The sequence below is a fragment of the Barbus barbus genome (assembly GCF_936440315.1).
Source record: "Barbus barbus genome assembly, chromosome: 13".
Lineage (NCBI taxonomy): Eukaryota > Metazoa > Chordata > Actinopteri > Cypriniformes > Cyprinidae > Barbus > Barbus barbus.
The window spans coordinates 22,025,239-22,141,972 of NC_136741.1; the positions used below are offsets into that span (position 1 = coordinate 22,025,239).

At 36.4% G+C, this 116,734-nt stretch overlaps 4 protein-coding genes across 5 annotated transcripts; 3 read left to right on the forward strand and 1 right to left on the reverse strand.

The window, feature by feature from the left end:
• Positions 1 to 4,822: 4,822 nt before the first annotated feature.
• LOC306879675 (phospholipid-transporting ATPase VA-like) lies at positions 4,823 to 55,491 on the forward strand (the record flags this gene model as incomplete). Its single annotated transcript, XM_079432823.1, has 21 exons — positions 4,823 to 5,241; positions 16,401 to 16,605; positions 17,119 to 17,204; positions 21,289 to 21,395; positions 21,953 to 22,084; positions 23,455 to 23,585; positions 23,825 to 24,077; positions 25,446 to 25,663; positions 25,758 to 25,952; positions 27,483 to 28,044; positions 39,013 to 39,116; positions 40,076 to 40,202; positions 40,654 to 40,838; positions 43,364 to 43,715; positions 47,190 to 47,266; positions 48,735 to 48,860; positions 50,481 to 50,681; positions 51,258 to 51,338; positions 51,723 to 51,827; positions 53,699 to 53,886; positions 54,768 to 55,491. 21 exons carry the CDS (start codon positions 4,823 to 4,825, stop codon positions 55,489 to 55,491), a joined length of 4,578 nt encoding a protein of 1,525 aa, XP_079288949.1.
• Positions 55,492 to 75,473: 19,982 nt separating this feature from the next.
• Positions 75,474 to 87,852, forward strand: LOC306879240 (ubiquitin-protein ligase E3A). Its single transcript, XM_079432023.1, has 11 exons — positions 75,474 to 75,633; positions 76,599 to 76,681; positions 78,916 to 79,229; positions 79,804 to 81,050; positions 81,158 to 81,302; positions 81,552 to 81,757; positions 82,954 to 83,118; positions 83,233 to 83,388; positions 83,487 to 83,560; positions 85,301 to 85,444; positions 85,935 to 87,852. Coding segments are annotated over exons 2-11 (2,574 nt in total). The 5' UTR covers positions 75,474 to 75,633; positions 76,599 to 76,679; the 3' UTR covers positions 86,056 to 87,852.
• Positions 87,853 to 88,126: 274 nt separating this feature from the next.
• On the reverse strand, positions 88,127 to 94,755 carry LOC306879241 (cyclic nucleotide-gated channel cone photoreceptor subunit alpha-like). Of its 2 annotated transcripts, XM_079432024.1 has the most exons (8): positions 94,439 to 94,752; positions 93,030 to 93,167; positions 92,338 to 92,451; positions 91,476 to 91,535; positions 91,001 to 91,135; positions 90,752 to 90,853; positions 90,557 to 90,663; positions 88,127 to 90,010 (listed from the first exon to the last, which is right to left on the reverse strand). In XM_079432024.1, the coding sequence occupies exons 2-8, from the start codon at positions 93,128 to 93,130 to the stop codon at positions 88,605 to 88,607; spliced, it is 2,025 nt and encodes a 674-aa protein (XP_079288150.1). In that variant the 5' UTR covers positions 93,131 to 93,167; positions 94,439 to 94,752; the 3' UTR covers positions 88,127 to 88,604. The 2 variants fall into 2 exon arrangements, with proteins under 2 accessions (XP_079288150.1, XP_079288151.1); XM_079432025.1 differs by lacking the exons at positions 91,001 to 91,135; positions 91,476 to 91,535 and adding an exon at positions 91,914 to 92,090 and having other exon boundaries at positions 94,439 to 94,755.
• Positions 94,756 to 104,602: 9,847 nt separating this feature from the next.
• LOC306879246 (serine/threonine-protein kinase 35-like) lies at positions 104,603 to 114,769 on the forward strand. Its single transcript, XM_079432032.1, has 3 exons — positions 104,603 to 105,269; positions 107,534 to 108,282; positions 112,372 to 114,769. The coding sequence occupies exons 1-2, from the start codon at positions 104,807 to 104,809 to the stop codon at positions 108,256 to 108,258; spliced, it is 1,188 nt and encodes a 395-aa protein (XP_079288158.1). The 5' UTR covers positions 104,603 to 104,806; the 3' UTR covers positions 108,259 to 108,282; positions 112,372 to 114,769.
• The last annotated feature ends 1,965 nt before the right edge of the window (positions 114,770 to 116,734 follow it).

Below are 116,734 nucleotides of genomic sequence, written 5' to 3' on the forward strand. Positions count from 1 at the left end.
CCTTGTATCTGTGAAATGTATTTTTGTAAAGCGACCTTGAGCTGCAGAAAGGCTCTATAAATAAAACTACTTCTACATTGTGAGGGCAGACAATAGTCCTCACAAAGCATAATTCAGCATCGTAAGCATAATACATAATGTCTTTATAAAAGGTGAGGTAAAGGTTTAAGGTTAGGGGATATAAAATGTGATTAGTTCTCTATGAAAACAAAGCTGACAGAAAGTCCCCACCAAGATACGAAAAGTTTATTGGACTTCAAAAAATGACAAAAAAAACACTCTTAAAGTAGTCATCTAGGGTGAGTAAACAGAATTTTCATTTTTGGACAGCCTACCCCTTTAATTTAACAAAGAGTTGGTAGTTAGAGGTTTGAGGGGTCTGCACATTGTTTTATTTGCTGAAAGGACAAAATCTCACATGCAGGACAAAAAAGAAAAATGAAAACCAGTCTATACTGCAGATTCATTACTTGTGCTTAGATTGTGAGCTGCACAAAAGACCAAAATAGAGCTGAATAATATGTGCAAAGCAGTTTTTTGAAGTTGTGCTATATGCGCAATTAGGTGCCAGAGGACGGGACCTTTGTCTTGCCAGCACTTTAGGACTTTAGTTTAGGACTCATCACAATGTCATCTGCTCCTCTTCACAAAGCAGAAAGAGAATATCCCCAGAAGAATAGTAAAACCTGAAACTACCTACACTGTGACTTGAGAAATAACTTAATAAACATATTACATCCCTTAATGTCCATCATTTCTGCTCTGTTCTTGGCATATTAAAGTTAAACTAATTCATTGATATCTCTCCTGAAAAATATTGGGAAGCTTCAAATGCATTCTGGTGTGAAATGTGGAGATATTCGCACCACTTACATAAATTTCATGGCTCACTGGTTCATTGTAATGGCTGATTATAATATTAAAAAGCAAATTATGATGAAAAAAATAATCAGATGTGAATGACAGTATGTGTTGACAGGTTGCCTGGAGAATTGCCAAAATATAATGGTGGTTAATTTGGAGGAAAATTGTATTCTTAGTAAATCGGGTGTGAATGAACAAATCTGCAGTACAGCTATAGACATTTTTTCCACTTAGATGATCTTAAAAGAAAGCAAGTGAGTCCCAAACTGTTCAATTGTTCCATAATGAATAAGATTAAGCCTTAATTATGTGAATCATTTTAAAAGTTTGTGTTTTGTCTTCAACATTAAATCACGTAACCTTTAACGTCAGTCTTCATAGTTATGGAGATACATTTAGTTATGATTCGCTGTGATTAGATGACTCTGATGAATCACACGGCTTTCATTTTAATTAGCCTGTGCTCATAGGATTGATGAATGATGTTGTAATTTGTTAACACTGGTGATGTGTAAAACGATTAAATTATTGATGAGTGATACAAATGTTTTCAACTGACGACACCACAATCTCCAAAACTTACCAACACCTATAAAACAGGCTGTAAAAAACGACAACAACTGTACCACAAGAGGGCAGCTTCTTTAGACAGAACCCATAAACACCATCAACGGCTAAATGTTCTAATACAAGATTCATTCGATCTGCTAAATGAATGACAATCCTTAATCCACTTGCTAAGCACAATGATGAAGAGAAGCAAAACAGTGGCAAATGCTGAATCAGGTATCAAAGGCAGCCGGCAGGCATGGACACTCTCCAGGTTTATTGGAAGTGGAGGCTGCATCTATCCAAAGTTCCAGATCTCAGCAAATTTGCAAGGGCTGGGTCGTTTAGCCCTGAGCACACAGGGCAGGGGGAGATCAATCAGGGCCCTATCCGGCCCACTGTCGTACTTGATTTGCAGTACCAGCGTCCAGCTGTTGGGTTTGGGAAAAAATAATGGCTGATTGGACTCTGTGGCATCTTGGCAATGGGGAACAATTCAATTTCCCCGTGATGGATGGTCAAAGAGTGCCGGTCCTGAGCCACTGCAGCATGCTGCTACAGACCCAACGCAGACCTGAAAAACAGTAGTGAGACAAGGGAGCGTTTCCAGGCATTCGAGCTGACTGCCAGAAAGCCACTGCAATGATGCGCTTTTCCCAGATGAGAGAAAGCCATGTGCTGTTTTGACCCCAAAAGGCTGATCATGATTCATCTAATTTCATTTTCTGGACCTCTAAAAGAGCTTTCCCAAAAATTCTGAGATAATTGACTGTGTAGCGAGTGCGACAAAAAACTCAGTCATACGAAATTGGCTTTGGATGGCGATTCTTTAGTTTATATGACAGTTTTGAATAAAGCATCATGTTGATGGAGCTGACCTTGCGATTCTTGCAATATGAATGAAGTATTAAATGTTACTGCTTGCATGTTTGTTCAAACAAGAATAATGTATGTATTCAGACAAATTCATGCAATTCACATTACAATGTTAATTAAATTAATCAAAGCCAGCCATGCAAGCTTTAACTGAATTGGTGTTGAACTGGATTCCAAACAGCCTGTCCAAAGTAAAAACCAGATCCAGTCCATTACTTGCCAACTATACATTTACAAAAAGTTTTAGTTATTCTAAATGCAATGCTGCTTTTTATTTACACCCAAGAGAGTATATAAAACACCCCGAGCTGAGTTTAAAAAGGCAAAGCATGGAACACTGAAATGCCATTAAGATAAATAGAAGTTTAAAATCTCTGACTTTGCAGGCAGACACATAAATCACCATGTAGCACAATCCCTGCAGAAATATCCTTCATTTACACCAGCAAGTATTAAATAGAAGATATTATGGGGGAAAACAATGACCTATGCTCAGCATTTTCATAAAAGAACAAAGAGACACACAGTTACTAATGTATTTGCCTTTGTTGGTGTCAAAATGTATTTTTTCCACCTGATCAATAGCGATAGCAACTGGTTTATCTATTTAAAACTAGATCTCACCTCATGATTTATCGCTTAGATTTGATAGATAACTAGAAATTTAACAGTGTAGCCGCAGATAAATGTCAGAGCACAGGGACAACTTGTTTTGTTCCCTTCTCTGCTCAAGGGTACATCAGTAGAAAAAAAAGTCTAAATATCCTAGCGTAGATTTGGTGTGATCACTATGTCATGAAACATTCATGTGCTATTTTTAATTGTTCTGAAATATCCACATTTTTGGTGTGGTCTGTTTAATAGTCTTTTGGGGAGGCAGCCATCATAAAACCTACTCTACTACCAAGAATTTGCAATAGTAAACAATATATAAATCTCTCTATTTTTAGCTTTTTATTTCTATAAGTACATTTTTCAACCACATAAATGTTGCCAATTTGTTCTTATAATTACTTTGGAAAAATATTAATTTGAACAATTATGGCTCTTTAGAAAATGAATGATAAAAGCACGAGTAACTGTAAATAGTGCACAAGACATCATGCAGTAACACAAACAGAACACACTACAACTAATTGTGTCTGGTCCATTTGTGCTTTGTACTATACATTTGTCCTTATCTCAGAAATTATTTGATGTCAGTGTGTATGCTCTTTCATTTATGGAAGTCTTTTTCAAAAAATGATGGCATTCAGTTTGTACCAAAAAGTCTTGACTGCTTTGTACAATACATTTGTCTTTGCCTGCTGTTATTGCTGTTGTTTTATCTGTGTCGTCTTCCCCATCGTGCATTCAGCTCGATTTTATGCTTTATAAGTTAATGTTCTCAGTTAACCTTTTGCAATGCATTTTACAGACATCAGGACAGGTAAACAAATAGAACGTTTAGATTTTTTCTGAGTTTTCTCAAACTTTTAGACTTTTTGTTCTATAAACTTTAATAAAACTATAGTCCTTAGGTTTTATATTTAAGCTTTGTCATATTCAGAGTTTTAAGAAGATGACAATTCATTTAAAACACTAAACAGAGATGACAACGCAAGCAGATGACAGGGAACAGGGACACAAGCAAACACAACTAAAGGGACACAAGCGACACAAATAAAACATAAGCAATAATAGCAGACAGATACTGTTAGTGCCATATTTGTTAGGTTCCACAGCTCTCTACTGTGTTCCTGTCATAGTAGTTTTTATGCAAATCTGTGTTTCAAGTTGTTGCTGTTTTTTTATGTTCAATTTCATAATAGCTACATTTCAACATCACTTGCCTAAGCAACAATGAATGCAGAAATCTGACTGCTACAGGTCAGATCATTAAATTCTAGTTCATTTCTGACCCTTCTGCTGTTTATCCAGATGTTTACTAAATATAGATGTTAGGCAAACTGATAATAAGAATTTACTGAGTGAATGAGAACATCTTTTTATCTGTACAATGAAAGTACTGACTGACGTTGTTTTTGCAAACTTGCAAGGGGAAACACTTTTTCTCAATGGTAACGCGTGGCACTTCCAGTGATGATGTTTCATTGGTAGGTGGGCGGAGCTTTATTTGCGTCGGTGGTGACGTTTTTTTTTTTGTACCTCCCGTGATTGGCTTGTTTTTTTTCACCACAGCTGAGGAAAACACCGCGTGTACAAGCATATGGATGGACTTTAAACAAGGACTACTCCTCTGCAGGTTTTTCCTAATGATTTATATAGCTGAAATTTGTAACAGCGCGTATGTATAATCGCTCGGCCCTGCCTTAAAGCATCTTCAGCCACTGAGGGGGAAAAGAAAGATGCCGCTTTAAAACTTTTCAGTGCTAACGAGAGAAAGGGAGAGAATTGACGCGATGGGGGAGGACGATAAAACAGAGTGAAGAACTTTTCTTACGGCTCTTCGTAATCAAGGAGGATCAGCATGATTACATAGATACCATCTTTTATTGGTTCAAGGAAAAGAGACAAAAGTTTTGGACGAAGTATGGCGCGAGAGACCGGAGAAACGAAAAGTACCAAAGTGAAAAAGCATAAAAGAAGGAAAAGCAAAAAGGAGAGCAAAACCAGGACTGTACACGCCAACATTTTGTATGACCATACCAAAGGAGGGGATAACCCCAACAGACACTATGCAAACAATAAGATAAAAACCACAAAATACACTCTGCTTTCTTTCCTACCGAAGAACCTCTTCGAGCAATTCCACCGATTTGCCAACGTGTATTTTGTTTTCATAGCCTTACTGAATTTCGTGCCTGTGGTCAATGCTTTTCAACCAGAGTTGGCTCTTGCCCCTGTGGTTTTTATTTTGTCAGTTACCGCTATTAAGGATTTATGGGAAGATTACAGACGACACCGCTCGGATAAAGAAATAAATCATTTGGACTGTCTCGTTTACTGCAGGTAAGCACGTGCTTGAAAACCGACTAAGTACAAAGTGCCATAAAACCATGTGTATGTTTGTTTAGTTTTCTTCGTCGAGAATGGACACAAATGCACTTCTATGCCCTGATTTTGCCTTGCTGCTAAGGACCTGTGGGCCTGCCTACCTGTTGAAGGAGGAGTCTCAGGAAGCGTCTCATATCTCTCATGCTTTGCCTTCCTAAGCGACAACATTTTGAACAGGCACCTGTTGAGGGGGGTTTTCACACTTTAAAGTTGTAATTCCTGGGTTATTTCGTCCCTTTTTCACACTGCCCGTCAGTGTGGTAATCTGTGGTTCTGAGATTCTTGTTTGCATATTTAGGATGTTAGCAATATGGACAAATACAGCACTGGACCACCTGCTTAATTCCTGCTTGTCCATTTGTGGAAGTGTTGCCACGTACATCTGCTTCTTTACACGTTTGACGTGTAACGTTTCCCTTCATACTTTGATTTAAGCAACACATGAAACTTTTCACGATTATGCGTAAATATTTACTGAATGAAGCATTGAGTAAGTTTTTGATTGGTTGTGTGTTGCTAAACCTCTTCCAATTACTCTCCAGCATACTGTTTGTCTGCCTTTGGCCGCTCAATTTTGCAGTAGCCCCTCACTGCAGAACAAATATCCAGGGGGTGGGGTTGGATCCACATCTAGGGGGTGGAGATTGGTAGGTTTAGGGATCAGGGGGTGGAGACGGGTAGGTTCAGGTATATGTAAGGTGGGAGGAGTTAGATCTACATCCAATCACGCCCCCTGGGTTAAAATGATGATCACACCCTTGAAAATTGCAAGTGTGAAACCGTTCACCTAGGGCAGGGAGTTTAGCCCAGGGTTAAATGCAGTATGAAAAACCCTTGGCTCCAAAAATGCGGTCTAGGTTGGCAACTCACTTGATATATGAGACTCGGGTTGGGGAGTTTGGGTTGTGGTATTAGTGTGCTGCTTTTATATTTTGGTACATTTTGTTGTGTGAAACCTCTCACACCAACACGACACCCATAAGCACATAGTACTGATAAGCAAAAGAGAAGGAACAGTGATTGAAGTTTCACCCTCTGGGTAAATGAGTGCTGTCAGAGTAGCTGATATGGTTGTGCATTTCAGGCCTCAGTGTCACTCATGTATGTCATCTCTAAATTCCAACGAGTTTCATGAATATTCAGCCATGATTGTCTTTGGACATAAGTATAGGCTTATTGGTATTAATTGGTATTATCGTATTGAGTGCAGGGTTCTTGTAGTAAGCTAAAACTTAAAAATGAAACATGTAAATAAATTGGTAGAAAGGACTTGCTTTATTTTCATTCAAAATGGAAAAAGAAAAATCTAATTCAAAATATAAGTAAAATCTTTAATAGTATCTCGATTATAATACTAAAACAACACTGAGTGAGGGTTTGTTAATTTGCTCATTCACCTTTCAAACTTTAAAAACTTGAGTGAATTGAGTTCAGTCCTTTCACCTTGTTGGCATTATGTGGCAAAAACATTACCCCTAATTGTGAAAGTGTGTTAGATTATCTAGCCCTGAAGATAAGCTTAGTTTTTGATCAAGTTAGATACTTTTTGCATGCTGTTCGAGTTTGTCCTTGGTGATAAACATAGTGTGCTCATAGTGTGAACTTGCTGGAACAAACTATTCACCTCCATCCATTTGAGCTACAGCTCCTTTAGCAGATACAAATTTAATTTTGTACAGAAATGAAGGACATTGTCATGCATTCTCCTGTATTATCAGTAAAAAAAAAAAGGCCTTGTTTGGAGATCAGCCTGTCTGTCATCTGCATTTTTGAGAGATTCCACTTGTTTGTTTTTTGGCGTCTGAGTCAGTCTAGAGACTGTATTTCTTGATGAAAAGCGTCTCTGTCAGTCATGTTAAGGCCATGTGTCAGCTCTGTCAAAAGCCACAGTGTTTTTCAGACTCCACAATCTGAGCTTGTGCTGTATCAATGTTGCTCTCAAGGCTGGGCTTGGTTGAATTTTCTCAAGCAAATGACTATATTTTGAAAACTGTTCCTGTTGCTAACAAAGCTACACTGAATTACTGCAGATTGAATTCGCAGTAGGATGTCATCCCAGCTGAACCTGAATTGACCTTTAATATGATTTCAAAGTTTGTCACGGGAACTCACACTTGAATTACTAGTCACTGGTTGGACTATAAACTAAAGAACACATTTCCATTCAGTGCTAATGAGTCTTAATCATTAAAGTATGATTTGTACAGTGTGACCACTGACCAGATACTTTTCTTTCTCTAGCAACTCCTCTGGGTTGACAGGATGTTTTTGTATCTGAACAATGTTTTCCACATGTGCGTGGCATCCAGGCACTACACTCTAACTACAGACATCTGGTGCAAGTGTTATGTTGCCTGATGTTATGGAAATTACCAAGTAATTTAATAGCTTGATATAGGAGAGATTTTATATATATACTTTTTTTTATATATATATTGATATATCGAGTTTGTACGATATATCAATATATGTAAAAAAAAAAAAACCCTTAATCTTTCCCTCTATCTTTCTCTCCTTCCCTTGCTAGCTTTTACTTATTTGAACAATGACTGAGACTTGGTGTTACGAGCACTTCCTCTGTCTGATTGCCTCTTCAAGATGAATCGCTTCTTGTATTCCCCAATTGTAAGTCGCTTTGGATAAAAAAAGCATCTGCCAAATGAGTAAATGTAAATGTAAATCAATATTTTTTATAAGTGATACGGTATGAGGCAATACCGTTTATATCGATTTACAGTAGAAAAATATCTAGGGGAGGACTGAACTGCTGCGGAGAAAGTGCTTAATACAATTTGTTCTAAACATGTGACGAGCTTTATATTAAGAGCTTTAAAAAAACTTGTAAGCTTTAGTAGCCTATAGTTTATAGTTTCAGTTTAAAGCGGCTCTCGCTCGCACCGTCAGATGCTCGGACAGAAAGGCTGTGTGTGCTGCTGACAGAGATGCTTCTCGTGCTGTTTAATGTGTTTGAGATGTGCTGTTTTCCTTAATGCATAACTTACATTTCAAAGGTATATTCTCCATCTGTAAATGTAAAAAATTTCTGTCAGAAGTGCATGAGCCTTTTGCTTTGCGATTTTCCGCTAAACTTCACAGACAGAGCTCAATGAAATAAGAGCGCAATGAAATAAGAGTGCAATAATTCTGACTAAAATATACATTTTGCTTAAATAGTTGTAGTTGGACAATAAATGTGACATGTAGAATTTGAAACCTAAGTGTATTTGTATGATAGCACTAACTGTAATGGGGTAATCAAAATAGTATTTTTACTCAATTAGTCTATGCTTTTTTATTATATTAATTTTTAGTTTAGTAAATTTAACTTCTGCTTTAAAAGCATTATTTTTGTTTTTAGATTGCAATGTTACAATGTTAAAATGTAATGTGATTGTAACCCCTTTTTGCACGTAATATATGCCTACATGGTTACATTCACTTTATTCCAAATACGAAAGCGTAGAAAATACAGAGACATATACTGTATAGAGCAAATCAGCCAAAAAAAATACAGAGATCTGAATTTTTGCTCATATTGCCCAGGCCTACTTTCTGAGTATAAAACGGTTTGTTGTTCGACACTGCAGCGTTGTGTGTGGCAGTGATGCTTATGAAAGTATTTGGTCAACATTTTTCCATTTTGTATTATGTTATTGCACAATGATGTGAAAGTGAATAAAATAAGGAATGTGGATATTGCAGAGTTTCTTCTGTCTTTCATCATGCCTTGCATCTTGCCTCATCCATGGATTAAATGTTTGATTGCACAAAAACTTCAAAACAGCTGAGAAATTATAGAAGTCATTTATTTTAAGTCATGTGGATAATATTATGGATTTCTCAAGCTTTCTAGGTTGTTGATTTGTCATTGTTGTGTGTGGATGTACGTATATACACTAAAGTTTGAGGACCGTAATATTTGTTAACGTTTTGTTAAAAATCGTCTCTTATGTTCACCAAGTCTGCATTTATTTGATCAAAAATTCAGTAAAAACAATAATACGGTGTAATATTATTACAATTCAAAATAGCTGTTTCCTATTTGAATATATTTTAAAATGTAATTTATTTTTGTGATGACAAAGCTGAGTTTTCAGCAGCCGTTACTCCAGTCTTCAGTGTAACATGTTCCTTCGGAAATCATAATGTGCTGATTTGAAGGATAGCATTTATTTGAAACAAATCATTTCTAAAAATGTAAAAGTCTTTACTGTGACTTGTGATCAATTTAATGCATCCTTGTTGAAAAAAAGTATTAATTTCTTTTTTTAAAAAAAGAAAAAAAAATGAAAAGCTCAGATTTTGAATGGAAGCGTATTACCTAATACTGTGTGCAGTGTGTTTTATGCTTCTTATAATGTCCGTTTGATCCTATTTCAGTTCTCCCTTGCAGTGTGATGTCCAAAAGCCTTACAAGGAAATCATAAGTGGTTAATAGAAAAAAAAAATTTTCTGCTTATGGTCGCCTCCATGTTTACATGACCAGGCATCTGCTGCTCTCTTTATCTTTTTCCAATAATCAGACACTAGTTGCTGGACAACTGCAAACAGGCCATATCTACAATATCTTACGGTGTAATATTGTATCAGCAGCATCATAAAAGACCTTGGTTTCATTTTCGGAAGGTGTCTCTTAGGAAGGCCAAATGTCACCAAATCTGATCCCTGATTCTGTTATCAGGGTCTCTGAGGGTATTGACATTGTAATGAGACTCACAGAAGGCTGTTTAAAAAGTTGTGCTGAATGAATCCTGCAAGGTCAGCAAAAACCCTTCTGTATATGGTAGGTTATGTATTGTATGCTAGTACAATCAATATGTTGAACATTGCGTGTGTGTGTGTGTGAGTCTGTGTGTGTTGGGAAACTTCCACCTTTGGCCTTAGACATATTTATGAAGCGCAGAGGATGCAGGCACTGTCTGTGACTTCTTGTTATGAGTTGCTCTTCTGTTTTGACGTGTTTATGTTCATATTTTCACCATCTTAAATATAAATTAGAGCCTTATTTGCCAAGCCGTAACATTTCTGCTTTTGCTTATCGGCTGTGCACATGAAGTAACGTGCATTTCAATCTGACGGTCATCCTGTTCGGACAGAAAGAGCTATTTTGGGGGAGACCTGCACAAATGGAGTTCCTGTTTAGCTTGAGGGTAAATACTACTTGGAGACATATCGATGATTTGTTAACATTACAAGGTCTCTGAGATGTCAGCATTCATGGTAGATGCTCATGTTGGACAATAGGAGAAAGGGTTATGTAAGGTTAGGATAGGCCTATACACTGTGTGGAAGACGGTCTGAAATGGCTGAAAATGTTTTTCATGTTGCAGCAAAGACCGATTGTGAGCATTGTGACGGGGACATCTCGAGTCAGTGCTGTTTTCTTTTCTTTTTATTCATGAAAATTACCAAAACCTTCATAACCTGCCTCTCCGACAGTTTGACATGGCCTATTGTGTGTCTGAGAGCACTATCAAGTGTAACTCGTAAAATAATGCGAGTAATTTTTCAAGAGAGACAGAGGGATCAGGAAAACAATAGAAGTTTCTTGAAAGCGAGTGCGTCCCCTCCTTTCCTGTGTTCAGCAGGCAGCAGCGAGATAAAAAGACTTTCTATTGTGTTTCTTGCTGCTCTTTTCAAATGCTTACAACAAAAATATCGCAATGTTTTTACGAAAATCTGTTCACATTGTGACATTGTTTCCTGGAGGATTTTGATGCTTGTTTTTGATTTTGATGCTTGATCAATGCTTGTTTTTTCGGTGAGAGTTGTGAGAGGACAGGAGGCAGGAATTCAAGGAATTTTGAGCTTTTGCAGGGTGAGATGGTTCACGCTCTTTAAAGTGGCTCAGGTTTGCCTCGAATACTTGTAAATCTCTGGTTCAGGTTTAACATGGTATCTGTATCATAGAAGCCGTCAACAGAGACCTTGACTGTAGTATGAAGGTTGCTGTTTTTGTTCATTTCCTGAGGTTAAGGGCTATTAGTCATAAAGGGATGCAATGGTATTAAAATGTCTTATCATGATTATAGTGACCAAAATGATCACGGTTATCAGTATTATCACGGTATTGTTAAAATGTGCTGGAGATATTCAAAAAGTACCGACACCTAAATCACTTCACCAAGTTTTATATTTAAAAATCAACAAACAACAAATAAAGTGACTTTTTGTTTGCATAATCACTAAAACTATAACATGACCAATGATGTTCGGATTTTAAATGACAACTGGACTGACAACAGTTTAATAGCATGTTCAAATATCTAATGTAAATGTTCAAATAAAGCTTTGAAAAAGTTTCATAAAAATGTAAACCTCACATTTCAGCCTTTAAATAAAGAAAAGGATTAAGTCAAAATGATAATTGATTAATAAATGATTATATGTATTTTATCTGCTCCAAAAATAATTCTAGATAACTTATCTGAATTGTTTAAATGTGTAAAATCCTCATAAGCTTGTTTTTCATCAACCTGTCAAAATTTATGTCTAGGGTATAAGAGTTAAATCGTGTTCTATATTGTAGCTTTGTTACAGGTTTATAAATAACTTGAAGTCATGTTTTAACCTCCACTTATCATGCTCATCTTTATTCCAAAAACAGCCATCATTTAGTTTAGCTTTTTTTGTCCTCTTTCAAGTTAATTCACTTGTGTCCAAAATGTGAACTAGGACCCATGTCTTCAATGATTCAAACTCAAAATCACTATCTAGATGTGAAACGCACACATTTTCTTCTTAAAAGAGCATATAGCAGAGTTCATCCTCAGGGTTGTATGCGCTGTAACTGCCTGGACATGAAGCAAAGCCTTTCAAGGCATCAGAGACATATTCTCCAGAATACTCAAATTAAACCGTGCAGCCAAGTGTATTGAATTTATGTGGCTTGAAGGGTTAACGAAATAATTTATTTCATTATGCATATAAATACACGTTACAGATCTTATTGCAATCAATCGATTTAATGTATGTTTCTTTTTAACTTTATTGTGTGCATTATATTTAAACGATGTCACTATCTGATCACCAACTTTTTTTTCTCTCTCAATAACCTGAAAGTACACCTGAACCTACATCACAATATAGAAAAGATCTGTTGCTACTTCTGTTGTATTGTGACTTTAAACTAGATTTATCATTACATTTATGAACGGCAAGTAACTGGTACAAATGTATTTCGCTTGATGAAATTATGCAATTGCAAGTCAGCTATATTATTTGAATGCTTAAGGTTTCATCACGTCACATCAAAGAATTGAAAATTGGAGTTTGGTGACTTTTAGTCCATATAGATCTACCTGTAGCTTTGATGACTTTAAACTAAGATCTAACCTGAAGCTGAATTGTTGTGTGCTCATGGTCATCCTTGTCTCTCATTACATTTTGTATTGTCAAAGCATTAGAACAACATAGAAAATTATTTAGAATATCTGAACATTTAGTAAAGCCTAGAGAAAATAGTAGGAATAAGGAAACTAAATAAAGGCATTATTATATAAACACATGGCTAGATATAGCAAAACAAAAATGCTAATAGTGTTACAATAATATTAATAAAACAAAGAATTATAATAATAAACAAAAGATTATACTATAGACATCATGTAACAACTGAACTTAGAAATTTGAACATTGTATACATTATATAGATGTGTGTAGATCTAATGGGTGTGTGTTTGGGCTGTGTGTGAGTGAGTGTGTGTTTATTGGCTGTTTGTTTCTCTCTGGCTGTCCCTCAGATGACAAGATGCTACAAATCTTGCAGCTATATTAGAACATTTGGCTTCTTCACCAAGAATGAAACTGAGTTTTTGGGTTGGATTACAGGTGCTAAATTGGGGGAATATTTTATTGATTTTGGGGTAGTAGTGGTCTCTGATAACTTTATATTTTGTGCATTCTGTGAGGAAGTGCAGCTCTGTCTCCATCACTCCCAGGATGCAGTCAGTGCGAGCAGAGTCTGTCCTCACGAGAGAGCCAGGTCTGTCTGCACCGGCCCGTCTCCACGGCCAGACTGTGTTCACTGAGTCTGTACATCGTCGGTGTGAGTCTCACATCACTCACGGCGCTCAGGTAGATCGCAACAGTGTATTCTCAATTTAGGGCCGAATAACATTCCAGTTTGTGCTGGTTTTTAATGGTGTTTGTCCAATGGGTGATGTACTTGTCTTTTTCTGTGTTTATAATATGTGTGGGCCGAATGTGTGTGTGTGTGTGTGTGTGTGTGTGTGTCCTGAGGCTGGCTGATCTCTGTGTGTGTGAGCTCAGTCAGTCTCAGCACCAGCTGGCACAGGGGACTCTTACTTATGCTCAGCTCTTGGTGTTTTGGGGCTTTGTAATGGTATGTGTTGGGGTCGCTTGTTTTTAGGTGTTTCCATAATTTCAGGGCTCTTTTTTTGGATGTTTAGAAGGAGAAGGGTATTGGCCTAATTCTGCTCTGCATCCATTGTTTGGAGTTTTTCTTTGGACTTTGAGTATTCTTTTACAGAAATCTAAATGTAGAGTTTCGATCGGGTGTTTTTCCCAATTTAAGAAGTCAAATTTTATAGAAGGACCCCACACTTCACTGCCATATAGAACAATTGGTTCAATTATAGATTTGAAAAGTTTGAGCCAGATTTGGATTGGGATGTCGATTTTAATGGATCTTTTTATGGTATAGAAAGCCCTTTGAGCTTTCTCTTTGAGTTCATTCAGCCAAAGTAAAGTTACCAGTTGGAGTTATTTTCAGGCCACGGTAAGTGTATGTTTTTGTGGTTTCAATGGTTTTGTGTGATAGTGTGAATGGGTGTTTTGCCCCCCCCCTCCCCGACTGCTCTTTTTTTCATCCATGTATCATTATCTGAGTTATGTATGTTTACAAGCTTCCTCCTCCAAATCCTTAACTTTGAACAGTTTTTACAGTAACCAGAATCATTTTATAAAATTCGCTAGATTGTGAATTGCATTATCAGTGTAACATCCTCATGACCACCCTGGTCTGCCCCTGCTTCCTCTCAATGACATGTTTATATACTCTCAGCTGGATGTTGTCCGACCCGTTTGGCCCTCAAAGTCATGTGCCTGTAATCAGCAGTACAGTTAAACGTAGGTTTAGAGTTGATTTTAAGGTGAAGTGTGTAATTCATATGCCTCAAAATAACAGGTGAAAATATGAGTGGTTTTGGCAGTTTTTGTTATTTTGTCATTTATGCGACTTCCTCAAAAGCACAGCAGTGAGGGACATATCACCCTTGTGTGAGTTAGCATCACCTGTGTGCCTTTGACAACAACCCAATAGGATTTTTCCATTGGCTTTTGAATTACTGCAGAAAGTAAGCTCGGTGACCAACAAAGATTTATGATTCTTAAACGTTTTGTTCATCATGGTTATTTTCACAAATGAACACAACATTCATGAATTTTGAAGCCTAATTGCAATCAGCAGATATACACCAAGTTTACAGTAATCGCATGAATTCACGGTCACCACCTAGCCTCTGACAACTGTCTTTATTAAAAAATAAAAATAAATAAATGATTGTAATAGTGAGTAGATGAGTTCACCTGTTTTAAGTCATTACGTTTAATGCTTCTGCCTCTGTAGTCCCATTTAGCCCCTTTCTAGCAACTACATGTTTCTAGCCAAATACAAGCTTTAAAAATCACAAGGGGGATGTATTTTTTCATAGAGTAAAATTAGAAAATGTCTTGAGCTTGTTAACCACAGACCTTATTTCAGACATTTAACCCAAAACCCATTCAAAAGACCCATTTACTTTTGGAAGATGAAACCGGCTTACAAAAATACGTTCCTGCAGCTCTCTATTGTCTGCCAAGAGACTTAAAGAAACCTCCTGGTGGCCATCGTTTTACCTCTCCTGCTTTGCCATCAGGTGAATCCTTCTTATTCCTCTTAAACCATGAAGAATTAGTTCTTTCTATACTTTGTACAACTCTTGAAGCCAAGTTTGTGTAAGAGGTCTCCCTACATTCCCGCGTGGCAGTAAAAGAGTGCTCTTATGTGTAGAAGGGCGGAAAAAGAAACAGACGGAAGGTTTGTTTAGCAGAGGCGCTCGGAGAGCCAGAATATTATTTATTTTTGTCCTCCTGAAATAGGCGTCATGTTGCCCATCATGTTAGGCCAGCACCATGAACACTACCCTCCCAGTTTTGAACACGGCACAGATGTGGTTTGTTTATCGTTCAGTCATGTGTGGAGTTTGTTTGGTCTTGTTGTTTTCCACATTTACTGCTTACGGATCCGTTCACTGCTAATGCAGAAAACAACACAACAAGCTGAGGCAAGTGTCAAAATACATTTATGGTAAATAATGCAAATTGAGAAAATTTAACATTTTCTAGACGGTTATTTGTAAGAGCACAGTTCACTAATGGGAAAGAAAGACAGATTCATGTATATTGTTTAGTCTGTCCTGAATTTTCACCAACGTCTGACTCTTTGTTTCTGTGGTATTCTCAATCAATGAATCTGAGGCTTTCTAGATTTCTAGAAAATGTCCTATCCATCTTTTAATTCCAACTAAACTTGAACATTAAAATTAAATTTAAAGGGTTACTCCACTCCCAATTTTTTATTTTTTTTTTGTCATTAATCGCTTACCCCCATGTCGTTCCAAACCCATAAAATCCATTGTATCCACTGGACGCAAACTGTGTACGCTGTTCTTTGTCAGCTGCACCATGCGGATACGCTGTTTTCGTTCAAATCAAAGCATAAAAAACGTAGAAGATGTATCCGTGTGGTGTGGCTGTTACGGTTGAACCACTGATGGCAGATTGACTATTCTGACGGTGTCTTTCCTACTTTTCTGGGCCTTGACAGTGTTAATTGTTTGGCAGTCAATGGGACAGTCACAAGGCTCCTGGTTTTCATCCAAAATATTTTAAATTGTGTTTCGAAGAAGAACGAAGCTTTTACGGGTTTGGAACAACATGGGGCCAGGTGATTGACCATTTTCATTTTAGGTTGGAGCAACCTTTTAATGTTTTGAATATTCAACATTAGAACGCATTAGGACACAATGGCTTCTGTGAAGTAACAAAGCATCTTTTCTTTGTGACATGATTATGGGTAAATTATTACATTTGTTTTTTTGTGCCCTTTGTAGGAATGAGAAACGGTATGTGGAGAAATACTGGAAAGAGGTGCGGGTCGGAGACTTCATTCGTCTGCGCTGCAACGAGATTCTGCCAGCGGATGTTCTGCTGCTCAGCAGCAGCGACCCGGACCGCCTGTGTCACATTGAGACGGCCACACTGGACGGTGAAACCAACCTCAAGCAGAGGCAGGTGGTGCGCAGCTTTATCGATCTGGTGAGTGTTCAGGACTGTGGTGTGTTTGTTGTGAAATCCCATAAGTTGAGTAAAGAACTGAATAGAAGCACGCCGGTGTCAAGAACAGTTAAAGTGATGGTGTGTGTATTCAGATGCTCTGTGCTTGCCCACTAAGATAGCTTTAGTCATTTCACACAACTCACCAAGTCGTATATTCATTTCCCTCACTGCTGCTCACCCTGTATGTGTTACGTTTCAAGATGTGAGTTAGAGATTGATCTGAGCAGAGTTTGACAACAAAATCGAGTAGTGTAGCCAAAAAAATAGTGGATCTCGGAAAAAAGTTCCTGCTGCTATTGCTTCATACAAAAAAGGTACAATAAAAGTAGTTAATAAATCTTGTGCCCTATATATTCAGTCTTCCAAAATCCTAAAAAGATTTGTATGAGGAATAGACTGAAATTTTGATTAGAGTGAACTGTCCATTTATAATTCAGTTTTAAATATTTGTATGTTCAGATCCCAAATTGCAAATCTGTTTTTCATTTACAGGACTGTGAGTTTGACCCATTAAAATACAACAGTGTTATTGAATGTGAGAAGCCCAACAATGACCTCAACAGATTTCGTGGATACATGTAAGTATAATGCATTTATGTATTTTAAGTGCATTTACATTTTTGCTTAGTTTATGGCCCAACCTAATCATGATTAATGCCATTGTAATTTCATAGCGCTTCACTCGAAAATCTTCACTTGATTAAATCTGTGTGTTGTGAATTAGTTTGACCCTGTATGTATAGCTAATAATGTAATATCCCATCTGGAAATTAGTACGCCTTCATTATATTCAATGATCATCTTTTCTATAAACCATTTAGACAAAAAAGATTTTTTCTTTTATTTTGTTTTGCCGGCAGAGATTAAAATTCCATTAGCGTCCGAGATTCAAATAATGGGATGAATGGTTATTTTGCGACCCACATAGATCCAGTTTAATATAGTTGTAATGGAGAGGCAGTGTGTATTTCTCTCACTCCAGCATTATTCTTGTGACTTTTCAACCCTGTTAGTCTGCCTAATTATTCTACTGTACCTTCTACCACCTCTCACCAGCAGCGTTCTCTGTTGGAGTACTATAGCAAAGGGTCTTTGGTTGTTAGTGTTAAGGTTGGAAGATGGAAGGAGGCTATAATTAATGCTGCCATGCTGCTGCTGAAGAATGTGAAATGCTTTTCTAAGGGCCAGAGGGCAAAAATGTGTGATCCTTGCTTATATTATCATTCATATTTATTGGTTGTTACTATAATTGGTGCCATATTTTACTAAGTGTTATATACACTTTTCTAAATATCAACAAAAATACATTAAATGCATCCAACATAACAATTTCCCCTCACCACTGATGTGACGTCTCCTTGCTATATCAGTAAATATACCATTTTTTATGACAATAAAATGCATGAAATAAAAGTAAGCAATATAGTCCATCCTCCCTGTATATACTTTTATATTTTAGTAGATGTGTGTTATTAAAAAGACTTGAAGGTATGTCCCTTGGTAATACATATACACTGTTACTATTATATTTCTTCCCTTTTTAAAGAACTATTTTAATGTACTATTTAATAAATAAAAAAATAAAAAACTGAAGGATAAAATCATTATCTTTTCAAGAAGTGAACTCTTAACGGATAAGTTTTCTGTTTTTCAGTTGTTTCATCAATTTTTCTTAAGTTCTGTTTTGGGGACTGTTTTGATTTTGGTCAACTACCAAGCTATATATGATCATTGAAAATGGATATTTATTGAAATAGCATCATTAAATTCTAAGAAGCCCCTTATAGTTTATTGACCTTTAAGGCTTCTAATGTCAAATTACATTCTAAAACTGTCAATCATTTTACTGTCAAGCCTCTTATCTGACAGTATAGCTAGATACATTTGTTTGAGGGGATGTTTAAAATCCTACAAAAATCTTCTTTAAATCACTTTATCAAACTGAAAAATAGACTCGTTTCATAAAATGATCCCAGGAATTCCTGTATTCTCACTTTTTAAAAAAGCTCGTTAATCTGGTATTTAGACTTTCAAAGTGTGAATTAAGATTGTACTGTGTTTATTTTGCAGTCGTAAAGTCTTAAATGGTGGCTAACACATACAAGTCAAAGGCTTGAGATTAGCATGCATAATATATTTGAGCAGACTGCTGTGGCAGTAGTAAAACAAGAGCTTTAGCCAGGGCTGTGTAGGTTGAAGTATATCTCCTGTGTTTAGATGAAAACCTGCTGCACATGGTATGGTAATGACAGCCGGGCCAGCGAGTCAGCTGACAGGAACCAGAAGGTTTATGACATTTATTTCCCTGGATGATGGAGAACAGATGCTTCTGGTGTGCTGCCAGCATTTTTAATTTTTTTGTCCGGTTACCACAAAGTGGCTTACCGGAGCAAAAGGGGGAACATAATGCACAGTGGGCGCCAAGGACTGTGTCTTGTTGGAGTGACAGCTTATTGCATTAAGAGATCGTCCCAGCTGGCGAATATGTGCAGTGCAGGCTAGGGAGATGATACCTGGAGGGCATGGGCATGTTGTTTTGATCCAGTCACCTTAATGGTAAATATTATGGAACTAATATGCCCTTCAAGTGTAGAAGATTCAAAAATATTGCAATTTTGAGCAAATGAGTGACCAAGAAGATGTGTATTTACGAGTGGGATACTTGAAATGATTTTGTAAGTTCATTTAATTTTACATGCTTTAATTTTTACAATTTTAAATTCAGTTGCAGTTATTTGGGCTTATTGTTCACAATATAATTCTTAAAAAAAAAAAAAAAATTAGGCTACTTCAGTGTTATGTGTCTTGACTGTGTGACTTATCATAATAACGAATGACTGACTCTGAGGTACAAGTTTCCCGGGCACACTTGAAGGCAGCTTATTTACTCTGGTGCGGCAGAAATTGCTGACTGATGATACCACACAAACATTAGCAGCTAATCTGAGCTGTGACGTGAAAGGCTGCAGACAATAAACAACATTTCTGCCAATTACACAATTTTAAAACATTTATTCATCTATAAATGAACATTTACTCATGTCCCATGTTGCTACAAATCTGTAAGACTTTATGACTTTCTTTTTCTGTGGAACAGAATAGAAGATATTTTGAAGAATGGTGAATGTTGGCCCCAGTGATTTGCATTTTATGGACAAAAAAAAATATTATATATCAATTTATATATACATAAGGTGTATACGATGTTTTAATATTAAAATGTTATAGTAAGTTCCTTATAATGACCAGGGTTGTGTTTATTTGTTTAAAAATACAGTAAAAACAGTAATATTACAAAATAAATACAACTGTTCTCCATTTTAATATATTAAAAAATTCAAAATATTGTTGAAATTTCCGCTTTGCCATCACAGGAACAAACTACATTTTAAAATCTACTAAAGCAGAAAAGTTATTTTAAATTGTCATAATATTTCAAAATATTAACTGTTTTACAGTTTTTTTTTTTTTAATATAATAAATATATAATAAAAAGCCTTTGTGAGGATAAAATACTTTTTTTCTAAAGAATCTGTAAAAACAATTCCAAACTTCTTACTGGAAATGCTGATATTTTCAATTTTGAGTGAACTATGCTTGTATGAGCATGCAATATTATGTAGTATTTACAGTTTATATCTTGATTACAATACATTTGATTCCATTAGAATACATAAATTTATATTTAGGTGACCTAAGAGAAAGATGCTTTTTGCAGGCATATGATATACAGTTATTACATTTACCGTCAAGGGCTAACTGGACCATACTTGACTAGCCATACTTTGACCTTTTTGTCCAAGCTAATACATAGGCAAACAGCTCTGAGCTTAACCAGAACTTTGATTGACAGCATGGGGTGTACATACAGCTAATATATCAGGTCTGGGTATGAACCAGGGCCAAGCTCAAAGATAAATGCACTACTACTATGGAAAAAATAAATAAAAATAAAAACCTTGCCAGAAGCCTTGTCAGATAATTGACAAAGGAAAAGTTCAGCAACAGCGAAGAGCTTTTTAACTAACCGATGTAATCCTGAATTTAGCACTGGGATTAGTGCTTGCATTAAAGCTTATTGAGCTCCCTCCACAGGTGTTTAGCATTCAGCATTTAATTTGCATTTGACGCCATTTTTATCAGCAGCCCTTGGGCCTTTTGAACCTTTTCCCGTTGTTGGAATCAAATGCAACCTTCGGATCAGAAGTCTTGTTGTATTTAAGATTTCATTCTCCGCCACTCCTTCGCTCTCATTTATCCTTGGAATCTTTTTTCTTTTATGACACGGCTTTGGGGTTAGACAAAAAGTGCTGCATAAACTGAACGTGAGATCCAGTTGGCCTCGGGGCTTTACCTGTGTACAGAGCCGTTTTACTGAGGTCATGGCTTCCTATTGATTTTGTGCTGTGAAAGAGGGATCCTGAGGGAAACCCTGTGGATTGTCAAATATGATGGATCTATGTGGTCAACAACAAGGGATGCAGAATTATGTGGATATCCCATGGCAATATCCACATCATACAGTAGTTGTTAGATTCCAGTCTAATGTAGTTCTAGCAAATGAGGACAGAGGAATTCAGATTGGAACTAGATTATGTATAATCCTCAAAGATATGTTGTGTTACAAGTGTAATAAATGAACCGGTATGGTGTGTATGACAGAATCCATCGCTGTGGGAAGAGAGACGGCCTATACAAAGACAATCTGCTGCTCAGGGGCTGCACCATCCGCAACACAGAGGAGGCTGTAGGAATAGTCATCTATGCAGGTACGCTACTTCTTTCCAAACCAGGACTGGAAATGTCCACTACAGTGTCATTTCCACCACATTTCAATTTATGTATTATGTCTAACAGTGCCCTTTTATCCAAGTAATTTCATCACCATCACAAAAAAGTGCAAATTTTTAAAAAATATATATATTTGCGCTTTATGCATACTTGGCAAATGATGCTGTTTTATTGGAGAACTTTCTTTTAAATGTTCTATTAAAAATTAAATTTACCTTATTTTTTTTCCTTTACACACATCTCAAGTATGCAGTTTACTGACAAATTTGTAGTACACTAACTTTTGATTATTTTTTATGGATTGTAAAGGAAATAAAAACTGTTGGACAATTATAATCTGTTAAATCATTTCCAAGTAATATCATTGTAATTTTTTTTTTTTTAAGATTTTAATATTTTGAAATTTTTCACATTTTTACATTTAAATGTCACCAAGAGTTAAAAAAAAAAAAACTTTACAAATAGCATTTAAAAGGACTGGTGCAGCTCATGTTATTTTTTTAAAAAGTGAGTTTTGCTTTGCACTGATTCTTAGGTCATGAAACAAAAGCAATGCTGAACAACAACGGCCCTCGTTATAAACGCAGTAAACTGGAGCGGCAGATGAATGTAGATGTGTTCTGGTGTGTCATCATCCTCCTGGTTATGTGTCTCTTTTCCGCCATTGGTACGTAATACTTGGCATCAATTTTTTACATGTGCTGCTATATTTGATTTGGAACTCGTGCGTGAATTTCTAAAACTTGACCCAAATTCAGATGCAATTTCACTGCCTGAAAACGATGTCTTAGTGTTTCAAAAGCATTAAAACAACTTAAACATTGTTTTATCTTGGAATTTCAAATCAATTATCATAGCACAAGTGAAAGTCAACAAGACTCTTCTTTTTCAGTGTACCCCACACATTCCACACTTAAGTAGATGTTGACTTGTCCAGTCATCACTGGAGCATTGCTGCCTGTCAGTATAGTAATGCCAATAGACATTGGCATCTTTCCTGATCTCTGGTTGTTGTATTGATCACATCTTTCAAACTGGCATAGAATAATGTACCCAAATTCCTGACTTTCACAACAACCTATTCTTCATCACTGCTCTCACAGTCGTTGCTTCTATCCTCCTTGGTCCTCAACAACTTGTTTTATTACTACAACCTGATTTTCTGATGCATTCATATCACTATCATCAATACTTTCTGAAATAAGTACAGATTTGTCTTTCCATCTTCCAAAAATCTTACAAAAATGAACCTAAAACACATGCATAAAGTCTATTATACTGTCTGCCAATGCTGGTCAATAGTGCCAGCTACGCAAAATATGCATCACAGGACTTTGTCAGTTATGCATGACGCTCAGATTTGTTGGTCTCGGAGTTGTTGTTTTTATAAACGTGCATTAAAAATGACAAAAAAAACTTTAGAAAACACATTTGTGGATGTATAATTATATTTTTTATAACTCGAATTTATATGTATTTTCTAGTCTAAAATGAGCTCACTATGGAGCCTTGAGAGCATGTGACCTAACGTGCAAATGTCTCCTTTACTACTTGCTTACCAAAAATGTGAATCACATGGCTAATACATTTTAATTTTACTGAAGGGGATGTCATTTGACATCACTAAAATAAAATTTTGTTGGTTGAACATTAATGTTGTATTTTTTCTTGGCGTCTAAATGGCGATATCCCATATAGGGTTGAAACAAAAAACAATCAAACAAGATGAAGTTAAAGTATTTTATTAATGTTTATTTCAGGTAATCTTGTTATTTTAATATATAAACCATTTTTAATTCCCTTTTCAGCAAAAGTAATTCTATTTTTATGCTTTATACCATGATAAAAAATACTCCTTCAGTGATTAATGAATGTATCTGATTGAGGAAGCATTTTAGAGGAAGCAGTGATTTGACTGTTTGGTTTCCTTCAACATTTTAGATTCTTTGAACATTTTCAGTGAAAAAAAACAACAACCCAGATTCCATTTTACCATGCCTTATACAGTCAAGTGTTTTTCTCTGAAACCTCCTCTAGGACATGGCCTGTGGATGTTCCAGTATGGAGATAAGAGGCCTGTCTTTGACGTCCTGAGCCCAGAAGGAACAGACTTATCTCCAGTGGCCTCAGCCATTTATCTCTTCCTGACCATGATTATAGTATTGCAGGTGAATAGCAAGTGGTGTAAGGGGAATGTTACCATGTGCTTCAGATTAACATTGATGCTCCGTATGTAGAAGAATTTGAATTCTTTTAGATTTAAAGTAACCATTCAATTAAATAATGACTAATTTTGGATGAACGTTTCCTTTAATTTCCATCTGGTTTTAGACTCGGCGGTAGGTGAAATGATGACCCTGCATGAACCTACAACAAACCTCTCTACTTCTCTTTTTCTCTGGTGCAGGTGCTGATCCCCATCTCGCTCTTTGTTTCCATTGAAATAGTGAAGATATGCCAGGTGTACTTTATCCATCAGGACATGGATCTGTACGATGAGGAAACAGACTCTCATCTCCAGTGCAGGGCTCTGAACATCACAGAAGACCTTGGCCAGATGCAGTACATTTTCTCTGATAAGACCGGCACGCTCACGGAAAACAAGATGGTGTTTCGCCGTTGTACTGTGGCGGGAGTCGAGTACTCGCATGATGCCAATGGTTAGGATTCTCGGTGTCTGCAGTGTCAAAACAAAAGCCAATGTAGTTCTTTGCACACCATTAATTCTCTGTAAATGAGCAATATGTAGTATAAATAATTGGGCTGTCAATTATATTAAATATTAGTAGTTAATTACATGATATGCCAATTAATGTAATTAATCATAGTGGTTACAATTAATGGCATATATCAAAAAGCCCCCAAATGAAGATCATTCAAAGACATGTAGCAGAATTAGGTCACACTTTAGTTCAGGGACCAATTCTCACTATTCAACTATGACTTTTGTCTCAATAAATTCTCATTTATAGTTAGTAAGGTAGTTGTTAAGTTTAGATATGGGGTCAATTATGGTCATGCAGAATAAGGCATTAATATGTGTTTTATAAGTACTTATAAACTGCCAATATACTTAATACGCATGCTAATAAGCAACCAATTAGTAGTGAGAATTAGTCAATTATTTTTGAAAGAAATTAATACTTTTATTCAGCAAGGATGCATTGTAAATTTATCAAAATTAACAAAGACATTATAATGTTACAAATTGCTATTCCAATAAATGCTGGACTTTTCAACTTTACAACTGTTAAAGAGTCCTGGAAATTTAGATTTCAGTTTCCACAAAAATATTAAGCAGCACAACTTTTTTAACATTGATAATAATGAGAAATGTTTTTATTAAGCACCAAAACAATATATTAGAAAGACTGGAGTAATGGCTGATATATATATATATATATATATATATATATATATATATATATATATATATATATATATATATATATATATATATATATATATATATATATATATATATATATATATATATATATATATATATTATATTTTTATTTATTTATTATTAAAATTATATAATATATCTTTTTTTTTCATATTAGAATAGAAAACAGTAAATTTAACTAATAAAAATTCAAAATATTATCGTTTTTAATCAAATAAATGCAGCCTTGGTGAGCAAAAGGCTTCTTTTTAAAAATTACTTAAATTTAATTATATAAAAAAACAAAAACATTTAAACTTTTTTTAAACGCTCGTGTGTGTGTGTCTCATCTCATATTCATCTTTTGATGTCAAACCCAAATGTTTTCAGTCTACAACAAAAATAAAGGAATTGGCCTTACTGTTCCAATACTTTTGGAGGGCACTGCATATAGATAGATTTATTGATTTGATTGAGTGCTTGCCTGATTGATTGATTAAATGTAGATGTAGTTCACTCCGTCTATAGCCTGTGCCCCAGTAGGGCAGCTCCGATTAAAGACTAGCATGAGGAAAAAGTGCCAGAAGCCCTATGTCTTCAATGTACAGCCCAAATGTTTCAAAGAGTGTCTTTCCCACAGCGAGGAGGCTTGCTATGTATCAGGAAATGGATTCAGAGGAGGAGGACTGTACATCTCATGGAGGAACTCTCCCACGGCGGGACAGCGTCACCAGCCACCAGAGTGGAAAAGTGGTGTTGCGATCACAGAGCACCAAATCTCACCGTCGCACCGGGAGCAGAGCCGAAGCCAAACGGGCCAGCATTCTGTCCAAACACACTGCCTTCAGCAGTCCCATGGTTAGAAAACATATCTTCTCCGCCTTAAGCTGTACATGTGTAGCTGTACCCAGTGCTTAATGATATTTGCTCTTTTATTTTATTGGTTTGACAGGAAAAGGACATTACTCCAGATCCCCAGCTCATGGATAAAGTCAATGAGTGCAGCAGTCAGATGGAGTTCATGCGTTTTCACAGTCAGTCCCTGAACCAGATCTCCCCTGACCTGTGTGACGTCTTTGACTTTTTCATTGCTCTCACTATCTGCAACACTGTGGTTGTGTCCTCACCCAATCAACCCCGGCAGAAGGTAAGCAGACCGACCACCAGGAATTAACTGAAACTGACATTCGCAACCTATTTTGTGTCAGTTATGTGACGCAATTCAGGACATTCCGTTGAGAAGAAGTCAGTGCAGGAAGTAAATAGTCAATTTTATTGTCATTTCAATCCTAGTGGCTTTTTTGTCAGGTATCATACTTCACTAACAGCTGTTGGTCAAATATAGGTTTGGTCAAATATAGGTTTGAGATTGAGATTTGTTTTAATCTCAGAACAACTGAAGTGTCTCATGTCAGATTTTGATGACACACATTTCTTAATGTCTTGTGTGTGGGCTGTTAACTTCCTTTGGTGGTTTTCTGCTGTGTAGAGTAGGAGCAACTTCCTGTTTCTGTGTAAAATATGTTTATGGTCTATCTACTAATTTATGGCATGAGATGCCCTCAAAATCCCTCTTGTCTGGAGCCATTCCAGCATTAGCATATGACCTGCATACTTCTGCAAGTGTGCATGTGACATCAGGCAGATATTTTGATCAAAGACTTGTTCTCCCTTCATAATAGAAGTCTGATCTTGAGCTGAGTGAGTTGCATTTTGTGTTTGATTAAATTGATGGCTGCTTAAAGTTCTGCCATATTTAATTTGCATTAACCTGCAGTTTCTCTCACAATTTTTTTTGAATGAATCCCCTCTTCTGAGAGCAAGTATTTGTGCATAAATTAAGTTCCTAAATTAATTTAAAGTTGTTAAACACAATCTTAATTAAATCTTTAATAAATAGACAAATACATGTATAAATAAGCTTGAATTAAAATGTAATGTATCAAACCAAGGAACATCTACAAACAAATGAATAGCTCTTCTTGAACTAATTTCACTTTTCTTAAACCGTTTTTGCAATTATTTTGAACCATTTTGTCTCAAGGTGATTATTAGTGTATTCTGTTCACACCAGTGTTATTTTAGTGTCTAGTTGATATACTATTATAGTTTTTACTATTATAGTTATTGTTAATTTTAGTAAATAGTTTTGGTTATTTTGTTCTTGAGTTTGTGTTTTTGTCTTTTTTCTTTGTTTTTAAAATACGTTTAGTATAGTTTTTAGTCATTTTTATTTCAGTTTAATGAAAATGAGAAATGTTGCCTTGGAAAGTATCTAAAATTAATTTTGTATTTCGGTTACCATTTATTTTATTTTGCATAAGTGTTTTCTTATGGTTTTAATTAAGAGTTAACTTTAACAATCCTGGTTCACACAGGTGACCTCATATATTGTTATAGTTAAAAAAAATAATTTCTTAATTGAATAAATAATTTTTTAGTCGTCTTGTGAATCTTTCATTTTTAAATAAACACCTCTTGTTTTGATATCTTATTTGATGTAATTGAGTTCAGAATGCTTAAGGATTCAAAAACCTCAAAGAAGTATTCAAAAAATTTGACATGTCATCTATTATGGAATGATTTACAGATCATCCTCCCAGTTGGCTGCAGTACTAAATGCACACAAATATTTAAGGAGTTTTGTTTTGACAAATGTTCTTTGAATCTTATCAAGGTGCGTCGCTACGAGTTGAAATCTCCAGTGAAGACCATCGAGGACTTCATCAAGCGCTTCACTCCGAGCCGCCTGACCTCTGGCTCCAACACCAGCAGCTCCTCCAGTCTGGCCACCAACCGCTCGTCCTCCCATAAAGTGGGCTGCAGCATGCTGTCCTCCCCCTCGGCTGAGAGCACGCTCACAAATCTGAATGAGGAGAAGCGTCCGAAGCATGACCTGCAGCATGCCTTCAGCCCCGTTCCACCCAACTTTGATAAAACAAAAGCTTTGGCTCAGGATGAATGCGAGCTCAGATTTGAGGCAGAGTCACCAGACGAGGCAGCGCTGGTTTATGCAGCCCGGGCCTATAAGTGTGCTCTTGTCGGTCGTTTGCCAGATCAGGTGACCGTGGAGCTTCCACACTTGGGCAAGCTGAGCTTCGAGCTTCTGCACACACTGGGGTTTGACTCCACAAGAAAGAGGATGTCAGTGGTGGTAAAACACCCTCTGACTGAGCAAATCACAGTCTACACCAAGGGTGCCGATTCAGTCATCATGGATTTGATCAGACCAGCCACAGGTATGCTAACATGGATGAGCACATTGTTCCCACACTTTATTTATAGGGTTCAACATTTTAGCTGCTCTGATGCATAATGCAGATGCATTGCAGTGTATATTTAAAATATGAAGTTTACATGCTTACAGTGACGCAGGTTTGAGTCATGACCCAGTCCCAATGTCCCTTTCTCTCCCTCCATTTCATATGCATGTATGTATAATTTAGAATAAACTGTTTTCTGTTTTATTATATTAAAAAAAATCTGTGATGACGGCTGAATTTTTAACAGCCATTAAACTAGTTCTCAAGGTCACATGATCCTTCAGAAATCATTCTAATATAATAATAATAATTCATTACATTTTATATAGCGCTTTTCTAAGCACTCAAAGCGCTCTACATTGTGAGGGGTGGTGTCTCCTCGTCCACCACCAGTGTGCAGCATCCACCTGGATGATATAGTGATATAGATGATATAATATGCTGATTTAGTGCTCAACAAACAGTTTTTATTTATATCAATGTTGAAAACCATTGTGCTACTTAATATTTTTGTGGATTATTTATTTATTTATTTATTTATTTTTAGCATTCTAAGATGAAAACCTAAATAAAAGTATACAGTATTTCTTAAAAAAAAAAAAAAAGTTAAAAATTTTTACCACTCTAGGTAGTTTTAATTTTATTTATTTATTTAATTTTTTTCATTAATTCACCTGCCCATTGTCAATTATTTCTTTATTATTTTTACAACCCGGTCATTATAATAAAAAGAGCATAACTCATGTTATCTTGTTAAAAAGTTAATCTTAGTTCATCTTATTGGAAGTTTGAAGCTGCATTTCTGACAGTTTCACTCCTATCCATCTAGTAGCTTCTAAAAGATACTTTCTATGAATTTGAATGAATGAATGATGCATTTTATATAGCGCTTTGTGTATTGCAGTACACCCAAAGCGCTTTACAATCATTTGGGGTGGGGGGGGTCTGCTCAACCACCACCAGTGTGCAGCATCCACTTGGATGATGAGACGGCAGCCACAGTACAACGGCACCAGTGCGCTCACCACACACCAGCTAGAGGTGGAGAGGAGAGAGAGTCATAGAGCCAATCATGTGTATGGGAATTATTAGGAGGCCATGATTGACAAGGGCCAAAAGAGGGAATTTGGCCAGGACACCGGGGTTACACCCCTACTCTTTACGAGAAGTGCCATGGGATTTTTAATGACCACAGAGAGTCAGGACCTCAGTTTAACTTCTCATCCGAAAGATGGTGCTCTTTTTGACAGTATAGTGTCCCCGTCACTATACCCACGTTAGGACCCACACAGACCACAGGGTGAGCACCCCCTGCAAGCCTCACTAACACCTCTTCCAACAGCAACCTAGTTTTCACCGGAGGTCTCCCATCCAGGTACTGACCAGCCTCAACCCTGCTTAACTTCAGTGGGCAACCGGTCTTGGGCTGCAGGGTGATATGGATGTGGCATTTTCACCATCGATGGTTTCAACTCTGTAACTTTTTGAATTATTCTTTTTATTTTTTAATGGCTCTCCTCTTTTATATTTGGAATTCAGATTAACAAACGCCTGGCATGCTGTCAAACCTTCTCCCTTATGAAATTAATCAAATATTCTGGGTTAGTTTATTTTGATGTTCAGTGTTGATTATGCTTTAGAAAGCTTGTTGATCATACTAAAGTTTTAATGAAGTCTTTTTTTTTTTTTTTCGTGCCCCAGTTAGACTGCACATCAAGCCTATTCCAGCAGAATAATGTTTTTGTTAACAACTGTTTATTGAATTTTATTCTGTGGAACAGTAGTACAAAACAGAAAGCAGCTGTACAAATTTAGAACCCACCCCAACCCATCTCACCCCCTGGTAGACTTAAAAAATAATAAAAATAAATAAATAAAATAAATAAATAATAATAAAAATATATTCATTAATATTAATAGATAAACAAATAACAATAAAATAATTTTTACAAAGATTTTTGAAAAGAAGATACAACATTGAAAGCTGAATGTCATTAACGGTTTTCATGTTAGATCCATGTATATGAGAAGTAGAGAGTTCCATCGAGATAATGTCCAACAAATACACCGTCCAGGTTCGTCTGTCCATTGTGTGAGGAGGATTCCAATGGTTGACCAGCAATTTTTTGTGCTGCAGTGAGAGCAGCTAACAGTAAAGATCTTTGTTGGATGGACAACGTGAAGTCCCAAAAGTAATTTATGAAAAAATGGCACGTAGTCAAACATATCTCAGTACTCAACAAATATGATAGGTCCAGTGAGAGTCCAAAAAGGTGAGCGAGAGGGGCACTCCCAAAAAAAATTGCAAAAACGTGCCTAAAACTCCTTGGGAACAAAGATTACACTTAGGAGAAGACGAAAGATTCATATAAAAACTTTCATTGGAGTCAAGTAAACCCTATGCAGCAATTTCCAATGAATCATTTGGTGATTAGGGTTTTTAGAAGACAATTTAAACATACCCCATACCTGATCGGAAAATAAAACATGCACATCCTCATTAAGATCCTTAGCCCAAACGGTAGTAATAGATAAAGGTTTGTATGAATGCTAAAGAAGAAAATGATAGATGACTGAAGCAGAGGAGGGAGATTCCTCAGAAGGAAGGATTAGTTTGCGCAAATGGTGAACAGGCAGTTGAGAGTTCCAAGGCACCCCATACGCCCGTAGAGCCGATCTAATACGCAATTACATAAAAAAGGAGGTGCCTGGCAGATTATATTGAGTTTTAAGATTCTGGAAAGATTTTAAACCACTATCATCATAGATATCTCCCAGAGTGTTTACTTTACTATGAGTCCGTTGCAGACAATGAAATGGAGTACTGCCTGACAAAAGGTTATTATTGTGGAAAATAGGTGAATGCCTATGCCATTTTGTAGCTAGTTGTGAATGTCTTACAACATCCCTCCATGTGGAGAGGAGGTGGGTTACAATGGGACCAAACCGAGATTTACACTGCCTAAGCGGAACTCCCAAAAAAACAAGATGCATCAATTTATACGGATAAACAATAGATTCCTCAATTTCTCTCCAAGACACAGAAGCGTCAGGATCAAACCAAACTGCTAAAGGGCGGAGGGAAAAGGCTTGAGCATACAGTCTTAAATTAGGGAAAGAAAGACCTCCATGTAATCTACATCGTTGTAAAGTAGTCAGTTTAATACAAGGATGTTTCCTCTCCCATATATACCGTGAAACACATGCATCTAGTTTGTTTCTGTAGCCAACCGGTGGAGCGAAAGGAATCATGGAAGAAAAGAAATTGATACGTGGGAGAACATTCATTTTAATCACTGATATACAGCCCTGAAAATAAGTAGGAAGACGAGACCAATTTTCCAAATCTGAGGATACTTTGGCTAGAATACATTATAGTTTTTTTTTTTGAGACTGTTTCCTGCAGGGAAGGAAAAACATCTATCCCCAAGTACTTAAAGTTTTGAATCAATGGAATAGATATAGAAAAGGACATGGAATCAATTTTAGAATTGAGGGGAAGTAAACATGACTTACTCCAATTAATTTTAAACCCTGAGAGACATCCAAAATGGTCAAATAAGTTCAGCACATGAGGAATAGAATGTGACTGCTTCTCCAAAAACAATAAGATATCATTAGCAAACAAAGAAATATGATGATGAGTATTCCGTATATTTATGGGAGAAATAGTTTCAGATTGTCAGACCGCTTGAGCTAAGGGTTCCAAGAACAGTGAGAACAGTGAATAGTTCTATTAAACTATTATAAATAAATAAATAAATAGTTCTATTATAGCTGGTCAAAAGCTTTCATCGCATCTAGAGATAATACTGTGCAAGGAGAGGACAAGCTATTCTTTGAATTAATAATATGATATAACCTGCATAAATTATCCGAAGCCGAGTGAGATTTAATGAATCCTGTTTGGTCGTGATGAACTAGCCTATTCATAAATTTCTCTAGACAACGAGATAGTACTTCAGCATATAATTTAACATCAGTCTCTATCAAAGAAAGTGGCCGGTAACTAGAACAGGAAGTCGGATCTTTATTTTTATTTTTTTTAACAAGAGAGAAATAACAGCTATATTAATGGATGGGTGAAATGAGCCTTGAGTAACTGAATTTGATCATATTTAACATGAGGGGGCCTAAATCCGATCAAAAAGTAGTATACAATTCGATTGGAATGCCATCTATGCCTGGGGATTTCCCCTTGTTCATAGATCAAATTGCTGACTCCAGCTCCTGAAGAGAGATCGGTTCAGCCAGGTATTCCGAATCCGAATCTGACAGCCTAGGTAAATCAAGGTTGGACAGAAAAAATACAAAAGAGTCAGGGTCACCATCAGTGGAAGAAGTATAGAGGTTAGAGTAAAAAGAGTGAAAGGCGATATTAATGTCTTTTGGGTCTGTCATAATAAGCCCAGATTGGGATTTCACAGCTGAAATATTAGCAAACTTTTCATTGTTGCGTAATCTTAGGGCTAAAAGGTGGCTTGGTCTGCTCCCTTGAAAATAGTAATTCTGCCTGGATCTTTGAATCAGGAATTCTGCCCTGGATCTCAGTAATGAATTGAGTTCGGACCTAAACGCCATGATTTTACTGAGTGTATTGTCTGAGAAACATCGCTGATTATCTCTAGTCAGATTCTGGAGCTGTGATTCCAGTTCAACTATCTTTTTGTGTCGGTTTTTCTGAAGGAAAGAGGCATATGAAATTGTTATTCCTTATTAATCCTTTAACTGCATTGCAAAGTGTTCGAGGATCATCCACTGAACCTTGGTTAATTTCAACCCATTAATATTACAACTCAGAATATTAAGGTCAGTCATAAGTATCAAACAAAATTACTGTATAAGACAAAATATAAGTTTGAAAATAAAACCAGTTGAGTCTACCATTAAACCACCCCCCACCCTCCCCGTTACTATTCAAAAAAACATGAACACATTCCCATGAACTATGGCAGATCAAACCAAGAACAAACCTTGATCTGCCAGCACCCCTTAATATGGTCTGTGGCGTCAACAAAAACCTGCACATTACTGTAGCACCAACATTTGGCCCCATAGTCACATATTGACTAGGTAGTATTTCAAAAAGAGGCCAAATGTACGGAGCTCTACTAGAGTGCGACTAGGTTCATGAGCATGTCACGTGACTCCCTTATTCCAGCAGAATTAATGAATAACGGCTCACGGCCAAATGGCCAAAAGTCATTAAATTTCTTCATTGAATGGATAGATTTTTTTTTATGTCTCCAAGAAATTAAAGAGAGAGAGTCACCATCTACTAAGAGCAGACAGTGAGACGGTGTGATATTTCAAGGAAGTGTTTTGAATTTTTCATGTCTTTGGAGTGCTTAAAGTGGCCTCCAGATTTTTATTTGCACTGTTGATCCATGTTGATAGACATTTGATTCCCACATAGTCAGCATGGTAAGGGCAATATGTCCCCTTCATCCAAACATCTTTTGGATGGCTTCCAGATTGTTCTTGGCTCTTGATGTAGCCAAGGGTTTTAGCGGTAATAAACTATCTTAATGGCATAGGTAGACTGGCTTGTTAGTATTCCAGGCACGAGAACAGCTCCAGTTTTCTCTAATGCTGTGTACATAAATGACTGAACAGAAGTACTACATGCACAGCACAGCCCTGTGCTTTATATCTAAATGTCAACATGACAGCCAAAAAAAAAAGAGATAAAACTATGCCTTAGAATAGTTCACAAGCGGTCTGGTTACTCATCTTTTTGAAGGAAAGAGCAGAATAATCAGAACATGGACTTTTTTCAGTTATTTCTTTTTTTTAGCATTTTTTAGTATGTTACAGACTAGAAAAGAGAATAATTTATAACTTGTTTCATAAAACAAAAGTCACATTGTTCTAAAGTACAACCCGAATTCCGGAAATGTTGGGAAGTTTTTTAAATTTGAATAAAATGAAAACTAAAAGACTTTCAAATCACATGAGCCAATATTTTATTCACAATAGAACATGGAGAACATAAATGTTTAAACGGAGAAATTTTACACTTATTCACTAAATGAGCTCATTTCAAATTTGATGCCTGCTACAGGTCTCAAAGTTGGCACCGGGGCAACAAAGGGCTGAAAAAGCAAGAAATTTTGAAAATTATTCAGCTGGGAGAATATCTAGCAACTATTTAAGTTAATTGACATCAGGTCTGTAACATGATTAGCTATAAAAGGGATGTCCTAGAGGCAGAGTCTCTCAGAAGTAAAGATGGGCAGAGGCTCTCCAATCAGTGAAAGAGTGCATAAAAAGATGGAATGGAATACTTTAAAAACAACGTTCCTCCAACAACCTAAAGCATCTTATATTGGAGCCAGTCACATTATGGTCTTTGTCAATGGGTTCCAGCATTGCGATTCTTGCAGCAGTGTTTCTTTACATGCCTTGTTATGCTCTTCATTGTCTATTAAATCTTCTTGCTTTTCTTCTAACCCTTTAGTTTTACATAATCTAAAAATTTGGAAACAACTTAGGAAACACTTCAGTTTCCAGACAATGTCGTGTCTGTCTCCTATATATAAAAATCCTTCTTTTTTGCCTTCCATATCAGATGGAGCATTTGCACTATGGTTTAGAAGGGGCATTGTAAATATTAATGCCCTTTTTCATGAGAACAATTTTGTAACTTTCCCATATCTTTCAGAAAAATTCAGTCTTCCAAAAACTCACTTCTTTAGGTGTCTACAGACTTGTGAATTTATAAGAAATACGTTTTCTCACTTCCTTCATGCATCTCTTAAACAAGGTTCTGTCAACATATATAAAACTATTTTTTCATTTACTGTAATGTCAAGATTCTTCATCCTTGTCTAAAATAAAGTTAGACTGGGACCTTAACCATGTTTTCTCAGATGAGGAATGGTCAAAAGCTCTTCGTCGTGTACATACTACTTCTATCTGCGCTCGTCATTCACTAATACGGTTCAAACTGCTACACATAATTTATTGAACAAAAGTTAAGCTGTCTAAAATAAACCCAGAAATTGATCCTATTTGTGACAGATGTCGACAAGCTCCAGCTACTCTCTACCATACCTTTTGGATCTGTCTAGAATTAATTTATTTTTGGGCATCAATTTTCAAATCAATCTCTGATGTTTTTTCTTTTAAAGGTTGAACCATGTCCTTTAGTGGCACTGTTTGGACTTAATCCTTCAAAGGTGTCTCTATCATCTTTACAGTCAAATGCTTTAGCCTTTTGCTTAATAATTGCTAAAAGAATTATACTATTGAACTGGAAAAACCCTTCTCCGCCCAACTAATTTCACTGGATGGATGACCTGTTACAGTTTATTCAAATAGAGAAAATTGTTCTATGGTCAGACGAGTCCAAATTTGACATTCTTGTTAGAAATCACGGACGCCGTGTCCTCCAGGATAAAGAGGAGGGAGACCTTCCAGCGTGTTATCAGCGTTAAGTTGAAAAGCCAGCATCACTGATGGTATGGGGGTGCATAAGTGCATATGGTATGGGCAGCTTGCATGTTTTGGAAGGCAGTATGAGTGCTGAAAGGTATATAAAGGTTTTAGAGCAACATATGCTCCCCTCCAGATGACGTCTATTTCAGGGAAAGCCATATATATTTCAGCAGGACATTGCAAAACCACATACTGCAGCTATTTCAACAGCATGGCTTCGTAGTAGAAGAGTCAGGGTGCTGAATTGGCCTGCCTGCAGTCCAGATCTTTCACCTATAGAGAGCATTTGGTGCATCATTAAATGAAAAATGTCAAAGATGACCACAAACTCTTCAGCAGCTGGAAACCTATATCAGCAAAGAATGGGACCAAATTCCAACACCAAAACTCCAGAAACTCATAACCTCGATACCCAGACGTCTTCAGACTGTTTTGAAAAGAAGAGGAGATGCTACACCATGATAAACATACACCCGTCCCAACTATTTTGAGACTATTTTAGCAGGGATCAAATTTGAAATGAGCTCATTTTGTGCATTAAATTGTAAAATTTCTCAAAATTTCTCTTATGATGCAATTTCATGTTTTCCCTTGTCTTTGGAGTGTTACAAGCTGTTTGTGCATATACAATATCTGTAAAATTGCAAAGATTAAAGTCTCAAACCCAAAGGGATATTCTTTATAAAAGTTTAGACTGCCACGCCTTCCTAAAACCGCTCATTCAAACACGCCCCCACATGTCTATGTCACAGTGTGGGAAGATTTGCATAACACCACCCAAACGTATACGCAATGAAAGAAGGGGTAACTTTTATTCTCGCTGTAGTATTGTTGTTGCCGTGGCCATGTGTCTATTTGAACAATAATATTTGTCTGTCACAGGCTACTGTTCTAAAAGGCAAACTTCTGGTTATGTGTTGCCAACACCCTTCCTTTGGGTGAAATTTTCTAGTTTTCTGGTGCATTTGAAAGCTTGACTAATATTTTTCAGACCCCATACACAAAAAAAAGAATTTTATTTTAAGCAACATTTCACAATATATTAACCCCCGGTTTCACTCACAAGGCTTAAGCCTAGTCCTAGACTAAAATGTAAGTCTTGGCCGTTTCAGCTGAAAGAAACTTGCACTGACTGATCTTAAAATATATCAGTGCCTTTGTTTTGTCTCAAAAAGCACATCAGTTTTATTTCTAAGCACGTTTATAAAAATTACTTAAATGTACTTATTGAACTATGGCCTAATCCTGGCTTAGGCTAAACCCTGTCTGTGAAACTGGGCCTAAGTGTATTTCATCTTACTGTACTGACAGATTTTGTCCCTTGTATTTAATTTGTTATATTTAAAAAATCTTATATATTTACTATATGAAAAGAAAACTGTGGAATAAAAAGTGGAGTAAGACCAAACACATATTCAGGGAAAAGTATACAAGTACAAGTCTTAATAACATACAGTGTTGCTTCTCGAGTACATTAATTTTCTTTCAAGGATATTCTGAGTTTTACATTGCTATCTGTAAAAAAAAAAAGAAAGTTGTCAAGAAACGTATTATAGATCTTATTGTGAGTGATTCGTCCAATTAAGTTTTTTGTTTTTTTACCTTAATGTCATAATTTGATTTTCTTTCAGCATTTAAAACCCTGCCTTACCACAACTCGCAATAATTTTGGGTTAATTCATTTTCATTTCATTATTATTATTTTTTTTACAAAGAAAAGGTTAGCAAGTTCTTTTAGTCACACGAGTCTAATTGTTAACATGTTTACGAATGGCTATACATGTTTTGAACATCTTGCCCCATAGATTTCCACTGAAAGTGCATTAAAGATTTGTGCACTTGAGATTGAGACTTTTTCAGCTATATGGACAATAAGCTAGTGCCATTGCAAGTAGTCATTTAATTTCCTCTTTCTGCCATGTGTTTAGCTGGCAGTCTGGAAATAAGTTTAAAAACCCCAGGTTTATTAGTGTTCAGCCTATGTTGGGGTTAGTTAGCATAAAACTGTGCACACACACACACGCAGACTGTGCTCAGTACAGACTATGAGCTGTTTTATGCACATAGAGACACACGCTCCGTGTATATTCCTGTACTTTTGGAGCTAGAGCCACTGTTCACTTCTGGGTGTGGGCTTCCAATTAACATTACAGCCCAACTGAATGTACAGTTGCTCCATTCAGAAGCAGTGGGATGTTTGCCATGCTTGTCTAATGACACAACGCACAAAAAACAGACTACAGGTGCCAGCCTAAGCCATACAGCTTTCGAGACTTTGACAAGTAAATTGTTACAACTTCATTGACACAAAGCTGTCTTGACCAGGCAACCATAAAGATCTGGAAAAACAAACAGTACCTATGTGTTTCCAGTCATTATGTAACGTGTTAAAATGAACGACATAGACAAAAATGTTCCAAAGTGTGCTCTATTACCAATGTTGGAAAGGACACCATGTTTTGCAAAGGGAATGGCAATCATTTCTGTCTCTTAGTAATAAGAAACTGGTGCGTTATTTTCGTTTCTGTGAGTAGCCGCCTCTCTGGTTAAATTCCAAGACTAAAGTTGCTAGTTATTATATAATACATCATAACAGTCTATGTCCAGTGTCATGTCCTTTTGTCTAGTCTAGTCCTTTTGTTGTTTTTTTTGGGTTTGGGTGTTTTGTTATGTTTTGTTTGGGTTTGGTTTGTTGTTTGTTTGTTTTTTTTTTGTTTGTTTTGTTTCTTTTTAGGCAAGCTTTAGTAGTAGTAGTAGTTTGTTGTTGTTGTTTATTTGTTTACTTGATTTTTTTTGTTTATTTTCTATGGCTCAGTAAAGCTTTCAACATTCTCTGCAAGTCAAAGTATATGCAGAGAATGCTGAATGTCCTACATAGAGTGAGCTGTGGACATGAAAGATGCTACTCCATGTGTTGCTAGTGGTTTAAAAATTCCCCACTGAACCTTTTAAATATTGTTGCATATGTTATGAAAGACTTTCATAAACTTTTCCTTTTTGCTCTTTGAAGGGTCATGTCAGGGCATGATATGGGGATTTACTTTATCCATAGGTTTATTAAGAACATTTAATACTTGAGTCAATGCATCAGTCTCTCGTCCCACAGTTGCAGGGGTGGTGATGAATCATTCGGTGAAAATGTGGGGTTTGGCACTCGCCCGCTCGTCTTGGCTGACGGTCGTCCTTGTTGGGAAGTGATCATCCCAAACAGTTTGTTCTGCTCTTCCTCCCAGGAAGCAATGCACTGAGCAAAAACACAGGAGCGATAAACCTCAAAATGCTCTGTAGCCAGCTTATTCAGTCAACCTGTCAAAACACTCTGCCATCTTTATTAAATCTAATGGCCTTTTTGAGAAAGCCAATGGCAACATGGAGAACCATCCTTGAAGAGGCTGAAGTGATTAGTTTAGCTGTCTGCTTGCAATGTGTTTTTCACACTGTGTATTTAATATTAGTTTAGTAATTTATTTTCTTTTTGGTTTTCTTTGTGTTTTTGTATTGCAGATGATTGCAAAGGAAAGCGACAAAGGAAAATCTTGTATAAAACTCAAAACTACTTAAATCTTTATGCTGCAGACGGTCTCCGAACACTCTGTATCGCCAAAAAGGTAACACAGGCTCTCAGTAACAATTAGAAAATATATATTTTTTTAAATAATATTGATATATATTTGCTGTATATTTAATTTAATCGTTAATATGAATCTTTAATCAATTGACAGCCCTCGTTTTTATTTTGTCATTTACACTTTTGGGTGGACTTTACTGGATAAAAACAAAGTGTTTGTGTTGAAAAAGTAAAAGTGTGTTTGCACCGATGGTTTACATTTCAAGTCTGTGAGATTTTTCCCAGAATGCTGATCTGTGTGGCAGATCTGTCACTCTATGTCTATCTTTTTCTTATCTCTCTTCTATCTATATCTCATGGATAGTAATTTATGCTCTCATTCTCTTCTCTGACTTGTTAACTCAGTGTCTTGAGCTCCTTGTGGGAGTCGGGTTGCCATAAGATGTGGTGTTCTTGTTTTTTCCCCAATTTTTCAACAAACTTTCACATGCTTCCTTGGACCTACTGAAGCAGATTTCTGACAATCAGAATTTTAACCAACAAACTTTTACTTTTTCCCCTTTTTCTCACTAAAGCCCAGCTGTGATCTAACACTTCCTATATAATTTTAATAAAAGTATGAATTCTATCTTTTCTTCTTTTTGGCATGCTTCATTATCACTGTTGCTAAATAGTCCCCTTAACAGAAGGGAAACCTTGAACAGCTTGCATACAATTATTTTTCACACAGCTAAGTGTGAATTCATACATAAATGGAGCTGCTTAAAGTTTAACAAGCATCTTATTGTGTTAGTTTTATTTTCTCCACCTGTTTGTTTTTTAAGCCAGCAACCAGAATACCTTATTGCGTTCTTCTTTTTCCTTTTTTCACACATCCCTTTGAAGCTAGAAAAACTTTTGAAACAGTGTGACAACCAGTGCTTCATCAAAACTCATTTATTGCAAATTATGCTGATGTTGCACCTCTATCAGTGATGTGATTGTATTTGTTTGGTCCAGGTTCTCAGTAAGGAGGAGTATGCCAATTGGCTACAATGCCACCTGGAAGCAGAGACAGCCATACAGAGGAGGGAGGAGCTGCTTTTTGAGTCTGCATTACGACTAGAGACCAACCTCCAACTTCTGGGTAATAATAGTTCCTAAAGCACTAGTCCATCAAGGACTAGTTCACAACTGGCGTTAAAGCGATAGTTCACCCAAGACTGAAAATTTATCATCGTTTGCTCACCCTCATGTCATTCCAAACCTGTTTGATTTTCTGCTAAACACAAAAGAAGATACTTTGAAGAATGTAGGCAACCAAACAGTTACTAGTCCCCATTGACTTTGAGTATTTTTAAGTCAATGGGGACCAGCAACTGTTTGATTACCAGCATTCTTCAAGATATCTACTTTTATGTTTAGCAAAAGAAAGTAAGTCATTCAGGTTTGAAACAACTTGAAGGAGAATAAATGATGACAGAATTTTCATTTTTGTGTGAGCTATCCCTTTAATATCTCTGGATTCAAACCACAAGTGGTTAGTACCAGACATGTGGGTATATGCATTAAATCTTTCTGTCTGTCTTTTCAAATAGGAGCAACAGGTATTGAGGACAGACTTCAGGATGGGGTTCCCGAGACCATCGCCTCTCTCAGGAAAGCAGGTCTCCAGATCTGGGTGCTGACAGGAGATAAACAAGAGACTGCCATCAACATTGCCTATGCCTGCAAACTACTGGACCCAGAGGAGGAGCTTCTCACTCTTAATGCTGACTCACAGGTACACCCAGCATGCACTGCTGCAGTCTCTTTTCATGGGCTCTGCTCTTTCTCCTCACTTCCTTCTCCCTCTGAATGCTGACGGAGTGAGACTCGGTCTACATCTAATGACTGTTTTTAGAAAAAATTGATCTGTTGATTACCTCTGCAGTTGATCATATAGTCAGATTCCTCATCTCCAAACAATGACATTAAAGGCCATAAATAATCACTAAACTGAATTTGAGAACCAATTCGTTTAAATTTGAAATGTTTGAAAGAATTGATTTGCTTGAAGTGTCTCAGAATTCCTAAAACTACGGGGAACTGTGTTTCACATATGCCTTATTAAAAAAACTAGCTGTTACTCTCAAGCTGCCCACTCCAGCTGAAAACTTGCCTGCAATCACAGAATTTGGAAAATGTTTAATATCAGTTCTCACAAGGGCTTGAAAGCCTTTTATAATTCTATTATATCTTTGGTGTAGATTCTGTTTGATCTTGTATTTAATTATTTATTCTCTGATTTGATTATTGTTCTTGTTTTGCTTTTTGCATCCAGGAATGACAGAAATGTCTGAAGGTATTGCTCATAACTTGAACCTGATTGTTCAAGTTGAAAACACAAACTGTAGTTCCATTTCTTGCACTATTGTACAATTTGTATTATTTATTTATTTTAATATGAGCGTTTTTTTCCACTATGGGCACTTTAATCTCTCCCGAGGGCTGATTACTTATTTTTTAAATAATATTATTATTATTATAACTAACTAATCCCAACACTATTTTTCTCTTGGGGCTGCTCTGTTTAGCCTTCTTTGTTATTTGTGACCCTGGATCACAAAACCAGTCTTAAGTCGCTGGGGTATATTTGTAGCAATAGCCAAATATACACTGTATAGGTCAAAATTATTCACTTTTCTTTTATTCCAAAAATCATTAGGATATTAAGTAAAGATCATGTTCCATGAAGATATTTAGCAAATTTCCTACTGTAATTATATCAGAACTTAATTTTTTATTAGTAATATCCATTGCTAAGAACTTCATTTGGACAACTTTAAAGGCGATTTTCTCAATATTTAAATTTTTTTTGCACCCTCAGATTCCAGATTTTCAAATAGTTGTATTTCAGCCTAATATTGTCCGATCCTAACAAATCAATAGAAAGCTTATTTATTCAGCTTTCAGATTATGTATAAATCTCAATTTTGAAAAATTGACCCTTATGACTGGTTTTGTGGTCCAGGGTCACATTTGTTTTTCAAATGTCATTTTAGTTTAATTATCGGCAACTGCTGTTAAGATTTTCTGTTTTTACACTGACAGCACTGAGAACAAAAGCACTGGCACACAATAAATTATGTAAAAAATGTATGTTGATTCATTTTCAAGTTCTAATTAAGTAAATATTCATATCAACTCATATTAGTTCAATCGTAGTGTGTTTTTTGAACCCATTACCCAGGACTCGAACATGGGATGTCCAAAGCACAATGGCGCTATATGTCGACGTGCTGCCCACAAGGCTATCAGCGCCAACAACACTTATCTTCAAATTAAAGTCAGTCATGACCATTTTCATATTTGTGGGATATTGCAGTGTTTATTATAAAAATTTGCCTATGCACATAATTTTTAGATTTGTGTGCCCTCATAATCTTTAATCATTACTTAAATAGACGTTTTAAATAGTTATATTGCATATATTGGCTTTTTATTAGCTAACCTTCTCTCTAAGATATCAGCCATCAAAAGTCCATATCTGCCCACCACAAATGAAAATATTTTGTAAGGTAATTTATTTAGACCTAAAGGACCAAAAGTGTCTATAGTTGAGAAAAAAGCACCCATATATCAAACTATTTGCATATTCCCATGCATGTACACTTTTAGACAGTGGGTGTTTCCCCCACAGAAAAGCTGAACTGGATTGAATGAGCTCTCATGATGTTTCATTTTGTCTCCTTGGAGAACACGTGAAGCATCCACATGAGTTTTGTTTTGAAAAACCACACAGGCAAAGAGCTGTCATACTGGAATGTCTTAATCACCGACTTGCTGTATTAGTCAGAACTTTTTCTTTGCTTAAAGGGATAGTTCACCCAAAAATAAAAATGGTCGTCATACTCTCACCCTCGTGTCATTACAAAGCTGTATGAATTTCTTTCTTCTGTGGAACAAAAGATATTTCAAAAAATGTTGGGAACCAAGCTGTTTGGATTACTTTTGAACCAAAAAGAAGACATTTTGAGAATAGAAAGACAGTCGTAGAGGTTTGGAATCACACGAAGGTGACTAAACAATGACAACATTTTAATTTTTGGGTGGAGTATCCCTTTTAATAAAAGTGATTTGGTACAGTAAATGTGTTATATAATTTATACCATAATTGTGATCTGTTTAGTTGCATTTCCGAGCAGAGTCATCTTTTTTCTTTTTTTCTTTTTTTTCTCTCTGTATGCCAGATGTTGTCTAACTCTCATGAGATCTTTGTCCTTATGACCTTCCTGATTTTTGTGTTTGAATGTGAACTCTTACTAGGAGGCCTGTGCTGTATTGCTTGAGAACAGTCTGCACTACATCCAGGCCAAGTTCCTTTGCAACCCTCGACCAGATCCTCAAGCAGCTAGAGATTATGCTGGCACCCACTTCTCTTCTCCGGTGTGTTCTACGGCGTCCTCTGGCCACTCCAGCCCCTTCCTGGTGCACCGGCTAGGGCTGGTGATCGATGGTCGAACCTTGGCCTATGCACTGGACAAGAGTTTGGAGGACAAGTTCCTGGCCGTGGCTCGAAGTTGCAGGTCCGTTCTATGCTGTCGCTCGACGCCCCTGCAGAAGAGCATGGTGGTCAAGTTAGTGCGTAACAAGCTCAAGGTCATGACGCTGGCAATAGGTAAGTGGTGGATTTGCTTGGTCGTTTTTTAATGTAGTGTTTGTTGCAAATGCTTGATCTCAAGCGAGTTTTTCGTTTAGCTGAATTTGTTGCATAAATTAAAGTTTTTAAAGCCCAGTCTGCAAGTGATGAGCCTCTAGTGGTCATAAACTTTACACAACTTCAGCTAAGATGATGCACACAAATGAACTTCACTGCGTTCCACAGTACTAATGCTGGTGACTGCGTTTAAAGGAATAGCTCGCCCAGAATTGAAGATGGTATCATTTACTCATGCCCTTCCATGCACTTTTCCATACAATTACATAAACAGAGACTGAAGCCTTGAAAGCACACTAACGAGAACCATTTAAATAGTCTATGTGAGTAAAAATGGTCAATCCAACATAGTCTATCCTTGTAACTGAAATATTTTTCTTTTATTCCCTTCTTTCAAAAGAAAACATGATCAGTTTGGACATGACCTTTCAAAAGCTTTTTGAATTTTTTTTTCTCAGAAATAAGTGTTAAATTGATCAAAAGTGATGATAAAGACATTTCAATCATGACAACTCTCTGAATATTTTAGCATAGTGATGGATATGGCAATGTTACTGTATTTGGTCTTGGCGGAATAGATCTGCTTCGTTATTGCTGTGGTTTTAGATTATTGCTGCTGCTGCAAGCAAGTATAGGAACTTGCTACTGCCAATGCATATGGCGATATGGTGCCATGAGTGTTTAAGACATACTGCTGCTGCCCAAATAGCATCTAAAATACCCTGTAGCAGATCTATACAGGTGGAGCTGGGGAAGCTGGAGGGTTTCAGAGAAACTCTGAAAGCGTGCTGCAGGAATCTCAAGTGAATGCTAGCCAGCCATATAAATTTAAAGAAGTAAGCTCATTGGCTTCATATGCAGCATGAACTAATCAGCAGGTGCCAAGTCGTTTAACTCTCTGAATATCATCAGTTACATTAACAACCCGTCAGCCTGCGCCATCTAGAGTTTCATGAATGAACTATATATTTATATCACTAGGCAAATATTTTATTCAGAAAGTCAATTCATACATGTTTTTTAAAAAGGACTTGTGAGGGGGAAAAAATTTAAGAATTTTTGTCAGAACAAAATAGGTTTTTGCTTAAAATCTTTAAATATGCCCAAGTTGTTCTTGACTGGTAGCAGTGTTTTTAAATGATTCACAAAGCTCATGTAAATGATTCCTCTCTGAATCTAGCGCTGGAGTTCAGCTCACTGATTCAGTGGGAAGATTATCAGTGCATAATAACTTTTCTGAAATGTTTGCATCCTTTTTGAAGCTTGAAAGCTTCAGTCTCCATTCACTGTAATTGCATGGAAAATTGAGACCAAAATATGTCCTCAAATGGGTTTGAGAAGACATGAGGGTGAGTAAAGGATTTCTGAATTCTCATTTTTGCTTGTACTGTCCCTTTAAACAATAACTGGTTGTTTCTTTATAAGACGCACAAAATGGGTAGCATAGATGTTCTTTTTTTGTTGTTTCTCGTACTTTTTGCTTGGCAAGTTGAATTTGGAGATTAATGGTCCCCGGTGTTGCCAAGTAAACATTTCAGTGGTGACTGGACAGCACGTGTCTGTCCTTTCCCCAGCGCAGAATGCCACATTTACAAGCCTATGCAGCACTCTGGCTAATTATCCAGATGGCTTTAGGGAGAGAGAGAGATGCAAGGTGCATCAAGACTGAGCCACATGCCTGCAGATAGAGCGGGTTACCTCAGGTCACCCCCCCCCCCCCCCCCCACCACCACCACCTTAATAAGGATTTTGTAATTCATTTATGTCTCATGGAAAGACAGGAGTAGGTTTTTTTAAACATTAACGCTGTCATCTTGGAAGAGAATGAGAGGGGGAGTGCTCAAACGACCCTCAGCAGTGCTGTAAATAAACTCCTTTGCCTCGAAATTGACAGACTTCATTACAGAATGAATCAGAGCCTTGTCGTCTTCACCGCATGACTCTAATGAACGGACCTTTATGGTGTACAGACACGTTCGCAGCAGATGTTACCGGTTCTCATGCTAAGCATATTTGCTTTGGTGTACTTCAAATAAAGGTTGTCTTGTTGAATTTGGCTGCCATATTTGTTTGTTTCAGTTTGGACAAAGGCGACTGACAGTCTCAGCAGGCTTTTACTTTTCTATATACTTCAAAGCCTACCAGCTTTTTAGCTTGAAAGTCAGCTTTTGATGATAGCTTGGGGTCAAGTCAGCACTGCGCCTTATGCCTCAGGCAATAGAGGGTGATTTTAAAAACCACCTCAAGGCAAATTCAAAGGTCCAAGACAAACACTTTTGAACACGTATTATGTGTTATCTGAAGTACACTCTGCCTCTCAGAAATTTCAGACAGAATGTTGTCAATTTACAGTTCATAATCATGTAAATGTGTTGTCATTTTTATTTCTTCTGTCAAAATGGCCACACCTTTCATTCTCATGTTTTTATATACAGGGGCGGTCAGACTAGATTTTAATTATAATTTTATTTTTTAATTTTTTTTATAGCTCTACCTCCTCCAGGGGACCTTTTTTCGTGATATCCACCAAATTTGCTGTAGTCCTTCAGTCTGTTTTAGCTCTGGGTGTTTTTTTAATATCTAACCCGTCTAAAGTTTTCCTGTGATCAGATATTCTGAAATATTATGTGTCTGTTCTGACTTGATGTGCTTATTTCTTTGGACTTGAGGCTTTTTATGCAGCAGACAATCAAAAATATTCAAGAGTTATGAATGTTTTGAGTCTGTTTCATAATGTTAATGATTTTACACTCCAACAATCAAACACAAACAACCTTTTATCCTGCTTTAACTAACTATTAGTCTGCTTACTGCTACATAACCATTAAAAGTGTTTTTTTGTTGTTTTTCTACTTTCAAATAGGTCTTAAAGCCAACATTTTTGTTTTTATACCCTTTTCTGTTTTAGGTTTCAGTTTAATAGTTTAACAGTGTGCCTCATTTAGTTTAAGTAGGGCTTAATTGAATTTTAAAACTTCAATTTATATAAACAGGATGAAACAACGCCAAAATATTTGATTTACAGTCAAGAACTTAATTTGAAACATTTAGATGCTTTGCTAGTTGAACATTCCTATACTAATTTGCAGCTCAGACTTAATCTTGAACTGATAAATGGAATGCAATGACTGCCCCCTCTTTGGGTTCCTGTGTGATTTTGACTTTGTAGTAAGCATTTTTCAGATGTGTAAAAGGTGACATTGATGTAGAGTCATGTCGCCCTACTAATGCACTGTGTCATTCCAGTTAATTTCAGAAACCGCAGCTTGTTTCTGGGCTCCTTTGCAGATAATTTATGTTGTTTATTTTTGCCAGCAGAGCACTTTGCTGCTGATTCAATGTTTGCATTAATGCGGGCTGACATTGTGCAAAGTGAAACGGAATTGGTAACTCGCTTACCCCTCTTTCTCGCCCTGTTGTTCTCATTCATCCTAGGTGACGGAGCTAATGATGTTAGTATGATCCAGGTGGCTGATGTAGGGGTGGGGATCTCTGGACAGGAAGGCATGCAGGTAAGGAGAAACTGAAAAGATCAAGGGGAAGTAATACTGATAAAAGTGTTTGAAAGGGGATGGTGGAGCCATACATTGTGGCCACACTTTACGCTCTGCCTTAAGTGTAAAATACTGGAGGAATGAACATTGCAAAGCAGGACTGCAGAGTTAATGCACCAAGGTTCTGGATATACATAATTCATGTTTTATGAAGATGTTTTGGGCAAGATACGGAGACAGCCTGTACTCAGACAGTTAATAAATGGTACCTTACACCAGTGGTTCACGACCCAAATATGAGTTGCAGTCTCTTCTGATAAGGTCAGCAACAGGGAAAACAACCCTAAATACAAATTATTAAATGCTGTTAACCATGTTATTGAGAATAGTTAAATATTTTTATGTTTTATTTTGTTTATTTTTGCAATAAAAAAATTTGGTACTGTATTATATTGCCACATGATTTGAAATCTGGGTCCTAAAGCAGAGCTATTTGAAAAACTGACTCTTCCCTTGATATATTGACCCATGCCTTTTTTTTAAGGACAATTAACCTAAATGCAGTGCTGCAGTTTTGCTTTGTTTGGGCAATATGCACCATATGGTTCCTTCAGTGGATCATTTATAAAGCGCCCTCCACTTGTTCGTGTCTGGGAACAGCCTATCTCGTTCTGGTTTCTCAGAAAATCTCCACTTTGCCCACAAATGGCTTACCCACCCACCTCAGCTCTGTTCTCAGTGGCAGCCCTACATAATATACATCCTGTTAAGGTGAGAAGAGAAGCCAGAAGCGCCATGAGCTCATCTGTTTGACGCTTTGTCTCATGCGTCACACAGATTAATTAATTCAGCGAAAGATCTGGATGTAATGATGCACCACTCTTCGCTCTTCTTATCCGAGATCACGTTGAGGTCAGCGCTCCGTATTAACAACCCTAATGAGAATCTGTTTATGACTCTGTCCCATAGACCATAATGTACCAAACATAGTAGGTAATAACTGATCTCACCTGTTTTTTTTATGCTTTCATGATGTGGAGAGAATGACAACGAGGATGGAGAACATAGCTGATGCTGCTGTCAGGCCAATTGTAACTGATTAAAATCCCAAACGCCATTAGAGGCGACAAGGCGGTATCTGTCATGCTGATAGATGACATGTTAACTGCCTGACGCGTGCAGCTGTTGAAAACATATGATAAAAATAGATGGGTGATGGACGGGGGATCATTATCACCAGATTCCAGTCAGGAAGGCTTTTCATAATTATTTTATGCAAAAATGTCCTCACAAGTGTCTTGTCACCAGGCTGATGTTAATCTTTTGTCTTATGAATGTAGATGGATGCCATGCCACCATGTTTGTGGCATGGCATCAACTATTCATGCACTAGTGTGGTCCATTGCTTTGTGAAAATAATTTTAATTGCACAGAACTTGTATTAACATTTACGGTCTTCACTGTTCTGTTCACATTGTTTTCATAGGCAGTAATGGCCAGTGACTTTGCCCTGCCACGGTTTCGATACCTGCAGAAGCTTCTCTTGGTTCACGGCCATTGGTGTTACTCGCGTCTCGCAAATATGATCCTCTACTTCTTCTACAAAAATGCTGTGAGACCCTGAAGTTTGCTACTTTCCTGATTATAGTTAGGATTATTTTATAGGTTATTAACTAGTTTAAAGGGACTTTGAAAAACAATATGGCAAGAACAATGCGTAGTAGCTGGTCGTTATTTAAAAAATAAACTCTCAGACGGTGATCAGTGTTGTATCATACTGAATGAAGTTTATTTTGTAATAATGACAAGCTTGCTGTATATTATACTTGGCATGGCTAAGAAATACCTAAATGTGACCATGGACCACAAAACCAGTCAAAAGGGTCAATTTTTCGAAATTGAGATTTATGCATTATCTGAAAGCTGAATAAATAAGCTTTCCATTGATGTATGGTTTGTTAGGATAGAACAATATTTGGCTGAGATACAACTATTTGATAATCTGGAATCTGAGGGTGCAAAAAAAAAAAAAGTTGTCCAAATGAAGTTTTTAGCAATGCATATTACTAATCAAATAAAATTGATATATTTACGGTATACAAAAAATTTAATGGAACATGATCTTTACTTAATATCCTAATGATTCTTGGCATAAAAGAAAAATCTGTTATTTTGACCCATATAATGTATTTTTGGCTATTGCTACAAATATACCCGTGCGACTTATAACTGGTTTTGTGCTCCAGGGTCACACATAGGGCTGCAATATTGATTTTGATTTAGAAATATTTGATTTAAGAAAGGAGTGCTACAAATTAAATTCACTTTTTTTAATATCTTAAATCTTTGTCATCTATAACATTCAGCACTAATCACAATTAATAAAGTTCAAATGAACATTCTGATGTGTTAAGATATTGTTGAACGTTTAATTGTTTAGCAGTATTTTATACTGTTTGATCATTGTTACCTCAGATGATGCCAACCCTCAGACAACATACAAAACTACCAAATTTTGCATTACATGACATTAACTGCTTGATTTTTACCGTACATTTCTGCTATATGGACATCAGCATGAGATAGTCACCACTGATAAGCTATTACTAAATATAATGTAGACACTTTAATTTTCTGTAATGCTGCTTTGCAACGATTTTCTTTGTGAAAAGTGCTATAAAAATAAACTTGAATTGAATCATTAAACATTAAATTACACGAACATAATTACACCATCCATGAACAGCATAAATTGAATTATAACTGGGATCAAAAAGGCTATTGAAAGTGAAATATAAATGGTAAATAAAAACCAGTGAACAGCGTAATCATTAAATATGAATTTGTATATTTGGTTTGTTAATAAATTGGTCTTATGTTCTTTAAAACAAAAGCCATTATATAAAAAAAAAAGTCTTCTGCTCAATCTTCAGTCAAATAAACCATTCCATAGAGCCGTGTAATAATGCATCCAGTTTAACGAGTTGAAGTTTCATGGTGTGAATAGTTTGTAGCTAGAAACTCTTAAACGTTGTTGTCTGTTCTTCATATACTCTGATTAATGAAGCTCTATTCTTGGGGAGGTCCTAGAAACGTCTTGAATGTAATGAAGATGCATGACTTATGAGACAACAGCTGCAGACCTCATTGTAGAATTTGTTTTTTTTTTTTTTGTCTTTCTCTCACCTTATTTTTCCCCTCTATTGTCTTTTGTCTTTCTCTCTCACCCTAGATGTTCGTTGCCCTCATCTTCTGGTATCAGTTCTACTGTGGGTTCTCTGGGTCAGCCATGGTTGATCAGTGGTACCTGATCTTCTTCAACCTGATGTTCTCCGCATTCCCTCAGCTCATCACCGGCACCCTGGACAAAGATGTGTCAGCAGAAACCCTGCAGGAGTTGCCGCAGCTCTACATGAATGGACAAAACTCAGAGGTACATGCTGATTGGACAGAACATAATTGCACCATCCGTGAACTGCGTAAATTGAATTATAATTGGGAGCGAAAAGACTATTGAAAGTGTACTGTAAATGGTAAATAACCCATGAACAGCGTTTTGCCACATGTATTCACACATGAGTTGCCCGCGGTTTGCAGCGTCAGCGGTTCCCCTATAAGCAGATGAAGTATATTGCCCGTGCAGCGGTTGCCACAGTTATTGCTTTGATTGTTTTTGCTGACCCGTTTCAAAATGGGTCTTTTATTCTGTGCTGAGTTTCATGAGGGAGAAAACAGCATGAGCAAGAGCAAACATTTTTTAAAACCACTAATCATCTTGAGAGTGGTGAAATTTTGCAACCTGGGATAATTAAACTGCAGCGGTTGCCTCTGCTTTGCTAACCATATGCCTCTGCAGAGGTCTTCCTTTGACTTCATTTATTCACAAACCATTTATTTGTGTTCTGTGACTCCATTAGTGGACCATCTAATGACATTATAATAAAACATGGTCGTCTGGAATCGTGGAATGGTTTGTGCCTGGATCTGATTGTTTGAATTTCTTTTACAGGAATATAAACCCTACATGTTCTGGATGAACATGATTGATGCCTTCTACCAAAGCCTCATCTGTTTCTTCATCCCTTACTTTGTAAGTCTGATTAGAATGTTATTCGTTGAAGTTCCATGCAAAATCCATGGCTGTTCAAGTATGTCTTCCTTAAGATGGAGGCCATCTGATCTTGATGAAACCTTTTAGTACAGTATTTAAAGTTTGAGTGCATTGCGGAAATGTTTGAAAAAACCTTCAAATAAGTGAAACTTACTTCAAGCAAGATTTTGTAGCATTAAGACTGATTTGCACAGATGGTGTCTTCAATATTAGTGTATTTTGTTTATTACGCTGGCAGATTTTTAGTTTATAATTAATGCTTTAAAGTAAACTTTTTGTGATTTCTGATATTTTAACCTCAAATTTTGCAATGTGCTGTGCATGTAAAGTGAAATAAAGTAATCAACAGTCATGTATTTGCAGGCTTATGTTGACTCTGATGTGGATTTATTTACATGGGGCACTCCCATCACCACCTTGGCACTCTTCACCATTTTGCTGCACTTAGGCATAGAAACCAAAACCTGGGTGAGTCTTGTTTTATAGTATGCTAAATGTAATAGGATGTAGTGAGTAAAACTCACTCCTAAAAACTCAATCTTCATGATTGGTGAGGGTTAAACCTGCTTATTCTGTTTCTTATCCTAAACACTGTTTGCAAAAATGCTGATAAGAGAAGTGAAGTCTGTTTTCAATCTGATTAATGTTCATTTCAATAAATCGATTGAGTAGTTTGTTTATGCCATCAGTTAGAAATGTTCAAGGACGTCCCCATTTTACATGTACACTGCCGCTCAAATGTTCGGAATCAGTAAGATTTTTAATGTTTTTTTAAAGAAGTTTCTTCTGCTCATCAAGGCTGTATCTATTTGATCAAAAATACAGAAAAAAACTGTTATTTTGTGAAATATTATTGCAATTTAAAATAATAGTTTTCTATTTTAATATACTTTAAATTATAATTTATTTCTGTGATCAAAGCTGAATCAGCATCATTACTCCAGTCTTCAGTGTCACATGATCCTTCAGAAATCATTCTAATATGCCGATTTATAATCAATGTTGGAAACTTCATATTTTTTTGGGGACCTGTGATATTTTTTAAAGGATTCTCTGATTAATTAAAAGTTAAAAATAGCAGCATTTATTTAAAAAATTAATTGTTACAATATACAATGCTATTCAAAAGTTTGGGGTCAGTACAATTTTTCTTTCTATTATTTTTTCTATTATTTATTTATTTATTTATTTTTTTAAAGTAACTTTTATTCAGGAGGGATGTGTCAAATGATGAAGTGCTTTAGCTTTGCTGAAATCAAAAACCCATCTCACACACGTGTACAAAGGGATAGAGAAAGCAAGCCTTTCCTTTCTTTCTCCAATTACAAAATGAGGCTGAACTCTGTGGCAAGGAAGACCAGGATGATGCTGACATGACCAGAGACATTTATGCAGGGAGCCTCCATGATTGGTTTGAACCGAGAGATACTGCACCATCAGGAGCCATACATCAGCCTGACAGCCCATGCAGGCAGCCTCAGTCCAGCCCACTGTGCTCGTCTCTCTCGCTCACTATGGTGGCGTACACATGGCCTTCACACACAGGGTGGCCAAACCTCATAGTTGATTTTTCCGACGCATGTCTTGTGGCGTATTGCAAACTGCATTTATGTATGCGTGCAGCCCATACCTGATTCTCCTCTACTTTTCCTTCTAGTCGCTGTTTTAGATTTATGAGCATGAATTGGATTAGAGCTTTTTCCATTACACCGCCGCTGTAAATTTTCAGCTGACAAGTTTCAGTGCGTGAAAAATGTCCTCTGCAGCCTCACTGTCTTTCCGGACATGATGATGGCTTCTGGTGTGAAAGAGGCTGTTCTTCACAGTAAATGGCTCAAGTAGAGAGTAAACGTTTCCAATAGTTGAGCTGGCAGCTTCATCGTTCCACGTGCTGCCCAGGAAAATTAACACACGTACTAGAGAGAGCAAGTGAACGCCTGTTAGGTTATTTGAGGTGAGGGAAACGTTGAGACCAGAGTACATGTGGAAGATTGTCGCCCCGTGTGCATTTGAAGTGAAAGTGAATTTCCGTGCACAGCCCATTTCAGTTCCAAAATGTGACTGACTGAGAAAAGCAGGACTGAAACAACAAGCTTTACTTTTGTTAAAGCTTTGCTTTTGTACAGCAGAAGATCATAAACTTGGAGATGGAATTATGTAATAGAAATGGCTAGAAACGTTCTTAAGTTTCTTAGTTCTCACTTATAAGTGTGAAATGTGAATAATGTATGACACATTTTGAAGTTTGTTCTCATTTTGAGTCGTTGTAAAATATCTACTTCAGGCAATTTAGCAGCTCTTTGTTAACCCTGCCTTGATTGTCTTTAATTATTTCACAGACATGGATGAACTGGGTGTCGATTGGCTTCAGTATAGCTCTCTTCTTTACTGTGGCGCTGTGCTACAATGCTTCCTGCCCAACCTGTTTCTCTCCCTCCAACACTTATTGGGCCATGCAGAGGCTGCTGGGAGAACCTATATTCTACCTGCTGTGTGTTGTCACACCTATTGCCGCTCTTCTTCCCAGGTATCTATAACCGTAATTAAACCCGGTTGGAAGCATTTTATTTAAATTAAGTTAATTGAACCAAACATTTTTTGCACACCAGTTTATATATTGACATTCAAATGACGAATATTTATGCCAATATATTTTTAATTTGAATTTGGTGCAGTAATGTTTTGCAGTTTAGTTCAAAGTGCTTTAGAATTTTGTGTAATTAAATGATTTCGTAATATGAATATGTAATTTAGTAAATTACTATATTAACATAACCACATATTTAAAAAGTGCAGAAAACCATTTCCTATTAACATTTCATTTTCTCTGTAGTTTCAGATTTAATTTAGATTTTGAATCACAGATTTATATATTATATCATATTATATTGCATTGTATTGTATAGTATAGTATTATATTATAGTTAAGTTAATCATTAATAAAATGATAATTAATTAAATAAAATACAAAATTAAAGTAGATATTTATAAAGTATTTAAAAATAAAAATGTGAAATTATTGAAATATTAAAATCTCAGGGAGTACTTCAAGTAAATATTTTATGTCCAAAAAAATTAAATCTTAATTTTAAAACTTGTTAAATATAATTGTTTAAAAAAATAAATAAATAAATAAATAAATATATATATATATATATATATATATATATATATATATATATATATATATATATATATATATATATATATATATATATATATATATATATATATATATATATGTGTGTACTGTATGTGTGTCATTAAAACAATGTTATTTTGTGCTTTCTTAGATGTACAAACGCAAATCAAATTGTTGGGGCTGGTGTCTGCTGCCAGTGGCCATGTATCTGCAGTGCTCATGGGAGTTTTAGTTTTTGCTGACTCTTTGTTGTTTTCATGTCTCAGATACTTTTATAGAGCTTGTCAGGGAACTCTATTCCCAAACCCTGTCCACGTGGGAAGACAACTGGACAAACTGCCAATGGACATGCGCAGGATCTTCCTGAGTCAGAGCCAGATGAAGCTGGGCTCCCTCGGGTCACTGTTTCCCCCCCGCTCTCCATTTTTCCCTCTCTGCAGGCCTTTTCAGAAAGACTACAGGCCCAGGGTAAAGCAAGCCCACATGAGTAGCACCAAACAGAAGGAGAAAGCTATATCCAGCCCCATCCCATCAAAGAGCATGGAGATGCGGGACACACCTTTAAGCTCAAAAATCTCTGACAACCATATCACACTCAACTTCAGAATGCAGGAAAAAATTCAGTCTTGCAGACAGGGCTCAGATAGCCCTCTATCTGAGAACTTACACTGCTTGAAGGAACCTTCGAGTCCCGCTACAGGCACTCTGCCCTACACCAAAGACTCCAGGACTGTTTTGGACAGCACAGGCTTGGAGGCCCCGCTGAGCCCGACAGACCTCTGTCCGGTCGGGTTGCTCACCTCCACTCCCTTGCTTCCTCAAACAGAGACTATGCAGCTTACGGCGCCACCCAGCTTTTTTGGGGAGCAAAAGCTGGAAGACGAGGGCCATTCAAACCAAAAGTCCCTACTGAAACAGGCCGGGGATGTGGATCACAAACAGTCAACTAGCTGCCTACAAGAACATTCACTCAAAACAACATTTCTATGACGCTTTCTACCTGTTACGCTGATTCAAATTTGCACGTTAGCTTTAAGAAATGTTATTATATATTCAATATTATTTTTATGAAGATATAGGTTGGTACTATATAGATATAGATATATAGATATAGATATATATTTTAGATGTATAAAGTTTATAAAATTATTATTTTTTTTTTGAGAGAGAGAGAGCGTGGCCAGCATATGCAAACTGGATGGTCTTATGAATAATGACTGACTTTTTATTTTTGTTTTTTTAAAACCATCTCAGAAGTGGAGGAGGTTTGTATCTCGAAGCAGAGGCAGTCCAGAGACATTCCTTTATCTGTTTATTTGAACCTGGATGTTCTGGCGCACTTTAAAGACCTTCCTGTCTTACCATTAGACACTGCTGATAGCACTACACTCATATTTCCCCATCCCAGAACAAAAAAAATCATGGTACCCTTCAATGTCAGTAGCTGCAGGAATTTCGGTAACTCTTTATGAAAAGTGTACATGAGAAATCCTGATCGAATAAAGGCAAGAACTAATTAAGAACTAATAATGTGCAACAGGAGTCACTAAAAACAGCTTTAACATCATGTTAGTACATATTTGTTGTAGTATGTTTTAACACCTAACAATCAAATGATTTCTATTACAAAGAATGTGAAGTGGCAAAACCTGTTCTGACTTTAATTAAAGATGCATGATTTTAATGCCTGAATAACATTTGCTTCTTTCACATCTGCTGTTTCGTTAAGAACATTATTGGATAATCATGCTTTATCATTTAAGTGAATTATCCCATTTTAAAATCTAATTAGTGTTTTTTTTTTGCTACTTCGAATTCTTTGTCATACAATCTAATGCATTAACTATCAAACATGTAGTTAAAGTGGCCATTATTCACATGACTCCCTCTGATTCCAGTCATATCTCATGCTAGCGCTTAATTCGTTCTTGATTAGTCTGAGTTCATTCCCCATTAGTTCAACTATTTTTTCAAGTATTAGTACGTGATTTATGTGCGCTATTTATAAAGTGTTAGTGGAATTCCTTAAATATTCCTTTAAGTGTTGTGTTTGTGTTGTTAGATCCCCTGATGACTTTAATTAGTGCTGAGCAAGAGATGCACTCTACACTTGTTGATGCTGTCCAAAGGACTATGCATGACGCTTGTACTCTATTGCGTTCCATTATTGGAGCTCTTAGACATCTACCAGACATTAAAATGTCAGTATCTCACGCCAACATCGTTACTGATTTACTAGAGTCAAATATTATCATGTAAAATGGAACTGTGCTCTAGCGCAGTTGAGCTTTTCATGCATATACAGATAGTGCTTATGGCAGGTTCCAGCTCAAGTATTTGTCTTTTTCTTCACTTTTTGCTGCTGCTTTTGTTTCTACATGCATTCCTGCAGGATAGGATTTCATTTTTGCTTTTTTATATATAGTTCTATTCATTCAGTCATAGTGCAGAGTGCTTTAGGAAATAGAGGCTGATTCATCAAGCTAATTTGACAGTTAAGGATGCTGGGAGGTGGCCTGATTCAGTCCATGTGTGAATAGAAAGGCCACTTTCCGCTTTTTGTTTTAGGCCTTTTTACGACCTGATCTGTTGAGATGTATGCATCTTCTGCTATTTGCTATGATTGTATTTTTCTGCTGTTTACTCTATACATGATCCTTGACCAAAGATGCAAGAAGCACATGACCGCTGGAGCATTTGTACTGTAACCGCTTGCTCAGGCTGATAACTTTATTAATTAGCAATTTAATTGGCTCAGGGCGGGCTACTCTGTTATGAAAGGGATATTTCATCCAAAGGTACTTTTTTTTTTTTTCTTCTCTCCTCCATTGTTTACTCGCTCTTGTGTCATTCTAAACCTGTTTGAATTTCTTCTGTTTAACACATAACTTTTATTCCCATGCAATGAAAGTCAATGGTGTCAGTTTGGACCCCATTGAGTTTCATTGCATGGACAAAATATATTTTTTTGGTATTCCACTGAAGAAAGTAAGTCATATTGGTTTGGAACGTCATTGAGGGTGAGCACACAATGACAGAAATGTCATTTTTGGCTGAACTCTCTCTTTAAGTGTCTTTGTGCCCTCACCGCTTAAGTTTCTATTCCCAAACCGGTCCTTTTTTTTTCTTTACAGAAATCATGTATGCATTAGTGTCTCGCTCGCCCTCAGGAACACAAGTATATGTTCATGAACACATTCCATTTTGATCAGTCTGTTCTAAGGGAATTAACGGACTAGTCCATGACTTTGTGACTTCTCATTGTTTTAAAGCTGTAATATGTGTAATGAACGGTTCTGATGAGCACATGGGTGGTTATCCATTTGTTCCGCAAGAGAATATTACACGATTCCGCAAATGTCAGGGGTGTGGTGTATTATAGAGTCCCCTAGAGAGATGCTAAAATAGTTTTTATGAGATGATTTGTCATGCTGTGCTCGCATAACCTCAATGCCTCGCCAATCTGTTCATTCGGGATATCATTTGGGCAGTCGCTATCAAAACCGCTGATTTATGAGCAGCCTACTAGGAGGATTATGAGATCTATTGTGCTCATTACACAACGAATGGTGTGAACAGAATGTGCTCAGACCAAAACAAACAGGGGTGTTACATTTAGAAAGCATCTTGATTGTAGTTTCCTGTCATTCATAAACGCAAAAACTCATGTTTTTTTGAGGTGTATCTGGAGGGCGATGCAGTATTAAGCTGGGTGTGAGTGGGGAAAAAATGACTGATTCTCTCTGTATGTGTCTGGATACTACAGTAAAACCCTAAAGAAGCTAATATGAAGCACACAAGTACTTTTTCCCTTCAGTTTTAATTCTGCACAGCTCAGGTTCGCCGCTTTGAGCAATTTTTTTGTCTCGTTGAAAGTGTAATGTTTATAGCATCCAAAATTATTTTATTTTCGTAGTTTGATAAAGGCAACGTTTGTATGTGCTGAAGTGCTTTAGTATACGCTAGAAAACCGTTTTATACTATGTGGAATATGTTATGTGCCTTAACACTGGAGAACGCTTATGTAGACAGCAATACATACAGTGAATTTTATATACGTGCATTATATGTAAAAGGTATTTTGAGTTATATTAATAAATGAGGTTTAATAAAACAAAATCCTTTTTGGTTTTTAACAAATTGAAGAGATTATGCTGTATTTTTGTTTGTTGATTTAGATTGGAATGTACCAGTACTTGGATTGCAGGTTTCAGGTCTGTCAAGTTCTTGACCGAGCATCACGTGCTGTAATAGAATCCATTCACAGCTGCATTCCAGAGCCTTTCCTTAATTTCAGGGCAGATCATCAGCAGGAATGCTGTCCTTCAGAGTTTGGCATATCACACATGTTGGGTGGACTTTTTGATACCCAGCGTGACTTTTATCACTGTCACTGCCATGACTGTTTCTGGCTCATTGTACTGTAATTGGTGTTTCTTATAGTCATTCAAAGGTTCAGTTTGTTCTCACTGTAGACTCACTACATTGCCAACCCTTCATGAAAACACCTGTTTCAAGTGGTTCTCTGACATTTTGGAGGGGTTTGTTTAATCGTTCCGTGTTTGTTTCTTGACAAAGAACAACTCTTTGTGTCATAAAACTGAAATAAATTATAAGAAAATGTTTCTTGTGCTGTCATTCTCTTATTCGGTTTTCTTACAGAACAATTTAAAAGTACAATTCAAATATTCCAAGTGATTTGGAGCCTATGTGTGAGGAAAACAAGTGTTATTTAGTATTATTGCAATATTATTGTAGTTTAATTAAGGTTTTACATTTCCATTTTCAATGTCATTTTAGTTAAGGTTTTAACTATATAATTGTTTTTGTTCTTTTTTTATTCGTTTTTTTTATATCTAGATAGTTTAAATTTTTGGAACAGTTTTTGTTATTTTAGTACATTATGCATAGTAGTACATAGTAATCTAAATGAAAATGTATATATGAAAAATATAATTTTTATTATATAATTTAATAATCTATGGTTTTAGTTAACTATAATACCCCTGGGAATAAGCCAAACTTAAGTTATTCATGGAAAAAGTCTTCTCTTATGTTGTAGCTGCCAAACTTTCTCAGATTTATTCGAATAGCGTGTAAAAGCAGATTTATTATTCGCATGATCAGACTCCTTGACATCTGCTGTATTTTGATGCACCATGTTGAATAGAATCTAATCATGTTAATTGGTCATTTTGGTGCTTGACGTTCTTTGTGCCCATTGTTTTCTGTTGTATAGAAAAGAGCAGACATTCTGCAAAATAAGTCATATGGGTTTGGAACAAGTGAGTAAATGATGATTTATTATTTTTGAGTAAGCTATTCCTCTCAGCCCTGAATTGCCCTAAAACACCTCAGAGACTCTGTTTTTTTTCACTGGTATTGCAGTACATTGTAATTGCTCCCTCACTATAGGATCTGCAGGACGGCTATAGCACGTTACAGCTGAGTGGATGCATTCACCTCAGGGAACAGCTGGAGACGTTTCTCTTGGGAATGATATACACAACTAGCAATGGCTGGAAACGTCTGTCAGCGAAAGAAGTGCTTGGTGTCACAAAGGCATGATGGCGCCTTTTTTTTTTTTTAAATGCCTTTTATCTGGTGTTGGCTGAGGTATGACACTTGATGTTCAACCAGCTTATCAAGGATTGATAGACAACACCCAATATTTGTATTTTTTTTTATCTTATTTCGATATTTGTAGAATTAGCCACCTACATCCAAGCAGAATTGTTTGTTTTGATTTGGTGTGGTTTGTTTTTGGTTTATTTTAGTTTGTGTTTTGTTTTTTTGTTTGGTTTGTTTTTGGTTTTTTTTTTTTTTTTTTTTTTTTTTTTTTTGTGTTATAGCAAATGACTGTGTAAATGTCAAACATTTCTCGAATTTTGCTTGGTTTATTAATCTAAAAAAAGTTGTTCATTTTAATAAATGGTTTTAATCCATTTTTTGTGTTTTGGACTAAATTAAGTAAATTAAGCGGAAAGAACCTTAGGCTTTTTGTAAATAAAACATTAGTAAGATCATAATAAAACATAAGTTCAATCAAAGTTGTGTATACAACGGCCTGAGCATTAGTCCAAAACATCCTGATTTTCATTCTCTGATTTTTGCTGAACCAACATTTCTCTCATGACTCGAGATATGTATTTACTTGGGAGAAAACTCTATACAGTTTTATCCTAAGCAGGACTTGGCAAGGCCTTTAGAACTGAAGATGGATGATATCTGGCCCAGAGTTTCTCTTGCTGGTCATTGGGTGGTACGTTAAGCATCTGTGGTCTCTCTTCAGGAGGCAGGAAAGAGGTTATTAATGAATTTCCTTTAAAGCACGAAGCAGGGAAGGTTGTGCTGATGCTGCCGCACTGAGCTTCCCTCCAACCCCTGCCACTGGCAAATTACTGGCCGCCGCCTTTGCACTTTTCAAAATCAACTTCCGTCATCCAGACAAGGAGATAATGGTCTTCCTTTACTTGCTAACGTGGTGTCTTTCCAGAGGTTAGCACAGCACACTAGAGATCTTAACTCTGTCTTTTCCTTCATTCTCTCTTGTGCACTTTCTATTTGTGGTGAAGTTTGTTTTATCTTTGCACCACTGTTATTTGTCCCTCAGAGACCAGCCATTAAACTCTTAAGCAAGGGATAATGTACAGTCGGCTGATTATTATTGCTAAATAAACCCCAAAAGACAGATCAGGACCCTGATGTGAAGCACAGGTGTCTTTTATTGTCCTAAAGGGGTTTATTTTGCAATAGTGACTGGCTTACTGTACATACAGTAAATGCTTTTTTATAATTACTTGCCAAACAAGGTAACATTTTATAATAACTTTCATTAATAAATCATTAACAAATGTTATAATAATGCATAACCGAATGCTTAACTCCAGTTGTTGAATAAAGTCATTATTTTTGTTTTCTTTGCACACAAAAAGTATTCTCATTGCTTCATAAAAATACAGTTGAACCACTGATGTCACATGGACCATTTTATCGATGTACTTACTACCTTTCTATGTCTTGAACGTATCAGTTGTGTTGCTGTCTATGCAGGGTCAGAAAGCTATTGAATATCATCAAACATTTCTTCATTTGTGTTCCCAAAGATGAACGAAGGTCTTACAGGTTTGGAACGAAGTGAGGGGGGAGTAATTATTGACAGAATTTTCATTGGGTGAAAAATGCCTTTAATTAGTAGTTTTCAGTCCTTCACAAATTCTTCATGTTAACATATTATCCATTAACTCACAATCACAGTCAGTAAAGGTCATATATTTGATCTTTGTTGTGTATATTTCTACTATTTACACATCTTAACAAATCATGTATTAATCATTTATTCATGTTTTTGCTGTACTCAATCTCAAGTAGAAACTATTATATATATTTCATTTATAAATGTTTATAAAGGTTTACTAATCATTATTACCTTTACAAGAAGTCATCTCAATGGCAAAATGTGTCCCAAATGACCTGAATTTACCCTATTTTCACATCTTTTTGTAAATGTTTAAAAAACGTTTACTAATCATTTAGTACCTTTCATTGGACTTTTAAGCTACTGTAACATTGTTTGTGTAAACGGTAGTCTCGCGTTACGTAGCCAAACCTTCAGACTGACGGCTGAAGGTCTGGAATCTATGGCAGATTTCATTGGCCAAGGCCGCCCATGAGGCCATTTGACCGACATGTCAAACAACCAATCACAGTTCGTTTCGTTCAGTGTCACGTTTTGGGGCGTGGAAATGTCGCCACAATAACAGACCGGTGTGTAAAACTCTCGGACGTATTTTAAAGATTCTTTGCAGCAAACTTAAAATATTTCACATACTTTTGAAAATCCAGCGTTTAGTTGATCCTGATAAGCGTTTGTCGTCACAGTAGTTTTGTGCTTGTTGTGTCACCGAGTTTGGTGAGCCCTACCTTAACCAAATCTGTCCCTAACCTTTATCTGTATCGCACCTTAATAGCAGCAAAAGTGTTGTAAGTTTATAAATACACATTTATTTGTATCATGTCAATATTTTGCCTTGTGCATCTTTAAAATGTCTGTTTCTTGCCCCCAAAACTTCCATCTTCACAAATACAGCGAAAAGAAGATAAATATTGCAGTTCTTCTGTTCTAGAGATAACCGAGGGTTTGCTGTGAAATGTGAGGTTTAAATGCAATGTGATTCATTATTCATCTCTTTTACAGGTGTCAATCTTCAATTTCTTATGCAGCCTTGTAAAACGAGCTACTGCAGCAGTGTGTCTTCTTCACAGTTTCCCTTCAGGCTGCCTGTAGGAATAGTTCATGTAGAGCTCATCCTGAGTTCACGGTCAGAGTTTCATTTTAATAACCTCATACAGCGTCTCTAGAAAAGTTAATAATCATTTCATGAAATATGAATTAATTGTTGTCATTATTAATTTATTATTAGTACTTGCTAAGGCAAATCTCCCATTTTTGCTGCATAGAACCACTGGTCAAAACCTAGCAATGCCCTCAAAAAATCAGGCAATGGTAAAATTACACTATTTTCAATTAGAATTTTAATTTTACTTGCAAAACATAGGAGAAAGATGTTTTGTGGGGAAAATAAAACATGCCCCTTCAGTTTATTTTTTTGAGCCTAGTGGATTTTGAATGCAGCTTCTAAATGACAGAATAATGTTTTTTTTATATTTGATATGCCAGCTGATAAACTCTCATCAGAAACAACGAAGTGCAGATGTGCATACAATGTAAGTATGATATTAATTTCACTGTGTAAACAGCTTCAGTGATTATAAGGGGAGTTTTTTAGATCTTTTTTTTTGAAAAAGGGAAAATTAAAATATAAGCATGTGTGTGTGTTTTTAAGGTTTTAGTTTTAGTGAAATATAATAACCCTTGTACAGAATAAGCTGCAATGTAGACCAGACCTTCTTGCATTTATTTAATGACATGCTACACCAGACTAGTTACAGCGCTGCACTGCATTGTAACTCAAGGGTGTGAGAGTCCCTAAAGAATTGCCTTGAAACGTGGCAGTGAGTATGTTTTAAGCTTAAAATGAGATTGCAATTAGACAAATGAGACAGGACACCCGCTGAGTGACAGCCTGCCTCAGGTATGTGGAAGGGAAGGTCTTATTAAGATCATGACACATGCTGACACTCTCCTAATTGCCTCTTTGTCCCTCTCCACACTCTAACTGTGGCACGTTTCCAAAGTTCACTTAATGATCAGAAGAGCTGTTAATATTTTCTAAGCCCATTCGGCAACCTTCATTAGCACTCCCCTGCCGTACCCCACCCCTGGGGGTGGAGCATGATGGGCAGGCTCATGAATATTCAGTAGATGCATGCAGGGCCATTTGGCTCTTTAGTGTTTAATGGGCATCCTGCATCTGGGAGGTCAATGCATCAGGTTGTGTGATGGGTGTTGGACATTCTCACTAAATAAATCATGAAAGTAGTATTTGAAAGGGTTGTTCTAGCCTTTCCTCATATGGTGTGTCCTTGCACAGTACTAATCAAACAGGCTAGCTAAAGACCTCCGTATAAATCAGCCAAGGTACGTCAGCGTTTTTCCAGTAGTCATCCATCAAAGCCTATGAAATCAGTTTATTGTATGACTGAGTAACAGACCTAAGTGTACAACATTATCCATGCATTTCTGAAAGATCAGGGCCCTGTTAGACTTATGTAAGTAGGCCTTTGATTAAACAGCAAGGTTTAGTCCTCATCAAGAACTGAGAATCTGGACATTGCTAACTCTATGTTCTGCTGGTTTAGAAACTAATTTGTATTTTTGCTAATTACTCAGGAACTATACTGATTATAATGTAATACAAAAGCAATCTCTAAATCAATCAGTCTACCATTTTTTTAAATATGGGGGGGGCATATTTTGGCATACTTTTTCTTATCCAATAAATCAACAAGAATGGCTGCCAACTCTTAATCAAATTTTCAAAGTCAGTAAATTCAATTATGGATCATCATGAAGGTATGTGTGCAGGCTCTCCTTGTCATGTTATATACCAAATTTACTCAGAATTAGCTATATGGGGGGCGCTATAATAAGTGAATCTATGGTTTGTGTTGTAAGATAATATGTAATGTAAAGGGAAACAGGTCAATTTAGCACAAAGGCAATCATTTATGATTTTATAGGGAATTTGAGCAGAATCACTGTTTCACGGCTGATCACTGAGTCGGCCAGCGATTCACTGAACGAGCCGTTTAACATCAACTCTGCACTGGATATTAAAATCCAAAATATAGTGAAAAAACTATTAAATAGCACAGTAACAAGATCAGCAGTTTAAGACATTAACTTGTAAGCACAAACACAAGATACTTCTCTTTTCAATATAAATAAGACTTTATTTAGACATAAACTAATCTAACACATGAAGACACGCATTCACACATTGCAGAAAGAGAGAGAGAGTGAGGAAAGGATGAGTTTAAGAAAATGAAAATGTGAAATCCCAAGTTTATAGCAATATGTGCTATTGCATAGACCTGAACAACTGTCAATCACTTATTTAACCCTCACATTGAGTTTCTCAATGAGGCTAAAATTTATATTAAATGCACCAGCTTAGTTAGAATCTGGAGGTTACTTGCTTTGCATTGCCTTTTGTTATGGGATTCCCTTCTCATCTTCTTTGCAGAAAGGGGTTTCCCGAGGTTGCTGATTGGTTGGAAGTTCAGTAGTCGTTGAAGTGATGTTTTGGGAAGCCAATGGTGGTAGCAGCTGGCCTGCAGGCCGAAGCACGCTGGAATGGCACTCAAAGAACGCAGAATGTAATGACAAAAAGCATGGCTAAAAGTTAGAAGAGGAGAGAAGGAAAGAGAGGGATTTGATGGTGTCCTGAGTTTTTAAACTCGGCTTTGGACCCCTCCTAACTGGTGTGTTGACCAATTAGACCTTATCTTAGCTAGGAGTGTTGCTCTGTTTCTCCCAATACATAAATCATGTATCAGTCACATGGTCCGAATTTTATATGCTCTTGCAAAGTATACTTTTGGATGTGATTTCTATAACCAGAAGATGATACATTTGATAAAGAATTAGTTGGAAGAAAAGTTTTAAGCAAGAAGATTCAAACACACACTTACTAAACATGAATATGAACTCTTAGGCCGTTCAATTAAAAAGACATACATAATATGTGATTAAAACATGATAGTCTAATGTGTGGGTTACATACATAAAATGGAGTTGTGCATAGAAATCATTAGTTGCTCATAAGTCCTTTTAAGATGATTTTTGGTGCATATGGAAAAGTCTCTGTGAAGTTCTGTGTAGGACATAGGGACATGTTCTGTGAACAAAGGAATTTCAGTCTGGTCTGTGTCTTCTATGTGGGAGAAAAGTCAATCTAAGGAAGCTCGTGATTTCTATCGTGGAACACATGTGATGGCCATCTCTTTGACCATCAGTCTTGATTACTTGCCCCCAAATTTGACAGTCTCCTTCCTGAGTTGGAATTATTATAAGTGTTCCTTTTGTTTTAATGTTGCAAGCTGCTCACTGACAGAGTTGGTTGGTTCGCTTGCTTCAAACGAGCTGAAGCTAGGAATCTGATTTATGACGTCCTGTAGCCTTGGGGCCCCTCTGGAATTTCGGCTCCTGTGTTTCGATGTTCTGATCAAATCTTAAATTTGTCTGATTCGGTCTCTGATATCCTACAGTGTATAGGAACTACGTAGACTTTTTTTAAATCTAAAAATTGCATGTTATCAAGGCCGTTTAAATTTTTCACACCATTGGACTGTTATTGTATCTACAGCATCTGTTTTGGCAAAACTGCAATTTTCTGCACTTTTTGTACTTGGAACCTGCCGCTTGTATGCGTTTTTTATCAAATATTTATTATTTTGTGAAACTGTGCTGAACACACACTTCACATTCATTGCAAACTGTATGGCTCGTGCTGTTTAAATCAATGTTTTCAAGGACAGACCATGCACTAACAGCATATACAATGGACCATCATATTTTGCTGGCAGTTGAACTCCAGGTTAGTATCTGCTTTTTTTTCTCTCTCCCCTCCCATGAGTTGTTTTTACTAAACTTGTTTACTTAATTTACATCAGATAGCTCATGAAAATAACCAAACAAGTTGTAACACAATCTGTTAATGCTTGATTTTATAAATAAGGAGAATTTTGTTTAAAATTATTCGTTAATTTTTGTCATGCTTATTCCCAAATGTTTTTATTTTATTTCATTTTATTTTATTTATTTATTTATTTTACAAAAGCTACACAAGAACCAGCACTCACATTTCAAGTCTATGCAATTTAGTTACTTTGTAAGAATATATAAGCAATAACAAAAAAAAACAAATAACAAATGAAGCTAAATGTAATTACACCTAAAAACAAAATATATATAATCCTGTTCTCTCTGTGTTAAAAGAAAAGAAATACAAAGTCACTTTTAAAGGAGCATAAAACTTAAAAGTAGACACTGAGTAAAGGAATGCTGGCATTGTAATGCATCAGTGAGATTACAGAGACTCCCAGTGTTCAGCTGAGTAATAGCAGAAACACCAGCGTTCTGCAGTTTGATGAAATATGCAAAGGCATCTCTTCACTCTTCATGCACAATGCATTCACCGTATATCTATTCATTTTGTTCACTATAAATTCAGTTGCGATCATAGATCACAGCAGCGGCCAGCAATAATTCATCTGTATGTGATTTATTATACCATGCTGTTAGTCTGCTTCTTTTTTGATGACGATATCTGTCTTTGAGCATGTGTATGAGCTGTGGCTCACACCAGGGTTCAGCAGTCCCCACTTCTGTATTATATAACTCAAATCTTATGATTTCTGTCTTTGATTTAAAGTCTACAGCTTTTCAGCCACAAATACAAATGAGAGCGGCCTTAGCCAAACAGCGCAGTGAATGTACGACTCCATTTCCAATTCAATACAATTACAGAATAATGACACTCTCAAGGCCACATGTGAACTGTGTACATCAGCTCGATGAAACCATATACACTATTTAAAAAAGAAAAAATCTATTTCAGTGTATGTTCTCCTCAGTGTGCTTATATGAGATGATAAACAAAATTCAGACTGTAATACATTGGATGAATATAAATTATCAGTGGTGCTGGCACAGTCTGGATTCACAAATCTATTTTTGCACAAGCATCTAGCTCAATAGTGAATCTTTTTTAGTGCGTTTTTGTGTTGACATTAATAATTTATCTAGCTCTAAAAATATATATCATAGATGTTGGTGAAATGCCCATGTATAATATCATGTAAATAATTTTGCAAAAGATTAGCCTTCATTTATTAAATTATTAATTAATATATGTATATGCTATTAATTAACCTTTTTTTCCCAAAATCACAGTTAAGTAAATTGTGCCAATGCCCAACTATTATAGCGAGCTTTACCACAAAATTGAATTACAAAAAAAAAAAGAAATCCTATTTTTGCTGCTTAAGCCTTTTACAAAATTGTTGAAAATGGTTTTACTAAATTGAAATTTATGAAAATATATTATGAAAATATATTATTTTTGTGTAAATTGTAAATTGTTCACATATTCCCCAATGATTCAACTTGCCATGGCATGGCTTGTGTTAATCTTTTTTTTTTCTTTTTTTTTTGCATTTGATAGTAGGCATCCTGAAAAATAAATAAATGCAATAGTTTTAACTCATTTCTCCTTGCCTAGAGGACAACTTAAGTAAAAAGTGTCACTACTTCTCCCTTATATATATTAACACAGACAAGGGACACATAAAGAATCAACACTTTTCCTTCTCACTCAGTTGATTACAACAACAGTATCATTCTGCCTTTGAAAAAGATCTTGTGCTGATCTTAGCAAAGTTGTTTGCCCATTAGGCCTTTGAGAGAGTGACTTTGATGGCTTCTGTCCAAGATTAAAATGAATTGTTAAGACAGAGAGGCTCAGGGGCTGGCTTATTGATGAGCGCTTCTTCGTCAGTGCCATTTAACCAGATTCTAAAGCTGATGAGAAGGAAAGCACAGAGTGATGAGCTATCATGTGCATACTGAAGACTGCTCCTCGCTGCTTCTGCTTGAATAGCATCAACATGAGGCATTAATTAACTTTGGTGATTAGAACTCTTCGGTCTCCTCTGACCTTCGTAGCATTTATTGACACAAAGAGAAGGAAGGAGACATTAGTCAAGTGCTTCTGTTTTGAGGTTTCAGCAGGGGAAGAGAGGACAGATGTTGCTTAAAATGTTCATGCATAATTTGTCATGTTCAGGTATCAAATGTCAATTAAACCATTTTGAGAACACTATAAAGTACCTTTTAGTATCTCACCAAATGAATTATGATGTCTACAAGTAAATCTGTACTGAGACTGGATAAAATAGCTTTCGCTGCAATCACTCAAGCAGATGCTTTCTATCGGCGATCATTTAAGAAGAAGCAGCTACAACCAAAGCAGGAAAACTTACGGTTTCCTCTGGAAGACTAAATCCATTTAAGTGAGTTAAAACAGCAAACCTGAAGTAATGTCATTGCTGTCAAAACAGAGACAAAAACCCTTTGTTGTTGAGGTGTGCTTGCTGTAATAGTTGTTGGAGGCCAATAAATAAAACTCTGCCGCCCTTCAATGCCTCATTCTGACATTTACATTTTGCTTGTTTTTTGCTCATTGTGAAAATGTGAACTGTGGGAAAAAAAACAATTGGTAATGAATTGTTTAAATTATCTATGTAGATTTTACAATGCCACAAGACTTCAAATAATAAATATAAAAAATAAAACAGTAGAAACAATTTTAACTCATATATTGCTAGTAAATATTAAAAAAAAAAAAAAACTAAAATGAAACCGCAAAACATTGAATTGAATGTGAAATTTTGAAGTAGAAAGCCTGAAATTCTTATAAAACTTATTCCAATAATCTTTGTTTTATTTACAGCTTCAAAAAAAAACTAAACTACTTTTCACAGTGTAGAGTCAAGCGGTTAATCAGTTTCTCTCTTTTTTACAATTGTGGCAACTTTTTAAGTAGAAGTGAGGCAGTAAATTTAAATTCGGATGTCAGACTGTAAAGAAAATACAGAAATATTCTCCAGCACCCTTTCTCGTCGCTCTTTATCATTTCAAAATGATTTCCGAGTCCAGCGATAGCAGCTAGCAATACTCCTAATGCTGCAGTTTATCACCCTGTTAAACAGGCCTGCTGAAAAGGTCACGGGGAGCGAGGTGCTGAAGGGACAGCTATATGACAAATATAACTGGACCTTCTTGCTCTTCCAAAGGTCAACGGAAACATATTTCTTATGCATTTTAAACGTGTTGGGAGAGGAAGATTGAGTCCCAAGGGTACTTTCTAGAGTGGTCAGTGGGAGTGGGATATAATATAATATATTTAAACAATTATATTGCAAATAATTATATAAACAATGTATATATTAATATAACATTTCTATTATACTTTTGTATATTATATTATATTATATTATATTACATTACAACCCGAATTCCGGAAATGTTGGGACATTTTTAAAATTTGAATAAAATGAAAATTAAAAGACTTTCAAATTACATGAGCTAATATTTTATTAACAATAGAACATAGATAACATAAATATTTGAACTGAGAAATTTTACAATTTAATGCACAAAATGAGCTTATTTCAAATTTGATGCCTGCTACAGGTCTAAAAATAGTTGGAACGGGGGCATGTTTACCATAGAACACTTTTCCACTTTGAAACAGTCCATTTTAAATGAGCCTTGGCCCAGAGGACACAACGGCGCTTCTGGACCATGTTCACATATGGCTTCCTTTTTGCATGATAGAGCTTTAGTTGGCATCTGCAGATGACATGGCAGATTGTGTTTACCGACAGTGGTTTCTGGAAGTATTCCTGGGCCCATTTAGTAATGTCAATGACAGAATCATGCCAATGAGTGATGCAGTGTGTCGTCTGAGGGCCCGAAGAACACGGGCATCCAACAAAGGTCTTCGGACTTGTTCCTTACGCACAGAGATTTCTCCAGTTTCTCTGAAACTTTTGATGATGTTATGCACTGTAGATGATGAGATTTGCAAAGCCTTTGCAATTTGACGCTGAGGAATGTTTTTTTTTTTAAGTATTCTACAATCTTTTTATGCACTCTTTCACAGATTGGAGAGCCTCTGCCCATCTTTACTTTTGAGAGACTCTGCCTCTCTATGACATCCCTTTTATAGCTAAACACATTACAGACCTGATGTCAATTAACTTAATTAGTTGCTAGATGTCCTCCCGGCTCAATCTTTTCAAAATGTCTTGCTTTTTCAGCCCTTTGTTGCCCCTGTGCCAACTTTTGGGAGACCTGTAGCAGGCATCAAATTTGAAATGAGCTCATTTAGTGATTAAAAGTGTAAAATTTCTCAGTTTAAACATTTGTTATGTTCTCTATGTTCTATTGTGGATAAAATATGGGCTCATGTGATTTGAAACTCTTTTAGTTTTCATTTTATTCAAATTTAAAAAACGTCCCAACATTTCTGGAATTCTATTAAAAACTATTATTATTATTATTATTTGAAAATGAAATTGTTCACATATTCCCCAATGATTCAATTCAGTGAACTTCCCCCTTATAATATAATATAATATTTTTTCATCTGAAAATGTTCTTTTTATTTTTGTGTATTTGGTTTTGCAGATTACTTAAATACAGTAATCTGTGACAAATGCATGTATATCCCACAGTTCTGTTTCCCAAGAGAACACATTTTTTGACATATTGATGGTTAAATCACCTGAACTGTTACCACTGTGTTATCTTCATTTATTCGGCCATCACACTTGCTGCAAATCCAGTTTGTTCTCAGTCTTTTTATGTGCGTGGCTCAAGGGTACAGCTTGGAAGATTGATGCTATTTGCACACATAGAGAGGTAAAGGAGAGAACCCCTCAGACATTGAGAATTCACTTACTGTTTGTTTATTGGTTTGTGGGAGCTATAATGTCTCTTTCTTGTTGAAATGAAATCATTCAAGGTATGTAGCCATTCATTCCATGATGGCCTTTAAGATTATAAGACTTTTTTTTTCTCCAAAGCAACAGAGATTTCCCCCAGCATTCCATTTTGTTATGAATTACTTGAAAAATCTAATTCAACAACGCATAGCAGAGTCATGAATTTTTTTAGACCTCTGGTATTTGAAAAGGCTGCAGGAATGAAAATTAAATGAATGGATAAAGGTGGTGATGGGGTGGTGATGGCGCAGTGGATAAAACACATGCCTTTGGTGTGAGAGACCCGGGTTCGAATCCACTGTGAGACACCAATGTGTCCCTGAGCAAGACACTTAACCCCTAGTTGCTCCAGAGGCGTGCGACCTCTGACATATATAGCAATTGTAATTCGCTTTGGATAAAAGCGTCAAAGGACAGTGGTGCATTTATTTTTCTTCAGTGTGGAGATAAACCATTCTGTTGAGATTGTTTTTCAAAAAGTGCTTCTTAATATGTTCAGATATACATTATGTATACTTTAGAACACAAATAGTCTGGTTCAAAATAAATCTGTCAAATGATTGTGATCCTGCATTTCCAAACCCACAAATCAGTGCGTTCAACAGCTCCATCACCTTATGCCCTAAATCCTCACCACAGACCTTGACTTGTATGAGTGTACTGTATATATGTGCAGCAGTCCCTGTGAAGGTCTAAGTGTTGGACCCTCAGAAAAATTTATTGTTTGTGTGTCAAATTATGACTGTCTGTTTCACTGGTAGCTTGTTTATGTTCTGCAGTGAGTGACCCAAGGCCTTGGCATTTTTAAGTCTCACAAAAGGCTTGTGGTGAAAAAACAGCCTGGCCAAGTCCTCTCAAAGCCATCAAAGTTATAACTTCAGTAATATATATACACTACCGTATAAAGGTTTGGAATCACTAAGACTGCTTCATGTAAAAGAAGTATCTAATGCTCACAAAGGCTGCATTTATTTGATCAAAAATAAAGGTTTTAGCAGTGATGCCTTCGAAGAATGATTTTTGGTTCCCCAAAGAACCTTTCTGTAAACTGTTCTTAAAAGAACCATTTTTTCTCAGTGTAAAGAACATTTTGTGGAATGGAAAGGTTCTGTGGATGTTAAAAGTTCTTCATTGAACCATCAAAACTAATTAAGAACCTTTACAATTTAAATTTAAGTTTACAATTTAAAATAACTACATTAAACTACAAATCAGTTCTTTTGAATTGTAATAATATTTCACAATATTACAGTTTTTTTTACTACATTTTGATCAAATATATTCAGCCTTGTTGATCATAAGAAACTTCTTTAAAAAAAATTTTAAATCTTTTGAACTGTAGTTATATATATTTGCCCTTTGTTCTGTTTTGTTCATAAGTTATGCATGTTTTATAAACTAAACAAAACAAAATTTTACAAATCTTTTTTTTTTTTTTTAATTGAGGGCAAAATATTTCTCAAATCTTTAGTGCAGACATCTCATGTTAGTTTCATGCATATTTTGTGAACATGCAGCATCTGCATGTTAAACAATATTAATAGTTTTCTCCTCTTGTTTTCAATAGAATTGCTGCACGACAGCTGCACACTTTAGATTAGTTCAGTCTTTCCATCTAATAATGCTTCGGCAGATTTGTATGAGTGGTGTGGGATCTAAAACCATGTTGACTACGTGCTAAACAGCTGTCTATATTCATGAGATCCTCATTCTCCACAGCTGCATCATCATAAACAGTCACCTTTTCCATTATTCAAGCCCACAAGAGCTTCTTCTGAATTTACAGGATGTCTCTTGTCTCTTTCAGAAGAAAATTGTGCTTTTCTTGCAGGTCTGTGAGATAAGCTAAACACACAGTGGGATGCATGTGTAATCTAACGCGTGATGTTCATGCATTTTACAGTAAGATTCAGATGTTCAAAGATCTAACAAATTTCCCATGTTGCACTGTAGCAGTGCTGATTCTAAAATATTCCCAGTCACTGCAGTTGTACCATCATGTTATTGTGATACACAGATCTTGCATTCAGTGATGGCTTGTGTCATATGCTTTGCATTATTTGTTAAGAAAAGAAGATTTTTCTTGCACGTCTGAGCAAATTGATAAATCAGTGTTACATTGTTAGGTAAAGAACAAAAGTTTAGATCAATAAATGGTAATCAAGTCTTTTACAGCTGCTGCTGCTTTTTCTTGCAGCTGTAAAAGTCTAGTGAGATGTGAACAGGGTCTTATGACGTGATAGGCTGTCAATACAGGAACAGGCTTCAGTGTCTCGGATAGGCTGCCAGTAAAGGTAGTATTTGCTATTCAGTTTGTGCCTCCATTATTCAAGCAGGGTTATTTGCTGCTATTTTATTACAGTGCTTGCAATGCAGTACAGTATTGATATTTTTCAAACATTCAGGTCAGGCTTTTTTCCCCCCCTAAACCCCCTGCAATAAATTCAGCCCGAACCATGGAGTCTCTATTCAAAGTTTGTTTATTAAAAACTTTCAGGCTAGTGGCATCCTCCATTTTTATTCATTTCAAGAAATATATATATTTAATTTTCACACCAAGGACAATGACTATAACAGTAACAATAGCTATAAAGTTTTAATAATCACTATGTTTATGAGGAAGCAAGCACACACTACTATAACGATAACAACACAAATGATCACTATTGTTGAAATCACTTTCAGGGCCATGTTTTATTTCCCAAGATGATAAACAATAAAAACATTGGCAGCCAATCAGAATCCACCTGAGCATTTAAAGCAGCAGACGACATAACTTCAGCACACAGTTATAATAAACAGAACTATAGTTTTCTTTATAGTTAGCGTTCTTGGTTTGAACACGTCTTTATACTGACAGAATGCTTAACATTCAAAATTTAAATAACAGTTTTTAATGATATCATTGCAGTATTTGCATATTGAATTGTGCCTGGCCTGTTATTTAAGTCTCTTAGTAGATCTACAGAAACACAAAGACTTCTTTCTCTTGTGAACGACTCAGTGTTTTTAGCAAAACAGTTGAATAAATGATTCAGTAACTCACTAAAGAGCTGTTACCAAGAACAATAAACATAACATCATAAGGATGTTCCGAGAATGTTGTTCAGAAACTTTACGAAAACATTCATTATACAAATAACATCACAATGACATGTCGAAAATGCTGTTCGGAAAATGAAAAATCCTCTCAGCATCACAAGAACACATATAAAACATCATAAAACTATAAGAATATTTTAAAATTAACCCTGGTTTTACTACAAATAAAAAAATTAAATAAAAATCATGGTAACCACAAGTTAAGTGTTGTTTTGCTAGACTAACCATGGTATTTGTAGTAAAATAACAAACAGTATATAAATGGTAATCAATACATCAAAAAACATGGTTACTACATTTTTTACAATAAAATGTGCAGTTGTGTGTCTGTCACTTTAAATGCGTCTTTGGGGTTGGGTGGATTTTGATTGGCTGTCAGTGGTTTTAATATTCATTAGCTGAAAAAAAATCTGAAAGTGATTCCAACAATATTATATCTGTGATGTGGGCATTACTTTCATAGAATCAGAATGATTGACAAAACTTTACAGTCACAGAGTTATAGTAATAGTAATAGTTATCATTGGTGTGACCGTAGCCCCCTACTGGCGTAACACGTAACCTGCAGGTCCCACAGAACATCATCAATATATGATGAATATTTCGGGTGAACTGACTAAAAAAAAAAATCAAATCACTGAGATTAAAAAAAAAATCCCACTGCTAAAACAAGCACTGATATTTCTTCAGCGAATGCAAAGCTATCCTGCCATCTGCTGATGAACATTATTATTACAATTGTTTCTTTCTTATATGTATAAAAAGAAAAAAAATGTTTTAAAACTTTGTTTATTTGAGCTCATACAAATACAACTTTCAAGGTCTCATCGCATCTCAGATCTTGACTGACTGCCAGAAGAACACTGTGCCGCTGTACCGATGGTCGTCCTCGTGCCGCGGTGCATTGTGGGATCGCTCTCCGTGTTTGCCTCGGTTGATCAAGATGGCCGCGAATATTTTGTGGAGGGTTTTGAGTTGAATACACGCCGCACTCGGAGCAATTGTGATGTTGAGAAACCAGATTCATTCGTCCGCATCAGAACATCTTCAGAAGTAAGCTGTCAAAACATTAATCACGCTTCTCCCGCCCCGATCGCGCTTCATCGAAGCCGTAATGAGCGCTGTTAGGCCAGTTAGCCGCGCTGCTAACAGCTCCGGGGAGGGACGGAAGGGGTTTCTGGTAAACAAGCGAAATCAGTGCACTCCAGATATCCTAAATACTCCCTCGCTTTTGATTATGCAGCAACAACCGTTACATAAAATCCGTCCGTGTCATCGAAATGTCAGACTGTGGTTAGCTGCAGCTAGGCTAACTGGTTAGTCAGCTCTGTCCTGCTATTAACGTTACTCCCCATGACAGTTACACGATATACTGCTCTCACTCTGCCTTAAGCGCACCGATCATCAACACACTTTACTCCTGGCCTTTAGGTCGGTGTTCGTTCGTTTTAAAATGAACCGTATGAGATTGGCTATGTGTGTGTGCAAGGCTGAAGTTGTTTGTGCACTGTCATACCCCCTGCGGCCTCAGCTCCTTCTGCTCGGGGTAAACGACTGTTTACCGGTACACAGGATGTTCCGTTGTTGTGAAATCGCACGGTATGTTTATAGTTCGGGCCTCTGTTTAGGTTTATGTTGTTGCTCTTCTTGCGGTCACATGGCCTGTGTGTCAAAAACTAGTGGGCTGACTACCTGAACAGCATTTTTGGACATCGTAGTGTTCCAGAATACTGTCTAGGTAGGCAGTTTGCTTGGTTTTAAGACCCTGTCCATGGTGACATTCTGCCCCGTGATGCACGTTAGGTTCGTGTTTACCAACATTCGTGTTTACCAACACTACAGTATTTCTCAATCATCTTGAGCAGTTATGATCAGTAGTTAGTAGGGTAATTTTTATTTTTGAAAGAACTGTCCTTTTTATCAGTCGTTACTAAGTGAACTGTTCCCAGACGTCTGTGGATATTGTTTGTACAGAAGTAAGTTATGTGTGTGAGTGACCTTTCTCTGTTCATCTGCAGGATTGCTACCTGACCACCTTTTGGTCTCTTTGAGTTCAGAGCTGCAGAAGAGTGTGATATTGGAAACTTTAAGCAAGTCTAATGTAAGTTTCTTTGTTTATACCTGTGTTAAATGACTGTTTTCGTGAGTATCCTTGCTTGTCTTGACTGACTTTCAAAACTTAAATGCTGATTGGTAAGATTTTTTGTGTGTGTGTGTTCAAATTTTCTCAACAAGCATAGCTATTTTCCAGATTACTGACTCTATTTTGCATTAAAGGGATAGTTCACAAAAAATGAACATTCTGTCATCATTTACTCGCCCTTCACTTTCCTGTGTGAGGTTCTACTGATATTTTGAATAATGACAGTAGCCATTGACTTCCATAGTATTTTTGTCCATAGAAGTCAATGGCTATCAACCGTTTGGTTAGCATCATTCTTCAAAATACCATCTTTTGTGTTCAACAGAAGAAAAAAATTCATACAGGTTGGAACAACTTGAGGGTGAGTAAATGATGACAGATTTTTCAGTTTTGGTTGAACTGTCAATTTAGGAATAAGCAAATTCTTGATTATCATTAAGGTGTGGTCACATATACCATTGCTAGGCAGCATTTTGCAGGCGAAATCCATTAATTTCGACAGGAATCCACACGATCAGGAGTGTCACGTGAGGGTGAAACAGTTCCCCGCTTTTGGTCACGTGAATTCGCCACATTGACCAACACGAAGCTTAGTTTGAAAGTGTGAACAGTGATTTATGCGTTTCTGCACTATTCACAATGAACTTTTTCCCCTGCATAATTTTAGCTAAAGTGACCGAAGTACACAATGAGCATGAAATATGCATTATTTTAAAAGACCTCAACATTATTATGTGTTGAAATGAATTACATTGGTGACACACAGAAGTTCATCCACCTAGAAAAGTCTAATTCCAAAAATTATAATTTAAGTATTAGAGGTCAAAGTTTTTGATGAATAAACATGGTAAAGCTATAATAAATATATAAGGATCAAATATGATTTTAAACCCCAAGAAAAGCTGACTCTATTTACTACTTATGTTTTAAAAGTGTAACTGTTACTTATTTGTATTTATTAGGGCCGGGACTCGATTAAAAAAAATAATCTAATTAATTAGAGGCTTTGTAATTAATTAATTGAAATTAATCGCTGTTTAATCGCATATACATATTTGACCTGAGAACAGTGAGAAGTTTTTTCATATGGATTTTTAGTATACCATTGAATAATGACTGAATACATAAGCTTAAGCAACAAAATATTGTTTATTTTTGTTCAACCAAGTCCAACAGACCAGTGCAATATTGCCATTAAGTGTAGCAATAGGATATTTAAAAATATAGTAGCCTACATTTCAGAAATTCAGGTACCCTATAGGTAGGTATACCTTCTGTAAACTGTTTTTTTTTTTAAGTAAAACACAATACTTTCAAGTACATTCAGAACATGAGGTGATACTTGAGGCTCGATGTGCTGCGGTGATATGCAAATTCCTTGTTGCATAGCTTGCACACAACCATGCTCTTATTGACGCTTCCATCCATTCGTTTTTTATAACAAAATTTCCCATCCACAGGGCCAACCAAAGCGGTCTCATCAGCTTCTTTGTCCATGTTCACTGTGGTTTGTTTTTATCTGAACGCTAGTTGGTGCTCCAGTATAATCGGTCCGCCGAAACTCATCCAGTGAGAAACGTTCCGCGGTGCAAAAATAAGTGCGATTAAAATGCGTTATTTTTGTGTAATTAATTAATCTAAATTAACGCGTTAAAGTCCCGGCCCTAGTATTTATTTATTATAATTTTTTGTAAGCTGAGAGAGGAGTCACTTATTTTGTGCTTTGTTCAATATTATGGCACAAATGCTGTCAAAAGAGCAACTTGTTGAACCTGAAACATTTTGGGTGCCTTTATATTGGAATGGTATCAAATCAATGATTTTAATATGAAGACACAAATGTGCATTGAATGTTTTCTATTGTGACAGATCAGTGCATGGTATTTTGTTTTCCATGCATAAATAATTTTGTAGGCATGATCTAACAATGTGTAGCTGCATTTTATATATTTAAATCATCGTTTGAGATTAATAATTCTCTTTAAAGAATTTAAGTATAATGCTTGCTTTTTTCATAATTTTGAATGTATTTTCATGTGCACATGCAAAATGTTTTGATGGCTGTTGAGAAATTGAAATGGATGGTTTTATTTGAGATTGATTTGTAGAGAAATATTTGCACTGTTGTGAACTTATTTTCGGGATTGAACCGTACTAATCCCCCTGCTGTCCTGTTTGAATGTCTGATACAGGAAGCGAGCGGCTGCAAAGCATTTAATTGAGCGCTACTACCACCAGTTAACAGAGGGCTGTGGAAATGAGGCCTGTACGAATGAGGCTTGTGGCTCTTCTCCGGGTTTCCAGCGCATGGATAACAATGCAGCGGCCATCAAGGCCCTGGAGTTATATAAGAATAATGCCAAACTGTGTGATCCTCATCCCTCTAAGAAAGGAGCCAGTTCAGCCTTCCCGGAGAACAGTGCCAAAGGAGCTCACAATTTCTCTGCTTGCAGCAACGGGAAGATGAACCATAAGGACCTACCGTCCACAAGGGAGGACTTTAGAGGTGAACAGCATTGTCACAATTGCAGAATTAGTATTATTTCATGATTTTTTTTTTTTTTTTTTAAATAATCAGGAAAAGAACAAACAACAATTGTTATAATATTGAGAAAATCGCCTTTAAAGTTGACCAAATTAAGTTCTTAGCAATGCCCATTATATTTTCGGTAGGATATGTACAAAATATCTTCATAGAACATGATCTTTACTTAATATCCTAATGATTTTTGGCATAAAAGAAAAATTTATCATTTTGATCCATACAATGTATTGTTGGCTATTGCTACAAATATACCCGTGCTATGACTGGTTTTGTGGTCCAGGGTCAAAAATGCCTTGTAATGAGAAAACCCCCCCAGTAAAATAGAGAAAATAAAAAATGGAAAAAAAAATATTAAAACCCGTGACACTATAATTTGATACCAAAATGTGCTACTGAATACACTTTTAAACTTTGAAAATTTTAATGTTTCTGTCACAACATGATCTTCTCGAATCCAGTTTCGAACTACTTTCTGAATCATACCTTTGACTTCACACGCAAATGTTTACATATTCTTTACCATATTCTTTGGCAGATCTGAATTACTTGACAGAGGAGAAGGTGTATGAAATCCTGAGCCTCTGCAGTGAGACCGAGGACTATTCTCCTTTAATCCGTGTCATCGGTAGGGTTTTCTCTAGCGCGGAGAGTCTGGTCCAGAGTTTCCGCAAGGCGAAACAACACACCAAGGAAGAGCTCAAGTCCCTTCAGGCCAAGGATGAGGACAAAGATGAAGATGAGAAAGAAACGGCCTCTGGTTCATCCACAGCCATGGAGGTGGAACCCGAAGCCTCGGCGTCAAGTGGAGACGGGCCATCTCACGGAGAGAATAACGTCCAAAAGTTTGGTCCCGTTGAAGTTTCTGTAGATATTGATGCAGTAAGAAGAGTGTACGACAGACTATTATCGAATGAGAAGATCGAAGCAGCATTCCTCAACGCGTTAGTCTACCTGTCGCCCAACGTAGAGTGTGACCTCACCTATCACAACGTGTACGCCGCTGACCCTAATTACCTGAACGTCTTCATCATCATCATGGAGAACAGTAACCTCCACAGTCCAGAATACTTAGAAATCGCCCTGCCGCAATTCTGCAAGGCAATGAGCAAGCTACCTCTTCTGGCTCTGGCCAAGCTTGCGCGGTTGTGGTCGCAGTACGGCGCAGACCAGATCCGACGTCTGGTCGAGACGTTCCAGCAGCTTATTACCTACACGGTCATCAGCAACGAGTTCAGCAGCGACAACCTGGTCAACGAGGATGATGGTGTGGTGGCAGCCACCAAGTGCTTGAAAATCGTCTACTATGCAAATGTGCTGGGTGGCGACCTAGACATGGATCACAACGAGGAGGAGGACGACGAACCGATCCCGGAGTCCAGCGAGCTGACCCTGCAGGAGCTGCTTGGCGAGGAACGACGCAATAAGAAAGGCCCTCGGGTGGATCCGCTGGAGACGGAACTGGGCATTCGTTCCTCGGACTGTCGAAAACCCCTCATCCCCTTTGAGGAATTCGTCAACGAACCGCTCAATGAGGTGCTGGAAATGGACAAAGACTACACCTTCTTCAAGGTGGAGACAGAAAGCAAGTTCTCCTTCATGACTTGCCCGTTCATTCTTAACGCTGTGACTAAGAATCTAGGCCTGTACTACGACAACCGGATCCGGATGTACAGCGAGCGCAGGATTACGGCCCTCTACAGTTTAGTGCAGGGACAACAGCTGAACCCTTACCTGCGACTCAAAGTGCGCAGAGACCACGTCATAGATGATGCTCTTGTCAGGGTAGGTCCCGAAGAGCTTGCAAAGATGAATGTTGTTTCATAGTGATTTCTTGTGTAGTATTTATCATTTGTGAAGGTCATTCGTGATGAATATGTGATTGGTTTTAGTTGGAGATGATTGCCATGGAAAACCCAGCAGACCTGAAGAAACAGCTGTATGTGGAGTTTGAGGGTGAGCAGGGAGTAGATGAAGGAGGAGTATCCAAAGAGTTCTTTCAACTGGTCGTAGAGGAGATTTTTAACCCCGATATAGGTAATTATTATCAATTATTCCTACTTGACTTATTTAATATACTCTTTGACTTTTTTACTCATTCTAATGTGAAGCTTAATCAGTTTGATTTATATTTATTGATACTGGAATGGATAATACACTATTTGTATGCGCTAGTAGGTTTAATGTTCCTCTCAGAACTTGTTTTATTGATATTGATGATCTTATTGATTCAGTGAGTGTGGGATGAGGTTCTGTTGTTTTACACTTTCTCTTTCACCCCCTCAGGCATGTTTACCTATGATGAAAGCACAAAACTTTTCTGGTTCAACCCTTCATCGTATGAAAATGAAGGCCAGTTCACCTTGATAGGCATCGTCCTGGGCTTAGCTATCTACAATAATTGCATTCTCGATGTGCACTTCCCTATGGTGGTTTACAGAAAACTAATGGGAAAGAAAGGAACGTTTAGAGACCTTGCAGACTCTCGTCCGGTAATACCTGCCTGGTTACATTTATTTGTTATTCAGCATTCCTAATCTACCATTTTGTTTTAGAAATGAAATACAAATAAATCACAAAGATTGCTTTATCATTCAAAAGTTTGGGGTAGGTAAGATTTTTAGTTTGTTTTAAATAAGTCTCTTATGCTCACCACGTCTTCATTTATTTGATCAAAAATGAAAGTGAAATTGCAATTTAAAATAGTATTTTGTTTTTAATATATTTTTAAATGTAATTTATTGCTGTGATTTTCAGCAGACATTATTTCAGTCTTCAGTGCTACATCATTCTAATATGCTGATTTGGTGCTCAAGAAACATTTCTTATTGTTATCAATGTTGAGATCAGCTGTGCTGCTTAATATTTTTATGGAAACCATGATACTTTCTTTGAGGATTCTTTGATCATTTTTTTGGTACAATGTTAAAAGTCTTACAGACTAACAAACTTTTGAACAGTAGTGTACATGTTTTGACGTTTCCACTTGTGTAAACAATTAAACTACACTTTAGAAATAGTGGCATGTACATTTTTCACATGCAGATAAACTTAATTGTAGATTCAAATCCTGCTGAATCGAACAAGATGGTATGTAATGCCTTTCCAAACAAGAGCTTTTTCAAGAGCACATCTTGTGTTAACATGGCCTTATATTAATGATAAAGGATTTTTGGCTTGCTTGAAACATAAGGTCATTGTTTTCCACAGCATTTCAACATCATGTTGTACATTGACAATGAAATTATGAATTTACAAAGAGCAATATTTCAGCTTTATAGCAAATAGGAGTGCATGTCCTGTTCTCATATTGGAGGCATGCTGCGCAGCAGCTGTCTGTTTGTACTTGTACAGGATACAGGCGGATTTAGGGCAGAGATTGTGTCTAGGAGGAGATTGAGGCACTTTAGATTAGATTAGATTAGATTAGATTCAACTTTATTGTCATTTATGCAGAGTACAAGTACAGAGCTAATGAAATGCAGTAGAGCTAATGAAATGCAGTGGCAGACCCTGTCATTATGACTTTAGCACATGGTGTCTGCTCATCAAAATATTTGGGGCGAGTTGATTCATGCTCTGTCACATAGCAATTATGCAGGATTAGCAGAAAACCTAGTATCAGTGCATCTCTACAGAAAACGTTTATATATGTCTCTATAATGGTTCTGATAATCTGTTTCTTCAGGTTCTTTATCAGAGTCTCAAGGATCTGCTGGAGTATGAAGGTAATGTGGAAGAAGACATGATGATTACCTTCCAGATCTCACAAACAGACCTGTTTGGAAACCCACTAATGTATGATTTAAAGGAAGGAGGAGATAAAATCCCAGTTACCAATGAGAACAGAAAGGTTAGTCCACCTTAAGAATAAATGTCCGGCATTAAATTCATTCATTCAACATTTGAAAACACAAACATGTTTGTATCTGCCAGTAAACACATAACACAAAGTGGGTCTCTGCAGGATTTTGTGGCACTCTATGCAGAGTACATGCTGAACAAAAGTGTGGAGAAACAGTTCAAGGCCTTCAGAAGAGGATTCCACATGGTCACTAATGAATCTCCGCTGAAGTATCTGTTTCGACCGGGGGAAATTGAGCTGCTTATATGTGGTAGCAGGGTGAGTTGGCTATAGATTATTACCTTCTTCCAGGCTGTTCTTACACATGTGGCACAACCATAGATATAAACCCATAACTTTGTGTTTTTCTCATGCAGAATCTTGACTTCCAGGCACTTGAAGAGAGTTCAGAATATGATGGTGGATACAACAAAGACTGTCTCATTATTAAGTATGTGGATGCTTATTAAAATAATTACTAGGGATGCACCGATACCACTTTATCCAGTACTCGCCCGATACGATACTTTAATTTTTGGGACTTGCCGATACAGAGTACTAATACATATATTTTCATTGTATTTGTACATTTTTAAACTATTGGGTACAGAAACCAAAAGAGTATCATTTATCAAATAGATACAGTCAAACCAAAATTTATTCAGCCACCTTCAACATTTCTCACATTATCACAATTTATAAATGAAATAAAAAAAAGTTATAAAATATGACAAGAACTCAGTTAAACTCTGTCAGAACAAATTCAGCTTGATAATGTCAGATAACTTTGATAGAAAAGTATCTAATGGATTACAATCAACCAAAAATTGTTCAGACAGCTGTTAGTATGACAATATTTACACAATTATATCTGTTCTCTGAATAATTTTTGGTTTGACTGTATATTCTTTGGTTATTTACACTTAATTATGCTCATTAAAATGTATTTTACAAGTTTCTGTTACGCTCAGTTCTTTTTTTTTTTTTTTGCTCTATGTGGTACATCATCTTTAATTTAATAGCATCTTTAATAGCTCCATTGCAGCGGTTTAGTACTGTAATCATGCGTTTTGCTGTAATAATGCAGGGAGCCACTCGTTATAAATCTCCTAACTGTGATATTTTCAGAAATAGAAGTCGTGTTTCATCTGAAACGTGCTGTGATTTTGTATTTAAAAGCCACTCATATAATGCAGAAACAGTCATGAAGCAAGCAAAACGCACGCACGTATTTGTACCGGTGCAGAATGAGAGGGAAAAGTACACTACAGCCTAGTGCGTTTCACACAGGCTGCTTGTTTCTCTTTCGCCAGAAAGTCTTGTATGCTTAAGGGTGAAAATAAATTGTTTATATTGAATTCCCCTATAAGTTTTCTTATATTTACGATTTAGTTTTAATTCAAATTATGCGTGCTGTGAGCGAACATCAATAAAGATCACAACAGAAGTGCTCTCTCTCTTCTCTCCTCTCTCCTCTCTCTCTCCCTCCCTCCTACCGTTAAGTAACTCATGCATTGTTTTACTTGTTTAAAAACTTTACTTACTGGATGTTTAACATTATATTCATTGCATGCATATACTTCGTAGACATCCTTAATCTCGAATAACTCCATTCTGCTGTCTGTTGTTCTGTCAGTGTTTCTTTGTCTGAATATGGCACTTATCACATGCTGTGTGGTATCGGCGTTTGGAATCGGGGCATTTTAACGAGTTCGAGTACATGAGCTCACTATCGGTGCATCCCTAATAATTACATTATATAAATTATGTTGTGTGGGTTATTATTTTCTTTATGACGTAATAGTTACTAGTAGTGATCGGCTGATATTTGACCATTTGAGGTTTTTTGCAGTATGTTTCTCCAGTCACAAAACCTACTGACAACCATGTCAATGGATAATAAATGTTCTGTTTTCCGGTAGTAATTGTATTTCAGGTGTTTCAGGACTAAATGTTGTGCAAGATGAGCATCAAGTTAATGATTCATTTTTATGTGAACAATTAATTTGTGATGAAATAATTAATTTAATTTGTCTTGTTGTCATTTAAATATGGGTGTTGCATTACACATCAGCCGTCAAGATCTCCGGATAGTCACATCACTATTTACAAGCACAATATCAGTCGACCACAGGTTTTAAATTCTACTTCCTATGTGAGATTAAAAGTGTATATTTTTGACACTCATCAGGGATTTCTGGGAGACTGTGCACTCGTTTGGGCAGGAGCAGAAGAGGCTGTTTCTTCAGTTCACTACAGGCACAGATAGAGCTCCAGTTGGAGGTTTAGGCAAACTCAAGATGATTATTGCCAAAAATGGCCCTGACTCAGACAGGTAAACTCAAATACACTGTTGATACACTGTTGCTCTGTAATGAGTTCAGGTTTTAAATAGATCATGTATCCGATCGATTCAATTTTAAATCAGAGTACATTTTTTACTTAAAAAAAAATATGAGATGTAGGCAGTGGAATGAAGAAAAAAAAATGCAAGGTCTTGAGACACTTTTCCTGAAAATAATGTCACAATGCAATAATCTTAATGGTTCTCAAATGCTTTTTGGTTTAAAAAAATAATTCATGGGATCAAATCAAGTAAACCTGTTTCTTAGTGTTTTTGAAAAAGCATCAACTAGCATAGTTATGCATATTCGTAAGTTGCAATGATATATTACACTCTCTTTATTAACCAGCATTCAAGCATACATGTGTAACTACACTTTTACCACATGCAAATGTCACTGAATATCTATATGCATCTCTACAGCAATATATATGCCAAGTCTTCTCAAAGTAATACGCTCTTCCTCTCTTCCTATGGTCAGGTTACCCACCTCTCATACTTGCTTCAACGTGCTGCTCCTCCCTGAATACTCCACCAAGGAGAAACTTAGAGAGAGACTCCTTAAAGCCATCACTTACGCCAAAGGCTTCGGCATGCTCTGAGGCACCAGGATCCGCAAAAGAACTCACTCGCCCTCAGAGCTCTCATTTGTGCGTCAAAGGAGCATTTAGCTACATCGACAAATAAAAGTAAATATCAAGTTTAAATGTAAGGCAACGTGAAATGGGGTAAAATGGGAAAGTTCTGGTGACCGTGTGCCTGTGCCTGAATAGTAGATAAAACCACACTGGACTCTTGGCTCTCTCTCTCCCTCTTATGTAAGTGTTAAGGTTCCCTTTTCGTATGCACTGAGAAATAGCGTTATTTATTTTAAGGGATGAAATCTCTTGTCATGTCTGCCAGGAAATCCACTCACTTTTTGCTTTAGTAGTGATGAAAAGGAGAGACGGTTAGAAGTTTTCAACACCTGCAGGACTGATCACCATCTAAACTTAACAAGATCAAAGGGAGGAAGTGGAACTTTATTGATGTATTATGGTTGAACTGTGAAAGTGCACTTAACTCTATTCAGAATGTCTCTTAGGGTTGTAGTTGTTGTTTTTTCAGTTTTGAGTCTGCCCTTTGACATTTCTTGGCTTGTGTTTCATAGGTCTTCCCTAGTCCATTTGCATTTGCAGCAGTGCTTTCAAAGGTACAGAGCAGCTCCAGTCTCAATTTCGTGTCCGGGAATCTGTATTTATTGAGGAACTGCATTGTTTGTAATGCCGCTTGGCGAGTTGTGCTACTCTTTTATGGCCAGTGTTCTGCATTTCGCTTCAGAGCCGGCTCTTTCTCTCTCGCACAGAATTGATCTGTTTGCTAAAATCAATCCACGCTCATGGTGCACTCCTGACAAAAATGAATAGTGTTACAAAAGAGAGATCTAACCTTCCCACAAACCTCTCTCAAAGGCTTCCTACAAGTGTTTTGTTTTGTTATCTGTCTTGTTTTAATTCAAGATGGCAGACTTTTAGTCGGTGAATGCTAATTGACAGTGCCCCATGAAGAAACTGTTTCTGTTTTAGTTGCTTTTTTGCTCTGCACAGTGTCTGGCCCTATACTGTTGGATGAAAATGAGGGGAAATTGGCACAAATTGTACCACTATCTTGTCGTGCCAAACATTTATGCTGAGAATCGCCGCTCCGGTTAGTCCAGGCATAGGTGGAAACCCACTTTAGCGATGCCCTGTACACTTTTTGTTTTTCCTTTTTCCCTCTTGCATATTAAATGTGACTGTGGTTTTTCAACTGCTGATGGCGCTAACATAAAAGGGGGAAACAGAACTTGATATTGAGAATGACAACATTTGATTGTTTCAAGTTATTCTTAAAATAAATTCAAAACTGAAAAACAAACCAAGTGTGGAAATGTGATGACGAGATTGTGATTTCAACTTTTGAGTCTTATGTGGTGTCACACAATTCAGGAGTTTACACAAAATATTTTACACATTTATAATGTAAAATACACACAATTTTAACATGCAATACCACATTGAAGCCAAAATACTTTAGCTCTTTCATAAACTTAGTTTAGCTTTTAATAAACTAAGATTTTAGTCACTTTAGATTCAGTCGCCTGGTGTTTAGCATCGAACTGGTACTTAGTTTATACAAAATAATAGGTTAGATTTATTTTTTATACAATTAGGCATACACTGTTTCACCTTTTCTATATCAGATTTTCCCTACGAGTAGTTTGTGGTCCCTAACATGACATACACGTACAATACATGCCTAGTATATTGAGAATTTTGAGTCCAGCTTTTGTTTACATAGTCCAACTAAATAATATGACTTTTAAATGAAACCCTGTAAGAACGTTTATTAAAGAACACATTTGGGTCCTCTTGGATACTAAAATGCTTTGGCTTGTGTTTGGGATGATTTTCGAACAATGCTATTAGCCACATTATTGAAATAATGTAATTGTTTAAAGAGCAGAATCAGAACATTGTCAAAGTAACTAAATATTAATTTAGAATATATGCTATCATACGTATGCCAAATCAACAATTAGAGTATTATTATTATTTCTCTTATGAGTCTGACCTACAAATGTAGACCTCATCCAGTACAAAGTGCCTTTTTGGCCACGTTTTTGACATACACCACAAAGATACACTACTGCTCAAAAGTAGCCATAGGTATAATACCAAGTACATTTATTCAGCAATGATGAAATCAATTTATCAGTAAATGTAAAGACATTTATATTTTTTATGAATCAGCATTGATCACAATATGAAATGTTTCTTGCACATCAAATCAGCATATTAGAATGATTTCTAAAGGATCATGTGACACTGAAGACTGTGGTAATGATGCTGAAAATTCAGCGCTGCAACACTGGAATAAATTACATTTTAAAGTAAATTCCGATTAAAAAATGGGTTTTTTTAATTGTAAGAATATTTCAGGATATTACTGTTTTTACTGTAAATATAAATGCATCCTGGGTGAGCATAAGAAACATCTTTTAAAAAATACTAAAATATTTTAAAGGCCCCAAACGTCTGAATGGTAGCGTTTAAACGGTTTAAAAGTAATGTACTATAAGAAATATGTACATGGATAGGAAACCCCATTCACCCCAATGTCTACCTGTTGACTATTTTGTCTTCTTTTCTTCGTCTTTTTTGTCCTCAACAACCTCAGACAGATCTTCCACCCGAAGTGTTTTCACTTTCTTCTCCATGTTGGTGATCCTCTGTTTCATCTTGCTCTGACAGGATGTGTATTCTCCCATAAGCTTGGCAAACTTGCCAGTCATGACTTCAAGGTTGTTCTCTAGGCGGTGAATCTTCTCTTCCAGATCTTTGGGATCAGCACCAGCGCTTGCAACTGCCTCGTCAAGAAGGTTGTCCTTCCTTAAGATGGCCTTTCCTTTCTCCTCCAGGGCTTTTTTGGCATCTGGGTATTCAGTAAGTGCTTCCACGAGGTCATCTTTAGACAGCGCAAAGAGGTCCGAATAGCCAACGCTACGAATGTTCGCCGTTCTTCTGTTTCCGGCTTTACTGCCTTTGATTCCAAGGATACTGATCTCTCCGAAGTAAGCGCCGTCACTGAGCACCACAAACTGCGTGACGCCATCATCAGCCACCACGGCAAGCTTTCCTTCTTTGATGATGTACATTTCTCGACCAATGTCACCCTTTTTACATATGTAATCTCCAGGACTGAACACCTGAGGCTGCAGCTTCAACACCAACTCAATAAGAAGTCCAGCTTCACAATCCTGGAAGATTCGCACCTTCTTCAGTGTATCTAAATGCACATTGATGGCTATTTCAGCTTTGAGCTTGTCTGGAAGATTCTTCAGGACTTCCTTCTCATCGCAAGTTTTCTTCTCCGTCCAAAGGTAGTCAAACCATTTGATGACCCTGGCCTCCAGGTCTTTGCTGACCTTACGGAACTGCATGTACTGCTTGATGGAGTCGATCTTGGCCTGAAAATCAGCACGAGAAGCGTTCATGTTGGAGATCATGGCGCCAACATTACCGACGATGGTAGCGAAAATCAACACTCCGATGAGGAAGTCCATAACAACAAACAAGTATTCGATGTCTCTAACAGGAGGTGGCGTTTCTCCGATGGTGGTGAGAGTAAGAGTGGACCAGTACAGACAGTAGATGTATTTTCTGGCCAAGCGGCCATATTCTGGATGGCTGATGTTTGGATATACCCACGTGTCGGTCCCAAAACCAATCGTTTTGGAAATAGCAAAGAAAATACAAGCGTTCCAGTGAATGATAATCAGGATGTAAAGTACGAGGTTGCTTATGCGAAAAATGTTTGGGTAGTTTGTTCGGGTTTCTGTGCGGTCGAAGAACTCGAAGAGACGTGCCATTTTGAAAAGGCGGTTGAAGCGAAGTTCAGGATTGTTGAGGCCCACTTTTAGCATTATTAAATCCGTCGGGATCATTGAAATCATGTCGTATTTAAACTGTGGGATTTTCCTGTAATGATCCATCAACTTCTTAGAGTCTTTGACGAGGAGACCCTGCTCCAAGAAGCCTGAAAAAATCAAATAAAGATTCAACAAGCTTATAATATCTAGTAGATTAGATTAATGTTTTAAGATTTTGAAAGAAGTTTCTAATGCTCACCAAGGCTGCATTTATTTAATAACAAATACTGTAGAGCAGTAATTATTGTGAAATATTACCATTTAAAATGAATATTTCTATAATAATATATTTTATAAATAAATGTAATATATTCCTATGATAATATATTCCTACATTTTCAGGAGCCATTACTGTAGTATTCAGTGTCATATAATCCTTCAAAAAAATAATTCTAATATGTTGATTATCAGCTTTGAAAACAGTTGTGCTTCCAGAGTTTGTGGAAACCGTGATACATTTTTTTTCAGGATTCTTTGATGAATAGAAATTTCAAGAACAGCATTTATTTAAAAAAAATAAAATTTGAATGGTAAATATTTCATATTAAAATATATAATGGATATATTACATTAATATGTTCAACATTAATAGTAATTATTAAATATAATGTTAAAAATAAAATATTTTAATTCTTCCTGATAAATCACCATACCTGTTCTTGATCTGACAAACGTGTCTAGATAATAGATTACATCTGATGTATAGTCCATGATGATCCAAAGCATTGTGTAAGAGTTCTGAAGCTCATTGAAACAGGCCCTAAAGAAATATATACAATGAAGCACATGTCACATCTCACTCCACATCTGAAGTTATTGATTTCATGAGAGATTCTGCATGAACAGACCTTGTCACCAGCATCATCAGGTTGTAAAACACTGGGGCTGCTATAACTGAAAGCCATCTGTAATACTTGTCTGAGGCTGGGTCCATGATCCACACTTCTTTCCTAAAACACATAAGAGATTACAGTCTGGCCACTTTCTAATATGAACACCTACTAAATCGAAGCATTCATCTGTGAATAACCAATATCATTATCCGATTATTAGTACTAAAACTGCTATCATTAAAATTTAATTTGTGGTGTACTCACGGCGGAGGAGGAGCATCTTTCTTTTTATCATCTTTCTTATCCTTTTTCTCTTCCTTCTCATCTTTTTTCTCCTCCTTCTTGTCCTCATTTGTTTTCTCATCTTTTTTTATTTCTTCCTTTTTGTCCTCCTTTTTGCTGAAGGTAACATTTTGGGTTGTTTTTATTTGAATTAGCTCGTGAACTAGTGTGGTATCTAAGGGTCACTATTGTGAGCTAAAACTAGTAAACTCATGTTAACCTGCAGAGGGCAGCATTAACACTACCAATATTCACTGAACACTATTAAGGCAATGTTCTAAGCATGTCATCTATTATTATTAATTTCTTATGTGAGAAAAATTATTTTTAGTATTCATTTATTATTTAGGATTCTAAAATCTAGTATCTATCACATCCACGTATTAATTTTCTGTCATTTATAATGCACTATAACTGGGGTTTATATCGGGAGGAGCCGTTTCTACATGGTACTTACTCATCTGTGTTGTTGCAGTTGTTTATATTGTAAGCTGCCAGAGGCCAGTGATTGGCTTTTCTTAATGAGCAAAAGGCATTCATTTTTGTTATTATTGTGGAGTACATTTTGAGGGATCTGATTCTAGGACAACAACTATAGATCATCACTACTGCTGATTTATTATCTGTATCTATAGTGAACAACTGTTTCCATTAGTTTCTATTCTACAAAGTATTGTGATACTGTTTTACCTATAGGAGGAGTTCTACGTGGAACTCTACATACTGTTATTGGATTTTGATTTAACTGAATGAATCCTCAGCTCTGTGATCATCTGCACACAATACAGATATACTGTATTTTTGCACAGATTTCATTTTCAAGGCCTCTACGTTATACCAAAAGAATCTCTGTCTGTACAAAGAAACTGTACAGAAAATCTTTTTCTTAACTTACTTCCTCTTATGAGGCCTGTCAGGAAGGCCTATAGAGGATCGGGCATTACTTCCTCGGCTAGATAAGTCTTTGAGGTCAGGTCCACGGAATCGCTCTAAAAAGGAGTCGGGACTCTCAACCTCTCTGCGAAGCCTGTGTGATGCCCAGTTCCTCAGCATTACTAGAAACTGGGTGAGCCTGGGAGACCGAAAGATGTCAAACAGAAACACTTCCAAGCTCTTTATACAGTATGTAGCTTTCTGTTCAAGCCATGTCAAATGCACACTTTTGTTTTGTTGATGAGTGTGGATTATACTTCTCTGTATGGTAAAATCAGATGTGTTAATGACTGGTGCTGAGTGTGCATTTGACTTGGCTTAAGTGGTAATCACGGTTCACATGGTAAACTACATTAAAGCTTTGGTTTGGATGGTCTTGCTGTTACCTTGCCATAGCCCCAGCACCTGTGAAAGAACTTCTGGATTCCTGAAACTGGCTGGTTGCAGAAGAAATGATCCCCTGCATTTCAGAGGAGTTGTCCTCACAAAGAGAATGTGCCCTAAGAAAAGTTAGGTTTTAATCATGTTTCAAAAAGACCATCTATTGAAACTAAGCTGCAGAAATTGCAAAACACCAGAACTAAAAAAAAATGCAAGAATGTTCTCCAAATTACAAAGTGTACGTTCTACAAAGTGTAGGAATTGCAGCTCCATATATTTTCCTGAAGAATCCAAACATTCAGATTTTTAGCAAAGTTTATATTTCACAAAATACCAGACCATTTCAATCTAAACTTAACTGTTTTAGCTGAAATTTTCAGCATTTATTGTTTTGTGAACTTGACACTATGTAATGCAGATTTGCACACACAAAAAAGCTAAGTTATTAAAGAATGGGGGAGTCAAAAATATGTGACCTGACAACAAACCCGCATCCTGTGCTTGACAGCTTCCTATTTCATTTGCGAAGAGGTCGTTGTTTCAGAAAAATTACAGTTTGGAAAAATTTAAGTCTGGAAATCTATTTTCCATTACTTTTGAGGTGCAAAAATCATGAAAACAATAAGTGATGCTCAAAAAGGAAAAAAGATAAAAAATCTACAATATGACCCCCTTAAGATCTGCTTATTATTCTAACCTGCTTGCACTGTTTTCAGTCTGGTCCAGTTCATCTTTAGAGGCTCGGACCGTGGGCCTGTGTCTGGATGGGTAGGATTGCCCTGTACAAATCTTCGCCATTCTCTTTCTTCTCTTTGCCTATTCTAGGCATCCAGTACTTGATAAAACATGTCAAACAAAGGACAACACCATAACAAAAGGCCATGAATTATTAAACATTTAAAGCATGTATTTGATCCTAGAAATTATGCTCAAAAGCATAATGCAAGGAGGCTTTCAATGGGCCGTATCAACTGAACCCAAGGTTAGGTGGAATTCAAATCTGAAGAGATTACAAGAACCTGTTATTGACTTGATCTCTGCAAACCGTTTTCACACCGACAGCACTTCCATCTGAACACATCGCCTAAAAATACTTGCTGCGTAAACACTAAACAAGATCAGTGGCAGATCTCGGTGGCAGATCTTGACCCAGATGTACTTTAAAGGTAACTCGAGCCACCATGTAAACAGAACTCTTAGAAAGCGTGACTGCATATAGCAAGAATTTACTTCGATTGACTTTTGGTTAAACTGAAACATTTAAAAAATGTTTATTTGTTCATATGGCAAGAAATTGAACAAAAATTACAACAAATTTCCTAACCCAGTTATACACCACATGTTTAATGGAGTTTGACCAAAAGGGCAATGCTGTGCTTTCTCTACCTAATGAAGTTTAGTTTTATCGTATTAGTGTAATCTATTCCAAATCCAGAATGATGCTAATGCTGAGGACACAGCAGCTCTGCAGTCCTGATTTCCACCCACAGGGTTCTGTCATCTGAGGATCTGAAGACCCCAATGCCCACCCTAAATAATAAATGCAATGTAGTCTTTCTTTCAATAATTTGTACTGTCATAATCACAAAATTAACAGAGACAAACAATCTCTGTTATTATTATTTTTAAAATGCTTAGTGTTTATGCTAAATCATATAAATTAAGAGTAAATTAACTGTGCATTTCTTTCATTTAAGATTCAAATTCATAAAGGTGGCTAGTTTTTACAGTATATGTATTATGTACATTGGCACTGAAATGTAAAGTGTCTCTATTGCATCGACAAGTGAAAATCAGGACTGGTTTATTTTCACTAAACGGTTTAGTTGGAAATCTGAGCACTGAACACGTGCGCCAGAAACGCTCTGACTAGAGGGAATCCTGTTAACTCATTTACATTTGTTACGAACCTTAGTTTTTATTAATAATACGTTATCCAATATTTCAGTGTCTTGGCTTATTTATCGTCTCATCGACAAATTCTTTCGCAAACACCAACGGACAACAAATAAGTATTCGTATGGGAAATTACCAGCACTTTCATAGCATTTTTATATTTATATCATTTAGCTACACTATAGTAACCATGTAATCTATTAAATTTACCTGCGAAGCAATAATATTTAGTAGTCCGACAGATTTAGGGCAGCAGATTCAAAGAGAATTCCTGTTCAAGTTGTTCTTTGGTTGAAGCAATTGGTGATCCTGCTCAATGTTATGTAAAATCCCATCTTTAAAGAACTAATTTGAGTTTGCATTTTCAGTTTTCATCCACTTTTGCTGCCATCACCTGTCTTCTTCAGACTGAGATGATGTGTGATTCTTAGATGTCCAAATTTTTAATAGACTGCTAAATGATGCGTTCAGAAGTCCTCAGCTCCTCAGATGACTGACAGCTCCGAGCTATCGATGTGGACGTGGGCGGAGCCTAGTGCTCCTCTTCTCATTAATATTCATTAGCAATGATAAATGGCTAATGGATCTGCCATGTTTTACAACCGACTGAAACATAATGTTAATGTTTGTAATTCCTCTGTTATTTATATATTTAATTTTAGGGCAAAATTTATAGAAATGAGGACGTATTTAGTTCTTTTAAAATTATTTATTGTAGGCTAATTGATACAATTACATTCATTATTAGACCTTTTTCTGAAAATAATTTTAAATGTGTTATTTATTATCTTTATTTATATTGGTATAACTGCATTGTGAGAACACCTGGCCAGGCAGTATTTTTGTCCTGATGAACCAGCACTTTCAGAGATTAGTGATCCACTGAAAAAAGTGGCAAGTGTTGGTGGCACTATACCGATATCACCAACTCTGGCATCAACATGGTCGTCCCAGCCGTGCTAATGAGACCTGAGAAATCCTTAAAGCAATCTGCGGAGCTGCATCGTTAATCCCAGATTAGGCCTGAGCACCTACCTGAGCCACCTAATACTCTTTCTTGGCCTCAGCCCTTGAAATACTATGTGTGCATCAGTTAAACTGGGCTGACCTCACGTAGCACATGTTTAGTACATGGTTTTGCTTTTCTTTTTTTTCTTTTTTACTGGACTGGGACCAAAGAGTACAGTAGCTAAAGGCAGAATGAAAACTCAGACATGGTCTCAAGGGAGCTCTGTGTTTTGAGTGGGTGTGAGACGAGACAGGAAGTGTAAAAGGGAAACCGATATATCAAAAAATACAAACAAGTAATATAAGATATAGAAGCATTTGCAAACATAACTCTCATGTCTCCTGCCAAAAGCATATTATTAAGTTCCCCTAATAAGGACTAAGCTGCCCTTTAACATCTGCCATCTGTCACAGTCACAGATCTCCAAAAGATTTGTACTTAAGTGAATACAAAATCTGAAAAGGTTCATCATGCAATTTTTTATGAAAAATAACCTGTTGTAGTTAGTTTCAATAGCTAATAAACTGTAATTGTCCCACATTAATATCCTATTATTATTATAGGTTTGCTTTTGCCCCATTTGTACTAACTTACTTAAAGACAACACTGAATATGTTTATATATTTGTATGTGGGATTCAGATATGAATTTCATATATTTGGTATCAGAAGCAGCACTGTAGATCCTTAATTAATAACTTGATTCATTACTTTGAAAAGATATAGTCATGAACATCATGCTTTGTAAACTTTTGTCTTTCCCTCATGGAAATCTAGGAAGACACACTTTTGAGCCCTGAGTGATTGTGTTATTATTTTTCCCGTTTTTACTTATTTAATCATTTATTCTTTCTTTATACAAACAGTACACTTTATTTTTCACACTTCTTTTAAGGCAAAGAATATAGCATGCATTATACGGTATACAGAATATAGTATTATATCTGCCCTTCAGTCAGAAACCAATCATTCTTCAGCTAAATGTTTTTCTGACATTCCTCCAATCTGTTTCCTCAGTGCAGTAAGTGTCTTCGGTTCAGCTGCTTTAAAGCTCTTCATGTCATCGGAACACTGAGTGGCAGAGGCAAAACGTCGCTGCTGCAGCCTTCAGGGAAATGCCATGATGTAACACTCTGTAATACCCTACAAAAATAAAAAAAATATATTAATGCAATCTCTCTATAGTCACACAACTTTGATGATGTCCTTATAGATTATGGGCTAATGCCTATTTGCTTTTTCGCACAGGTTCCATAATTTCCTGACTAATTGTCTAGGTTTGCATAATACCCTTAAATAGACTCTACTGGAGTAATTTGCTGCTTAATGCAGCCTCATAGAGTACTGGTTGGGCACAAATGTTATGTTACTGCAACACCTATTCCAACCAGTGTTGGGACTGTTTTATTTGTTAACTATTGGGTAATGTGTAACTGATCTAAAATGCACTTTTTGTCTTTTGTATTCCAGACAACTGTTGAACTGTGGACTCAATAAACATATACTCAATATATAATTGAAAATGAAAGGGATAGTTCACCCAAAAAAAACAAGAAAATTCTGTCATCATTTACTCACCCTCGTGTCTTTCCAAACCTGAATGCATTTATTTCCTCTGATATTTTGAGGAATGTTGGTAACTTAACAGTTTTGGTTTTCATCGACTTCTATTGTGTGGAAAATATTCAAATGGAACACAATGGGAACCAAAAAATATTCGAAACTGAACATTCTTCAAATGTGTTCAGCACAAGAAAGAAATGCATACAGGTTTGAAACTACATGAGGGTAACTAAATGACAGAATCTTTAGTTTTGGGCAGACTATCCCTTTAAGGTAATAATTGTGAATTAATTTAATCATGATATAAAACTAACACGGAGTCTCACAGTGTTTGTTTGGAATCATGTACAGAAACGTTCGGCTCAATTAAAAGCCTCTTAGCTCACACAGCCAGAAGGTAAAGGTAATCACTGTCTCTAAACACAGCTTCCTCCTCAGCCTTTCTCTCTCTCTTTCTGGCCCACTCACTCATAATAGTTGCACGCTGGCTTTCACCCATGCGCTGCTGTAACTTTTTTGCCAACCAGAAAACAGAATCAGACAGTGTTGTGTAACCAGCTTCATTTAGTATCATTACAAATGACATACCTGCTGCAATCAACAGATTTAAAACTCCATGTGAACTGAACCTGTGCAAAAAAAAGTTTAAAAAACCCCGTAATACTCTGAGAACATTTCCTGTTGCTGGAATCATCTTTGTGATTGGATTGCAAAAGGTTTTTTAAAAAGCCTATACTTCACATGAAGAGAAAACCACTTAATTTATAATCACTGCAGCTGTCACTCACGAGGTCAGCAGGAGGTCACCGACCCGATATATTTATTTGATTTGTGCTCTTTTGTTTCCTGATTTCTCTCAGGAAGAATAGCTGATTAAAATATAGATCCATTAAACAGCTGCACAGTGAAGCTGTTTACAATGCCATTGTACATTTCGGTATACTGCAAAACACTGCATTAATTAGAAACACAGTGTGGCACAAACACAGCATAAATTAGAAAGAGTGTGCTGTAAACACAGTTAATTAGAGTCTTTAGTAATCAGATACTGTAATATGGCTGGCAGAGATGTGGATCTAAAAGAATGAAACAAAACAACTAACACAAACACAGGGAACACGAGGGACAGGAGCATGACATGAAGCATTGTTGGAGTTGTAAGTTTAATACAAGCAATATTTAATGTTAGCATCTGCCTTTCAAATGCACATCTTTGCTATATCCTGATCACCTGCTCTGATTGTCTCTGTTAATGACTCAGTGTTGCTAGTCTTTGAAGAGAACAGCTTTTACCCGGAGCATTAAACACTGTTATCCTGTTCTGCTCTACATCTCCTACAGAATCAGATCGTCCATCAGCCTGTTCTTTTCAAGTGATTCTTCTCTGAATACACAGCTCACAACTTTTACCTGCACATCATTTTATAGTTCACGTCTGTGTACCCTGTTAAACATTTATTCTAAAATCGTGATTACAATATTCCTACATGTTAAGCAGCAAATTTTCGTTTTCGTTTTTTCGAACGAAATGGGGACAACAGTTTTTTGCTGTTGTCCCCATGTGGAAATGCTGGAATTGCTTATTGTTCTTCATTTATTTCAAATTTTCTTTTAGATAATTGATTCATGTGGACATACAAAGATTCAAACTTTTCTATTAAAGTGGATATTTTACTTCAAATTTATCAAAAATAGAATATTGGCTAAATTTTGTTTACATTATTCATACATCACTGGAATATGAAACATTTCTAGCATCAGTTCCATGTGCACAAAATGTTAAGCAGCTGTTAACTATAAAATCCATAGCCATACCAGACATGAAGTACAGTCAATATATTACTGATAATTATAAGAAAATTCACAATAATACAAAAGTATGACTTCAGTCTCTCAATTAACATTTTGTGAAGTGAAAACTGCATGTTTGTAAGAAACAAATTGGACAAGATACAAGTCCATAATCCATAATAATGCTTCCTCCATTGAAAAGCTCCATCCCCTGTTGTCCCTTCAACTCAAAATCCAACAACATATTTGTTTAGAATTGTTTTGGACTGTTATAAGCGGTAATTTATCTGAGCATATTGATCTGACGAGACAACTTTTTCACTGGAGAAAGCAATACAGTGGGGAAAAAAATATTTGATCCCCTGCTGATTTTGTACGCTTGCCCACTGACAAAGATATGATCGGTCTATAATTTTAATGGTAGGTTTATTTGAACAGTGAGAGACGGAATAACAAAAAAAAAATCCAGAAAAATGCATTTCAAAAAAAGTTATACATTGATTTGCATTTTAATGATTGAAGTAAGTATTTGACCCCTTCACAAAACATGAATTAGTACTTGGTGGCAAAACCCTTGTTGGCGATCACAGAGGTCAGACGTTTCTTGTAGTTGGCCACCAGGTTTGCACACATCTCAGGAGGGATTTTGTCCCTCTCCTCTTTGCAGATCCTCTCCAAGTCATTAAGGTTCGAGGCTGACGTTTGGCAATTTGAACCTTCAGCTCCCTCCACAGATTTTCTATGGGATTAAGGTCTGGAGCCACTCCTTGGCCGTGTGTTTTGGGTCATTGTCATGCTGGAATAACCATCCAAACTTTAGACGGGCCTGTACATGTGATCTCTTGAGCAGGGGGACCTTGCGGGCACTTCAGTCCTTCATGGCGTAGTGTGTTACCAATTGTTTCTTGGTGCCTATGGTCCCAGCTGCCTTGAGCTTATTGACAAGATCCTCCCGTGTAGTTCTGGGCTGATTCCTCACCGTTCTCATGATCATTGAAACTCCACGAGGTGAGATCTTGTATGGAGCCTATTAGGAGCAATCTCAGCTCGTTGCCTGTATAAAACACACCTGGGAGCCAGAAATCTTGCTGATTGATAGGGGATCAAATACTTATTTCACACATTAAAATGCAAATCAATTAATAACTTTTTTGAAATGCATTTTTCTGGATTTTTTTGTTGTTATTCTGTCTCTCACTGTTAAAATAAACCTACCATTAAAATTATAGACTGATCATTTCTTTGTCAGTGGGCAAACTTACAAAATCAGCAGGGGATCAAATAATTTTTCCCCCTCTGTATTGTGGTTGCCAGATATAAAATGTCTTGAAGGATTTTTTTTATTACAAACACCTGGCTTTTCACTTCACAAGACATTAATTGATCATCTGGACATGTGTTGAGTACTTGTGAAATATTGCAACATATTTATCAGTTGTTGTATCTAGATTATAATGACATTTAGGAGACCTTAACGTGAATTGATTGTAATTTCTAAAATGAAATAAATCCTATGCTGTGTGTGCTTGTATTAAAACATAATATTATACTAACATCATGTCAAGTGAAAAAAAGAGGGGCTCTGTTTCAGATTCTACACTCAAACTACACAATGTAATTGTTTCTTCATATGCCAAAGGAGTTGGGTCGTTCAAAAATGACCCATAACAGATGTCTGTATAAATCAGAGGTTTTTGACTCTTCTTGAGGCCAACAAGAACCCCCGACCCCGATATAGGTGAAATGGTGAAGGAATTAATCATGCCAATCACTATGCATTTCAAATTCAAGTGGACAGTAATTGCAGTGAAGTGTTGTGTGTGTGGAGGTGGGTGGGTGTGTGTGTAACCCTAATCCTAGCCTCTCTCTTCTTCTTATGTCCTGATTACTCCTGCAGTGATTGTGTTTTGAACAATCTCTCAGAAGAGCGCTGAAGTGGTGGACAGAGGCAAGAGCAATGTCAGATCCCTTAACATCCGCACGGCACCACGTCTTTCCATTGTCACAGCAATCTTTAAAATAATAACCCTTATTTACAGCACAAAATGGGGAAATTAGGCACTTCAGGGATAAAGGTGACTCTTTTCTTGACTTCACAGCTCAATATATGTTACAGGAATTGTTCACCCAAAAACGAATATTTTCTCAGGGAGTCCAAGATGTAGATGAGTTTGTTTCTTCATCAGATCAGATTTGGAGAAATTTAGCATTACATCACTTGCTCAACAACGGATCCTCTTAAATGAAAGGGTACCATCAAAATGAGAGTTCAAACAGCTGATAAAAAAAAATTACATTTTGTAAAAAGTGAAAGTGAAAAGCCATCCCCTGTTGTCCTCTCACATCAAAATTATTAAGAACTGTTTTAAACTGTTTTCAATTGTAAACACTTCTCTCCTGATTCAGATGAGACAACTTTATTCTGGAGAAAGCAATACGGATAGAGGACTTGTATTTTAGCCAGCCCAGAAGCAACAGATTGAAACTAAAATCATATTATGTTTCTTGCGAGCACACAGCTTTCAATTCATGTTGCAGTCACTGAAGTCATGGGGATTACTTGTCGATTACTGTGATGTTTATATCAGCTCTTTGGACTCCAATTCTGATGGCACCCATTCACTGCAGAGGATCCGTTGGTGACCGGTCCATATGATGTAATGCTAAATTAATCCAAATATCATGTACATCTTGGATGGCCCAAGGGTGATCTTAAAAATCCAAAAGACAGCGGTAAGCCCTATTGGTTTAAAAATAATTCAAATTCATTCAAATTAATTATTCATGAGGGAATAATAAAAACAGAACATTGGCATTATTATGTCATTAGAATACACTGGCGGCCTACTATTTTATTTTATATTACTCAAGAGGTTAGTATTCACAAAAACATGCAGAAATGTAGCTGGCCTTTATAATTGTTAAGTTGCTATGGCAGCCACACAAAGGCATGGAGCGCTGCACCCTATTGCCCACTTCAGAGCAGCATACACCATCCTATTGTACCACACACTCATTTTCTACGCCACTTGTTCTCAGTGGTCTTCAAGGCCGCACCACACACACAACAGCCAAATGTTTCCAATGTCTCTGCATTTTAATTATTAGTCACATATAATGTAATGCAGTATGTTCTTATAGAGATGCAAAGCAAAAAGGTTGCAACAATTTAGAGCTATTTTTTCCTATGCATCCTTTGCATAATTACACATTAGATTTTAACTGTATCTGTGTTAATAAACAAACAAACAAAAAAACAACCTACAACCTTGGATCCTTTTGTTACTGCTGAAGGACATGATGCTCAAACACACAAGGTTCACTAAACAGGAGAGTCACGCTTTATACTTTTAACTATATCTGTTAAGTCTGTTCTGGCCTTTTAAGTCTATGTCTATGTCTAAGTCTATGTTTAAGTGTACATGTTTAATCTTACAAATATGCATTATTCATATATAAAGGTCCAAGGCTTATTGAATGTTTACTCACCATTCAATTATTGTATCACTTCAGAAGAACCAGTTTTACAAAAATAACTTCACTGCCATCTACAGGATTCTCTGCAAAATAATAAAAGGGCATGGAAGAAATCTACAATTTATGATAATGCGATATACAGTGTATTTTTTTATATATTATTGAAGCCGTTCCACGTTACCACTCTTTATAATTTTTTATTAAGATATTTCATTTAAAACTTGACTATAAAGATCATCCAACGTCATATTTGACATATCTTTTTCATTAAAAGTGAGTTATTTATAGTAAATATTTATTTATTTGTTTTACAAAATTTGGTCACAAACTGCTACACTCTTAGAAAGCTAAGAGGTACCTTATTTGCATAACTTTGTACCTTATTTATCCCTAAATACATATTAGTGCCTGAAATGTGAATAGTATTGCTTTAAAAGCACATTAGTAAAGGCTACCTCACTATAGTGACAGTTTGTACCCTTATTCCTGAAAGTGGAGAATTATTTTTGTAATTGTAATTAAATTTAATTCAGACTATCTATATTAGCCGTATACATTTAAACTAATTTATGCATTATGATAAATATGCTACTAAAGTTTTAACAGAGTAATTTAAAACTACAGTAGGTGGTGCAAAAGACTAAGTAGTATAAGTTAGTCTCTTGTCACTCTTTTACTCATTATCCCTTGTTCCCACTGACTTGCTTAAAACCACAGTGCATTCGTTCTTTTCTTTAATTTTGTTTTCTTTCACCACTCCATTTATTAACTTTGACTTTTATAGTCAATTCAATTGCCAATGGATAAAATTAATTCCTTCCTTCCCTTTTAAAAAATGGCCATGTTGACTTTAGATCATTTCAGATTCTCAGTACATTTCTCTCCGCCTGTTATTCAGAAAAGGTTTGGTGTGGTCAGACCTCCATCAGGGATCAACAATAAGGACTGCCAGCTGCCCAGGAATATAAGTTATATTACATCTGTATAACTGCTGTAAGAGTGTGTGTGTGTGTGTGTGTGTGTGTGTGTGTGTGTGTGTGTGTGTGTGTGTGTGTGTGTGAGAGAGAGAGAGAGAGAGAGAGAGAGAGAAGAACACACAACATTTAAATGAAAACATTTAATGAAAAAACATGCATTCTCCTTATGTGCAAGTTTCAAGAAGAACTGCCAAATGAAAGAAACAGCTTTGTTTAGCTAGCTAGCCCATATAAAGTGCCGTTTCAGACTTTCCTCACTGTATGGAGACAAACAAAACATTGACCCATGTAGGCAGTGAGCCATTGATGTTGGCTGCATTTTCAGACATGCCCTCATGCCTGTATGTGGATGAATGATGACAATTGAGGTCATTTTTGAGGTTTGTTTCAGGGTGTTTTTTTTTTTACCAAATCGCTGTTATGCACTGGTCAATATAAATGTCTAACTATACAAATATTTGCAGAATTTATTACTGAAAAAAGACTGTTTGTTTGTTTTTTGACAGTGTTGTTTGTTTATTCTAAATGAAAACAAACAACTTATTCTAAAAGGAAGATCAGCAAGAAAGCAAGCAACAGCTGCCACCTCATAATGCTGTCATTTTATGTAATCCGTTGTATATCTAATCCATTAATATCTGAATGTTGATGTCCTCTCCGAAGCTTACCCTCTTGTAATAATCAGCAAATTATAAATAAACAAATACATGTACTGATTCTCCTTCACTGTTCACGCATTTTTAATGAACGGTTTTAATTTATGATTATGAAAATAAAATTTAAAAAATTATTTTAATGTGTATATCATGAATCAAACGGATAGAACGGTGAAATAAATAAATAATAACAACATTAAACAGACAAAATGTCTTATTTATGCTCTACTGATGGGTGACCTCAGAAACCCCAGATGCTCTCCATCGTGTCAGACCACGTGTGTGCGCTGAGCTTTATGGAGCACGTGCACGCTCATGCTGGAGGGACTAAACCATTCTAGTCCATAACATGGGTGTCTACGTATGTACATGTCTTTAGGTTCCCCACGTGGTTTTCCACAGTGACATAGCTGATCCTTGTTGATATTACATGAACAAGTTGTGATTGGAAAATTATTTACTCTTATATGTTAATATGTATCAGGTGCAGTTCTTCTACAAGTTGTGTTAAATACACATTAAATGATTAAAGTGTTTTAATTTCTAAATTGAAATTATATATTTATAGTCAAAATTGTCTGTTAGGACAATATCTTGATACTCATGACTCAAAAAATCACGATATTTGAAATAAATACTTTGAAAAAAAAAAGTGAATTATTTTTTTGAAAATAATGATTTGATGTAGCCTATATTATATATACATTTTCGCATGCATGAAACTAACATCAATAAAAAGAAAGAACACACATTTATTTTTATTTAAAAACAAATGATCACAGCATGTCTCATATTCGGTTCACCTTACCACATACTGATTTAACGTAACTTAAAGCCACAAGAGGCGTACCGAGTACGTGTGTCCTCATAGGTCAGGAATCCCCCCCGTACAACGAAAGTGGGACGATCCAGTCAAGCTCTCACTTCATTCAAGGTTCGTTCAGTTCAGACTAGAAGCTCGTGGTTGATCGAATCCCGCTACTCTACTGAATGAAAACAAATGCAGATGTCAACGAATATTTAAGAGCTGCTAAACTTCCTCAAGCTCTACAAATATGAACGCGGAAGGTGTTTCCAAGCGCACGCACAAAACCTGAGGAGGCGCGATGGATGCAAACGACAGAGAGCAGCAGCGGACACGGAGCGCTTGCAAAAGAACCGAAAGCGCCAGTGTCCTGCGCTCGCTCAGCGTCGACAACATAGGCGATAATGAGACAATGGCAGGCGAGTCGGGTCTGGTTAAACAAGGCAGTCTTGAACAGCGACACGCCGCACCGAGGTACAGCTTGCTCCGTGAAGTTGGCAGGGGCAGTTATGGCGTTGTGTACGAAGCCGTTGCCCGTAAATCAGGTGCGAGAGTGGCGGTGAAGAAGCTGCGCTGCGACGCGCCTGAGAACGTGGAGCTGGCGCTGGCGGAGTTTTGGGCTTTGACCAGTCTGGAGAAACGCCATGAGAACGTGGTGCAGCTGGAGGAGTGTGTGCTCCAAAGGAACGGGATGGCCCAGAAAATGAGCCATGGCAATAAGCGTTCAAAGCAGTATTTGGGGTTGGTCGAGACCTCGTTGAAAGGTGAGATGTTTTTATTCAAGCTGGTATTTTTCTGGAAGGTCAGCAGTGTGAGAATGCTTTGTCACGAGCTCAAATAGTGGCTTTTGTTTGTGACAGTTCACTCATTTGGTAGCAATGTCATATTAGCCATTTAAAATCTAAGCAATGTCAGTTTTTCTTAGCTTTTCAATTGTAATCTGAAACAAAACGGTGAGACTCCATTGTTTGGCAGTGAGTCATGTGGCGTTTCATCGATGACACCGGACGTTGATATTGCGCATGTCTGCTCTACATTAAAATTTGTTTACGTTTTATGTAAGAATGTGGCAAATGTCGGGCAGATTTGACCCCCCCCCCCCCTCCTCTCGGTTATGAAACTCTGAGGTTGGAGGTGGGGGAGGTGCTGTGTTGGGGTCAAACCTTCGCCAAGTTATAACAATGAAAGAAGTGTGATTCCTTGCATGACAACTGTGTAAATTATCTTACAGATGAAAAAGAGACAATGGTGATTTAGTACAGATAATCGAGGCCAATTTGATCTCTTTAATGTGTCTTATGTGTGACTGCTTTCATTTGTAGAGCTTCTGAATCATCATGTAGGTTTTTATACTGTATGATATGCAAAGTGTTGCTAGAGGCATTTGCTTGAAAGCTGTTGGTCTGGTCTATATTTAGTGTAAAAGGAAGTGGAAGTAGGAAGAGATGTTTAACTTTTTATTTGGGAGATATGTTATGAATAAATGTTTTTAACTGTTTCAAACGCCTAATCTCTGGTGGGAACACAGTAGTAGATAGATGTTAGCATAAAGTTTAAAATCACTGGAATTAAAGCCAGCTAAAACCTAAACAGGAGTTTTAGTGCAATTCTAGGTATATAAAAAGGAAACTGCTTTATCGTAGATTTAAATGATTTTCAAGCAATTTCCTTGATGTTAAAATTGTTTTTATAGTGTGACTAAAAATATCAACTTGATAATACCTTTATACTGTTTTGTGGTGTTATGATGATAACCTGTGACATTCACAGTGTATGTTATATTTACAGCAGATGTGCAGATTCACGTAGTGCTTGCTCAATAAAACCAGGGAAAGTTATAAAAATAACGCCCATGAAAGCACAGGACCATGCTCATTAATCAGACTATCAGGGGATACAAGCCAGTGTTCGTTGTTCTTATGGGAGCTAGTCCAGTCCTGTGAGAAGAAACCTCAACAGCTTCAAACTGGTTCCACAGCAATCCAGCCTCTGAAACTGATGACAAATCAATTCTTCTTTTAACTATTTTCATTGCATTAACTCCTCGTTTTATCTGGTGCTTTCATTCTCTCACCTTTTAAAACATGTTTACTTGCTATGGCACACAAATATATGTTATGTGGAAGGTTTTCCTACAGTTTTTGCTCCCATGTTGTTGTCTTTTTCTAAACAGAAGGTTGGGTTGTGACATTGAAGGGCCAAACCCTTTAAAAAAAAAAAAAAGACTAGTTTACCTCACAGTCCCTTTAAGGCAAGTTTGTACACTTGACGGCCATATTTGTAAGCTATTTCCAGGCACGCATACAGCTCATGTCTACTTGAATGGGAAAATACCAAAATACGAAAAATGTAACAGTTGCATATTTCAAATAAGCAATGACATTTGACAACAGTGGTTTCATAAATTGTGCTAATGTGCATGCGTTCTATGGTTAACAAATTAATTTAAACTTCAAATCAGGATTTCCATTCCTGCAAATTACGATTGGTGCTTTTAACTGTAAGGCAAAACTACAGCTGCCATATTGTGTGGTACAATTTATCTACAAATAGACCTTCTCTGCCTTATACAGTCTCTGGTTTACATTATAGCCATGATTTTATACTTGCTATTAGTCAGAGGACATTCTTATTTTATTAAGCATTTTATTTCATTAGTATTTTTGGTCTGTTTTTCCAAATAGACTGACTTGTAGGAGTGCACTAGCATATCAATAAAATCAAAGCCAAAAATCATGCACTAAAAGCCACAAATCTCCAATTTTGATTTCATACCTTCTTTAAACATCATAATCTAACTAGGGTCAGTTAATGTCAATAAGCAACAACTAGTGGTTTAAACCATAGCATTTCTGTTGAAGTCATTTAAGATTTTTATTAGACAACAACAGTGTTTAGTAGGTTCTGTGAAAGTTGCATTATAATCCTTACTTTTGAAATCATGGTTGTCGTTTATTAATGTTAACAAAGCATTCAAATTTAAGTATATTCATCTCTGCATCTGTTTTTTTTCTGTGTGTTCTTTTAGGTGAGCGTGTATTGTCGTGTCCGGATGAGCCCTGCTACCTGTGGTTTGTTATGGAGTTTTGCGAGGGAGGGGATCTGAATCAGTTCATCTTGTCGCGACGGCCCGATCCCCAAACCAATGCCAGCTTCATGATGCAGCTGAGTAGCGTTGTAGTATTCCTGCATGAAAACAACATTGTTCACAGAGACCTTAAACCAGATAATATCCTCATCTCAGAGCGTTCCGGCGCACCTGTGTTGAAAGTGGCAGATTTCGGACTGAGCAAAGTGTGTGCCGGTCTGAGTGCCGGAGTACGAGACTCGGAGGAGGGACGGGACAAAAACAAGAACAGTGTTAACATCAACAAGTTCTGGCTCTCATCGGCATGTGGCTCGGACTTTTACATGGCACCGGAGGTTTGGGAAGGACATTACACAGCCAAAGCAGACATTTTTGCTCTAGGCATTATCATCTGGGCCATGATAGAGAGAATAACATTCATTGATGCAGAGTCGAAACGGGAGCTTCTTGGGACGTATGTGCGGCAAGGTTCTGACATCGTCCCGGTTGGAGAGGCACTTTTGGAGAACCCAAAGATGGTGTTGAGTATTCCCCAGCGCAGGCGCTCGCACATGCCCGAGGCACTCCGGAAACTTTTGCAGGACATGCTGGCCGTCAATCCTCAGGACCGACCAGATGCACTAGAGCTGCACAGCAGGATGGGACAGGTCACTTGCGCAGCTTGAACTTTGACCTGAATGCACACACAGGTAAGCCTTTGCCAGTGCAGTTTCCATAAATGTTTTTGGCTTTGGTTTTGTGTGAAGGCTCGTGTGTGCAGTGACCGTAAATGCAACCGGTAACAGATAATGGTAGAGTGGCAGAAATGCTGTGTGTTCTTATGTTGTCTTCTAAAGACAAACCCATTCGCAGTATAAATTTGACAGCCAGCAGAAAATTTGTATTTGTTTGTCCTACTGCTTGCAGTTAATTTCTTTGTTCTTATTACCATTACTTGTTTTTACTTATTTTGTCTAGTATTAGTTTTTGCTGTGATATGAAAATTTTGTATTAAGAATTTCAATGGCATCTAAAATTTTGACATTATACATAATTTTCTAAATAAATAACTATAAAATAACTATATAGTGATAGATTGTTATTGTGAAGTAAAATACTCATGATGTAAGATTTTGGTCATATCACCCACCCCTATGTTTGTAATTTTTTCCTTAAAGGCATGACGATAGATTATGGAAAATGTTTAATCCTTTAAAAACACATCTTCAAGAGCACCTTATCTTTAAAGTAGGTATGTTAGTTTTTAGTGTTTTAAATTAGTTTTTTTTAGCAAAGTGTAGATTTATAACACCCAATCATATTAAAAGTTATTACCAGCTACATATCAACCAGAATTTCAGTTTTGATGCATCCTTAAAATAGTTATCGTCATGTGTATTTCCACACAGCCATCCCAGGGGTGTTGATTATTTTGATGAAGCTCATGCATGGCAAGTGGAAAACAATACGACATGAGGCTTTAAACCCAAATGAAATCATGTACATACAATAATTAGTATAAGTTCATTGTCTTATCAGTATTGGATAACAGCTTCACTACCTTTCCCACAACAGTGAAGGACAAATTGACATTTATCACGTTATTGCTAGTGTCTTATTTGACCACATAAGTTTCAAACAGTGGTTTTGACAGCTCTGCTAAGACTCTATCATGATGTGATTTGTTTAATGACATGACTTTCAGAGAGCTTCTGTTTGCATGCTATAACAGCCTCTTTTGTTTTTAAAAGTGCATGCTGGGATAGCTGTTATACAACCTCACCTATTCACCCCTCCTCTAACACTCCCCATCCCTTCTTCTCTCTCTATTTTCCATACACTTTGCCCTGGGGGACAATGCTCATCAAGCAGACCAGGTGAATGGAAGTTCTTCCTAGTCCTGAAATGGAAAGAATTTTTTAGTTTTGACATGCCACACATAACTGACAGTTCCTTGCAAGGACCCGTTTAGTTTAAAAGTATTACAGCAATAGGGTGCATAACGTACTGTCACAGTTTCAGATATCAACCAAAATTAGATGTTTTTTTGGTAACACTTTATAATAACGTCCAGTTATAAGTAATTTATAAGTGATTAGTTAATGATTAACTAATCATTTACAAAACATTCATAAGCGATTAATAAGTGATATGCTAACAATTTGTGCATGTTTTGTTAATTAATTTAAAAGTCATTTACAAGTAATTAGCTAATGATGAACTAATCATTTACAAAACATAACTATACATTCACAAATGATTAAGTAATATGCTAACAATTTATAAATCTGTCATAAGTTATCTTTAAATATAGCATCATGAAATAATCAAACAGATCCTTAATGGTTAATAGTTACTAGTTAATATATTATTAATCACGTATAGATCATTGAAATGTCAACATTGTATATATATATTTACGCACACACGACTGGAAACCATAAAGTTTGTAAAACATTTACAACTAATGAGTAGTTTACACTTTAGATTAGGGGATGCAGAAAGCTTTGTAAATGATTTATAATGTTTATTGAGATAATAGTACAATGTTGACATTTCAATGATCTATACGTGATTAATAATATATTAACTAGTAACTATTAACCATTAAGGATCTGTTTGATTATTTCATGATGCTATATTTAAAGATAACTTATGACAGATTTATAAATTGTTAGCATATACTTAATCATTTGTGAATGTATAGTTATGTTTTGTAAATGATTAGTTCATCATCATCTAATCACTTGTAAATGATTCAAAACTTATTCTACAAAACATAGATAAAAATATTAACATATCAATTATTAATCATCTATGAATGCATAGTAATTTTTTGTAAATGATTAGTTCATCATTAGCTAATTACTTGTAAATTACTTTTAAATGAATAAACAAAACATACACAAATTGTTAGCATATCACTTATTAATTGCTTATGAATGTTTTGTAAACGATTAGTTAATCATTAACTAATCACTTATAAATTAATTATAACTGGACGTTATTATAAAGTGTTACCGTTTTTTTTTTAAATATTGATATTTAATATAGTTATTGATATTGAACATTTACCCAAAAATGAAAATTGTCATGAATTACTCAAACTCGTGTGGTTCCAAATCCATTTGACTTTAAATAACAAATTAGGAAATTTTTAATGAAACCTGAGAGATTTATGTTACTCTATTGAAAGTTCAGGTGACCAGAACGTATATTTATTCGTAAAACGAATCTATATGAATTGATTTAATCCAAGTCTCGTGAAGAGATACAGTTGCTTTATATGATGAACAGATCTAATTTAGGATTTTATTCACATAAACATAGATACACAGAGCGAATCACACATGGAAACTCGTGTGTGCGTCCCATGCTAGAACAAACCTCATGTGTGTGTGTGTGTGTGTGTGTGTGTGTGTGTGTGTGTGTGTGTGTGTGTGTGTGTGTGTGTGTGAGAGAGAGAAAACTATGAAAACCAAGGAGGTTCATTCTAGCCCATGATGCATGCATGAACTTCCATATATGATTGATGTTTTTATGGCCTTTTTGGATCTTCTAAGTTTTTGTTACCTGGACTTTCAATGGAGATGCAGAAACTTCTCAGGTTTCATAAAAAATATCTTGTTTCGAAGATAAATGGGTTTTATGGGTTTAAAACAACACAAGGGTGAGTCGGTGATGAGAATTTAGATTTTTGGGTGAATTATCATAAGTAAATGACCTGTTTGATCATCCTAGCGCTTACTTAATTTAAATTTTAAATAATGTTAATATTAATGTTTTAAAACATTAACAATTTAATAACACTCTACACCATAATCTTTAGCAAATTTCAAAATGAATAGTTTTCTAACAGTGAAATTGATGTTGTGATGACTACTCACCCTGTAGCAATTAAAGATAATTGATTTTAGTTTTTAGCGTTTTACTTTTCATTCATTTAGAAAAAATATTCTTGTAAAAATCTAATGTTTTCTTTTCGAAAATTACAGTTGGATTAGTTCGACAGAGCATTTAAAGTGATGTATTGTAGGGTTGAACGTCAATCACAAAAATATGATGTGTGTGCTCGAAGAGAGTATGAATGCATGTGAAAGGCAGAGGGCTCTTGAGTTCCCATCCATTATGAGGACATTACAGCTGTCTGCCACTCCAGTCTTTTGTTCACCATCCCCCTCTCCTTCCCCTTCTGTTGCTACGTTCAGACAGGAAAAGAACTGCTTGGAGGCTCTTGGTTAATTTGCTCTCTCTCTCTCTCTCTCTCTCTCTGGTCTGTATGTGTGGGACGTGAGAGAGGGTGGGTTTGCACCCGAAACAGTGTGTGTTGTGTTGTGTAGTTTGAGTGACTGCAGCGGGGCGTTTAGTAGCACTTCCTGACTCAGCACATAGTTTGAGCTGCAGGATATGAGGAGGGGTGAGCTCTTTATACTGTATGCAGCTGAGATCAAGTCGTGTTGACTAATGACAGATAGCCTGTAAAGATTTTTCTATTTGACATGTTTGAATGCTTGTAAATCTGATTACTTATCAAGCAATCTGAGATTTGGACCCATTTAAGTCAAGCATTATGCAACCGCACCAGCCATCATGACATCATTTTAGCCTGTCAACCAACCTTTTCTTTTCAATTTGTATGTCTAGTGTTGTTTTCTGTCTTCTGGATTCCCATGGTCAATGGAAAATACATTATTAGCTAGTAATTACATTTTTAGTTGCATATTGTAAATGTCTTTATAGTCAAATGTGTGACACTTTCAGGTACTAATCCTAATGACTTGCATTTTTTTCTGTTTTAGGTTTTCCCTTTCCATAACAGACCAGAAGGGACCGCGGTGCTTGGAAAACTGTGAATCTTCCATTACTGGTTTAATGTGAAGAGTACTCAACTTGAACACCAATACAAAGTTTGCCACAAATAGATTTTCAACTGATCGTTCACTTTTATTTTTGTTTACAGTAGTAATTTAAACGCATCATTCACTAAGCCCAGACGTGTTCAGCCTAAATCGATCATCAGTTATGTCACTAAGAGTGAAGTAAAGCTGAAACAATGTTATGATGCAGTGAGTACAATCAAGCTTTATTAGTCTTACTGAGGGACAGGGACTTTAAAATTCTGTTGTCAGAGCTTGCTCATCTTCTCAAAACAATCATTTGTCATAAAAAACAGACAAAGTGAAAGTATTTCAGTTATTGTATCCAGTTTTTTGAGCAGTGAAGCTTTCAGTTTTAGTAAGCAAGCAGTTCACAACAGTGTTGTTTAGTTTTAGGAAATCCAAATACAAACACACAAGATACTTGATTACATTTTGAGCTCAAGCATTTACATATATTCTCATGTCACAAACCATGTCATTGTCATAGTCTCATAGTCTTACACTTGGGTCTTAACTTTACGAGTTAAACATTCAACTCTTGATCATATTTATCTTTCATCTGTCACAACAAAATAGCTGAAATCACGAGAATACAAAGACCAACTTTTAGAACTTGGTTTTCATTTGCCATTAAAATGCTCATGATCTTAAGCCTAAACCTTATACTGACATATTTTGTCTCCTTGAATGCAGATTTATCCTGGTGCCTTGAAGTCTAGTGATATAAGTCAGATTTCTTGTAGGTTTTTGTTTTGTTTTACAGCTTTATCTTTTAAACATCCAGTATGTTTTGCAAGCTTTTAATATTTAAACACTTTACATATTAGGCATGTGTAGTTTAGCCATTTAGGTGCTTGTTTTTACATTGTGTGAGATTTATTTTTTGGCCAAAAAAAGATTAATTCTGGTGCCCCATTTACAATGCTGCTGTCACTTATGAAAAAACAGTGTGAACAACCCTTCTGCACGGACACGCACACTTATACAGTTTCACGGTTTAGTTTGTTTTGGAATCTGGTTGATTAAAATATGGATTTGATTATGATTTAAAGGGAGCAGTTAAAGACTGTGTGAGTGTTATGTGTGTTTTACATAAGAAATACTACTTATGCATTTCCAATATAGAACATGTATTTGTTTTGTTTTTTGGTTAATTTGTCAAAATCCAATTGTTTTTTTTAAGTTAACCAACTGCTTGATGTTCTCAGAAACAGGATGGGAGCTCAATAGTGTACCATGCTCTTTTTCATCTGTGTCCTGAATGCTTCATAGAGAAGAAATTGGTGTGTGTTTGACTTCCAGGTGTAGTTGTGTGTGCTATAGTCCTACCTCAGCACTCTTGTTTTAGTAACTAATTCACTAATTTAACTAGCAGTGCTTTCTGTTTTTTGGTGAGGCTAGTAATTAATATTTTTCAGATGAAATTATTTATTGTTTTTTTTTATATATATAATCTATAGTGTCAATGTGTTTTAGTACTTTTAACTTTTTATTCCCTTTGTTTGTGACTGCTTATTGCTGTCTGCTGTGGAAGAAACTTGGGGCTTGCGAGATCAAGATCTTTTTTAAGATTAAATCGGCCTCAGGTTTAAGGTATTTTGATATATTCTGGACCGTGTAGTTCTTCACGTGGGAACAAAAAGTGTTCTGTTACTTTTTATGTGTTCAGTTATGTTTTCATTTTTTCAGCTAAGGCTATTTGGTTTCATTGGGAACATTCTTTTAAATCCACTTTTGTTTTCCCGAATGGCAATTTAAATGATTGTATCTTTTACGAGGGTCAGTTAATCCTGGAGAGAGTTGGTAAATGTTTTTGCATTTGCTTTTTTGTCCTGTTAATTATGACTCTTTTCAGTTTGAATGTTTCATAAAGCATAAACACAGAAATTTGTCATAGCAGTCATACGAACCACAGTATTAGACTGCACTTGCACTGAGGAGTGAACCGAGTTTAATAGAAGCTCACTTCCTGTTCTGTAATCTCTTTTACTCTAATTGTGTTTTTCTTTGTATTCCTTGTGCTCCAGCTTTGACTGTACAGCGTGCTCTATGCACCTCTCCTTTTCTGACACTGTATGATGCTTCTCTGCTCAGACCGTGGCAATTTGTTGCTTTGTTGTGCTCATTTTATGTTTTTTTTTTTTTTTTTTTTTTTTTTAAAGGAGCACTTTCTGCTTTTTGTGTGCAAATGTTGGAATTTCACTTTCCTTTGTGTACAGCACACTAGAGCTGTTGGAAGCTTCACTCGCTCGGGTGTCATCCCTCATTGTTTTTTTTTTTTTGTTTTGTTTTTTTCAATAAACCATGTAAAACCATAACCTGTGTGTGTTCTTCATGTTTTTTTACACTGAAAATTTTGTTATAGAAACCATTTAAGTAACACATTGAATTAAATGTGAAATTTTGAAGTAGAAAGTCATGTTACTGTGACCAGACTTTAGTTTGATTACCACAGTCTGACTACTAATACTTTTTTGATTTTTGTTGTCTGATACCCCAAACAGCCACACTACACTAATCAGTTCAGACAAGATAAATCCCCTTTTAAAACAAGGCTATCACCCTCCATAGGCTGGTGTTATCCATTGTATTAGGCAGTCATGCGGGAGAGGACATTTTGTTCTCATACACCTGCCTGGGTTTATAACCTGACAGTATCAGTTCTGCCTATTTTGGGCCTAACCTCGTGTCAGAACTCACAATTAAAGCCATTGCCATGGTCATGAATAATGTTGAATATATCATCTGCACCATTCACCAGAATGATGTCTAATTGCTACAAATTTAAGCTGGGAATAAGGTGACAGACAGAAAGAGTCTTTAAGAGTGTGAGGAGACATGGGGGATGGGAAAGTGCAGTCTATGGCGATGCTGTGTACTGGGGGAGGTTCTTCTGTTGGATAAAATTGTATGACGGGGTAGTCTTTGTACATACCTACCCTGAGGATGGAGGGAAAACAGCTTTGTATTCAGGTCATTACATAACACAATATGTGCGTCTTAGAGTGACAATGTACACTGTAAAAAAATAAGTGTAATATTAACTGTAAAATTTAGTAAAAACGCAACGGAAAAAAAATTACTTTTAATAGGTTAACAGTAAATTCCCATACTATATACAGGGAAAAACTGTAAAAGATCTAACCAGACATTTCATGTAATTTTACAGTAAAATGCTTTTAATTGTACAGTTTTTTAGAAGTAAAAAACTAACAAATCAATGTATCATTTTGTCAAAAACTGTAAACTGATATTCCTAGAATTCCCTGCATGACACTCCACATTTGAAAGCATTTTGTTTAAATAATCATGTTTTTTAATAGTTTTTGTTATCAGTTATGTACATTTGGGCAACAGGCATCATCTGTTGTTTAATGAAAGTTTATTGCATTATGTGTGTTCCCACGATGGTGTTTTGTGTTTGCATGAATGACTGCATTATTATAGTGGTTGTCAGTATGTTAATTAAAGGTACAAAACAGATTTTAATAGTAGTGTGTGTTGTTGAATTTACTGGTTTACATTCAAATTTCCTCATTTGCAAATTACAGTTTGTTCTGCAAATGTGTTTACAATTTTTCTGTATCTTTTACAAAATTATTCTGGCAATCACAGAATTTTTTTACAGTACTTTTCCAGGTTTTTAGGCATCATTCATACCTTTTGGGGATTGTGGAATAGCATTTTCTTTGATACTATTGATCTGCATAGTTTAGTGGTCACACGAGTATGAGCATTTCTGGAAGCTTGCAGTAGAATCATGAGTGATGCATCACTGGATTTAGGTCACTCTAAATGGAGCATAAGTGCGTCAGAGTCAGTCAAAAAGACTGGTCATTAACAATGGGATGGATACTTGTTTCAGAGATGAGTATTTTTACAATAATCTGAATTATATACTTGTGAGTTTTAACTGTCTGCATACAAGATTCTAGTTTATGTTGTTTCTAGTTGAAGTAGACTCTGCACCTAAAGATGTGATCGAAAGTTGTTTTTGTTATAACTTTTGAATGTCTGTCTATGCAACACACGCATTTCAATAAAAAATTGACTTAAGGCGGGCCTACTTACTAACTTAAGTTGTCTAAATAGCAACATTAAATATTTTCTGGGATACAAATAAACACAAACTCTGATTTAGGCTTCAGGCAGGGAATGATTTATGTCTGCTAAGAGCGCTTTAAGCCTCAAGGAAACATAAAGGAGTGGTGAAACCAGCTGTGCCCAGTGAAATCCCTGATACACCGCCCTCACTCATCAACTCTCTGTCTCAGATCTGGAA

What these genes read in the sequence shown, in the direction of transcription:
- LOC306879240 (XM_079432023.1), top strand. An exon ending in ACCTTGCAGACTCTCGTCCG is followed by an intron (nt 81,758 to 82,953) that starts GTAATACCTGCC and finishes CTGTTTCTTCAG; the next exon opens with GTTCTTTATCAGAGTCTCAA. An exon ending in AATGGCCCTGACTCAGACAG is followed by an intron (nt 85,445 to 85,934) that starts GTAAACTCAAAT and finishes TCCTATGGTCAG; the next exon opens with GTTACCCACCTCTCATACTT.
- LOC306879246 (XM_079432032.1), top strand. Translation starts at nt 104,807, where the DNA reads ATGGATGCAAACGACAGAGAGCAGCAGCGGACACGGAGCGCTTGCAAA. An exon ending in GGTCGAGACCTCGTTGAAAG is followed by an intron (nt 105,270 to 107,533) that starts GTGAGATGTTTT and finishes GTGTTCTTTTAG; the next exon opens with GTGAGCGTGTATTGTCGTGT.
- LOC306879241 (XM_079432024.1), bottom strand. Translation starts at nt 93,130, where the DNA reads ATGGCGAAGATTTGTACAGGGCAATCCTACCCATCCAGACACAGGCCC. An exon ending in AACTGCAACAACACAGATGA is followed by an intron (nt 91,136 to 91,475) that starts GTAAGTACCATG and finishes TGTTACCTTCAG; the next exon opens with CAAAAAGGAGGACAAAAAGG. An exon ending in CTGATGATGCTGGTGACAAG is followed by an intron (nt 90,664 to 90,751) that starts GTCTGTTCATGC and finishes ATATTTCTTTAG; the next exon opens with GGCCTGTTTCAATGAGCTTC.